This window comes from Abramis brama (genome assembly GCF_963993115.1).
Source record: "Abramis brama genome assembly, chromosome: 1".
NCBI classification, from domain to species: Eukaryota; Metazoa; Chordata; class Actinopteri; order Cypriniformes; family Leuciscidae; genus Abramis; species Abramis brama.
In genome coordinates, this window is record NC_139963.1 from 37059941 (window position 1) to 37204119 (window position 144179).

A 144179-nucleotide genomic window follows, 5' to 3' on the forward strand; every position below is an offset into this window, starting at 1 on the left:
TGCACACTTCCTACACCCCAGGTGCTTCTTGCATCAGCCCTGAGGCTGGACCTGTGATGAGTGATTATTTCAATTTGGAACCCTTCTGTAGGTCTGGCATCAGGTTTGGTAGTAAGTGTGCTCTTTCGAGCTCTTTATGGTGATAGGCCTCCATTTAGTGAATGTTGTTTAGGCCATCGCTCTACGGGCAGAAAGTTGAGCTCTGTAGGTCTCATCCCTTTACGAGAGTTTTTTAGTAAGGTTGAACAGTAGACCTCGGTTCCCTGTTAGAAAGTATTAAGGAGTGTGTTAGGTAGGGTTTTTATAGGAGTAAAAATAGGACCCTGAAATGCCCATATATATAGATAGGCTATGCATAGGCTATGCATACCCTTCCCATAGGCTTCCTCTGATTTAGAGTTGTCAGGCTTACAGTGGGTAGTGCCAATCTGTGGTAGTGAACAGGTTGGCCTTATTATATGAAAAATTTCTAGTCAGGCCACCATGCATCCGAGCATCAAACAGACATTTCTGCGTGAGACGGCTTCCTACCTATCAGGAGTTTTTCAACTGAGCTCTGTCAAGCTCCAGATAGAACTACGAAATCAAGTGTTGGCCCTCGTTGGGCCACCTTGATAGCCACCTTATACTAGAGCAGTAGTTCTCCTCTGAACTTCAGACATATAATATTCGTGTGTCAGCTCTCATGGGGCCATCTCGATATCTGGCTTAGGCTTAGTATCTAGGATTTTTGGTGGTGGTCTGTTAAGCATTCTCACCTCGAGCCTTTCAGTATCTGAGTGTAGGTTCCTTAGACCATCAGGAGATTTTATTCCTGTAAATTTTTCCTAGTACTAGCCTCCACTTACTGCAAGAGTCATCTGGCCAAGGCCCGCCTTTTGCATTAGGTGTAAATGCTAGTGGTGTAACAGGGTAGATAGCAGCATAGGTAGCAGGCTACCTTCAAAAAGCCTCCCATGCAGATATATATGGGTGTTGTCAGGTCTTTCTCTCCTGAGAGTAAGAAGCAGTGTGCTCAGGCCTCCGCCCTTTACAGCATTGAGTGTAGTAGCTGGCAGCAAGGCCTTAAGTTAAAAGGGATTTTTCTTCTGAGCCCCATTGAATATAATAATTCAAGTCATAAGGTCGAATGCCGTTGGCCACTTACTTAGGCCACCATTCCCTTGGGTTTAGTAGAGAATATAAAATCTGTCTTGTAAAATTACAAAATAATAGGCCTCGACCATGATACATCCTTCAGGGTCATGCTGATAGTGCTCCCCTTGTTAGGGTCATTAATTAGAGTACTTCGCTACCCATAGCTCATATGTAATCACCTTTCACCACCCAGGCTCAGGTAGAGACAGATTAGTTACTCCCTCCCAGTTGGGATGGTTGAGTATACTCCCTTAGAGCCAAAGCACTGCCTGGGCTGATGCCTGTGACATTCAAAGCTGTAGGCCTTACAGTAGGCCTCCTCGATACTCCTGTAGTGTAAGATTGTACTCTCCTTGCTTTAAAGGGTTGATAACACTTCTGCTGAGTACACTGCCTGTTGGAAATGTTAAATAAGTATAACCAGGGCCCATAGAAATGTCTGTGAGAGCACCTAGGCTTCTGAAGGCTAGCTCTGCTAACATCCTCGCTATCAAGTAGTTAGGCCTTAACAGGCCTCCTTGAAGGCGGCTCCCCTACGAGTTGGAAGCTTAGCATTGCAAAGGCATTAAGTATCACGTTGCAGGCCCCATGGAGCCTCCCTGATTTTAGCCCAAAGCCTGGTCAATACTTATCAGGTTGATCATAGTGGTCCAGATTCTATCTGAGGATCGCTCTGTTTGAATACTTAAGGCGAGACACTACAGGTGAATAGGGTAAAATTTTTAACTAGCAGATATCGCCATGAAACTTTCCCAGTTGATTACCTACTTTAAGATAAGAAAAAAATGTATTACAAGTTTTCCGTAATTTAATGTTTAAATATGCAAATTAGGCAATATCTAATTAAATATGCGCTAATTTGTATATATTGTAAAAAACGAAATCTGAGTATTGGATAAAGCCAGATTAAAAATTATTTTTTTCATTGTGTTCACATATTAGATGGGAAAAAAATTACAGAGGGATTTATGGATATCTACTTTTGTTATCCTGTAAATCAGAATATACTGTCAATAGCCTTAAAACAATGATTTTCGCCATGTTTTTTGTAATAAAATGTTATATAAATCAGGCTAGGAATAATATATTTACAAATCCCTCTTTAAATGTCTTCATAATATAACTAGGTACAAGACTGGAAAGTTTGGTGTATATAGGTGCTACTGAAGTGGAGATTTCGTACTTGGAGTATGAGAGAAAGGTCATTTTGAGAAAACGGGCTTTAAAGATTTATCATCAGCCAATGAGATTGCGCATTCAGCCCTTTTACTTTCGCGATTGGTTGCTGATAAAAAGGAAATTACCATATTTGGATCCGACAGCATTGTACAGTGAAGAGAGAGCTTTCCAGCCGTGCCTGTGATGACAGAGAGCAGACAGAGATCGCGGATCGGCGGGATGATTTACAACGTCAACTTTTGTTGAATTTACGCGAAATCTACAGACGCAAACAGACAAAGTGTAATAAAATAAAGACCTAAATGTGTATTTCGGACTTTTTTTCACCACAGTCTGAAAGAAGACATGTTATTGAAGACAAATATCCAAAAATCTCAAAATTGACCAGTAAAAAAAAAACAATGTTTTTGCCTGCCGTGTCTCGCCTTAACTCCTTAAGTCTGGTCGGAAGGTCGAAGGACTCTCACGAGGTCTCCCTGTTAGATCAGCTTTAGAGCTGGAGGCGCCCTCTCTCATCTCTCAGGGTCCCTTTAGAGTGCCCAGCCTCCACAGGGCTTTGAAGCACTATGTAGATCCAGGATCGAGTAGAGTTACTCCCCTCGTTTGCAAGGGTTATAAAGTACTATGCTGAGTTTTACTCTCCAGGATGCCCGTCTCTATGATCCGGTTTGTGAGTGAACTACTGCCTTTAATTGCAGTTTTTCCCTATTGGATTTTGTGAGAGACTCTGTTTAGGAAACAGACAGGCTGTTGGCAAGACTAGGTCAGTAAATTTGACCAGGTTGACCATAAAGGGTTGACTTTATGTTCCCCTCAGAAAGTGACTGGACAGGACTCCTTTCAGACCCCCTGGCGTTTCTGACATTTCACAAGCCATAATTGGCATGCACTCCCCTCAGCGTGGTGGCATTATATATTGTTCCCCATTGCATCATCGACGCAGTGCGAGTTCCCTATGGAAAGGGAACGTCTAGGTTACGACTGTAACTTCTATTCCCTGAGAACAGGGAACGAGACACTGCGTCGTTTGCCATGCCTCGGGGATGCCTGCTGAACAGTCCTTTCAGAAGATAAGTGAATGACATGTTCTCTAGGTGCACCTTTTATACTTTCGGGTCACACTAGTAGTGACGTCATAGGCTGTTGCCAGTCAATATCGATTGCAGTGATTGTGATAGCTTTTCAGACACCTGTTGACAAGGAGGGTATTCCCCATAGCATCATCGACGCAGTGTCGAACAGAGGTTACAGTCGTAACCTAGATGTTTTAGCACCCCAAGTTCATTATAACAGAGGTTTTCCTTTAGTTCGATATGGTGTCACTCAGGACCCTTTGAATGAGTTAGTCAAGTGAACCAAGAATAAAAAGGGAAATGCTGCTGCTAAAACTCAGTGATAACTATCACATCTCAGGGCCTTTGAAATGTCAATGTTAAGGCTGTTAATAATAACATGCTAATTTAGTGTGTTTAATTATATAAACCAATAATGCAATAAAAAATAAATAAACATGTCAATTAATCATGTCTTCAACCAGTATGTAAATTCTTGAGTCGCCAAACCTTCCCACAGAGCAGGAAACACTGAATAATTACCAGTTAAAGTTTATGTATTATCTTTTCCTCTTTGTCAGGAGATAAACTGGTTATAGGTAACATTTCGTGTGAATGCTCTTGTGTAATAAACTGGTTCAATTGCAAAAATTGTTCACTGTGGTCTGTACTTTAGGTATACTTTAGTCAGCGACAGGCTTGTAATGTCTTTTCAATGCTTTCATTTGCCACAATAATATCATGTCTTTGAATTATCTTTATTTGAAGGGCTTTTCTCAGCAAATATTGTAATATGATCAGCACTTCATACACTTATTAATTTGATTTAGATGATTTCAAATCAATCAACAGCCCTTGTGAATATTTATTATTTTATTTTATTTTATTTGTATTTTATTTATTTACTTATTTTTGTGTGTGTGTGTTGAGTTTGCGAAGAAGGGGGGGATACAGAGGACTCCAAAGAAAATTTATCATGAGGATCTTGACAGTATGGGTGCCCCCTTTCCTTTATTTCACAGTACTTTGTCTGAAAGCAGGTAACATATTTTTTAAGAAATACAAAATAACACTCATTGTGCTCTTGTTTGTATATGATGCTCTCCGTTCACAGATTTTCCAACATTTCTAAATTGAATGAGATACAGGAGTGCTACACTATGCAATATAAAAACATGTAAGTTACTTGCTAGATTACCTATAAACCTGACAGCTCTCAAAATCTACTGAAATGTATTGTCTTTAAAAAAAAATTACAACAGATGAAAACTTTTCAAAAACATCAACACTTAAAAAAAAAAAAAAAAAAAATACAGTTATACAGATAGTTCCAGAAGTTTAAGGCGGTTGAAATAAAAAAAAAGAAATTGGACAACCCAGTTACTTCCTGTACTTCTCTAAATAGCTGATGTACAACTCCAGTGGCAACAGTTCAGCTGGGTAATTTAGTCTTTCTCACATGCCTCACCTTCCGGATCAGCGCTGATCATCACAAGGTCCGTGCAGTGGCATTCGACATTTACAAAAGCATTTTTACCCGCCAAACAGTAAGAAAGCCTAAAACAAAACCTAATTTTTTTTTTTTTTTTCTGATTGATTAAATATTTTTGACAGAAATGACAAATGCATGAAACTGAAAAGAAGTATGAATATCAAAACACGGCATACAGCATGAAAAATGGGAATTATGTGGTTGTAAAAAATTACAAAGAAATTACAGCTGAAAAGGCTGCTTAATGTATGTAATACATTCATCCATAGGGCTGTTGGCTCGAGACTGGTGGAAACATCTGCAGAAAAATGTGTGATGAGCTGCCACCCAAGCACTTTGGTTCACGATCAGATAACCCCTCACTACTATTAGGCATCGTAAGGTAAAAAGCAGAAGTGCATGTTTTGTGGAGCGATTCACTGGTAAACAAACCAAACATAACTACTGAATGTGTATCAAAATGTTCTACTTCTCCAATGCTTTTCATTTTCTTCCACTTTGACACTGCAGTCTTGTATGCAGATGTTTCCTCTACACCATCCCAACCAAACGGATTTACATTGTGGTTATGATACACAAATGTAACATAAAATAAGCCTTTGTGTAATATTGTGTGGTCTGATCAGAGGCATGGATTAAAAAGAAAATTGGCAAAGCAGGGTAGCGTAAACTGTGGCCTAAAGGAAAATATGCCATTTCATTGACCAGTGCAATGTTTATCCATCAGGACGGTAAACATTCATTTAAAGACAGATAATATCACTGGAGCTAACTCCGAAATCCATGGTCTAAACCTGAATCATACACATCATAGTTTTTTTTTTTTTTTTTTTTTTTTTTTTAACAGCAAACGTTGCAAATATAGAAACAGTATCTGTACATAGTTCAATTGTATTTAGAACAAACTCAAATATTGGGAGAAAAAAGGTCCATAAATTACAGTGGTCCTGCAGAAGAAATACTAAGATTTCAGAAGATGTCTGTCACTGTTGGGTTCTTTTAGTCTCACAGTACACAACAGCAAATCCACTGTCACAGGACTTGGCCATGCGGTAATCAAATACTAAAAATCTATTTCAACATATATATAATTGTTTTGTTTTTTTAATATATATATATTTGCAATATATTCTCCTCTTGTTGCTTTAAGTAACATCTTTTAATTTTGGTACACAAACCTCTTTCCCTAAGTTGAAATTCACAGAAGTGTAATATTTATCCGTTAGAATGTGATTTCACAAGATTAAGGATTCATTCTGGTCCTGTTCTTTGTGGTCCATCGGAAATGGAAAAGACACAGACAAACACTTGAGTAGATTAAGATTTATGTTGGGCCGACACTCCCTTCCAGTAATCTAGAATGTCATGCAGGTCTTCATCCTTAGCAAACTGCACTTTTTTCCTCAGAGCGTGGCCCGCAGCCATGTACTCATCATCTTTGTGTCGCTTGCGATGGAGTTTAAAGCGCTCCCAGATGCTGTGCGATGGTTTGCAGTAGTACTCGGGACTAGATGAGTAACTGAGATTGTGGTACTGGGGAGAGAGCTGTGAGTAAGCCAAGTCTCTGGCCCGAGGCCGTGTAAGGGGCTCCAAGATGGAGGTTTTCCGGCTGTCTGGTCCTTCCAGCTCCTCAATTTGGTGGGAGTCTGGGTAGGAGTGCCGATGCTCGCTATACTGCCGGATCTTCTCCGCCTCTGCCCTTAGTATTGCAGCTGCGGGTGTGATGGTCAGGATAGTCTCCCCTGTGGGTGAAGTCTTCTCTATGTACTTGGACTCTGACTTGTACGAGGCCTCTGAACGGTAAGGCCTCGGGCTCCGCATTGGACCACCAGTGGCTGTACTCGGACGCTTTGGAGAAGCATCTGATCCGTGATGTCTTTGTAAAGAGTGGTGGTAGCTGTCCTTGTAGACAGGTGACAGGAAGCCAGACTTGCTCTGAGGCTGCTCTGAGATCAGTACCAACTGAGGTTCAGCTGTTGACACAGCACCAGATTTCACCCCTTGGAAGGAGGTTGACTCTGATTTGAGAGCATCTATGCAATTGTTAATGATTTGGTTGACCTTGTCCACCTCCTTCGCGATTGTTGAGATTTCGGCAACCGAGCCTTGGCTGTTGCCAGGCATGGACATCTCACATTCCCTTCGATCTTGGTGTTCCCCTGTTCTCACTTCCATGTAATTCCCTTTGGCCATTTTCGGAGTTTCACTGATGTCTTGTAGTTTGTATTGCTCCATTTCACTGCCGGAGGGTAGATAGGGCATGCGGGTCATGCTTTCCCCAGCCATCATTTGCTTTTGAGACATCCTGGATATTGTTCCGCCCTCCAGTTCACCACCGTATTTAAGCTCAATTATGTTCTTCTTTAAACTACCTGCCTTTTTGTGCTTTTCATCCTGTTGTCTCTTTTTTCGGAGGCAATAATAAACAATCCCTAAAACAATTACCATACTGAAAAGACATCCTAAGATAGTCATTATGTAGTGAGTGGCTGTTGCATTACTATCTACTCGCTCTTTTCCATTCCTATGCCCAGTGGACAGTGTCAGACAAGTGTGATTGAAACGCAACGAGTTTCTTATGGAAGCCACACAGTAGGTATAATCAGTGTGGGGTTTCAGGTTTTTCAGTTCAATGTCCTCCTTCTGCCGCTTCAGATTCTGTATGTCAGTGAAGAAGCTGTTGTTGTACAGGACAAGGATGTACATCTTCTTGTAGGGGTAAGGGATCTGAACAGTGATTACTGCGTTCGTGTGAGACACTTGCTTGAGTTTCATGACTGGTTTCACATCCAAGTCTATGTAAGTGGGACTTATGCTGATTTCCTCCGGCTCGGTCCCTGAGGGACAGTCATCTAGCCCACACGGTGTTGAGTCCGGAGGGAAAGTAGTGGTCTCGGGAGGCACAGGGATGTACGGAGTCACGTAGTCCTCCGTGCACACAGTGGACAGTATATGCAGAGCATTTCGGTATGTGGGATTGTTCGGATTCTGGCTTAGTAGACTGTAGCCCGAGACTCCTACAGGAGAATCGCACACCATCCGTTCACTTGTCCTGTTGGGAAAGACAGAGAGCCACTTAACAAACCCCAAGAGCTCACAGGAGCAGTTGAAAGGGTTGGTGTAGAGTTCACAGGTGGTCAGCTTAGTCAGGCTGGTAAAGGTGGACCCATCTAGCACCTGGATGCGGTTCATGGAAAGGTCAATGTTTTCTATGTTTGGGCACTCCCAAAAGGCATTGGGTGTTACAGTCTCAATCAGGTTGGCCTGGAGGTAGAGGTACTGCAGCTTGCCCAAACCCCTGAGAATCCCTTCAGTCAAGTTACGCAACTTATTGAAGCCCAACTGGAGAACCTGCAAATTGAACTGGGCTGAAAAAGCCCCATCCTCAATGTAATTAATCTCATTCTTGGTCAGATTCAGGTATGTGAGGTTGGTAAAGCGGCTGAGGGCAGAGTAGTGGATGCTCTTGATCTTGTTCTCATTCAACCGAAGGTCCACTATGGTGCTGTTGATATGCTGAGGGATGGCCTCATAGGGTGGCTGGTTTTGGCTGCAAATGGCCAGCCATACAAAGCCCTTTTCGCCCTCTATGAGCCAGCAATCCCCCCTCACACCACCTATGTGAGTCAGAAAGATTATGGCCACAGACCAGAAGAAGGCACTCTTCACCATGCCTCCATTACAAGCTCCTGATGCCCTCCTGGAAGCCATGAGCGATGCCAGTTGGTAGCAGCTTGGGGTAACACTTGAGTTTGAACTAGGCTGGATGGAGCCTCACAGTATTTGAGCAGGGTAATAAACCCTTTCCCTTTAGCCAAGGGACAAAAATGTTCAGTCTCTGGTCCAGAGAATTATTTCACATGAGTTGGGTGTTTCTGCACTGATATATCAGCCCCTTATTAAACCCGCTGACCATAGCTTATTCATTTACAGGTTAAGTCTCCAATGGAGAAGTCTTCACGCTAGTGGAGTGCTAGAGCTGGGTCTTAGTGTTTCACCAATTCAAAATGGCCTGTGCTTATTTCCCCAGGGTAGAGCATTGTTGATGGCTTTCATCCTCTTGTCTTTTCTTCTCTTCCACCATTTTAGTCTCATTTATGGGCCCAGAGGTACACCCTGGATAAGAAAAAGAAAAGAAAATGAAAGCATTGACTGACGCTCACAAAGTCTTTAAATTAGAAAAGCAATATTCGAAATACAGTTCAACATGGGGCAGCAGTGAAGACGTTTCATACTATACAAGAGTGTGCAACCTAATACAGCTCAAAGGAATAATTAAAATCATCCCATTGTATTTATTTCCCTAACCCCTCACTCATATGTCCGTGGACCTATGGAAGATAAATGAACTTTGCTAGCTGACCATCAATTTGTTTTGCACACAATTTTTCTTCCCTTCAGTTCCTGTGACATACTGCTATTATTGGCCAATTTCCACCTGACAGATAAAATAAAACAAAAGTGTCCCTGTTCTCCCTCCATTAACTCTGAAACTATCAAAATGCACAGAACCAATATTTGGGGGATGAAACAAATCAATTTCACTTTGTCCTTTAAAATGTTCAAGTGAAAACAACCAGTCGCTCTTGAGACCAGTTTTTCAAAAATTCAAATGCATCCATAGAGCTTTTGAAGAATTGCATGTAATGTTAAAAAATGTACTAGATTTGGGCAAAAATACACATAATCAATTACTAAATAATTAAAAAAAAAAATAACACTGTGGGTGAGAGAAATTCTGTATTTCACAAGCTGCTTTGCCTCTAAAGTTTTCTCAAGCTTTTCCTTGATACTCATTTATTTTTAAATGAAATACCCAGCTATGGAGACAGAAGGAAATCACATGGGAATAGTATTTCTTTAAAAGACACTGCCCTCACAGAGAGAAGGTACGTTCCCTGGGTGGCAGAGACAAGAGGGAGCTTCAGTTCACAGTCATCCCTGGCAGTCTTTGAAACTACATTGAGACAGCCGTAAGCAGTGTTGGCTGTATCGCAAATCATTTTGTGAGTTAAGAGAGGATGGGAACGGGTTTGAAAGTAAAGGCTTTTCTTTCCGCTGCACTCCTTCTCCTCACACTCCTAAAACACCTACACACTCCTGTGTGTATTTGCATTTACTGCTACATTAAAGGAGCAATATATTGTCCTGTAACTAATGACCACTTTGTCCCCTATCACAGCAATGTCAAGTAATGTGCATTATCCATATAATATGGATAAAACTAGGCTATGTGTTAAAAAAAGAACACAACAATGGCAGCACAAAATGAAAGTCATTCATTATTGCACTCTGTATCCTTAAAGCTGGTGGAAGCTCCTAAAACCTCTTTGCTAGATGGAGGAATTATGAGTAAAGACTTGCACAATATTGAGTTCTTTACAGTGATTTCAACTGCACTAAAAATTCTAATTGCGCTGTCTGATTGGCCCGCCGTAAGCCGTAACTTCAGCAGCTTTTTGCCCTGTGGAAGCCACAATGACTGTAAGAGAGGGAGCACACTGATTTTACACAAGCCATATTAGTGAATTATGCAAGAAGGGCATGCTTTCACTGAAGAGGAAAGAAGCATACTGTAGATGGACACGGTTCATAAAACTCATTATGGAAGGCAGTGGATCAAAGCTGGGATTTCACTGGACTTTGCCTGGGTTCCTCCTAATTGATATGTTAGATTGTCTATGAGTTAAGATGACGCATCTTACGCGCTGGTGTAAACCACAAATTACATGTCATGCATCTAATGAAATCTATTTTAATCAGTGTCTCAACTAAGCATTTAGAGAGATCCAAAAGTCCGAGAACACATTGAAAATATGGGTTTTAGGATTTAAGAAACAAAAGTTTTATTGTGTGCGTGTGTGTGTGTGTGCGTGCGTGCGTGTTTCACAAAGAAAAAGACTGCATGTGGTTATTTATAGAAATATGCATTTACACATGACAAATACACCCGCATTTTCCCTTTGAGACTTGCAAGATTCTCTGTCTGCCACTGAAAAAATTACATTCATGACAAACAAAGTAACACTGAAGTCATTTGTTTTTGAGAAATACTTCCAGTTTCATCAGACTGAGAGAGATCATTTTCATAATCTGCAAACAAATATAAATTTAAAACAAAGTGGTACAAATGTAACATTCAACCATGAATTTACCTGTTCATAAATTCCAGAATAATCATTTTCATACCATCATAGAAATTTAAATGCAGAACTTTCAGTCACTTAATAAATATAACTTGCAGTCACTAAAATATATTGCTGTAAGTAATTTTAATTCAATTTCTTTTGTTTTATTTTATTGATAGTTAGCCCTAATTTTAATTTAGCAATGTCCATGAACCGAAGCAGACATAATCATATCCAATTTCTTTTAACAAACTTTTTCCTGCCACTAAACTGCCACAATGCAATCAAATACTTCTTGTGTGGTTTTAAATTCAAAATTCTAGAATATGTCGGAGAGAAATTTCACGCAACTCCATTACAAAGAGATTTGTGGATATATTTTCCTGGTGTTCACACTCTTAGATTTGTGAAAGGCAACCAGGCCTCTGTAAAATGGTATATTAACATTCGGGGAGGGTGATGTAATTGGAAAGTTTCAAAAAAACATAAGCCGTCCCCCAGAGAGCTCCTATTATTTGCTGAAGCTCAGCACTTCTGCTCTGAGGTGTGTGTGTGTGTGTGTGTGTGTGTGTGTGTTCACGAGTACCACGGCACGCACCCACCTCGCCTGCTCACGGCCCATATTTTTCTCTGCCGACTGTTAGGACAGTGACAGGACAGGCAGGCGATGGGCTGATAGACAGCTTCATCATGCCACACTGCTTTCTGGATGGTTTAATCCTCAGGCCGTGCCGCTGCCTGCTTTCAGCTGCCCTGTGCAAACAGATATCCTGCTGTCCAGAATGGCAGCTGCTGACACAAGATCCCCCAGTGTCACGGACAGGTGCAGAGGCAGGAACCTTAGCAGGTGGATATATATTGGTGGATGGAGATCAGAATGACAGCTCATGGTAATGGTGGCTACAGCACCAATCGACTAGATCCATCAATGACACTTGAAGGTCAGAGGTTATCTTCTTAGTCAGCTGACCTTTCTCTGTTTGATTTGTCTTTTTTTCAGACCGGCAAGCTGTTGTCTACGTTAATGAAGTCAGACATTAAAATGACTAGCAACAGGACAAGGCAGATGTGCACTGACTAACTTTTAGCATAGGATGCATTGTTCTGTAATTTGAAAACATTGCACAAGGGTTTTCTTTTATTCCCAAAATAAACCTTTGTCCCTGGTTTCCTGTGTAGCACCTATGGTGTTTGTTTTGGTGTGTCAGACTCAAATCTGTTTAGGTAATTGTAGTCTGATGAAATCTGAAATCTTTGCAATATGCTGATTCGGTACTCAATAAATATTTAGTTTTTTACTATCAATGTTGAAAACAGTTGTGCTGCTTAATATTTGTGTGGAAAACATGATTATTATTATTATGATAATGATTGATGATGATGATTGAATGATGATTTGTTTTTTTGTTTTTGTTTTACATACATGAATAGGAAGTTCAAAAGAGCATTTATTTGAAATTATTTGCAACTTTATCAATGCCTTACTGCCACTTTTGTTCAATGTAATGTGAAAAAATAAAAATAAAGGTACTCATTTCTTAAAAAAGACCCAAACTTTTGAATACTAGTGTTCATCATTTCTTTAACATCTGACGTAGATACACAAGATTTTAGCAACACTAGCTATGTTTACATGGACACCTTTTGGTTCAATCGGAATGAAATCAATACGATTGATGAATCCGAACACGGTGTTTACATGAACGATAAATAAAGTAATCGGGTTGATGTGCGCGTTTATATGTCACAAGTTTCAAATCGGAATAGATTTTTTGACATGCGCACACTGCACAAATATACAGAGTTTCCCGCTGTTCGCGCAGAACTATTCTCCTCTATTGGTTCTTTATTTGTTTTAAACAGCAGACGTAATATTAATCCATCTCTGGTCATGATTTGGAGACAATGAGCATATTAACCGTTTTGCCGTGCTGCTTATATTTATCACGCAGTAAAAATGCCCCTCCCCGCGGTCAAAACCAGTCGTCTGTGGATGAGAATCCAAAACAAGGACTGGTGGGACGTTGTCCTGCTTCACTTCAAAGACGCTGAGTGACACTTTATTCAACAGGAACAAAAGCTCGTTCTGCGCATCATACGTCATTATGCTATTTAACGTCATTGCACATGCGCAGTCCTTTCAGTTACGGTTTTCAATCCGATCAAGTGTTTACATGTTCTCTCGATCGGATTACGAAAGGAATAAACCACCCCTTTTAATCCAATCGAAATTTCGTTCGGATCGAGCTCAATCGGAACAATTAAGGTGTTTACATGAAGGTTTTTTAGTCCGATTGAGCCGTCAATCCGATTATAAGTGTCCATGTAAACGCAGCTACTGTCTGAACAAACATATCAGATTTCATTTCTTACACAATAATTGAATGCAAACAGTTAATCCTAAAGTTCTGATTTGAAAAACATATGTATGTGCAGTTTGATCAAAGCCTTCTGCCCTTAATTGTTGTTGGCTCTGTGTCGACTAAATCACATGACTTCAGTTGCCCTTGTTCCATACATGGTAATAGCTGGAGGAAAAAATCCTGTCCACAAACTCTCCTAGTGCAGCTGCATTACATTAGTCTTGTAGTAAACTGTAATGGACAAATTTGTTTTTGGAGTTGCATAAAAGTTCAAATAAAGTGAACCAAGAGGGCAATGCATTCACAAAGCATATTATAAACAAATTGTAGGCATCTGTGATGGTCTATTCATTTCATTTAGAGTTAATTTAGAGTCTTCACATACAAGCTGCAATTCGTGCCAACCACCGTGAAACTAATGAAGTAGCACCCAGAGGCTTATAGAAACTAAAGCGAGTGCGACATGACTGTTTTTGAATTGTTAATGACAACATAAGCAACAAATGTAGCAATGGAGATATCCACAATTGCGTTTCTCACCCACATCATCTCAGCTGTGCGGACAATCTTCAAGGTAGAGCTTGTATAATCAGCCATGTAAGTTGAACACTTAAAGTTGGGTCATTAACACTTGGTAAACAATAGCCGTGTTTCCACTGTCGGGCCAAAAGCGAGCGTGCTAGTGCCTGCCAGGGCCAGTTCCAGGGCTTGATTGGGCCTGTTCGGGCCTGATCGGGGCTTTCTCGGGGCCAACGGCCAGGGGGTTTTGGCCTGCCGAATTCCTTGGTCCAAAGCAGGCCAACTGGGTCTTGAGGAATGGTCATGAACGAAGGCGGAGTTTACCTGAGTCATGAGAGGTTCAACACCTCTGTTCATTTCCTATGTTTTCATACCAAGCTACCAGCTGACCTTAACATTTAAGTCATTTAAAAAAAAATTCAGCTCAAAAGATACTTTCAGACACAATGCAGCGAGTGTTTGAAATAACTGATCCGACAGGGATTCTGATCACCATATGAGGCAAAAATATATTTATATGCAATGCTAAAGGCTACATACTGTATGCTGACCAGTGAGATAATAAATACACATGTTATGGAAAATACCAGAGATAATTGTGTATATATTTGGTTTAATGTTTCATCTGTCTCTTCCCTGTGCCTTTGTTGATACCGGACTTAAACTTTGTCTGTGTCCAAAATCGCCCCCCATACCCTTAAATAGGGCACTGTTTGAGGAGACAGCCATTTGTAGTGAAACCATTATTGAAACCATAGTGGACGTTATCGAGTGCCTAAAAACAGCATGTTTGAATCAATTAATTTTTTATCCATTTCAGAGAGCCAGTGGGAGTGAAATCTTGACATCAGAATGAGGCCTAAGGGAGGGATTATATGAAATTGTTATTCAGTGTCGGCTGGGTTTGAGTTTGGAATTAACTGTGGTTTACCAACAATGCACATTTCTATCCTAAACTCAAACATTGTGCCAATCATTACTGCTTCCCTACCCACAAATTTGTGCCCTCTCATCGCATGTTCATCCACACATATTAATGACTCTCGCTCTGCATATGCCATTAGTGGCTGCTGGCAGGCAGGGTTAGAGAAATTCACTTTGTTTTCAGGGGTGCCTGAGGAGGGGCACGGACAGCCATGTGTTGAGAGCTGCTTGGCATCAGCTATTGGATGGATGTGAAATTGGTTGGCCTGAAAAACCTGTCTGGATGTGGCCAGAGCTTCTCACATCAGTAATGGTGCTATGCAGTGACATGACCATAGTTTGGGTTGGAACAGTTTTTGATATGGATCCTGAGTCTCTCAGAACAGATGCCTCCCATACAAACAGGAAGAATGAGGGACATGGAGAAAAAAATTCACTTACGGTCTTAAAGGGATAGTTCAGCCAAAAAAGAAAACATTGGCAGGGAAAGAGTTAATATATCTAAAGTGGACCATCAAAATAAAGTGTTAGCGAATTCTGTAAAATGCATGTTTAGAGGGACATGAGTGTGAGTAAATAATGAATTTATAAAATTCAGATTTTTTATAAAAGACTGATTCAGAGAATGACAAACCTACTTTGAATATTGCACATTCTGATTAATCACTGGCGCTTATAATTATAAACTATGGAATTCATAATTCTTCCAGACTCCCACTGATGCTCATAAGAACAAAAGTATCTTTAAAGTTGTACTGCTTATAAAACGCATCAAACCAAAGAAAAACACGGGTTCAAACTATATATGAATCTGAATTCCTGCAATCTCCAAATATCAAAAGCACAATCCCCAAAACCATACAATGTGTGTGTCCTCTGTTGCCAGTTGCATAAACTGCTTAGATTAGTCTTGCAAGTTAGTCATCTTCTTTTTTTTTTTTTTTGAAGATTAGTTATAACTTTTTAAAGACAGTTACAAAAAAAGGTAAAACAGTTTCATTTAAATCGAAAAAGTAAGACTGATCTTGTTTTACTGCTAGTTGGTCAATCTAGTTCTTAAGACACATGTCTTAACATAGTGGCTAAGCTTATGCAACTGTCCTACCACTGGGAATTATGAGTGGAAAGAATGTGTTTGTGAACCCTTTGAAAATATCTGAATTTCTGTATTGATTACTCATAAAATCTGTCCAGATTTTAATTTAACAAACGATCATACACAAACACAATTTGACTAAACTAATAACACCCAAACAAATCTTTGTGCAGCTCTGTAATGTACTTATAAGGCCATATGAAAGCTTTTGGGATGGAGGCATGATTAGGGTGACTGGCTGCCCATTTTGTGGGACAGTCCCAAAATTGGGAGCTTTGTGCTACATCCCACAAGACTTAAGCTTCCCTGAAATCACAATATCACAATAAGAAATATAATACTAAAAATGCAATCATGATCTAGCTACAGTAGAGCGGGTAAATTACCAACGCATTCGTAGAGAAGGATTTTTTCCACTGATGACGACTGGACGAAGCAAAGGCACCAGTGTGGATCTCATCAAAACTCGTGAAATACAGCTACACCAGCCATGACTTCATCTAGACACATACTGGATAAGAACATCCTGATCAAACCTGTCAGATAAAAAAATAAAATAAAAAAAGCAAGTTCAAGATGAGTCCGGTAAAATGAAACAAAAGAAAATAAACAGGTCGCTACTTAAGGAAATTTGTATTAGTATTAGTGCTGTCAAATTTATTAATCGTGATTAATCGCGTCTAACATAAAAGTTTGTGTTTATATAATATATGTGTGTGTTCATATTATAAATATACATACACACAGACACAAAACACACACACACACATATAAATATACATAAATAAATATAATATAAACACACAAATATATAAACAAACTTTTAATGTTAGATGCGATTAATCGATTTGACAGCACTAATTAGAATAAAATGTGATTTTTAGCTACTAGGTCCTGTAAAGTAAATTCCACTGTATCACTCAAACCTGGGCAAATTGAGTCACAGAGCTGGTCACAATTAACAAAGCTTTAAAACGTTATCATCCAACATGATGGTAAATAGGCCTTCTAACTAATGTAAATCAATATTTAAATAGTATAATAGTAGTACATATCTCTCATACATGTGTCCTGTATTGTCCCATAAAATCCCATATACTGTCCTGCAACAGAGCAATAACCACCCTACGCATGATTCATACTAACAAATCATATTTGTATTTTAACATATCTCATATCTCATCTCCTGAACTGAATTTTTTTCCTGAAGGTAAAAGCTTCCATGTAAAGATCTTTAGGTTTTTTTTGTACTGTGTTCCTATGTTCCCTAAATAAATATTTTTGCCTGGTTTGCAAAATGGTTTTGTTATTGAATAAGTGCTGGGACGGAAGACAGGGGCTCTGAGGACCATTAGGTTTTTTTTTTCTTTTTTTTCCTGTTCCTTCTCTACCTTAGACAGGGGAGTTCATAACAGTCTTCAACAAAATTGTTATAAAGTACAACTGTTTATGTGTTACTAGTCAAATTGTGTTTGTTTACTAACACAATGTATAATTGTGACTAATAAAATCAGACCACATCTTATGAGTAATCAATACAGAAATCTACAAAAAAAAAAAAAAAAAAAAAATATATATATATATATATCAAAGGCTCCACAGTAAGTCAGACTCACAACTATATCCATTGGGATTAAACACCACCAAACTGCGACACTGGAATCATCGCTCAAACCTTCGTCCCCTCCTCTTCATCATCATCGTTATTTTTACCATTACCATTTTAAAACTGTCATTTAGGATATCTAGGGAAAAAAATAGACTAGTGGAGGGCTCAATCAGGAATACCGGGATGATCTTAAAGCAATACAGTTCCTCCGCAGCTTAGTCTCCAACTGAGCATGAAAAGAGAACAGAGAGGCAAATTATATCCGCACTTTACTCTATCCTTTACAAAAACTTTACCTACCAAACTCAAATGTCCATGAAATGAATATGAGAAATCCATCAGTGGAAAAATGTGAAGTAGGATGACTGATGGCTTTAATGGGCATAAGAAAACAGACTCCATCCTCTGTTCCATTCTCCCAAGTCTGTGACCTTTAAAGCAACAAAATGGCAAAGGCCAAGAGCGTGCATAACCTCAGCCAGCAGGATGCGGAGGCCTTTAGGTCTCTAGGTAAGTTCTGGTTAAACCAATAGAGACTGGGCTCATTAATATAACAGACATGCTATTTGTCCAGCCTGACTCACTCCAGTTAGACTGATTTTACTGCAAAGTGTCTGCATTCATTACAGATCAGCCACATAACTTGTTAGAGTCAACACTGAAGTGTTTGCAATGAAAAAAAAAAAATGAAAAAAAAAAAGCCTGATCTGCATAAGCCATCATTTATAAAAAAATGTATTCGTGTTTTCGCTTGCATTTGGCCCCAAGCTCCTTAAAAACATACTGAATCTCTTGCAAATATTAATATAAATGATTCCATTAACAACATGAGGCATGTGTTGTTGAGGAAGCCTGTACTCCACACTTAAATGAGCTACATAAACAAATGGTAATAGTGTCTGTAGGGAACCTTCTTAGCTCTGCTTTCTCCTCTGTCCATTCCTCATTAATAGCCTGAGTCTCCATGGTCCAGCAGAGGCCATGTGTGCTATAGGCCAGAACAGTCAGGGTCTTCAAGCCAGACGGAGCCTCCTCTGGGAGCGCACAGCTGCTCCCTGGTCTGGGTGACATTTCGCATTGGCGAGCATGCAGAGCAGTGATGGCTTTTTCTGTTGTTTCCTGTGCAAAACTTAATGAGACGGTAGTAGGTGAACTCAAAGGTTTTTACCACACATTAAGCACTTGTGAAATGTTCCTTGTTCTGGCCATTTGAAATTGTGTGGTATCATTTCATTAGGATTAGAAAAAAAAAAAAAAGAGATTTCTTTAATATCTCAGTCGTTTCCCCTAGACTGCAATGCAATTAAAGGAAGGGACTTTTGAGTAAAGTTTGCAATCAAGTCAAGATTCAAATCAAGATTTCTATATGAAACATTTCTCAGATTTTGATTTACACTACCATTCTAAAGGTTTAAAGTTTTTGAAAGAACTATCTTATGCACACAAGACTGCTTTTGTTTGATCAGAAATACAGTAAAAATAGTAATATTGTGAATAATTACTGTCATTTAAATATCTTTTTTTTTCTGTTTTAATAAATATGAAATGTGATTCATTCCTATGATGCAAAAGCATCATTACTCCAGTCTTCAGTGTCACATGATCCTTCAGGAATCATTATAATATGATGATTTGATGCTCAAGAAACATTTCTGATTGTGAACAGCAACTGAACTGAAGGTACATTATTTTGTCATTGGAAGTAAATTACCCTGAAAACCAATTGTCCTGGAAGAAATATTTTAGTTAATTTTGAAATCTCTGACTTGATTGCAGACTGAGAAGAATGAAGGCAGACTTTAAAGGGGTGGTTGATTATGATTTCACTTTTTTAACTTTAGTCAGTGTGTAATGTTGCTGTTTGAGCGTAAACAACATCTGCAAAGTTACAATGCTCAAAGTTAAAAGCAAAGGGAGATATTTTCTTTTAAAGAAATAACTTTTTAAGGACTACAACAAACGGCTGGTAGGGACTACACAACATTCCTCCTGGGTTAGTGACATCACGAACCCTAAAATTTACATAAACCCCGCCCCCAGAACACGATTTATAGACTATCAAGACAGAATATGCTAATGACTAGAAAATAACTACACATAAGCTACATAAATTCGTCAACTAACCATTCAGAAATGTTGTCTACATGTTGTCACTTCTTGAGTCTCTCTATCTTTGTCTGACTCCGGTTTGAACATAAAAGGCTAAACGTTTTTGAAATTTTCAGTGCATGTCTGTGTGAGTGGAAGCTGTTGAAGCTCCGCCCTCTGTGCCGGGAGCAGCAGCTCACTTGCATTTAAAGGGACACACACAAAAACGGTGCGTTTTTGCTCACCCTCAAAAAGTGAGAATTTTAACATGCCATATTAAAATCTCAGTGGGGTATTTTGAGCTAAAACTTCACATACACACTGTAGGGACATCAAAGACTTATTTTACATCTTGTGAAAAGGGCATTATACCACCCCTTTAAGACAACTGTTGCCATATACGAACACATAATTTTTTATAGTGTAAAATCTCAGGTAGTCTTATTTGTTTACACTTTTATTTTTCCTAAGGAATCTCAGGAGAAACATCGGATCCTGTTCCATAATGATCTTTAAAAGTTCTAGATCTGCATTAACTGAATTCTACACATACCTGTATAATGGCTATTCAAAGCAGTATTGTATAATGCCATGTGTGTAATGATGATTGCTGGTGGAAATCCTGTTAGACTGATCGGAGCAGAAATTCACTCACATCAGTTGGTTGGACCTTCACGCTTCAGGGAGGACGCAGATTCACTGACTACTCTAACAATCTCACCACCCAAGAACTGTCAGCAGAACTGTCTGTTTAACTATAGTAGGGTTGGGAAAAAGTTACAATTTAAAGGGGTCATGAAATGTCAAAATTTCCTTGATAGTTGCACATATACGAGGTTGTAAACCTACTGCAAGTTTTATACCTCAAAGCTAACTCTCTAGTTTAAAATATGAGTTTTTGTTTTCCACCCTTCTGAAATGTCATGATTTGAAATTTCCCCATTCGTGACATCACAATTTTCCTCTATATGTTATATGGTGCAATGAAATTCACCAATAAAATGATTAATTTTGTTTCTGAAAGATGCAACGCCCCTTGAAATGAATTGTTTGAGACAAGAAAGTGAAGATGAGGATGGAAAAAGATAATTTCTACAAATATTTGAACTTTTTTGATGCAAAAAACTAAATTAAAAGCTAACCTCCAGAAACATAATATAAAGATCTGAAAATTCATGCCTTTAAAGTGTCCCAATCAATCTGAATTCACCCCTACTTATAAATGTAATATACAGTATTGCATTTTGATTCTACTTTTTTAAATTCAAATTCATATCACAGTTCTATATCCTCTTTGTTACATCTAATTCAATAAATTCTCAATTCACCTTTGAATTCCACACAAGCTTAACCGCAGTTCCTCCCTGTTGTTGCCTCCCTCTTTCATCCCTCTTTCCACCCTCCAAATATCCAGGTACCCCTTTTCCTCCTTGTCATTTCCCTCATATTTACAGCTCCACCCTTGTTTCCTTTTGCCTTCCTTTGGTGGCCTTCTGAAGGTGTTTGATCCCCTCTGAGGTCGTCCATCTATGATGTTCTCCTACTACATATTTGAGGTCATTTAGAATTCATACGTGTGTCACAGGAAAACGTAAAAGAATTGCACAGAAGTGGCTCAGAGGTGCTAAAACAATTCAGTTGTAATGGAACCAGCTCTCGTGGGAGAGGAGGACATTCGGGCACATTGAAACCTTGAATTACTTTCGAGTGAGAGAGAATTATGAGGAGGCAGGAGTCGTGCTTCATTTGTATCAGATGGTATTAGCGCTGTACGTTAATTACCAGAGAAGGACTGGCTGGAATTGAGTGTCACTGGGCTTACCCTGGCCAGACCTCTCCGTGTGAAGGGAGCTGGACTTTTCCATATGACTGTGGAGAAGCAATTTCAGGTCCGGTTTTCAGGTTTGTCCCAATGCCTCAGTCAAGAGCACGGACAGCCTTGGGGTTCTACACACTAATTATCTTTATCTAACGTTTCCTTGCTGATAAGTGAGCAGCATTTTGACGATTCTGGGTACTTCGGATTCAATTGTTTGTGAGACAAAGCCTATTATTTCCTCATGGCCATTGGCGTCACCTGCAAATATAAACTGAAGGTGACACAGATGAACGGATGACTCTCTTAAATGTGACCTTGTCATTTCTGTCAATTTCAGTTTCTTTCACAGGTTCTGAATATCTAGATATGCTGTATTTAATAGGGATTTTCTGGGAGCACATTACTGAGCGCTAAAATGCCTCAAGAACAGATCACTAGATATTGTGTATTTGATGGGTTTTAAGACAAAAAAAAGCTTCTAAAACAGTTTGGTTTAAAGGGATTTGTTCTGCTGTACAAAACGGAAGATATTTGGAAGAATGTTTGTACCAAGCAGATCTCGGCCCCATATAGTAGAAAAAATAAATACTATGGTAGTCAATGGGGGCTGAGATCTGCTTTAACTCAAAACCTTCCTTTTTGGGTGAACTATACATTTAAGTATCAATAAGTTCGAAGAAAATATAATGATTGTTTTTTGCAAATATTCAATATAACACATTGCATGGGACATATATTTTTAAACCAAGATTTTAAGTGCCATATTGTCATGGCACCTTGAGGAAAACCTTTTATGACATTAGGTGCTGTTGACATAGTTATAGGTTTCATTGTGTTTCCCCTGTGACTTAGTTTTATGTGTTTGATTTAGTCATTATATTCACCTCTTGCCCATCAATTAGCGTTGTGTTTACACAAGCTACCCGTCACAGCTGTGTGATTGTACTTGTTTATTCAAGGCTAAATGTACACTTTTAAAATTAAAATTGGAGGACTGTATGCTGTATAAGTCTGCTCTCCAGGCAACTGGCCTACGTAAACTGAAGAAAACCTCTAGGGTTTAATTTAGAGGGAAGGAGGAATATTTGAATATCAAATTAATGAAATACACAATTTTACAGTTTACTGCAACAATGGATGGACAGTAAAGAGGGAGGGAAGAATGGGATCAGAAAATGACAGATGTCATCCAGACCAAGAATCTTTAAATGTGAAGTATGTCATTTTGTTAACATACTGTACTTCTTATTCACTTGCTATGCAAAGACAACTATAAGTAAATCAAAGAGTATAAAACCTGTGGCGCCATTAAAACATTGCTCTGTTTGTGTGACCATCTCGATCAGCCCAGCAACAACATCTGCTCAACCAATGGCATCTGTTTGATGGTGGACTGTTCAAAAAATCTGCTTGAAAACATTCTTTTTTAATGACATTTGGTGACACTAGTGGTGTAGAAATGTTACACTTCTCCTTTAAGCAACTCAAGCAGGTACACTATCATTTATGTTCAGGATTTATCCAATACAAAGACTGGTGAGCCCTTGAATGCAGCCGAGAGAACAAAACATCCAAGGCCCATTTCCATCCCAGCATGTAATTAAACTTAAGGATATGACAATAATCAGGTTGTAAAGCACCTGTTTCTCCATAGAACTGGCGTCAATATATAACTGGACTAATTTGATTCAGCACATGAAATGCACGTGATGGACAGAAGAATAAGACCTGCAGGTTTTAATGCAATTTTCCAGACCATCAATTTGTTCGCTCGGTGCTGTGGCCTTTGCGTGGAGCAGCTGCAGGCAGAAGGATGGGAGCTGACTCCTTTCCTACTGCTGACTCAGGATATGAAAGCCTACAGCACATAATCAGCCAGCTCAGAAGATGGAAAAACAGAGATGGAAAGAAGATGAGACACAGTTTGATAGGTTAATGTGGCTTTGTGCACCATTTGGATGCTGTTTAATTTTTGTCATCCAACAAACAAAAGCTAGTTAATCGAAAAACGCATAATAAAAGAGGGCACAGAAAATGGTCAAGATTTTCTTAAAAGGATAGTTCACCGAAAAATTGTAAATTCTGTTTTCATTTACTGTCATTCCAAACCAAATGTTTCTTTTTTTTTTCTTTTTTTTTCGGTTAAACAAAAATGACTGGATACTTTTGAAGAATATTCACACAGGACAACAACATTTTTGGGGGGATTACGGCTATATACACTACTGTTCAGTAGTTGGGGTTTATTTTGTTTCGAAAGAATTGAATACTTTTATTCAGCAATAATGCATTAAATAGAAATAGAATTCTTTGTAAAGTCACTTTTTCAATTTTAGACAAATTGTGTTCTTTTGATCTTTCTATTCCTCAAAAAAATTAATCATGGTTTCCACAAAAATATTAAGCAGCACAACTGTTTTCAACATTGATAATAATAATAACTGCTTCTTGAGCAGCAAATCATCATATTAGAATGATTTCTGGAGGATCATGTGACTGAAGACTGGAGCATTGATGCTGAAAATACAGCATTTTAAATTGTAATAATATTGCACAATATTATTGTTTTTACTGTATTTTTGATCAAATAATGGCAGCCTAGTTGAGCATAAGAGACTTGTGGGGGAAAAGCAGCATACAGGTTTTAAACAACATGAGGGTGAGGAAATGATGACAGAATTTCTTCTGACCTTTTGTAACAACATCCTGATAAAGAAAGAAAAGGTTGGCGTAACCAGAAGAAAGAAGAAAGTAGGACAAAAATGTCAAAAATGTTCCCTACTTTTGTTATGAGTATTGTATTCCTGTATTGGTTTATAATGGTATAGATAGTTTAGAAAAGATGAATGTACTCTACTCTAAATTATGATATGTGCTGGTTGCCAAACTGTTGGATGTACAGGACATACAGGCAGTGCAACCTAAAGGGATCATAAGAGTGGAATCTCTTACAGCAGGACACAATAGCCTACTGGACAAATACTTAAAAAAAAGCCTAAGACTGAATAACCTGCATAAGGAATCCCTCTTATGTAAACACGACACAACAGAACAGAAAGCAAGAGCATTGTGCTGCTGCCATGGAAACCTATTGCAAAGCCTCATTATTACCAAGTGAACTCATAATGGGTTCTGGGCATAACATCTGGTTATTTGGAGCCGAGCATATTGCTAGCATGCTCTTCACCCCCACAGAGATTAACCTCAGATCACCATCACAACAAATAACAGCATCAAACAGACAGAGTGTTCACAAGAAAACACGAGAAAATGTCATCGCAGACTGGATGACAATAGAAATGTAGTAGCCTATACAAGTGCCTATGTGGACTTGTTGTTTGATGAGAAATAAAAGAAAACAATAGCTCTATGTCCAGAAACTTTTTCATCAAAACAGAACATCAGAACGGAGTGAATTGGAATGCTGCCTTCGGAAAGTTTCGGAAATAATCTTTTTTTTTTTTTTTTTTGGAACATCAGAATGTTCCAGACCAAAAGAAAACATTTAGAAAGGGCTGTCAGTCACAAAATCTGACTGAGTTAATACAGATATTTTCTGCACTCTTTATCTTGTAATCTTGTGAAAAAGAACAAGCCACTTCATTATAGAAAACTGTTCTCTAAAGAATCCAACACATCCAACTCCATTAACAACTATTTACCCGTGACATCCTTTTATTCAGTGAAAAATGTTCTGTGTCCACAATATTCATGGATACATACTTGTATTGAAAAATATATCCTAAGCAACACAGAATATAGTGTTCTCTAAATGAATTGGCCTTGATCCACTGCAGAGGTGTTTCTGTACGGTGTTTGTAAGTAAGCTGTGGGATGCCGTACAACCTCAAAGCCTTCTCTCCATCTGTCATGTCAAGACTAAAGAGATGATGGTTTCAGAACGATGACATAAAGAGTTGAGGATGCATTAACATAAGAGCCCACAGCTAAACTAATTCATGACGCTTTATTTGAAATTCTGCAGTGCTCATCTTTTTTACCAGTCAAACCTCAACTACATGAGCCATTTTTGGCAGCCTGGCTTCCATCATGAAAGTATATGCGCATTCAAGCAATATCACAAACAAGAGCGCTGCTGTGCTGAATATTAATATGGCGCCAAATGCGGGGTTATCAAGCCCATGCTGATATTTATAACAACAGCATGATTGCAAAAGAGATATTGCATTTTATACAATGCTTCTATAAACCGAGAGTTACTATACAATGCTTCTATAAATAGAGAGTTACTATCAAGCAGACATAATTTGTCGAGTTAGTTTGTGTATCTTTTTCGCGAATTAAAATAGCTCTAAAATAAGTCAAAGCAAGAAAATCAACTCTAATCCACTTCTATTTTGCACCGCCCACACACTGCTGGGTTGTTTTAACCAAAATGTGGGTCACATATGGACTAACCCAGCCATTTGGTTAAATTTTTAAATGACATTTTTAAAACAACCCAGTGGAAAGGAAAACGCAGCTAAACAAGAGGTTGAAAATGCCAACACCTTGAGCACAATGTATGATCTATTTCACTTTAATTTAAGAAATAAGCGAAAAGACAGTTTCCCAGAGCACAGGAAATATGAATAGCAAATGACAGCAGCGAGTGGAGGAATGAGGCGAAAGCTTCGGGGAGGGGGAGAGGATGTTGGATGGAGAAATGGAATCAATCACGCAGAGAATTCGGCGGCAGCGAGGACATTGGGCCTGTCAGAATATTCCAGCTCCTGCATGTGTGATCTATCCACAGCGACGTAGTGACTGTGGAGTGGAGACCGGAATGGGAAATTGGATGGAGGTGGATAGAAACATTGAGAGCTGTCCTGCCAGATGGCTGTTTTGGAAAATAAGCTTTTTGAGATGAAATCATTTGAAATGGCATAATTCTGGAGGGCAGCGACCGAGCTGGAGAAGCGATTGCGACTGAATGTCGAGAGTTATGGAACATCAGGACAGCAACAGGAACATAGTGTTCGTGGCACTCTTCTTGTAAAGATTGAAAGATGATTTCTGTATCATACCAATTAGGATTCAGGACATGTTATTGAACCTTATTGTCCTTAAAGTGCTGAGCAAAACATCAAGGAAGAAACAACACATTTTGATAACGGCTGCACTAGAAACTTTGAATTTGCATTTTTATTGCTGTTGCTTATTGATGTTTTTAGAATCAGACATGGCGTGAGGAGGGAAACGTGTTCAAAGCCGGGAGGAGCCTGGTGAATATGTAATTTGCAATGCTCATCCTATTCATTAAGTCTGAAATGTTTTTTGAAATGTGGCAAATCTTCCTTCTGTGGGAAATCATCTTTAAGGTCTAAGTCATTTCTATCAGTAGGCCCCTGACAGGGCACCTTGGCCAATGCAGCCCACCTCCTCCTCGCCTCCACCGCCCCGCAGCCATCCCCAGGTTCCCTCTTCCTGCAGAGATGTGAGTCAGCCAGCCCCCCTCGCAGACTGCAGCTGTCCACTGCCTCCTCGCTTCCCCGGGAGACCTCGGTCGCCATTCCTGCCCAGCTGAGCTCACGCTATTACCTCCACAGGCACTTCGTCTACTCGCATAACTAACACGCTGCTCTCGCTGTCACGTGCGCTCTCGCATTACAAACCACCTAATGAAAGAGGCACGGAGAATCGAAGAACTGTTTGAAATACCTGGTTCCTGAGCACTCGCGAAACAGTTCAGCTGCATTAAGCTCCGGTTCACACTGACAGCCGTCAAACCGCTGGAGGCCGTCAAGACTATATGCTGTTGGCTGCTAATATAGGTTTCTACTTGTCTCCTGAAACGTACATATTTCTCAGAATTTTTATGTCATAACCTTTTTAAAAACCTAAAACTTTGTTCAGTTCCAGGATCAAAATGGATGTACACAAAATAGCAGTTATTTTCACATAATATTTACTTTAAGAATTCAAGAAAAAAGTAATTATATCTCAAGTTGTTGGCTACTAGTAGGCATACTAGACTACAGAATCTTAATCTTAATATTTCTGCCTTTTATGTAAGTTATGGATTTTCAGCATGGTCTCAGATGTCTGGACCCCCCTGTTAATATCTTTTTTTAATGATAGAAGATAAGATGTGCAGAATTGCACTGGTTCACGAAACTTCACACAACATTCACTTAAAAACACTGAGACCAAAATCGCATAACCTTTCTTTTATATATATATATTACTGTAAAAAAAATGCTGTAAAATTAAAGCCATTTTCCAACAGTAAAATACTGTTATTTCAATAAACAGCTAAATCGTCTAAATTTACAGCTAATGGTGGTTAAATTATAAGCACTTGCAGTAAATTTACAGCATTTAACAGTAAACCGGTTTGTTTCTGTGAAAAATGGCCTCGCGCTGTAAAAAAGCAGCACATGGGGGCGGGGCTAACTTACTTCAACACGAGGCACGAGCTCTCGTCTGCAGAAAGCGGTCAACGGCATCTCTTCAAAACTCTTACCGTCTGTGTCTACTAAAGAAAGAAATTGTTCAAGGTAAGTTTATTTCTTTGTTGTTATTTTACAATGTTGCACTCAACTTTGCCTTTTTCGACTGTACTTCCGTTACTTGGCGTGAATCGCGTGTTTGCAAGCACATAGACTGTTCTCGGGTGAGGCATTTCACTAGTCAGTGTTCTCCATCAGATTATAACTCTAGGTTTGGGAATAATTGACGACGGGCTGCTGAATTATTTGAAAAATAATACACATCCAAGGTTGTAATGCAGGCAGCCATGACTCGAAGTGCAATTCAACGGCTCGTCGTCAGTTATTCCTCCTCGGTGACCACACCTCAAGGCATTGTACAGATGTTGCATTTCAAGACATTTGTCAGGTTTTTGTCCTATTTCTTATTATCAGATACCAAGCCTTGCTAATTCAAAACGTCATTAGAGCTAACAGAGAAGTGCTTCAAGAACAGCGACTTTACTATGCAACGGAGAAATGGTACATTACGCTTTTTAATTTTAAAACTATTTTATTGATAAAGTGGTCTATGTGCAAGTATGTGCCTGCACTATATCTTTGTGCGTTTGTATGGGATAAAGAGCAGGAGAAAGAGAGTATGCGTTCCATAGATGATAAAACATGAAAAAAGTTTGTAATTTTTATCCTGTTGTTAGTTATATTTATTTGCTTGATCAAATTTTTGTGGGTTTTGGTTATTTTGCTATTCTAGGCCCTAAGGACCTGTGAGATAACTGAAATCATTTGGTGGCGTGATATGGAACTGTAATGGTCAAATGCTCAAGATGCCTGGAACTACTTGGACCTGCCTGGAACAGCTGGAACAATATTATAAAGAGGTAGCCTACTATTGCAAAAGTGGTTTGATTTTCTATTTAAATGTATTTACGATTATGTAAGATCAGAGTCATGTACTTTTGCAAAATTTGTGCACACACATGCAGTACCATCTATGCATTTGTGAGGCACATGCAAATTCACATGCATGTTTCCAGTAGCATACAGAATAGTTTACAGACACGCACTCAATCACATAATTATTCACTCCTCTCTGGATAACTGGAAAATCACTTCCTTTTACACACAACTAAACTGTCATGTCTTGGCCCCTGTTTCTGTTAGGATGATATTTTGTTGTTTTCTCTGCAGTAACAAACCTACACCCTCATTTATTTACTTAAAGGGATAGTTCACTCAAAAGTTAAAATTCTGTCATTAATTACTCAACCTCATGTCATTCCAAACCCGTACGACCTTTGTTCATCTTCGGAACACAAATTAAGATATTTTTCATTAAATCCGATGGCTCCATTGACAGCTACTTAATTAACACTTTGAAGGCCCAGAAAGGTAGGAAAGACATCGTTAAAATAGTCCATGTGACTACAAGGTCACGCGTGCGCCGTGGTGCTCTCGTGAACACGGGTCGGAGACTGATACGAAAGATAAGAAATTGTTGAATAAAGTCGTTATTTTGTTTTTGTTGCGCACAAAAAATATTCTCGTCACTTCATAAAATTAAAGTCGAACCACTGTAGTCACATGGAATATTTTAACGATGTCTTTCCTACCTTTCTGTGCCTTCAAATTGTTAATTAAATGACTGTTAATTTAATTTAATTAAAACTATCTTAATTTGTGTTACGAAGATGAACGAAGGTCTTACGGGTTTGGACCGATATGAGGGTGAGTAATTACTGACAGAAATTAAATTTTTTCACCATTAATAAGTTTCTAATTACGTTCATCTACTAAACAGTTAATTTTCTATTTCATTTAAAAATGTGTGCAATGTTATTGATGAGTAACGTTTGCCATGTACTACAGTATATATAATCACTTAACTTTTTTTCTTTTTTTTCTTCTTTTTTTCTAAAACATTCGCTACTTTAAACTATTGCTTCTGACCAGGGCTCTGATACCGTTTGAAATATCTGAATTTTCATGGAAAGTTCATTCTGTTTGTTGCCTTGGTCCTTTTCTTAGACCCACTGTGTTATTCAAGGTAAAGCTTAAGTTACTGTAGGTAAGATAAATCACTTATGACAAGAATTTGGTAAGTGTTCAAACTTATGTCTTAAATAAAAGAAAAAGTAAACTATAGGTTATGCCCTTCACGTCTGGTAAGGGTTAGGGGCAGTCTCTGAAGAGCATTTTAAGAATTTAAGTTTATTGCCATAGTCTAAAGCAGACACTACTAGGCTGTTTCTGTTTGCTACTAGAAATCTCTTCTCAGCGTCGTCCAACAGGGTTTATTTTCTTTATTTTTATTTTTATTTTTGTTTTTTGTTTTTTATTCATGTTGACATTGACATTGCTCTTTGAAATAAAGGTATTTCATTTTGATGTTTTTATTGCTTATTTTGCATAATTTTCACAATAATGCATTTCTTAAGCAATTGTCTATAGCCCTGAGAATAATGAAGTTCATTGCAATCATATTGCAATCATTATTGACTATAGAAATTTACTGTATTTCTGGTTTACAGACTACTACTGTAAAGTCATCTTACAGTATGGATACCGTAAAATTACGAAATCAAATATTGTTACTGAAGAACAGATGGCAACAAAGAATTTGAATACACCACAAAGAATACACCACAATATTAGAAGAATTCTTAGCTGTTTATTCTAAATTGTTAGGTTTAGGGGTAATTTTGTGTTTATGGCAATTGCAGTAAACTAAATTTCTCAAATCGCTTTACTGCTCAGCACAGACATTTGAGTTTCAAATCTTATGAGGGCAATTTATCTTGACATCTTTATGAGAGATCAGTTAAGCTTGTGTGACAGTCTCTTTAAAGTCTGTAAATAATTATTTTAGGTCTCAACCTCTTTTCTTCAGAAAGAGTCAGCGACTCTAAGATGATGAGGACTCCATATCAGATGACAACATCTAATCAATCTTGAAACTATCACACTCAGTTCATTGGCTCTTGACACTGTGTTTCCTTTGATTTCTTCTAAATCCTTACAGTAGATGCAGCAAACATTTAAAGTCCTCAAATGTTGGTCTTAGTTGGTCATTTTAGCCACAAGACACAAAATATAAGGAACGGGATAGAATTTTTGATGGAATTGTGGGATTTAATATTTAGGCCAAAATATAACTGCACAACTAGTGATAGGTAGATAGATAGATAGATAGATAGATAGATAGATAGATAGATAGATAGATAGATAGATAGATAGATAGATAGATAGATAGATTTGAACACCTGTCTATCAGCTAGAATTCTGACCCTCAAAGACCTGTTAGTCTGCCTTTAAAATTTCCACCTCCACTCCATTTATTATCCTAAATTAGATGCACCTGTTTGAGGTCGTTAGCTGCATAAAGACACCTGTCCACCCCATACAATCAGTAAGAATCCAACTACTAACATGGCCAAGACAAAAGAGCTGTCCAAAGACACTAGAGACAAAATTGTACACCTCCACAAGGCTGGAAAGGGCTACGGGGAAATTGCCAAGCAGCTTGGTGAAAAAAGGTCCACTGTTGGAGCAATCATTAGAAAATGGAAGAAGCTAAACATGACTGTCAATCTCCCTCGGACTAGGGCTCCATGCAAGATCTCACCTCGTGGGGTCTCAATGATCCTAAGAAAGGTGAGAAATCAGCCCAGAACTACACGGGAGGAGTTGGTCAATGACCTGAAAAGAGCTGGGACCACCGTTTCCAAGGTTACTGTTGGTAAAACACTAAGACGTCATGGTTTGAAATCATGCATGGCACGGAAGGTTCCCCTGCTTAAACCAGCACATGTCAAGGCCCGTCTTAAGTTTGCCAATGACCATTTGGATGATCCAGAGGAGTCATGGGAGAAAGTCATGTGGTCAGATGAGACCAAAATAGAACTTTTTGGTCATAATTCCACTAAACGTGTTTGGAGGAAGAAGAATGATGAGTACCATCCCAAGAACACCATCCCTACTGTGAAGCATGGGGGTGGTAGCATCATGCTTTGGGGGTGTTTTTCTGCACATTTGACAGGACGACTGCACTGTATTAAGGAGAGGATGACCGGGGCCATGTATTGCGAGATTTTAGGGAACAACCTCCTTCCCTCAGTTAGAGCATTGAAGATGGGTCGAGGCTAGGTCTTCCAACATGACAATGACCCGAAGCACACAGCCAGGATAACCAAGGAGTGGCTCTGTAAGAAGCATATCATGGTTCTGGCGTGGCCTAGCCAATCTCCAGACCTAAACCCAATAGAGAATCTTTGGAGGGAGCTCAAACTCTGTGTTTCTCAGTGACAGCCCAGAAACCTGACTGATCTAGAGAAGATCTGTGTGGAGGAGTGGGCCAAAATCCCTCCTGCAGTGTGTGCAAACCTGGTGAAAAACTACAGGAAACGTTTGACCTCTGTAATTGCAAACAAAGGCTACTGTACCAAATATTAACATTGATTTTCTCAGGTGTTCAAATACTTATTTGCAGCTGTATCATACAAATAAATAGTTAAAAAAATCATACATTGTGATTTCTGGATTTTTTTTTTTTAGATATGTCTCTCACAGTGGACATGCACCTACGATGACAATTTCAGACCCCTCCATGATTTCTAAGTGGGAGAACTTGCAAAATAGCAGGGTGTTCAAATACTTATTTTCCTCACTGTAGATAGATAGATAGATAAGTTTAAATGTAAGTATACAATAAGTAAAAGTTTGACTGAAGTCTCAGATCAGAAATCTCTCTAACTGCCTTTTTAGTTGTAGGTGTAGATGCGAATTTACAAATTCAGCATTGCTAAGTACGAGCTATCTAATGGCAGTGCTATTTTTTGACAAATGCATGAGAGAAAGTCCTTTCAAGCTATAAAGGCAAGCTATGATGATGTGCCAAGCAAGATGAAAGAGCTGGCCTTTAATGCCACTAGATGGCACTTTCCACACTTCACACAAAGCGTCCCTTTTCTCACACCTCTCTATGTCATGTCATCACTGAGATCACCGTAGGCATTATGCAGCCATTACTACTGCATCTCATGCCTGAGAAAGTACTCGAAGCCCGAGACGCCAAAAAGCATTCCATCTTCTAATCCGCATCCACAGAACACGGCCTGCGAGTCCATTCAGCTAAAAACCTGTAGTGCTGCACCAGACCCTTTCAAGAGCACATAAAAAAGCATGCTGCATGAATAAATAATAGTTTGACAAAGCATGTTTCCTCAGAGTATAACATGAGTTTGATGTGGATACTAAGAGCTGGTTTTATTTATAAAGCAATTATGTTACTAAGGAATTCTGTGTAAATATCCCTCGCCTTTTCAACTCTTTAGTCTAACTGGAACATCTTAAAGCGATAGTTCACCCAAATATCTGGAATCCTAAATATGAATTAAGCGGTTTAATAAGAATAAAACAAAATAGCAATAAGGTTATCACAATGTTTTTTTTTTTTAACAGTCTCTTTATGATTTTTTTTTTCTTTTTTTTTTACCTTCACAATGTTGACAAAGACTTTTCAAAGTGATGAGAGAATATTAAACGCAAGTTATACAGGTTTAGACTTTCTCATATATGACAAAAAAAAAGTCAAACATTTTATATTTATAATATATATATATATATAACATTGTAACAATGAAAGTTAATGGGGTCCAAAACAAAATGGACCCCAAATTACTTTCTTTATTTGTACAAAAGTAAACAAATTAAAACAAGTTTGGAATGTCAAAGGTGAACAAACCGCATATTTTTTATTCTTAGGGAGAACTGTCCCCTTTAAGGCCGCCTGACCTTTGTAGTAACCCTTTTCTCAATATGTTCTTATAGACGGCATGTTAAGTACCTGGGCCAAAGAAGTTACCTGGCCCTTTAAGGATTACATAGGATTATGGTGTGAATGGCTTAAGTCTGTCTACTTTGCCTCTTAGTGTTTGTACTCAAGTCTCAGCATGCAGGCAATGGCCAACCATACTCTCTAGATACAGGAGCGGACCTTATAAAATCACCAATTGATGTATTAAAGAGAGTTCATTCATATTGTAAGCAAAAGCAATATCTGATATACCGCTTTATACCTAAATTACAACAAAAAGCAATGGCAGATGGTCAGACATCCCTCTTTAGAGGTGTGGCCTCGGGTTTAAACCGTTGTTGTGCTTACAGCCTAAGACAGGGTGCTCTCTTCAGCTTTAAAACCATTACATTGTCCTGAGACTACAGTGTTTATCAGCATATACTTGCCTCAAAATTTGCATCTATTTGCAACTGAAAGCTGAAGCAGTTGAAGCAGATTTCCTTTTGTGACTAAAATAGCATATTGCGTGTGTAGTTAGGGCTATAAGAGTTTGGCAAAAAAAATCTAATTTAGATTTTTCTGATAAAAATTGTGATTTTGTTCCTTCGTCGTCATTTTATTTTTCGTGAAGCATTATTTTGCTTTGCTTCAGCTATGATAAAATATCAACAGAGTTTCTCAGAAATCACTTACTGCACCTTTAAATCACAGCCTTTGCGATTTGATAATTGCACTAAGCCATTTCGTGATGTCTTTATTTACAGAGATTTATAATTAAGCCATTAGTATACACTGATTTCCTGAAAAGTGTAAACACTGTCTTTTGGTGCTTTCAAAACATTGCTCTGTTCACCACATCAACAGGGGCTCAATCAATGGCATGTGGTTGGGGTGGGGCTACTCGTTTGAGCAACCAATTGCAAATGGGGGGCTTAATCAGGAATACTTGCTTGTAAAAAGGTTTTTTTTTTTTTTTTTGGGGTAACTATGTTTGCTGTTGCTAGAGAATTTACACATTTAACATGAACTGATGAATTTTCATCTGGGCCTCCCCAAAAATCTTTGATTATCTCATCTGTCAGTACTCTTATTATATGGTTAGATGATCTTTCTCTGGGGGGGACATTAAATTTAACATTTAATTTAATATTCAACAATAATATTGATCAGCCTGCATTGACACTATTATACAAGAACTGAACTAAGCTGTACGATGACATCACGGTTTTCTCCAGAGCGGCTATATACACTGAACAAAATTATAAACGCAACACTTTTGTTTTTGCCCCCATTTTTCATGAGCTGAACTCAAAGATCTAAGACTTTTTCTATGTACACAAAAACCAAACCGAAAACCAGTCAGTATCTGGTGTGAACCACCATTTGCCTCACGCAGTGCAACACATCTCCTTCGCATAGAGTTGATCAGGTTGTTGATTGTGGCCTGTGGAATGTTGGTCCACTCCTCCTGGAACACGCTGTTGTATACGCCGATCCAGAGCATCCCAAACATGCTCAATGGGTGACATGTCCGGTGAGTATGCTGGCCATGCAAGAACTGGGATGTTTTCAGCTTCCAGGAATTGTGTACAGATCCTTGCAACATGGGGCCGTGCATTATCATGCTGCAACATGAGGTGATGGTCGTGGATGAATGGCACAACAATGGGCCTCAGGATCTCGTCACGGTATCTCTGTGCATTCACAATGCCATCAATAAAATGCACCTGTGTTCGTTGTCCATGACAATCGCCTGCCCATACCATAACCCCTCCACCACCATGGGCCACTCGATCCACAACGTTGACATCAGTAAACCGCTCACCCACACGACACCATACACGCTGTCTGCCATCTGCCTTGTACAGTGAAATCCAGGATTCATCCGTGAAGAGAACACCTCTCCAAAGTGCCAGACGCCATCGAATGTGAGCATTTGCCCACTCAAGACGGTTACGACGACGAACTGCAGTCAGGTTGAGACCCCGATGAGGATGACAAGCATGCAGGAGCTTCCCTGAGACGGTTTCTGACAGTTTGAGCAGAGATTCTTTGGTTATGCAAACCGTTTGTTGCAGCAGCTGTCCGGGTGGCTGGTCTCAGACGATTCTTGGAGGTGAAGATGGTGGATGTGGAGGTCCTGGGCTGGTGTGGTTACACGTGGTCTGTGGTTGTGGGGCTGGTTGGATGTACTGCCAAATTCTCTGAAACGCCTTTGGAGACGGCTTATGGTAGAGAAATGAACATTCAATTCACGGGCAACAGCTCTGGTGGACATTCCTGCAGTCAGCATGCCAATTGCATGCTCCCTCAAAACTTGTGACATCTGTGGCATTGTGCTGTGTGATAAAACGGCACATTTTAGAGTGGCCTTTTATTGTGGCCAGCCTAAGGCACACCTGTGCAATAATCATGCTGTCTAATCAGCATCTTGATATGCCACACCTGTGAGGTGGATGGATTATCTCGGCAAAGGAGAAGTGCTCACTAACACAGATTTAGACAGATTTGCAAACAATATTTGAGAAAAATAGGCCTTTTGTGTACATAGAAAAAGTCTATGTACTTTCATTGAGTTCAGCTCATGAAAAATGGGGGCAAAAAACAAGTGTTGCGTTTATAATTTTGTTCAGTGTATTATATAAATTAACTTAACTTTTTTTTTAAACAAAAATGAAACATCACTGAACTTACTTAAGCTGTACTGTGATGCTGTTTTCTTCTGGAAACAAACTTTTTTGCATTATTTTCCTGTTATCTCTGTAAAGCTGCTTTGAAACAATCTGTATTGTAAAAAGCGCTATATAAATAAATGTGACGACTCTGAAAGCAGTGACTGCAATCTGTGGTTATTTCCCTTTCAGAGGGCTTTCCGTTCATATGAAATCACAATATAAAATACAGCCAAATATGCCGCTGATACCGATATACATCTCCTGACAAACAGATGCAATATTAATGTTTATTTACCAAATCTTGCTTGACTGAGAATATTCAAATGTATGACCTATTGCACTTAAAGCAAGAAATACTCCCCTGAGCCACATCAGCTCATGCTCAGGAGGTTAAGCCTCCCTAAAACTGAAATCCTAGAAATGAAAGCTTTTGTGCAAGTTCTGCCGGGAAGACTCAATTGTAACGTCACTTCATTCTCATCTATCCAATCATGTTCTAATACTTGTAGTATAAAAGATCGGAACTTACACATCTGAGTTCGCAGATGCTGAGGCCTACATTCCCCTCCATCCTCCCCACCACCACCAGGATGGTCCCTTCCCCTCCATCCTCCCCACCACCACCAGGATGGTCCCTTCCCATACCTCCCAAGGGGTCAGCTGCGCCCCTGCCTTCGTCTTCAGGCAGGAAATGCAGATTCCATACCCTCGGGTTGCGAGCTACGGACGGGGCCTACGCCAAAGAACTTTATATCATAATATTGCTTTCTGGGCTGTTAATAAATGTATACTTGTTGCTGTATTTTTCCTCCTGAGTCTTTCTGGTAGAACTGCCCTGTTTCACTCAATCACTTCACTTGAGAAGAAGACAGAGAGCATTCAACGGTCACACTGAGACAAATCTTCCTGTATATATGTCTTGATTTTTGCTCAGCAAATGAGAATGGAAGAGGGAAAGTAGGCCTGAACAGACTATATGCACAGTTCTTTCCACATTTTACCACAGAATTGCTTCCACATATACAGTTAAAAGCATTATTAATTATCCAAAATATGAATTAAACAAACATCAAACTTCTTGTGGAGTTCAGCAGGCGTAGATTCCTTGCAGGCTGTGAGGAGAGGACACAGATGAGAGCTCAGTGTCTATGGAAGGGCTCCATGTGCTCATCAGCATCGGCAGTGAGAGAAGTCACACTCGCTGTAATGAACATGTGACAGCTGCCTCTCAGCCTCGTCTCACATTTATTTTCTTCATCATTACCTCTCTCGGCCCGAGTGAGTCTCGATTAACAAGCAAGCTCTAATTACTCTAATTATTAATAGAGCAGTAAAGCAGCTGTTTGACTCTTACATTGGGATGATCAGCATCTCATTGGGATCTTTGTTTATCCTGCCATGAAGATGTAATGGGCAATACAATATACAGCTTTCACAAATAAAGTCACAGTGTAAGCAGGCAATGCTGTATACGCATGTCCTGATTTTGCCAAGTTAAAATTTCTGTTGATCCTGGAACAACATTCCTGTCCAAAAATGTAATCCTTTACCCCTGAACCCTAAACCTAAACCCTAACCCTACCTATAACTTATCCCTAAAATCAGAGTGAAATGATAAGTGAATAACACTGATGTAGAAGCACCTAAAGCTGTGTTCACAGAAGCAGTGACAAAGCGACACAATCCCATTCATTTCAATGGAGAGCTGGCAACAAGAGAGCCAGTGACCGTTGGTGACAGGAGCCCAGATTGATCGCCATTTGCCGCTTCGTTTGATCGCTTTGTTGCAGATAAATATTCGCAATGGCAGAGAGCACTCGATGTTTCTCGTTCATCTTTATTTAAAGACATTTATTGTACTGATTCCATTTATATGTAGACTTTTCCTTCTAAAATATTTGTTTGTAGCAGCAAGAAAACTGATTAGTTGTCTACAACATGGAGTAACATCCGTGAATGTCATTCACAAACATTACTAGGCAACCATAGTGGGAACACCCACTAGTGACCTCACCGCCAGCCACTGGCGACATGCAGCTACAAAGTCACTTGTAGTGTGAATACAGCTTAACCCTGTTTATAAGCCTAAACTTGACATAAACTGTAAACTTGTTCCTAAAATCTGATTAGTTGATTGGAATGTTGTTCCAGGATCAACACAGATGTTGATCCAGGAAGTAACATGTTGTACTTAGTGAAACCAGGTTTCATATTGTACAGTTACATTCACAAGTTGAAAACTTCAAAAGCTGAATACAGCACCAGAAATTAGAGAACAGAATGAGACAGATATAATATCAAAAGTTAGGCACATGGATTAAATAAATATGATGACACTGGCATATTTAATTAATTTAATTGATAAAAAACACAATTAAATCAACTTATTAATTCCATGAATTCAATATTCTATAAACTTCAAATGGTTTTAAATGCTGTCAATACTAGTGAAATTATATTGAATCATCCCATTTAGATACATTATATACCCATATAATGGGTATACAAGTTTATATACCCATGTTTCTTAAGAATTTGTGTTGTCTCCTCAATGACTGTTTATAGTCCTTTGAGCTAGTGGTGCATGAATCTGTGGTTTCCAGAGCTGTAACTTGACAAGTAAAAACTTATATGTCTACTCGGCCATGTCATGCTTCTAGCTCTTCCGCCGGTGCACTGTTCATTTGGACCATTTGGAAATGGCTGTTGCCGGGGAACCGGGCCACGTGAGAGCTCGTGTCTCCACAATGGTTGACTTCCTTTCTCTGCAAAGTGTGTATTCATTTCTGAATGCAAAGCAATAGGAGTTAAATAAAAGCTTTGCTTTGTGATCAACTCTAAATTTCTAGATTTGTTAAACTATAACCCCCCCCCCCCCCCCCCCCAAAAAAAAAAAAAATAACAAGAAGTGTTTTAAAGGCTGATCTCAGATCTACTACAGTAATCCATTCAAATAAGTCTGAGGATCAAGGCATTAGACACTCAACAGTAAAGCATGCTGGAAACTACAGGGACTGTGTAGCAGTTTCATTTTATATATATATATATATATATATTGTGTGTATATATTGTGTATGTCTACACATAGTGCAATTCATGGTCTGTTTTGATGGAGATGTTCCGTTGTGACAGTCGGTTTTGATGGAGCATTTGGTTGTTTATGACCAAAAAAAAAAACCTTATGAAGCATGGTCTACAAGAACCATTACTGGTCACATACTCTAAGCACTGCTTGTTGGTAAAATGTTTCTCCTACCTCTCTCTCTCTGACAGGTGAAAAGGATTGATGCACTTAGTAAACCTCAAATAAATCACAAGGTCATTGCCATGCCTCAGTGACCTCTATAAAAATACATTTATGTGTGGATACACTCATGTGTCCTCTAGGTATAGCAGTACTCACTGTTTATCAGCTGCAGCAGAAAAAAAGTTTATAATTACAGAAAAGCAAATAGACTTTTCATAGTAAAAGGTATGATTTGCCTTATAATTTATTGGGAAAGAAGCTCCTGCATTAATCATCACACTAGATTATATTTCTTTTAATTTTCCCATTTTGTCAAGTCAAGTCACCTTTATTCATATAGTGCTTTTGCAATACAAATAGTTTCAAAGAAGCTTTACAGTGATACGTCTTCAAAGTGAAGTCTTCAAAGACAATTGTGTCATTATCCAGCTCAAGTAATCTCAGTGTTGAAGCAGCTCTACAAAAGACAATGGTGGTGTTATTCATTTTATGTCAGATCAATGTTGCTTCAGTTCAGTTCAATAACAGTGACAACGTTGCAAAATTCATCAACAGAGGGTGTGCATTGATGCCACTTTCCCGCCGGGACATGTCCCCTCAGCTGGACTAAGTGGCAAAACATCCTGCAACATGACTGCCTTAAGTAGGGGAAACTGCAAAAACGACAGTAAAACACACAATTATCTGCTTAAATTAAATGCAGTTGGACTCAACAGTGATCCTGATAACTTACCAAAGAACCAGTGGTGCATGGACATTGGCATGTGGCCAGAAATAGAGTTTCCTGACATTTATATGTACATGATTTAGATGCTGGGGAAATACATAAATATGCTTTATCTGCTAGACAACACTATAAATACAATATAAAAAGATCTAAATCTGTATGATCACTAATATTATTGTTATATCTTAATAGATGAAATGATTGTATGGCAGAGCTAATGTTAATTACAGAAAGGTAAAAAATACTTTTCAAAGTAATAATTCTGGTTAATTTACAATGTAAAGTGAAAATCTAATTGTATTTTTATAAAGAGAATACATGTAAAGTAAAATGTATGAATTACATTCATTCACTGGGGAATCTGGATGATTACTAATATAATTTTTATATCTCATCATATCACACAGCCCTTACATTTTTTAGACATTATGACTTTCTGTAAAGCCCCTTGGAAGCGATGTGTATTGTGAAGTAATATGTAACATACATTTGACTTGATGCTTGTTTGTACTTCAAGACAGGATATGTTGGCGAAATTAAAGTGATGAGGACATCAATGGATATTCTGGTTGTTTCAGAATATTTTGTAGAAACAAAACTCCACCCACTGTGACATCATGTGCATACCCTCTATTATGTAACAAAGTCGAATCAGTTATAAATACATTGTTTGTAATATCAATACCATCCTGTTATGGTGAAGGTCTGCCAACCATAGTGTCTAGTTTATTATAAATACATAATAATAATAAATAAATAAAAACATTACAGTTCAACTCTTATCATAGGGGTTCATTGGGAGACTTGCTTTAAATAGGCTCTGTTTAGTAGAGGAAGTTGAAATTGCATGCGAGATGATAAGCTATCACGTCCGTGCCGGTTTGGAGATGCAATTGGCTTTTATTAATCCTCTCTACTTTCAGCTAGCATTGCAGAGAGTTTTCTAAATGTAAGTCATTAGAGATGAACAATTGCTTTAAGCTGATGCAGCACGTTGTACCTCTTTTTCATGCCCCACATAGATGAAATGATTGTATGGCAGAGCTAATGGCCATGGCTGTGGGAGGGATGCCTCTTCTCAGCTGGAAATAAAAATGATGACATTTAAGAAATGCGTCCGACTGATTCGTTGAGATGAATAACATTAGCGGCGCAACAGAAATATATTTACCTATTCTGGAGATGTTAGGCTTCAGGGGTTTTAAAAAGTCACACAACGCGCAAACACTCTTTATGTTCCAAATCATTCCACACCAAAAATAGTGTTGTGCATAGAAAGTAGAATGATATGATGTGAAACAGTCTGGAGTTTCGCTTACTCAATGTGAAAGTGATAGTGAGCGAGGGCCCAAGAGGCAATGAAGAATATTGATGATGTTCTGAATTACTCAGGAGAAATGCATCTTGAGAGCTAGAAAGCTTCAGAGGAGATGTCTATTAAAGCAATAAGCTACAAGAGGCCGTGTGTTACAGTGATTTTACCACGGGGTGTTTGGGGCATGATGTGAATCCCCTTAGCCGTGGTAAAAATCACAGGCCTTGCCTTTGAGCGGATTATTGGAACAACAGCAACATCAAAAAAGGCATCAGTTCACTATATAGTTAAATAGTCCTCAAAATCTGAATAAATGATTCGTCCCCCAAGTAATATGCTCATTAGGAGAACCGGCAGTTACCAAGCAATATAGCAAATTGTCAGTCTATGCATTAGTGGTGGGGATTTTTTGGTGATTCTTTCTGCAGGTTACACAAGTGTCTTCATAAGTGAGGGATTTGAATCATTCATTTAACCAATTCATACAAAAACGCTAGAAACAGTCACTGAATAATTAATCAAAGATATGTTCAGGAACATAAACAAGTGTCTGTTTTTTTGGTTGAGTTATTGAATCATTCATTCAACTGATTTGTTTAAAAACAATGAAACATTTAGTAGTAAAACTCTGTACTGTGGGTTGCTCTGTGTTGAACCAGTTCTGCTATTTTCGTTGGCAGAGCAAAAACAGACAAAGTAACTGGCAAAATTGTGTCTAAAATTTGTTTATTAAACTGTTTTATATTCTAGAATCATGCTGCCTCTTTGTTTCTCCACAAATGTTGTTGCTAGTTCTGATAGACAGACAGACAGTAGATAGGTGTTGGGTAATACAAAATAACAACAGTCATTAAAGACATTATGTCCTTTGTGCATATGGAATGGCAAAAAATAAATGTGAATCCCTTTTGTTTAGGAGGAGGAGGCAGCCCAGTCTAGTCTGAGACATCCGTATAGCAGCGAACACAAGGTTCAGGAGAGAACTAATGTGTTCCAATGCCAGATATTGTTCAGTTTACATTGTTTATAGGATTAGATTTCATACATTATTGAATACATGACCAAATCATTCATTTTCACCACTAGAAAATATGATGTATATTTGGAATCAACCTGGGGCTCGATAAACAGGACTCCAGACAGACAGTACATTTTCAATATCTGCCTCAGAAATTCCCCTCACAAATGCCTTTCATTATAAGGGAAATCTGTCCGTCAAATCAAGCTGTCTGGATACAACATCTGGAGGCTCTCTTCCATCCCATCTCTCAAAGTGAAAAACTTGATAACTCTCTAGTAATTACTGAAATCATTGTAAACTTTTTGTAAACTGCGATTTTTGTTCGATTTTGAATAGTAACTCCTTCCGATGGATTTGGTAACACTTGAGTCATAACTAGTGTGTTAACATGATCTTCACTTTAGAATACTGATCCAAATAATTAGTAGTTCCTTTAGAAGGATGTAGTAACACTTGAGTCATTACTATCCAAAACCTTACAAAAACCTCAAAAGCTTACAACTTCTTCAGTCAATATTAGGGAGTTATCATGCTTTTCACAAAATTTTGAGTAGTTCCTTTAGAAGGATGTAGTAATACTTGAGTCATTACTAGTGGGTTACCATTACCTTATATTATACATTATGCATTATTCATGTTAATTATGAAGCTGTAGTAGTTATAGTCCTCTGGGAGGTTTAAAAAAAAAAATAGTAGTTACTGATTAGCTAATAGTGAACTACCACATTCAACTGAGTGCTATTACTTACTAAAGCCCTATTCGCACGGGATTAGTATTACCTAGGGACCTCCGGTAATTTGTAATAATCGTAGAGGTCGTCTGTGATTTTTATCCCGTGCGAATCTGCCATGTCTGTAAAAATGTCTGTAAAAATTCCCCCGAAAATTACCTACCGTATTTTGGCCAACACATGGGTCCTCTGATAATACCAGTCCCGTGCGAATCCCCATGTCTGTGATTTGGGCTGTTTTTCTGTGAGCCTATCGTTTTCTAAAGAACGTTATAATTATTACGTTAACCATTATGGGCCGTTAAAAGAGAGTGCTGCAAAAGAGAAAACAAACTACAGTAAAGACGTGATCCGGAAGCTCAACTCGGACCGTTGTCATGGAAACGTCAAATTAAGTATTTTGGCGCAACATGGAAGCTCTTTTGGAAAGTTTGGACGCTTTTTGTGGTAGTGTAACTTAGTAGTCTGTATCGTGGAGCATTTCTTTGTCTCACACGGCCTCTAAAGACGTCCATCCTGTAAGTAGGCTATCTCAAGAAATCAAAGTGTGAAAGAGTAAAAATGATATAAAATGAAATAAACCAAATAAAATGAATAGAAAAACAAGCCTATCGCGACGTTTCGGTATTCATAATACCTTCTTCAGGCAGGCTTGTTGTAAATATGGACAAAGAATAAAAGAAAAAGAAGATATATTATATATTTATACAATAATATGATATTCTATAATATATTTCTCTAATAAATTGGTTTTAAATAAGTTCTTTTTTTGAATTGCAATACTGCAGCGCGATCTTCGTTTCAGCACGTTCAGCTAGTGAAGTGTGAATGGGTGGGCGCACGCTGTAAAGTCCGTAAACTCGAGGGAATTACGAACATTTATTTGCCCGTGTGAATGAGCCACCAAAAACACAGACGTCAGGGGGTAATTTCCTAATTACAGAGGTCCAGGGGTAATACTAATCCCGTGCGAATAGGGCTTAATTCGTTATTAGAGTCTCTTGTTAGTTAATAGTAGTTACTGGAGTGTTAATAATGCGTTACTCATTTGTTCCTGTGTAGTTATTCATTAATGACGGAACAGTATTCTAAAGTGTTACCAAATATTCCTAATATTTTAAACATTGTATTGAAAGTAGCTAATTTTACAGTACCTGTCGAGACATGCCTTCAGAAGCACCCGTAAGAGCTGTGTTTGTGATGTTTGAGTTGGGGGAGTCGCAACGCAAGAAAGGGGCGTTTGCTGTATTTTTGTAATTCCGCTAGGTGCCACTAGTGTTGCAGAAACTACATACTACTCTTAAGCAACAGCATTCGACACGAAAAAACACAATTCCGACTTCTGTCGAATGAATGCTGTAGATTGAGCTAAACTTGTACTGAACCTGAAATATTATTTCAAGTATTTATATTCTCATCCATACAGGTTTCGTGTTAATGAATTGTCCCGTCACCCTAGAATGGATAATCAGTAAAGAGAATGCATGGATGTTAATGAATTGGTGCATATTTGGAGGATTTTCTAAGCTCAGTTCTCTCCCCTGTGAAGACAAGCAGAGTAAAGCAGCATCTAATCTCTTTGGCATTGCCCCACTGACAGTCTGGGTTGCATCAGCCAGTGTGAACTAGAATGAATGCACCAAGACTAAACCGACAGATTCGTGCAAGAAGTCAACACACGTGGTTGCTGCTGTCAGTGAATAGTCTCAGAGGTGGAACAGTGCATGGTGTCTAGAGAAATATCCATAAGAACTAAGCAAATTAAACTGTCTGGGATATTCACTATGATCAAATATTTAAGATCTTTCATATTTGCCACTTAATGTGATTTATAAGAACACATCAAAGGATTGGCCCGTTCTTACTAAAATTAAGCTGTCATAACTGTTTCTGTAGACGTCCATGTCATCAATCTCTAGAAGAGGGGCAGAGGCTGTCAGCTGTGATGATAATTAAAGTCTAACTGACAAAGATGATTCAAAACATGAATGAAAATAGTTTCAGTATCCTCTATGTGGCTTTGAAATACCATATTATGTTTTTAAACATAATGACACATTATATTTGTGTGTTTAATTCAATTTCTTTTTGAAACAATTGACCAGTCTGTGACTGGATCTAAGGGAGGAGGGCTTGTATAAAGTCATTATCATCAATTGTTCTTCTACCAGTCTAAATAAATGAAATGATTACGGTTGCCGATTCAAGACATTAATTTGAAACAATTAATGATGTTCAATTAATTAATCAACCCTGCCCCATATGTACATTTTGTAATAATGAATTTTACAAAGGTGTCAAAGTTGAACTGAAATGTATCTTGAAACAGCGTCTTATAGAGTCAGTGGTCCATTACACTGAAAAACAGTGGCCATGTATGAATTACATTTATTTTATTTATTTTTAAATAGCACAGAATTAATGCATAAACTCATCTTTGTGAACAACCCCTAGTCTTGGAATAAACAACAAACTTGCAAAATTGATTGCTGTGGACTTTAGGGGACTGATAGACCCAGCTAACAGGGGATGTTTTCAGAACTTTAGCTAATGCTGTGACAAGGTTCTCTCAAAGTTATGAACAAATGTTCTTCCAGTAATGTTAATAAAACATTATTTCAATATTATCTGGTCTTTAATAATATTAGTTAAAAAACATTATTTATACATTGCTAATGCAGCATTTTTACCTGAATTACAATTATAATTTTTTGAATTGTTACTAGTTCAGAGAAGAAAATTAATGTTCCCATTGAGTCGGCTATCGGCTACAATGGACCAAGAAAATACGTTTTTAAAACATTTTTTAAAAAAGTTTTTAAATGAGAACATCTAGAAACAACAAAGTTTTTTTTACTCAATGGGAATGTTAGCAAAACATTTTTGTTAGCTGGGCAGTGAAAAGGAAAATAAAAGATCAGCAAATTGACTCCAAAAGAACATTTTTAAATCATTTCTATTCCATGCTGTACTCATCTGCCATAATAATGTAATGTCTACGAATGATAGTCTCTTGAAAATTTTTCTATAGGCAAACACTTATATATGCAATTAACAAGATTATTTACTCAGTATCATGCAACAAATTTGATTACATTTTATCAACTGACAAAACTAGAAATGAAGGAAAAACAAACTAACAAGGAGAAATGAACTAAAATCATCTGTTATCACTCTTCAAATATGGGTATACATTCATTCAGTGTCTGAGAGCCTCTATAGACATCGGAGCAATAACTGAATGTGAAGTCTTAAAGCTCACAGTGCTGATTTAAAAAGGGGCAGATCCAATCAGAGAGGAGGACACTGGGGCTTTAGAGCAGGCTCTCGCAGTGCCACTATTCAGGTCATGGAGCCATTCCAAAATTGACTTACCCCGGTTAAACTGTCTAGTGATCGCATGCATGTCTGAGATCCACCACTGGTAGCTGGCCAGTCCCTGTGGGAAAAAAAAGAGACAGAAAAGACGTCACTTTGTGCATTAGAATGTATAAGAGCAATGACTTTGCCTTAGACATCAAAACAAAAACGCAAAATGTGAGATGTACTTTCATTGTGCAAAGCCATTTACTATTCTTTTTAAACTGCCAAAAAATAAATGAATAATACTTCTCCTGACTTGCCTAAAAAGAAGCACATGAGACAAAACATATTAATGGCAGCTCTTTTCAGCGCTTTTACTTTTTTCGTGATGAGTGTTTTACCCATGGATAATTCCTCTATTTATATCATGCAATACTTCATGCCTTTAGAAATTAATATTCACTGCTCAAAAGATGCAATGATATGCTATGCAAATAAGATGACACTAATGAGTTAGCGATTATTAACACTCCATTAATTCAGTATGTCTTTTTCTGTGAGCTCCATGCACATCCACACAGAGTGCTAATGAATGTTCGGCATACCGATGTAAAAATTCCAACATAAAGACAATTAATTGTGGAAATGGAAAAACAAGTCTACATGAAGATGACTTTTGAACATACGAGAAAGTATGAGAAGCCTGACAAGTACAATTTAGGTACAGCTTTAAAACCTACAAGAGACAGTCTGCTAATGTGCAAGAATGCATTACTCAGTGTTGTTATTGTTAACTAAAATGAAAACTATTCAAAAAGATTTTCGCATTCAAATTAAATTTAAATATTAGATGAAAGTTGGCATGAAACGGAAATTGTGATAGTCTTTTCTTCCCTAGCCTGACGTACATCCAAGTGAAACGGCTGCTCGAACAAGAATAAATGTAGGGCAGGACTTGATTTTGTCCATTGGGAATTGATTGGTTGTGGTTTGCTATTGCTGTGATGTTATGTGAGTGACAGGTTGTAAACACATCATCAGAGAAGAGAAGAGATGTCACTGCGAGAGGGAGGGGAAGTTATTTTGATTAAAGACAATGAGGGCACATGAATTTAAAAAATCATGATGTAAATGGATAAATTATTTATTAAAAAAAAAAAATACTGCAATATTCCATAAAATATATAAATTGTCCTTTTTGATTTCATGGTGACTTTAAACAAAAAACTGTACGAAAAAAAAAAATCTATACATAATCTGATAGATAGTTAGATGCATGTGATTTCCTTCTATGGAATAGGCTACGACACTTCTGATGTGCAAAGTAAACAAGGAACATATAGCGTTTACCTGAGGATTAATAGAGTTACTCTATGAATGTTTACTGGGGAGTCTGACAGCTGTTAGACTGAAGCTGTTTTTAACCAGGATGTTTCGCCTGTTGGTAGTCTCGGGCATCTGCCTGGGGAGAGCAGCTGAAAGTTATGTTCTGGGTCAGATGGGTCTTTTTAGTAGGCCTATGTGTGGTGTTGTGTTGGAAGTTCATGGATTCAGCTGAGGGGAGATCTGTATTTGTGACCCTTGAGGTTTTAGTGAGGATGCGTTCATTCTTTTTTGTTGTTGTTGTTAGGAAGTCAGCAATGCCTTACCACACACTGATAGACAATGTCAGAATCCTTTCCACAATAGCTGAGTAAAATCGGACTAGAAGGCCTTAGTTCAATTAGGACAATTGTGTAGCTTTTATAAACATGCCTTTGAAAGAAATGAAAAAAAAAACATTACTGCCAGTGCAAGTTGCTTTCAGTTAAAACAGCTCAAAGGCCCTGTCCCAAATGGCGCACTTCATGCGGACTTTCGGTCTCGTGGACTTGAATTGCGCGTGCTCGCTGAGTCTACGAGTCCGTAGGCCGTCCCATTCAGCATTTTACCGCTCTGGGGTGCGTTTCCCGAAAGCATCGTTGGCCAACTATGGTCGCAAGTTCATCGCAATGTCCATTGAACTCTATTGGTAACGAGGGAACTTGCGACCATAGTTGGCTAACGATGCTTTTGGGAAACGCACCCGTCTTCCGCGAAGCCCGCATAGAAGCAGGCTCCACGCACTTTAACTACCCAGGAATCCTTACGAAAGGCCAATCAGACAACAGATGGGAGGAGATTTCACTCACGGATAATTGTTGACATGGCTGAGAAGAAAATATTACGGTTTTTATGACCTAAATGTACATTTTACCAGTTGTTACCTACAGTTTATACAAACATTATGGTCATCGACCAGTGGTTGATGTCTCAAACATAATAATAGCGCTTTTAATAATACGATCGCATTATGATTCATTAAATAAATAGAACCGAATGTCAGGGCTTTACTGAGTCATATGTAAACATAGTATGAATATTGAAACCTGTAAATTGAAAAAAAATATGTTTAAATTATGTTTTAAAATTTAAATCTTAGTTCAAATGGAATATTATGTAGCCTATTATTATGTACAACTGTATACATCATTTAAATAAGCATGATATATCTATTGTTTAATGCCCAGGTGATATGCACAATATCAAAATATAGAACTGTAAAATTAGGATGTGTAGTTGACATGCAGATAAGATGTCGGAGCGCAAAAATGTGATTTCTCCTGTCCAACAACAACCAGGCCGTTATTTCCGTCTTGACGATCGAGTCTGTCCCAAAAATACCTCTCAATGTGCCCTCGTGGACTCGCGCCAAGGGCCCTATAGTAGGGATGCGCGGTTGGCGGTTACAGCCGCGGACTCCACGGATAAACCGCGGATCGGGCGGATGACGTGACGAAAAATAATATTTTAATTCAATTCGGGTGGGTGGCGGGCGGGCGGTTGAACCAATCAAATGAAAAATATTATGTATACAGCAATCAGCGGATGGAGGGCGGGTGCGGTTTTGAAAATTGGTCAAAAACGTTGGTGCGGATGGATGGCGGACGGATGATGAGTTTTGTGATGCGGTTGCGGATGAAATAATAGCCCATCCGCGCATCTCTACCCTATAGGTCTGCACTACATGACGTCACCAAAGTGTGGACTCTGAGGAAGTCCACAAGTCCGGAGTGTGCCATTTTGGACAGGGCCAAACATTAATTTTAGTCTGGGACTAGCTTAAACCTGGTCTGTGAAACTGGGGGTAAGTGTACTTGCACGGTTCAAGTTTCAATAGAAATGACATTTAAGTAAGTACTATAGTTTATATAATTCAAAGACTAATTATGAAGAGATTATGAAATGACAAATATTATGTCAAAATATTATTTTATATAAATCTAAACAATAATACATTATAATTTAATTGAAATTAAAATGCAGTTAAGTGTCCAAAAACATTACATTCAGTTTGCACCATGGTATATGCTTTTAAAGTATGTTATTTCCATAATAAGTACTCTTTTGAAAAGTATGCTAAAATGTACAAATATTTCACAATGGAATGATTGGAATTTGGAAAAGTCCTCTAACACTAACACTCCACTAATTAGCATTACAAATTATGTTTGTGTTGCTTTTTTATTAGCACTTTTTTTATCTTTAATAGCTGACTTGTTGACTCATGTTCACTAGCACTTCACAGATTCATATCAAGCAGTGCAAGGGTACTAAAATTGTTTAAAATTAACTTCCCATTGAACTTTTAAAGGTTTAACACTGGCAATTGTGATTAGCCACTAGCTTTTGTTACACTATATCACTTGCAAAAAATAATCACTATTATAATCACTACTATTATAATTGTAAATACGTGAGAACATATAGGCCTAGTTATTTTAAAGTGTTTCTGTATTTGAATGTCTCTTTCGCCTATGATCAGCTTTCATTTGCTTATATCAAGCCTGCTACTGTAGCATTCACACAAGACTCCTCTGAAAAGAGATCTCAGGATTACACCAGTATAGATAGTACCGAACCCGGAAAAAAATAAAGTTTCCCATGGATATCTCGAGCACTGCAACTGTCAATAAAGCACTGTTGATGTGGTATAATTAGCTGGTCAGTGTGTCATTTGCATTCCCTTGAAAGAAGTCTCAGGCAGCTGTCATGTAGCAAAAGCCTGTGAAACCCCAAAAGCAGCGGAACCCAGAGCTCCGCAGAGACGGGGTTCATGGATTTGGGTGCTATTCTTTTAGTTACTCATCATAATGAGTCCATTTAGCTGGTCAATGACCCATTTAACGGCACAGAGCAGGCTTTGGAAGCACTGCGTCCTTGGCAGGGCAGATTTTGCAGCTGCCCTGGCGTATGCTACCTTTAACCCAAACTGTGGCCTCTCTCAACAACCCCACCATCCATGCCATTCCATATATGCGGGGACCAAGAGCAGCCCAAATGTGACTTTACACCTGTAGCACAGCTATGTGTGCAAAACTGTACGGAATATAATGAGTGGTTTAATTAATTAAAGTTTGTATTTATTTTACATTTCCTTTAATGTGTAATATAGCTGTTTTTGCAAGTAGAGTTGATCCCTTCAACAGAAAACACTTGCCTGAAACGGTTTGTTTGTAGTCCTGTTATTATTTCCGTGATTTAGCTACATCACCATGTTACACATCTGCATAATGCTGGCCACGCTTCAACAACAGTTGGGTAAGTGATTTAGCTTTGTCTAGTAAACCTGTTGCATGGACTTTCAATACAGACGCCGTTACCATAGATATAATATGTTTACAGCTGCTCATGAAGCCTTGGGACCTGAAAACCAGTGTTGAGGGATGTTATATTTCTGTCGTACACTCCAAGCGGTTGACCAGTCACAACAGACTGCGCTTTTCATAAAAGCGGGCTTTAAAGAGACAGGTACTAAAACAGAGCATTTCACGCAGAGGGTGAAAGAGGTGCTGCAGCAATGTATGTACAGTATGAGAAAAATAATGTGTTTGTTTGAACTTTAAGGGGCGGTTTCCCAGAATAAGATTAAGCCTAGTCCTAGACTAAAATGGCCTTTTAAACCAGATTAACAGAAATCTGCTTTCTCTGTCGTGGTTTTAACTTCAGATTAACATTGTGTTTCAAAGAAGACACATGTATTACTTGGATGCATAGAGTCGTGGTCAGAATTATTGGCACACTTGGCAATACACAATAATTATGAAAAGTTTTTTCTGTAATACACGTTGGCTACAATTAATGGCACCCTTTTATTCAATACTTTTTGCAGCCTCCTGAGTTTTCTCCTATAATGCCTGATGAGTTTGGAGAACACCTGACAAGAGATCAAAGAGCACTCCTCCATACAGAATCTCTCCAGATCCTTCAGATTCCCAGGTCCATGTTGATACACTTTCCTCTTATGTTTTCAATAGGGAACCTTAATTTCATATCCTCCTTGCCTTGCATTAAGACAATATAGACACGCATTCTCTTCCAGGTAGATTTGTAACATTTCCTGTTGATTGGAACTTCTTAATTGCGCTGATGGTTGAAATGGAAATTTGCACACTTTTTTTTTTTTTTTTTTTTACTTTCTATTTTGTACAGAGCCCCTGAGGGGACCTTTGCAAAAAAATAATAATAATATGGACCGGAAATTGTAACATGTGCGCACGCGAAAGTTTCCTGTGCGCATGCGATAGTTTCTCGTGCGCACGCTAAAGTTTCTCGTGTGCACGAGAAACTATCGCATGCGCACGGGAAACTTTCGCGTGTGCACGTGTTACAATTTATGGTTTGGTTATAGTGTCATTACTACAAATGTGGGAAAAGGGATGAGATGAGAGTGTGCTTGGAGCATGCCTCCAGAGATTTGTCTTATTATAGGGAGTTTGCATTTGAGATTGTTTGTGGACTGTGCTTTACTGTAAGAAAAAAAGCATGAATATCACAAATGAATCATAAATGAATATCAGGTCCCACATCATGGATTACATAATCAGAGAGTAGCCTATTTCTTTTCGTTTTGATTGTTTCGTTTAAAGACATTTCAAACTTTCTTCAGATGTATTTCTCATGTATGTGAGGCATACACAGAGTTTCGGTTAATTTATGATGAGATGCGCTCCAGTTCATGTGCAATGCAAGTGACCGCGGCGCGCCTCCATGATTATATTGTCTGCTATATATTTGCTTCTCATTTATTAAAAACAGGCAATTGGTTGATGAAAAATTGATTAAAATCAAGATACAATTTATACAAAACGAAATTCACTTTAAACAAAGGCTTTCTACAAAACAAAACTTAATGAAGTGGTCAAAATCATGTCTGACCCACTCCATGTCTCATATATTGCGCATCCTATCTTACTCGTGCTGTTCACTTTTCATAATCAACATAGATGGAAAAATTATACATTATAATATTTTAACAATATGAAACTAAATGTGCTTATTTAATGGCTACAACACATATAGTAGGCCTACAGACTCTCTATTTGTACACATTGCTGCACATTAATTTAATTCTGAATTCTGCACACATAAGTTGAAAGGCATTTGTTTGTGCATAGTAAAACATATCTGCAACATTTATCAATTTCACGGATAATTGTGCTTGCATTTATTAATTAGGCCTATTATCTTAATGAATAATGCAACAAAGACGAAGCATGTAAACTACATTGTTTGTTTATTCAGAATGGAATGGATCGGATTTTGACCACTTCATTAAGTTTTGTTTTGTAGAAAACCTTTCTTTAAAGTGAATTTCGTTTTGTATAAATTGTATCTGAACTTTAATAAATTTTTCATCAACCAATTGCCTGTATTTAATAAATGAGAAGCAAATATATAGCAGACAATAATAATCATGGAGGCGCGCCACGGTCACTTGCATTGCACGCGAACTGGAGCGCATCTCATCATAAATTAACCGAAACTCTGTGTATGCCTCACATACATGAGAAATACATCTGAAGATAGCTTGAAATGTCTTTAAACGAAACAATTCAAAACGAAAAGAAATAGGCTACTCTCTGATTATGAAATCTATGATGTGGGACCTTATATTCATTTATGTGATATTCATGCTTTTTTTCTTACAGTAAAGCACAGTCCACAAACAATCTCAAATGCAAACTCCCTATAATAAGACAAATCTCTGGAGGCATGCTCCAAGCACACTCTCATCTCATCCCTTTTCCCACATTTGTAGTAATGACACTATAACCAAAGCGAAAAGTTTCTCGTGCGCACGCGATAGTGTCTCGTGCGCACGCAAAAGTCCATTATTTTTTTTTATTTTTTTGCAAAGGTCCCCTCAGGGGCTCCGTAATTTTGTGCTATTTTCTTGAAATGTTTTGTGAAGTTCATACTTATTCAGATTAGTACAGTTAGTTTTAAATTAATCTTGATTATTTCAGTTCATGACTCCATAGTCCAAGTGTTTGTAATCTGTACTTAAACTTTCTTTAAGAAAGCCATTTTTTAAGACACAACTAACTATTCTATATTAAGGCCTACTCCTGGCTTAATTTAATCCATCTCAAACCATTTACAAAACGAAAGCCACTTCATGGCCATCTTAAACGTTTGCCTAATGTGCAGTTGTGAGAAGACCCTGACCTATATGTGATGAAAGCATGACAGGAAGAGCCGTTGGATGGGCCGGTGCTCACAGGAGATCAGACCCCATATGGTCCTGAGGAGCATATCACCGGCACACTAGCCATGAGCGCCGCAGCAGCCCGTGCATCCTACTGCCGCTCAGCTCTGATTGATAGCCTCTGTTCAGCTGCTGACAAGGGAAGGAGGCTACACATGCGTATGTGGGAAAAAATAGCCCTGCCATGGTCCACTTTAGCTTTGCCGCAGCTGCTTCAGATAAAAAACAACAACATGGCCAATGCACGACTTCTGAAACCTGGGTCTTTGAAATGCAAAATGGGATCACCCTCGGGTTAAATATTTGAACTGATCTCCTTCATTAGGAGAGTAAGGATGTGTTTACTGCAGACAATGGCCATTGATTTCATTCATCAATACTGTTAATAGAAATGTTTATTAATGGCATGTTATCTATGCAATTGCACAAAAACTCCCGTCCCACAAAAATACAGAGCTAAATGATTTGTTTCTTTACATTTATGACTTAGCACTGATGCCAACTGTACAGAAACCTCTTAAAGGGATTTTCCCTGGTGAATAAGCATTACTCACAGGCTTTTGGATGATTTCAATATAATCTCATTATCCTCGGAATCCTGGTGCTCCTGACCTTTGGAGCTGTTGCTAAAGTCTGGAACTCCCTGGGTAGATGCAGAATTTTATGTTAAAAAACTGTACTGGTCCAATGGATTTGCCCTCTTTAGCACTTGCTCTCTGTAACAGAGCAGTCTTGGGTAAAAATATACACTTTTCCCCCTCACTTAACAGTTATTTAAAATTCTATTCATCCTCACAGGTACAAACAGGGCCTTGTTTCAAGGTAAACGGAGCATGGGACTAAAGAAGAATGAGGAAAACTATGAACACAAGAAGAAAAAGAGAGAGGAAAAATATGAAGGTCGTATTTGTTTGGAGCGAACTGACAAAGCCTTTTTACTGTCAGTGTGTGTCAGTGTATTTGTTCTAAAAAGAAGCCCGGCAAACCCAAATAACAGAGGGGAAATCCATTGTCAGCTGGGCTTTATTGACTTCACTGCTTATTCCAGTGATGTTGAACTCTGCATGTGGTTATTATGAAATATACAGACCGTCTGTTTGCATATAGTAATGTATTGCACATATTAATTAATATATAAATAATTATCTTACTCTCAGTACAACTCAGTAATCACCAGCAAAATAATGCTTTTCTGTAAAGGCAAAAAAAACAAAAACATCCATGAGTGCATGGAAGTAGGTATATACAGTGAGGAAAATAAGTATTTGAACACCCTGCTATTTTGCGAGTTCTCCCACTTAGAAATCATGGAGGGGTCTGAAATTGTCATCGTAGGTGCATGTCCACTGTGAGAGACATAATCTAAAAAAAAAAATCCAGAAATCACAATGTATGATTTTTTTAACTATTTATTTGTATGATACAGCTGCAAATAAGTATTTGAACACCTGAGAAAATCAATGTTAATATTTGGTACGGTAGCCTTTGTTTGCAATTACAGAGGTCAAACGTTTCCTGTAGTTTTTCACCAGGTTTGCACACACTGCAGGAAGAATTTTGGCCCACTCCTCCACACAGATCTTCTCTAGATCAGTCAGGTTTCTGGGCTGTCGCTGAGAAACACGGAGTTTGAGCTCCCTCCAAAGATTCTCTATTGGGTTTAGGTCTGGAGACTGGCTAGGCCACGCCAGAACCTTGATATGCTTCTTACAGAGCCACTCCTTGGTTATCCTGGCTGTGTGCTTCGGGTCATTGTCATGTTGGAAGACCCAGCCTCGACCCATCTTCAATGCTCTAACTGAGGGATGGAGGTTGTTCCCCAAAATCTTGCAATACATGGCCCCGGTCATCCTCTCCTTAATACAGTGCAGTCGCCCTGTCCCATGTGCAGAAAAACACCCCCAAAGCATGATGCTACCACCCCCATGCTTCACAGTAGGGATGGTGTTTTTGGGATGGTACTCATCATTCTTCTTCCTCCAAACACGTTTAGTGGAATTATGACCAAAAAGTTATATTTTGGTCTCATCTGACCACATGACTTTCTCCCATGACTCCTCTGGATCATCCAAATGGTCATTGGCAAACTTAAGACGGGCCTTGACATGTGCTGGTTAAAGCAGGGGAACCTTCCGTGCCATGCATGATTTCAAACCATGACGTCTTAGTGTATTACCAACAGTAACCTTGGAAACGGTGGTCCCAGCTCTTTTCAGGTCATTGACCAGCTCCTCCCGTGTAGTTCTGGGCTGATTTCTCACCTTTCTTAGGATCATTGAGACCCCACGAGGTGAGATCTTGCATGGAGCCCCAGTCCGAGGGAGATTGACAGTCATGTTTAGCTTCTTCCATTTTCTAATGATTGCTCAAACAGTGGACCTTTTTTCACCAAGCTGCTTGGCAATTTCCCCGTTGCCCTTTCCAGCCTTGTGGAGGTGTACAATTTTGTCTCTAGTGTCTTTGGACAGCTCTTTGGTCTTGGCCATGTTAGTAGTTGGATTCTTACTGATTGTATGGGGTGGACAGGTGTCTTTATGCAGCTAACGACCTCAAACAGGTGCATCTAATTTAGGATAATAAATGGAGTGGAGGTGGACATTTTAAAGGCAGACAGGTCTTTGAGGGTCAGAATTCTAGCTGATAGATAGGTGTTCAAATACTTATTTGCAGCTGTATCATACAAATAAATAGTTAAAAAATCATATATTGTGATTTCTGATATTATTTTTTTTTAGATTATGTCTCTCACAGTGGACATGCACCTACGATGACAATTTCAGACCCCTCCATGATTTCCAAGTGGGAGAACTTGCAAAATAGCAGGGTGTTCAAATACTTATTTTCCTCACTGTACATATGTCTATGTACATGTTAGGTACATATGGTTTATTTGATTATTCTAATGCAGATCATTTTATCTAGAGATCTTTGTGGTTCTGTCATTTAAAAAAAAAGTTATTTAAACCTTGTTATTATGTTTTATCTGGAATATTTGATTATTACTGGTCAATCTGCTGTCAAATATTTTTGTCTATTGTCTTTGGACCTTTACATAGCAACATGGAACAACTAACTGGCTTATGCTGCGGTCACATTGGCATAATTTCAGCAAAATATTGTGTGCAAAAAAGCGGCTTTCTGTTGATCAGTCAGGGCAAATTCGCTTTAGCAACTTGAACAGGAGCAAAATCTGCTTGGGAAACTTTTTCATCCTCACACAAAACTCCCAATTGTGTGGATTCCTGTTGGAATGACTGGATTTCGCCCTCAAGGTTTCGTTGAATAATGGTAAATGTGACCGCACCAATAGGGCCTGTTTACACCTGGTATTAAGATGCGTTTTGGTCGATCGGATCACAAGTGGACGAGGGAGACACATTCCTGTTTACACCTGATGTTTTAATCCATCTCTTTTGTCCACTTTCAAATGTTTTTTTTCCCATATATTTCGATCTAATGGACAAAACAAGCTCACACACTTTTACATATGTACGAGACCGGAGATGACAGGAAAACCTCACCTGAGAGCATCAGCTTTTGTTTCTGCTCTGACAGCCACAAGATCATGCCGAATGCAGTGAGTGCGTGTTAGAAATCAGGAATGGTGAGAGAACATTGTGATTGGTATGTTTATCATCTTCAAACAAACTTGGTTCTTCAGCCGACAAAGTTTAAATCCCATCTGTCTAGTGCACTTCCCATAATGTTTACGCATTAAGTCAGTAGACAGAGAGAAGGCGGTCTTTAGTTGCTGTTTGACCACATGAGCGTTTACACTATGAAAGCAATCCGGTTGAATGTATTTTCGACTACCTCTGGAAGTGGTAAAAAGTGAACAAAACGTTAAAACAAGAAAACTTAAAAAAACGCTTGTATGAATAACAAAACAGCGTAAGAGAGAAAGAGCTGAGTAAGAAAATAGGGATAAATTAGAAATTGAAATTAAACAATGTTTGTAGCTAAATATGTTAGCTAGTATCCACTGTATTTTTCAGTGTGGAGGTATATCCTGTGAATGTGAGACTTATTCATTAGCCACTATAGGGAAATAACTACAAGTAAACGGTATAAATATTTGTGCTACAAACCAGTGTTTATGAATACGATAATAACTTAAAATAATAAATAAATAAAGATTTGCACATTCTACTTAGAAATGGCCACGTTAAAAATAAGGCAAATAGAAAAGTAACAGATAACAGATCACTCATAATTTATACATTTATGTTGCAATGTTGTTGTAGCATTTGTCTTGTTTTGGGGCAGATTGCTTTTCCAATGAAGCTTCTTAATTGAAACTGATCCTATTTACAAGTATGATAAAATATAATCAAATAATTTCAACTTTTATAAATATTTCATGTCCATGCATTTATTTATTTTGTACTTCTGTAACAAGAGGGATAAATAGGCCTACATTCAATCAGCTACTGTTGTAAAATAAACCCCTTAGCTAGAATTATTCCTTATTTCATCAACAATGAAGTTCTCAATTTTATTATTTTTTATTTTTCTATTTTTGGTTTGTAAATAATGGGTTTACAAAACAAATAAATACAATACAACATAATACAAATAAATGGACCAGCAACAACATAGCTTAAGAAAGCTTAAGCAAATTCTTGACCACGAGAACCAAGAGGAGAGAGAATAAGAAGGGTTGAGTCTTTGAGGCCGCACAATGGGTCTCATTCATGAAACACGAGCAGAACGAATTTTTGTGTAAATCGTGTGTAAAGTGGTTCTGGCGTAAATTTTCGGATTCATTAAAATGTTCGTATTTCCCAAATGTTAGTTGGTACGAAAGAAATCTACACCTGCTCCCAGCCACGCGTAAATAGTACGTTTAACATCCGAACGTTTTGCTCATTAATAAACTGCATTTTAATTCAACGTAATCGGGTACATATTTACACAGCATTTTGAAAAAGTATTATATATAGTAATTACATACGGTTTTTCTTTTTACTTGTATTACGAGAGCCAGTAATAGCATCTGCAAACAGAACACAAGTCCACAAGTTTTTTTAATTTTTTTATATTCAAGCTGTTTTTTTTTTGTTTGTTTTTTTACAAGTCCGCAAGTTACAAGTGTTGCAGTCAAGCTTCATGTCGAACCATTTTCTTTTCACTTCTGGGACTGTTCGATTAAAAGATGAAACTCCATTAAATGCATCTGTAATATGCTGCCAAGCATTTTTACCTAAAGCATGTATTACCTAAAAAAATCCTTTTTTTTTTAGGACCTGATACGCCACTATGTACGCTTGAAAATAAAATGTGGCGTTTTGAATGAACTTCTGATAATAAAACTTCAATTTCTGCATCTGAGAAATTTCTCTTCTTCATTCGCTTTTTTTTTTTTTTTCTTCCAAAATTATACATGTAATAATACAATAGCATTCGCTTTTGAGAAGACATGTTGAAATCCTTCGTTTCGTGTCATAATATGATGCCCATATATAGCTGTCAGTCGGTTTTAATTGGCGGGATTTATGGTAATTGAGAATGAGCGTGCACGCGCGTCCCATTTACGAGTGATTGGAATTCATTAACCCACACACACATTTCACTATCAAATCTGACGTTTACGAAGTATTTGTGAATCAGGAGAAGAATTTTCGGGAATGTCTCTTTACGCGCAAATCACTCACATATTTACTCGTATATTTACGAATGTTTCATGAATGAGACCCAGTGTGTGCAAGTGTCAGAGGATGATGGGAGGGGGTTTGAATGAAAGGATGCCGTTGGCGAGGACTGATGGGGCTTCCTCTAGTGGCTGCCCCTAATGCTGATTTTCAGGTTATTTTAAGACGGAAAAGTCACGCGGTTTATCTCTTGAGCATTTATGAGAATCCCTTTAATGCTTCATGGTGGTATCTACTGATGCACGAGCCTGCGTTTGACTGTGGCTTCTTTGACATATGGTTTAAGCCAACCTCCATGCTGCAGATCTGGAGGGAGAACGCCACAGTAAGAGAGGCTAAAAGAAGCAATTTGTATATGACAGTGATCGAGTATCACAGGAAATATTTTGACCACATAATAAATGTGACTTTAATTGGAAAAGAAAAAAAAGGCATTGTGATATTGTGTTGTCACTCAGAGAGACATCAATCCCACACTCGTGGGATTGTACATACAATAAGCCATCATAATATAATTATATTATAATGAGAATTATAATAAAAGGCAGTTTGATTACATTGCACAGTTCCTCATGGTGTGGACTGGCAGCAGTAGGAGACAGAGAAGGCGAAAATAAAAGAAAAAAGAGACCTCTGTAAACGTGATTTCACATCTGAGTGACTCTGTCTCTGTTAGGCCTGGAGGAAGAAAAGCAAAAGACACACTGTTCATTTCCCCCTAGTGAGATGAGGAGAGAGTAAAGCTTGAACTGTTGGACCTCCAAAAACACTCAGACCAAAAATAAAAGCGTAAAATCTGCTATTTGCTACAGAACTGCCTTTCTGAATTGATTTTTTTTTTTTTTTTTTTTTTCAGGGAGGGCTGATGGATGCCTTTACATTACCCTCAGTTTTGGCACAAAGACAACACAAGTTCAGAGAGGGCAACACAACATACTGGGGCATTTTCTCATAGAGAATTCCACCATAAAATACTCACACTAAATCAATGATTATTATATACACAAGAATGATCAATTGTAGTAGAAGATCTGAATAATTCAACAAAGGACATCAAAAATGCTATTCCCATATTACAACATAGTGTACAAAATCTGATCAAAATACAATACTGAACAAAGAAATGTAAAATAAAATAGATTAAAATAATAATAATAATAAAATAAATACAGAAAACAGAATTTGGGGAAAAAATGTATGGATTTTATGGGGCCCTAAATTAAAAGCTAGCTTGTTCTGCAGTGTACTTGCAAACAACCCAGTTATTGTTTAGATTGATTATTGAGGTCTAACAAACATGTATGTGTTTTTTCCCCATTAATGGTATTAATTAATATTGTGCTAAATGTAGATCTTTAGAAATGTAGAAAGTTTTTTGGTTTTTTTTGTTGTTGTTGCCATATCGCTCAGCTCTATATTGTGGTCAAATCTATTTCAGATAAGCCTTTCACTAAACCGCACTTAAAACAAAACAAACCCTGACTGGCAACTTTACATTTCACTCAGACAAATTCTTCCTGTCTAAATGTCCAGTTCTTGGCCAGAACAGGCAGCAATGTGGGCCAGACCTCTTGCTGGGGTCTGGTTACACGAGAGTAAGATCATTGCATCATGCTTTGGCTCAGAGTCATAACCATCCATCTGTACGAGTTTAGGAATTACTGTTGAAAATGGAACCTGACTACAAACAGAAGTGCTCATATGTTCTAATAAGAGTGAGGAGGAATGTTTTAGCATAGTGTAATCTGTCTCACAATACCAATGATGTCTGACATCATGCTCTGGATATTCTAATTGGCCTCTGAGAGCCGGACGGAGCATTAGCGTAATTGTGATGTATCATGCAGGATGCACAGCCATATGCTGCAATGGATTTCCTCTCTTGTTATTTGTAGTTCATCAGCCTCAAAATACGGAGGCAGACCTACAGTATTACTCACAGCAGATGTACACATTTGATTATTGAAAATGGCGTCTTAGGAAGGGCTATTTTCCAGGTTGACTCACCAGGTTTTCGAAAATCCACAATGCTAATTGAGTCATCACAGCCCATAAAGAATACAGATGGCTTTTGATCTATGTCTGACATTTTGATGCATTGCAGAAAATCTGGGAAGTTAATAAAACACAGGCATGATAAAAGGAAACTAAAAAAAAAAAAAAAAAAAAAAAAAAACTGCTCTGGCATTTTTCCTAAACGTAATATATACAACATAATTTCAAAGAGAAACAGGAACGTCTGAAGATTATTTCTGCTGTAAGAGACAAAATAGCCTGGAGTATGCATGAGAATAAATGAAAAGAATGATTATATCAACACCTGCACTAACTGCTTCTTTAAGTCAGCTTTTATTGTTACATTTTGTTACCCAAAGCAATTTTCAAACAGTTTTTCCTTTTGTATTTCTCTTCTGCCATTTTTAGATTTTCAGGTGCCATTAATATGTTGCACATTACTTTTAAGCTGCACTGCACAATTTTTGTGTTTCCAACACATTTTGACTCACCATCATCCACATTAACTTCCGATATAAAATAAACATACACGTGGAACATCCATTTTGTCTGAAAGTTTGTCATTCCATAAGGTAGTTCAGGTTCTCCATTATGTAAAGTTAACGCCTCCACTTGTCAATATTACAAATGTCAAACTCAACGCAAAACCACTTAAAAGATGTACGCTTAGCGTCTGCCCTATAAAAGCACATTACAGTTTTGCGTTGGAAGCTTGAAGCAGAAGCATTGCGTTCTTTTGTCACAGCCACTTTAAAGGAGTGCAAGATGTTCACGTCTGTGTAAAGAAAGAGCAAGCGTCGTGTTTTGGAATGCAGAGGAAGTATGATTTTTGGTTTTGTGGTGATCTTTGCTCGAGGGAAATTATTCATTTTTCAGGCTGCTTTTATGGGGAAGATTTGCGTCAAAATTGTAATATATTCCAAAGGATGGCCCGAATTACAGCTTTGTGAAAATGAGATTAATGTACGACCCTCCTATTCTTTCTCTCAAGTATTATACAACGACAGAGCTCTTATAGAGCTAACTAAAGTGCTGTAATGACTTTTGTGCTTAATCTATGGAAGATATCTTGAGTGACACAGACAGTAATTAGTTATTATACTGAGTATGTAGGGTGGAAGGATGGACGGGTCCATTCATCAAAAGCGTTTCTTGGCTTCAGCTTCGGCTATGGCTGTGAGCATCTTCTTTTCAGAGCATATAGAGCTATGAAATGTATTAAGTTCATGATAAATAAATAATCTAGGATTGTTTTCTGGAGCATGGCAAAGACGAGACTGCTCGCTCATAGTTAATGTATAAAGGGATTCTTTCAGGAGGCGATTCATTAGACATGACCGCAAGGACATTCAACTGGCTATGGGTGAATGCACCCAAAGCATGCTACTGTATGTCACTGTGAGATCTGAAGAGAGTATATATCTATGACACAAAGGTATACATAGTATAGGCTGTGGAGTGTTAGCTTGTGGATCGATTAACCTTTGAGCTCAAAAACATCAAAGGCGAGTTATTCAGAAACCAAAAGCCCCTTGTTAAACATTTCAAGTCATAACGAAACCAGCGTATCCTTTGTTTTTGTTTTTTTCAAATTCACTGTTTTGATAAGACGATGCGCACTAAAAACAGACACTCTTACCGAGGATTAAAAGATCAACAGTTCCCTAATAAATGTGCGAGCGTGCTGGTATATCTAATTTTAGATCAAAACAACTCTTGATGTTCGGCTAGCTATTAATTAAACATGGACTCGTATCATATTTTTCTATTTACGTGGAAGATTAATTTCCTCCGTAGTCTCCCTTACGGTCCTGAAAGAGAGAAGTGCAGCATTTTGGAGTCTAATCAGGAAATAGAAGACAAAAGTGGAACTAATTATCCGAGTCCTTAAGGGGCCTGCTTTGCTCAGGGAATTTCTCACAGCTCAAGAATCCAGGAACAATGAACTTACTCTTAGTAGCCTCTTAGCCAAAAATAGATAGATTTTTTTTAGTTGATTATATACATGAGCTACTGCTGCTGTTAAATTTAGCCACTGTCATTTACATATTAATCACTTATTCAAGGTCTAAAGTTAACTTTAGCCACACCTTCCAGCAGCGGATGAAAATATAAAAACTAAAATTAATTTTGCATGTTTTTTATTTTTATAAATTAACAAATAAGTTAATAAACCAGTTAAATACACTGCCTTTTAAATATTTGAGTCAGTAATTTTTTTTAATGTTTTTGAAAGATGTCTCTTATCCTCACAAGGTTGCATTTATTTGATCAGAATTACAGTTAAACTGTAATATTGTCAAATGTTATAAATATTTAAAATGCATTTTTTGTAGTTGAACATATTTTAAATGTACTCATTCCTGTCATTTCAAAGCTGAATTTTCAGCATCATATCTCCAGTCTTCCCACTCTTTCGTGTCACATGATCCTTCAGAAATCATTATAATATGCTGATTGCTGCTCAAAAAATATTTCGCATTATTGTCAATGTTGAAAATAGATGTACTATTTTTATTTATTTTTGTGGACATCACAATGCCGTTTTCCCAGGATTCTTCGATTAATAGAGAGTTCAAAAGAACAGCATTTAACTGAAATAGACAACTATTTAATGCATAGACAGACAGACAGACAGACAGACAGACAGAGATAGATAGATAGATAGATAGATAGATAGATAGATAGATAGATAGATAGATAGATAGATAGATAGATAGATAGATAGATAGATAGATAGATAGATAGATAGATAGATAGATAGATCTAGTTCACTGCCAAACTGGTTTAATTTACTCACCAAAGTAAATTTCCATTGCATCTGGTGGTTTGCAAGTGTTCATTTTTGGCTCTGCTCTCATTTCAATGCATTATGTCGTCTATATTCTGAAGCTATTCGCAGAGGGAAAAAGACTGCATTTTCTGCACTCCTACATAACGCTATCAGTCAACAGAGGCATCGCGCCTCAGCATTTGACCGAGGAATGAGGGTTTGGAATCCTTAATGCGTCTGTACGTGTTGCACGGCTCTGGATCAATCGCTGCGATAATCTCTGGCTGGGAATGAAATGAAGGCCTGTGGCGTGTCCAATCAGTTGGCGAGTACTGGCAGGAATAGATGTGGGATAAGTATTGTCATCAGGGCCATTAGTGTGTCTGGACTCTAATTCAGCTGAGGTAATTCCACAGACAATGAGAAAGACCACTGGAGCTCTATTGAATAACACTGCGCTGTTGAGTCCATCTTTTTACATGATAAGATCTGAACATCCCTACTCTATCCGATTCTAGTGCACAATTTTCAACTTCGGAGAACAATAAAGCGTATTTTAGCCAACCTGAATGAATTAGCGCTGACATTTCATATCAACTTCTGCGCAAGGTGATGGAGCAAAGCACATTTAATAATAATAATAATAATAATAATACATTTTATTTATAGGCGCCTTACATGACACTCAAGGACACCTTACAAACACAATAAAACAATCAACAATAATCAAATACTCATTATTAAAACCTTGGATACCAGTATTAAAATATAAAAATAATCACATAAAAGCCTGCCGGAAAAGATGGGTCTTAAAGGGTCATTCCACCCGTGGAGACATGAATGTGTATTGAAAGTGGGTCATTTATGTAGAAGAAATGTGAAATTATTTTTGAATTTGGAGCTTTCTAGACTGAGAAAAGCCAGAAAATGTATTTTTGGCTTATGTGGATGAAAGACAACAACTCCCAGAATGCACTTGCTTCGCTGCCCTACAAGGCCACTCCCAAGCCACGCCTACCGGTAAGACAGCGAGCGCAGTTGAAAACAACAAGGCAAGGCTAGGCTACGAGTGAGTCTCCGTGACGAGTTTGCCCAAAATGTCCGGGATTCGGCTTTTGCGTTCTACAGTCGCCATTCATCATGTTTACTGTGGCGAGCAGGACGAGGCTGAGGGGCGCGGGAGAACGGCGCGAGGCCGGTGGCGTGATTACTGACGACCGACACGTGTGAGGCACTGTTCTCGTATCTCGCACGGAGGAGCAGGTATTTTCTTAGCAATGGTAAAACACACATCAACCGATCACGCCACCGGCCTCGCGTCTTTCTCCCGCGGCGCTAGCCTCGTCCTGCTCCCTGTATTACTGTGATTACTGATGAGCGCGCCTGTGAGATGCACCGGTCTCATGGGCTATCTCTCACGGAGGTGCGGGTATTTTCTTAGCAATGTTAAAACGCAAATCAACCGATCACTTGTTTAGCATTCATGTAAACATTACATTCAGATTCACCAATCGGGGTGAATTCAGTTAGATTGAAACAAAAGGTGAGCATGTAAACAATGAATGGCGACCGCAGAAAGCAAAAGCTGAATCCCGGACATTTTTGTCGATCTCGACGGCCGGACATGTCTGGGAAAAAGAGTATGGTAACCCCTACTACTCAACTTTCTTCGTCTATGTTTTCTGCAGGTTTCTGCCGGTGAAATCAAACGCACTGGCACTGATCTGTGATAGGTCTGTTAGCGCATTAGGTCCAACCCCCTATGGGCGGGTTTGAAAGGGTGGATCTAGTGCTTGTAGTCTTAACAGAAATCCCCCCCTCTTACACTTCCTCCTACAATGACGCAAAATGACGATTTTTGCGTCATTGTAGGAGGAAGTGTAAAGAGGTAAATACAGATTTCTCTCGTCTCGGGGGAAAATGAAAAAATGTTGCATGACCATTCAATAGTATGACTGGGTTTCTAACAATGCAAAGCTTAATGCAAATGGGTGAAGTGTCCCTTTAAGGAGAGATTTAAAAACATGAAGGCTTTCATTGTTTCGCACATCCTGTGGCAGCTGGTTCCATAAATAAGGAGCTGCATGACTAAAAGCTCGGGACCCCATAGAAGTAGTGCGAGTTCTAGGGAGAACAAGTGTGAGTGAAGAAGATGATCTTAAAGTCCGAGAGGGAGTATAAATATGAAGAAGGTCTAATAAGTATGAAGGGGCAAGGTTATTGAGTGCTTTGTAAGTAAGAAGAAGAATTTTTAAATTAATACGATATTTTACCGGGAGCCAGTGCAAGTGTTGTAGAACGGGAGTAATGTGTTCAGCTAGGGGAGTTCTGCTGATGATTCGGGCAGCCGAGTTCTGTACTAGTTGGAGTTTGTTAAGTACCTTTGAAGGCAATCCATAAAAAAGACTGTTGCAAAAATCAATACGGGACGTAACTAGAGCATGGACTAGAATTGCCGTGCTCTTTACTGAGAGAGCCGGACGAAGTCGATTGATATTGCGTATATGAAAATAAGCAGAGCGAATGAGACTGTTTATATGTGCTTCAAATGAGAGAGTACTGTCCAAAATGACCCCCAGACTTAGAACTTGTTTAGATATAGAGACTGGTAAATTGTCAATTTTCACAGATGAACATGTAGATTTCGACAGATTGTTTTTTAACCCAACTAGAAGAATTTCTGTTTTACTGGCGTTAAGTTTAAGAAAATTTGAAGTAAACCATTCTTTAATCTCTGCCAAACAATCTGAGAGGACAGATGGAGGAAAATTAGCGGAAGGTTTAGAGGACAGATAAAGTTGGGTGTCGTCAGCATATAGGTGGAATTGAATGCCAAATTTCCTAAAAATATTACCAAGGGGTAAAAGATAAATGATAAATAAAAGAGGACCCAATACTGAGCCCTGCGGGACACCTGTATTCACATATGAAGTCTTTGAGCAGAACTGCTTCAACTGTACAAATTGAGTACGGCCCGTAAAGTATGATTGAAACCAAGTCAAAGGGGTACCAGTAATTCCAATAGACTCCAATCTGTGCAACATAATGCTGTGCGATATAGTATCAAATGCTGCACTTAGATCAAGCAGAATTAGTATAGATAAAAGTCCAGAGTCAGCAGCTAGCAATAGGTCATTGGAGATCTTAACTAGTGCAGTCTCAACACTATGGTAAGGACGAAACCCAGTCCTTTTTTGTTGTTTTTTTATGAAACTTTCCCACTTTTTTGATAAAAAAAGAATGCATGAAGCTTGAATAAAATGTTTTGTTGTTGTTGTTGTTTTTTAAAGCAGAGGCTCTGTTCTATATATTGCATGTTCAGATATTCATACAACAAAAGATTCTGGGGGCCATGAACATTTTGTGAAAATGATCAAAAACGCTGGGGGGGAAAGTGTTAATATATCAAAAAAAATATTTTGAAACAACTTTTTTGTCAATACACTTTTTAATAAAAAAGAGAAAAATTATATATATATATATAGAGAGAGAGAGAGAGAGAGAGAGCGAGAGAGAGAGAGAGATTAAAGATTCTGCAGATTAAAGAAAAGTCAGATTTGGAATGACATAAGGGTGCGAAAATAACCAAAATTTCATTTTTGGGTGAACTGCCTTTAAAAGGCGTGTGTCTGAGGCCAGCGTGCAGGATAGGAGGCCTGCAGATCAAGTTTCTCAGCATCAGTTTGCATACAGATGCCCTCTAAATGTTTATCATGCTTCTCAGTGAGGAGCAAACGATCGGATGCAGTCCAAACAAAACAACTACAGATTGCAAATTAAAAGCATTTATTGGGGGCATTCAGCATGACGGGAAGTTTAAACAGGTTTAACAGCGCAACGGAGCAGCCGCTTCCATAAAATCTATCAAATCTGAGCTTTGACATGCGCAGGGTCATCCACAGTAGCTCACCTAAGACTTGTTCATGGGGAGAGGACATGGCCCTGGCCGGGTTTACAGGCACGGCCCATCATCGGGCTTGTGTTCAGCAAGGAGAACTTTCTCTCTGCCCTGCAGGAGGCGTGATGGAAGAGAAACAGCCGAGCAAGGCGTTTCAGCGTGTGCTTAACAAGCTCCCTCTCACCTTCCGTAATGTGTGGCGTACATGCTGTTGCCCTGTAAGCGCACCAGGCAGCTCTCTCCCATGCTCCATCTCTAAGGTTACGGCTCTGAGAGCACTATCTCTCAGCTCTTTCATGCTTTAATTCCTGCCCATTTAAACGCGGATAAATGCGGAAAATCAATTTGCCAGTGTTGAATCTCATCCGCTGGGTGCTCATTAAACCCCTCGTGAGCCTGTTTCCGTCAAAGCACATTGTGCCTGTGCAGCTAAACGACTGATGGAAGCCTCAGTAATCACACATGGTCACATATCACGCTCTTACATGCACCACTGTATGCTTTCCCCTCACCCTTTTAGTTCCCACAGGATATGTTAGCAGACACAGCACCATAAATGTTCATATTCATAATGGCATTGTTAAGGGGGTCGCACACCAGACGAGAAGCGCAGTGCCGCGTTGCGCAGTGCCACGTCTTTAAAATTCGGAGACATTATTCTCTATGAGTGTCCACACACCGGCGGCGCCATTCGGCGTCTGTCCGCGGCACCCAGCTACGGCTCAGGGCCTTGTTCAAAATCCTGCCATAACAATATTGTTGGCCAGAAATTGAGAAAGTGCACGTCCGATGTGTGATACCTTGAGCTGTCCTAGACGCGACGCTGCGCTTCTCGTCCAGTGTGCGAGCCCTTTAGAAATCAGCATTTACAATCAGGAGGAATAAAGTTTTGGAGTTAATTAACAATAATCCAGTGTGAATAACATTCACCGTCAACAATTAACATTCATACGTAACACTTTAAGGAACCATATGTAAATATGGTTCCTTAAAGGCCCACTGAAGTGCCTTGAAATGTGCAGCATTTTTTAAAGCGTTGACTTTGAAACAGGAAGACAGGGCGGGGCATATCGAACAGCTCCTCCCCTTTTTTAAAATAGCCAATAGCGTTTATTTTATTTCACAGCTTGGCCAGAGCAGTTGAGTTTCCTAATCTCCTTCATTTCATTTTAAAATATAGCATTCTGTGCAGAATTCAAATGGGTCTGATATACCATCAAGCCTCTGAACCGATGCGGACTGTGTGCGCGCTGCGTCGGTTCACATGACAATAATGTGAAACCAGACTTCATTCGCCCCAATGGAAAGCATTATTTGTCTGAATCGTTACCTAGCCCTATGTGCCATTCATCATGTAGAAAATTGTAAATGTGTGAACAAGTTTAGCCGCAGCTTCAGCATCTATTTATAGTGTAGGGGATGGGACACTTTAGATTCTAGAGAGCATTTGATTGGACAGAAAATCTGAGGAGAAGCTGAAGTAGAGCGTGATGTCATCAAAATCATTGATCCATTTTGGCGAAAGTGAGAGCCAGCAAGTTTTGAATGCTTACATCTTCTAAATGCGAATTTGGTCATTGTTTTTGAGCACAGCTTAACAGTAAGGCTAACATATTCACACTAAAAGATAAAAACTTTAATTTTGATATCATGGGGAATTTAAAAGTAAAGTGTGTAATTTCTAAGTATAATAAGCAAAAATGTCAATTATGGTGGTGTACCAGTTTAAACTAATATCACGTAATTTACATCTTTGTGATGATTGGTTGATATACCAAGGGAGGCTTGCCTTTTTTCTCTCCACTTTAACTGCTGAAAGTGAAATACTCAACAGTGATTGGCTATTTTTATTTATTTTTTACCAAAGGAGGCAAAAGTCTCTTGCTATTTATTTTGTCTCCCCTCCCCTTCTCTATCCCATCAGACTTGAAAAAAAAATGAAACAAATAAATAATAATAATAATAATAATAATTTCCTTGGGAGGAACTGCTACAATGTGCATCCTCTATTTTAAAACGCAACTGCTGCCATTGAAGATCAGTGGTTCTCAAACAGGGGTCCGGAGCCCACTAAGGGGTCTCAGCAAACTTTCAGAGGGACCATTTTTAAAAACTTTAAACTTTTAAAAGTATTTAAATGAATAATTATTAATAAAGTTAAATAATCTAACTCTAATCTAAATGCAAAAAAAATAAAAAAAATAAATCTAATTGTAAACTGCAATCATATTACTTTTTTTCTCCTCTCAATAACTATTATTCTTATTGAAGAACATGCAGTTCTTGAACTTTCTGGAAACATAAAATGATGGCTAACTCCTTTAATATATCAACATATCAATTCTGTTAATAAAGAAGTCTGAAAATAAGCAGCAGAAATGAGAAATGTATTGTCATAATTACAGCAGAAATACTGGGAATTTTATAGTTTATATGGGTGGAGGGCCTTTGAGTCAAAAGGTTGAGAACCACTGATATAGATGATTGAAATGGACTAACAGGATTGGAAAATTGGATTTCATGGGGTCTTTAATACTGCCCTAAACAGGCAAAACCGCGTACCTACACCAACTTATTTTAGAGTTTTTTTGATTGAATTCTGATTGATTTGATTTCAATTTTCACACTCCATTTTCTCTGAATCTCAGCACAGCTGAGCCAAAAATTGTCTGTCACAGGTCATATCACAGTCTAAGAGACTCAACTTTGGCCAAAGTTACAAGTACAAGGAATTCAGTGTCATCCACAGTGAGAAAGAATCACAATTCCTTGGGCAGACATAAAGATTGCTTTAGCTTTGCATACTGTCCTTAGAGAGCATGCAATTCCGGACTCAAATAAAATATGTTCCTTAAAAAAGCAGAAAACACCCAAGTGTGATGGCATTCCTCAATCGATATTGAGATAATTGCATGCAGGTCTCATGCAGTCTGTTTTGGCCGTTTACTTGGAGAACACTCAATAATGGAAAGATTCACTTGCGGAGTGTTTGCACTCAGGGCATTAGTCAACGTCTGGGTATTGATGGGTCTTGCCACAGTTGATTCATTAAAGGGACTTAGAGGAACTAGTAATGCACTTGTGGATCAGATAAAGCCACAATGCTGACACGCAGCCAAACATTCAGCAACAGAGAACTCAGCAAGGCGGTCTGCCATCAGACATGCATGCCGCACATACAGCAGTGTTAAAACAAGCACCGCTGCAGACCTCACACACATCTGTGCATATAAAACAGACTCCAACAGACACGTCACGCTTGAAATGAATTAGAATCGTGAGATTTATTTAAATGTAAATTGAAGTTCAGCTCTGTTTAAACTAATCATCCAAAACCAGATAAATTATATACCGTGGAAAGAGGCTGTTCTCTGAGAATTTATTGTAACATTTTATGCTCTTCAAGCTCTAAATGAATACTAAAATGAGTGTTTAACTGCAGTAAAGCAATACTGCACTCAAACATTATAATTCATTTACTGACCTTCATGTTGTTTCAGACCTTTATTTCTTCTGTGGAACATAAAAGGTGAATTTTTGAAGAACACCCTGGCCACAATGACAGTGACAAAACAGCACCATAAATACATATCCAAAAAGGCCCGTTCATGCCAAGAACGATAATTATGAAAACTATACTAGTGTCTGCACCAATACATTGTTTATTATATGCACACGCTGCATTTATGCCATAGCTGCCGGCTGGAATCTGATTGGCTGTCAATGTTTTTATCTTTTAATAATCTTTTAATAAATCGCTCTGAAACTGATCCATTATCATTATAATTTTGATGTTGACTCCCCTATTTCAATCTTTATGGTTATCGTTTTCATCCTTGATGTGAACAGGATTTAAGACTTGTGCACTATATTTCAAATCTTTGTGTGCTATTTACATTATTAACTATATCTTGACATCTTCTTCATGAGAAATCATGAGAGAAGTTGAATGAATCATTCTTTTGAGTCGGATCTTTTGAATTAATCTATTGAGTTCAATTAATCACAAGCAATCGAGGCCTTGATTGATTGCTCCTGTCTGCCTTGCTGCTGGTTTGTGTCTGTAGCTCTGTATAGATTTCTGTTTTGAATGTCTATTTACTATCATTCCTAGCTGTTCTTATTTGCTACATTTAACTTGTTTATCAACAAATATTAGATATGGTCTAATATTGCCTATCACATTAATCTGACATCGCTAGCTTTTATCTTAATCGTTATTGCTAGTACAACACGCTAATATCTCGCTAGCCTGTTAACCTGCCATCCGTGCTTGCCGTCTTTTTTTCTCGCGCGCCTTTTACGAGTCTATCAAACAACTAAAGTAAGTAGAATCAGTCAACAAGCACGGTGAGTAATGTCTTCTCCTGTTGTTGTCACTTGCACTTCGTGTCACATGTATAGTATAGCACTCTCTGTCAGCAATGAAGGATTTACATGTGATAAATGCAGGGAGAGGCTGACGGAGAAGATTTCAGAACTATAGACACGCATCCAAACTTTAATCAAGGATAGTAAGAGTGCAAGGGCTTTAGATACTGCTTTGGCTAGCTTAGTGAACTCTGTACATTGTTCGGTTCCGGCTGAAGAGCCCGTGCAGCAGGGAAATTGGGTGACCGTGAGACGCTGTAGTCGCGGGACAAAACACCGCTCTTCCGTTCCAATTACAACATTAAACAGGTTCTCCCCATGTGAAACACCCATTGAGAATCATGTTGAATGTGCCCTAGTTATTCTATTACAATTGAATTGAATTATTTAATCAATCAAAACTAACTTTAGCTGGACAATAACTTTATTTTAGAGCTACTGTAAAGCCAAAACAATCTCTGTTACTTTAATTTCCTATTATCACAGCAAAGCTGCTTTGAAACAATCTATATTGTTACATGAAGGTGACTTGACTTGACTTGACTTGACTTGACAACAGTTCACTGGCGTGGAATAAAGCACAGGAGACCACTTAAATTATATGGTTAAGGTACTTTTGCATCCATTTTGAAGCTAAAAATCTTCAGTCACCATTTCAAATAATTGAACAACCAATACATTTCTCTCATTTTGTGTTCAACAGAAGAAAGAAAGCCACACAGGTTTGGAACAACATGCAGTTTTTTTTAAAAAACATAAAATTCACAGGGTAATGATTCCCAGATAATAATTTATGTATTCCTGGCACAGTGACTCTCACCAGTGCATTTTCAGTTTGACTTAATAAAACATAATTGCTGGCAGCAATCAGTCTATTACGCTACTTCCTCTCATTTGAATCATTTAAATCACTTGAAATAGATTGTGGCACAATGAATATCATTTTTCAGACTTTCAGAAGGAGGAAGAGCAATTAACGTCTGTCGATTAAGCCTACAGTATGTCAGGACGAATGCATCTCAAGAGTGACTGAAGTGAAATGGAAACACTCCCTCTGAGGTGGTTTCTTTAAATGAATAACCTGACATGATTAAACTTGATCCATTAAATATTTCTGAGTGGAAAATTGAATCCCTTTTCAAGCACATTACCATCAAACCTAAGGCTGTAAAAAGCATAAACAAAAGCAAAAGCGCTGCTAGCAAACCGTAATGCTACTCTGAAGTGTGATTAAACAGGTAGGTGATTAAAATCTTATGATATTTGCTTTTTGAAACAATCATAATTAGAGAGACAGGAAATGAGCCTAGAAACATCAGCCAAGACGCCACATTTGTTTTTCAATTGCTATAAAGCAGCATAGCTTTTCCCCTAACAAATAACACTAGTCTATATATTTTGCTTGTTGACAGCACATTTACTCCTGCTTTGCTCTCTCCACTCGCCGTATTGTTTACGTGCATCTACACCGGGTCCTCCTCATTAGAAAAGGGTGACTATGCCAACAGAGCTGGCGCCCAATAGGGAGTCCCGCAGTGTCAATCACATCCACTGCTCCAACTATCTCACAGCAATGATGTGCCAATCAATGTTTCAGGACAGATTGATGAGCTGAGGCTGTTTGGAGGAGGCCAAGGTCCAATCCATTCGCCAGATGAGATTTTGAGGTTCTGTAATTCTGAGCCTAGTGTTATCAATGTGATTCATTACACAAATCTAAACTGTAAGATTACTTTGACTGAATGAACAGTCATCAGCCAAAGTCACATAAATGGCTTATTCATTTACCATGTTAGTTATGTGATGTGGTGAGGGGCGCTGAAACATGGTGCATCTGTGAGTGTGAATGAAAGGAGCTTATTTCATAGCAAATGTGCTTTTCTTCAAAGCTGGTAGGACAGATGTTGCACAGAGTCACATATGTAATATTCATCCAAAAGCCCCCTGCTTATCAAAAAGACATTTAGGCAGTTACATGTCATTAGACAGTCATATCTCCTCACTGCCATTTATCAAACACTGGCAGTTACAATTTTTTTTTTTTTTTTTTAAACCAGGATAAAAAAAAATACAAAAAATTACAGACCCCAGACAGATGGCAGACCTTAAAATTCTACGCTATTTGTCTAAATATATGTCAAATAAATAAACAAATAAATAAAATAATTTTAAATTCTACAAGTGAATCCAGGCATCACAGCATTATAATGTACAGTATGTAAAATGTAGGTAGGCCTACTATATTAGACTACATAGCCTATAATAAAAGATAATGAATTTCAAACCTGAACCAAACTTTTTTTTTTTTCAAAGATCAACAGTCTGTCATTAGTCTTTAGTCTGCCACAAAAAACAACAACATTAAAATCATGAACTCAAATGTCATTGTGAAAAAAACAAAAAAAAAAAAAAAACAATGACTGTTGTAACAGTGCATAAATCAGACCTTTCAGGCAACACTGTAAAAAAAAAAATTTCATGATTTATCACAACTTTTTTTCTTTTGTCAAATCACCTTAGATAATTAATGTGGTTCCGAAAACATAATATTTTGAAATTCTGTTGATTAAACCAATCTCCTTCTCTGTATTAATGAATTTTTTTATTTATTTCAATGAACTCAAAATTTTAAGGCAACCATAACTTACTTTTTTAAGTTAAACCAACGTTTATTTTTTTACATTGTATATCCTAATGCTAATAAGCCTTATGCCAAAGTTATTATTACAACAAAATTGTCTGTCATTAAATAAGAAAACGAAATAACTGTGTAGATGATTTGCTTTGTGTAACCCGACATCAGACATTAGGCCTAAGTATTTTTTTGCACACAGTGCCGCGACCAATCAATCAATCACTCCTTTATGACTGGCTGCCTGCACATTCACTTTCCTCACGGCTGCTGCAACTTGTGCTCGCTTATCAATGCATATCCATATTTGCGCCTACGGTATTTTTGTAGAACTTCAAAAAAAGAAACAAAAAGGATGCTGCAGCCAATGAGCAGCCGGAGGGGGGTTGCTGCAGGACGACTCAACCTCCATGGACAGTTTTTAATGTTTTATCAGACAATAACTACTCAAGATTTTGCTTTAGTATAATTTTCGGGACAATTAGGGCCGGATTCGGGATTTGGGACAACAGCTTAGATTTCGGGACTGTCACGAATTTTTCGGGACTTCTGGTCACCCTAGTTAAATTACTGTTAAATGCATACAAACACCACAGTCTTGCAGATTGGATTAAACATCCAAAACCTAGAGTATGTCAGAGGTACTTATAGTGGCACAAAAAGTCACAGGCCAACCTCAGACGTGTAGTTTGAACGCAACATATGTCAGGTTCGTCACGAATCCTCCCCCTCAGAGAATGAATAATTTACTTGAGCAAGTCATATCAAATGGAACTTAAAAGGTATTTGTCTTTGCTCTAGAGTAATCCAAATGTTTTCCTTTGAACCAAATGTATTATTCATCGAACCCGTGCACGCTGTGGCAGATATTGTGTGCACCTGAGTGCGACTCTCAAAGAACGGCGTTCAATGTTTCCACGTTCATGCTGTTCCACATCACACGTGAGCTCAGGGTGACAGATACCCTGTATCTCCAACACTCCATAAAATCACCACAGACTTGAACCTGTTTCAGACCCATGTAGTGCATTATCGTGTGTGGTTGCTATGAAATATGGCATTATGTCTCCAGCACAATGGCTTTAAATAAGGCTTGAGTGCTGGTGAGACTGCTTGTGATGCAAGATCACAGTGAAAGATCTGTCTCTCTTTCCCTCAGTTTCATTCCCTCTTGGTCCAGCTCTAAGGATTTAATCCCACTATTGATTCATCCATTTTATAAGAGAACCTTTCAAATGGCATCAGCAAATGAACTCAGAAACTTTGTCCTCCAGAATGCCTTTGAACTCAGGGATTTGATGAGGAGGTGCTACTCATTGTACATGAAATAAGTAGCACTGTCAATCGATTCAAAATTGAACCTAATTAATTACATGAAATGCTAATAAAATTAATCACAGTAGTCGAGATAAGTCCATACGGTCTTGGACTCGGCCTCAACACAACATATAATCACATATATCAATAGTTTTTTGGGGAAAAATCCCTCAAATTAAAATAATTCATATAGATAATATTGTAGAAGATAAGCAAAACATTCACTAGACATTACAAAAAGTGTCTTTATAGGGATACCCCCCCCCCATACCCCTATACCTAACCCACACACACACACACACACACACACACACACACACATACAGGAATACATCTTGTTTGGACTGACCCCCAGATCAATTTCCATCATACGAACAGATCTTATCGCGGACAGACACCCTGGCTAGATTTTTCCCCTAGACAAACTACAGTACTTGCATTATATTATACTAGCTGGGCCTCTCATGCCATATCTCCAGTCAACTGCTAGATGTCATGGGGAGCAGAAATAATGTCTAATGCTACTACATTTTGGGCCTTTTTATTCTTTGTTGTTCAAACAGTGTCAGCTGATATTTTGAAAATGACGTGTAATATAACACCGCATATAGTCCTTATCTGAAATAAAGTGCTTTTTCTCAGACTACTATCAACTTGTATGCATTGGCCCCAAAAGTAAACCACCGTTAAAAAAAAGTGGGTCATTACGTTTTTTTTTAAAGGGAATTAACACTTTTATTCAGCAAGAGTGCATTCAACAGATCAAAGTGACAGTAAAGACTTTTCCATAAAATGTATTTTTCAAATTTCTATTTCTATTCATCATTCTGAAAATAAATTGTGGGTCAACACGCAGAAGACTGGAGTAATGATGCTGAAAAATCAGCTTTGTCATCACAGGAATAAATTACATTTTAAAAATACTAAAATAGGAACAGTAACAGTAAAATTGCGTTGTTGGAAATACTGGTTAACCTAGGATATGTGTGTATATATATATATATATATATATATATATATATATATATATATATATATAAATTTCTCAATTAGGGTAATACACATGCCTGAAAAGTGGAATGCGTGTACAAAATGTCTGATGATTTTAATGTTCGCGGTTCAGTTTCATGGTTAAACGCAGCTGCACTGACCCAAAATAAAAAAGTTATGTATTCTTTATATCAGTTTCTTAACCACCCTCCGAGGATATTTAAATTTACATTAATGCATACGGCAGACACTTTTATCCAAAGAAGTGTAGTTCCCTTTCGAGGGAACTCGCGCTGCGTCGAGAATCGACACATTGGGGAACGCCTTCAGCGTGACGCGTCTGAAGCCTGTATGGAACTAGTCCAATCTCGATTGGTGTTGCGTCATTACGTCACTCCTGACTTCACGTGACAGTGATGCGGAAGCTATAAAAGGACGCCGGATCACAACAGTGTCAGCTTTCTGGTCTTCAGCAAGCATTCTGTGTGACTGTATTGTCTTATTTGGTGTTGTCTGTCTAAGCACTCACTCTTATATTATTATGGCGAATAAAGAGAAACAGTTCAGAAAGCGTGCGTCCCATTGTCCACGCTATTTGAGCAAGGGTGACACACTCTCGCTCTGTGTTGTTTGTCTGGGAGTGGAGCATGCACGGGCAGAACTCGAGGGCGCTGTCTGTGCAAACTGTGATCTGCTACCACTGAGAACGCTCTGCTCCTGCCTGAGCCTGTTCAATGAATCAGGCCAGGCTCGAGCTCCCCGTCAGGTCACGCGTCTGTTGAGGCAGCGCGGTGCCTGCACACATGGGGATCGCAAATGGAGCTGGCGGATGATGTTGAGACGGCTTCGGCCCTTTCTCGGCATTCAGCAGCCAGCTCCATTAGTCCCACGCATGGGTCGGAAGCCCGTTCTGTGGCTTCTTCCGTCCGTGATGAGGACCCGATGCTCGAATTATCTGGCTCCGAGGAGTTAGATATTTTGAGCATCGAGGCAGGAGAATGTGAGGATTCACCACCCCATTCTCCTGCCTTCGAGGAGCTGCTGGAGGTTGTGACCAGGGCAGTGGGCAAATTAAATCTCGAATGGCCATCAGAAAAGCAGGAAGCAGCCAGGAAAAGTAAACTCGATGAACGCTTCCTGCAAACATGGTCACAGCCTTTGCGCCAGAGCCTTTCTTTCTTCACTGATCTCCACACCGAGGTGTCGAGATCGTGGAGTAAACCGTTCTCGTCCCGATTATCGAGCCCCAATATTCATATATACTCATCCATTGTGGGCTTGAAAGAGAATGGTTATGGGATGATGCCGCGGGTGGAAAAACTCTTGCTTCATATCTTTCACCCGACGCTGCATCATCCCTGAGAACTCCGGCGCTCCCCCCCAAGCCCTGCCGTACTACATAGGCCTTGGTGGGGAAGGCATATATGGCGGCGGGTCAGGCTGGTGCATGCCTGCATACAATGGGGTTATTGCAGGCATACCAGGCCGACCTCCTCAAAGAGGTGGATGACAGCGGGGAGGTCGCCCTCGACGATATTACTGAACTTCGTCGAGCGGTTGACTTGTCTCTCCGTGCTGCTAAAGAGACGGCCCGTGCCATCGGCCGCTCTATGGTAGCATTAGTCAAAGTCAAAGTCAGCTTTATTGTCGATTCTTCACATGTTCCAGACATACAAAGCAATCAAAATTACGTTTCCCTTTCATCTTCTTGACGGCCTGGTGACTGAAGGGAGAGAGTTCAGCATCCTAACAGCCTGGTGGATCAAGCTGTTGTTGAGTCTGGTAGTGCGGGAGTAGGGGCTCCTGTACCTCTTCCCAGATGGCAGGAGGCTGAACAGATTGTGAGCTGGATGACTTTCATCGCTCACAATTGTGGTTGCTTTGCGGATGAGGCGGGTGGAGTATATGTCTTTCAGGGAGGGGAGTGGCGCACCAATGATCTTTTCGGCTGTGTTAACTATGCGCTGAAGAGCTTTCCTGTTGTATTCAGTGCAGCTCCCACCCCACACAGTGATGCAGCTGGAAAGGATGCTCTCAATGGTGCCTCTGTAGAAAGTGCTCATGATGGGTGGTGGAGCACTTGCCCGTCTGAGTCTGCGCAGGAAGTAGAGACGCTGCTGAGCCTTCTTCACCAGAGATGCAGTGTTGGTAGTCCAGGAGAGATCTTCACTGATGTGCACCCCCAAGAATTTGGTGCTGCTCACTCTCTCCACATCGGCACCATCGATGGACAGTGGCAGGTGTTTGGTGTGACCTCTCCGGAAGTCAACAATGATCTCTTTGGTTTTTCTGACGTTCAGCAGGAGGTTGTTGTTTCTGCACCACGTGGTCAGAAGGTCTACCTCCTTCCTGTAGTGAGTCTTGTCTCCCTTGGTGATGAGACCCACCAGAGTTGTGTCGTCCGCAAACTTAATAATGTGATTAGTGTTATGAGTTGTTGTGCAGTCGTGTGTCAGCAGCGTGAATAGCAGTGGACTGAGCACGCAACCTTGAGGGGCCCCTGTGCTCAGTGTGATGCTGCTTGAGGTGTTGTTGCCAACACGCACTACTTGAGTCCTCTGACTGAGGAAGTCCAATAGCCAGTTGCAGAGTGAAGTACTTAGTCCTAGTTTGTCAAGTTTGCAGATGAGTTGTTGCGGAATTAATGTGTTAAATGCTGAACTGAAGTCTATGAATAGCATTCTCACATATGTGTCTTTTTTGTCCAGATGGGTAAGGGCTGGATGAAGGGCAGAGCAGATTGCATCCTCTGTAGATTGTTTGGCTCGGTATGCAAACTGGTGGGGGTCCAGGGTGGGGGGGGGGATGGATTTGATGTGTGACATGACAAGCCGTTCGAAGCACTTCATGATGATGGGTGTCAGTGCCACAGGGCGATAGTCATTGAAGCAGGATGGTACAGGTTTCTTTGGCACAGGTATGATGGTGGCAGCTTTGAAGCATGACGGAACTGTGGCTTGCTTCAGCGAAGTGTTGAAGACATCTGTGAAGACCTCCTTCAGCTCCTCTGCGCAGTCCTTCAGTACACGACCCGGAATATTGTCTGGACCTGTTGCTTTGCGGGAGTTGATAGTGGCGAGTGTCTTCTTCACGCTGGCGGTGGAGAGGCACAGGGGCTGATCATGGAGGGGGGGAGGCGTCTTCTGTGGCCTTGTGTTGTTTTGTTCTTCAAAGCGTGCGAAGAAACTGTTTAAGCTGTTGAGCAGAGAGGGGTTGCTCTCGCAGCTCTGTGGCGCAGGCCTGTAGTCCGTGATGGCCTGAATGCCCTGCCAGAGGCTCCGTGCGTCTCTGCTGTCTCTGAAGTGAGCGGTTATCTTATGTCTGTAATCCTGTTTTGCTTTCCTGATGCCTCGGGACAGGTTGGCTCTCGCTGTTTTCAGTCCAGATTCATCCCCGGCTCTGAAGGCTATGTTTCTAGCTCTCAGCAGCCTGAGGACATCGCCTGTCAACCATGGCTTCTGGTTAGCCCGAGTGATGATGTTTTTTGTGTGGGTCACATCATCGATACACTTGGTAATGTAGGAGGTCACAGTGTCTGTATATTCCTCAATGTCTGTCTGGTTGTTGTAGGTGGCTGCGTCTTTAAACATTCCCCAATCTGTTTTTCCAAAGCAGTCTTGAAGAGCCGAAGTTGCTCCCTCTGGCCACACCCTTACCTGTTTCCTAACAGGTTTGATGGCTTTCACTTTCTGTCTGTATGCTGGCATTAACATAACAGTGATGTGGTCAGAGAGTCCGAGGTGGGGGAGGGGAACGGCCTTGTAGGCTCCTTTGTGTGTGGTGTACACTAAGTCCAAGATGTAATTCCCCCTTGTTGGAAAATCAACATGCTGGTGTAATTTTGGAAGGACAGTCTTGAGGTCAGCATGATTCAAATCCTCGGCGAGGATGATGAAACCGTCTGGGTGTGCTGTCTGTTGTTCGCTGATAGCCTGGTACAGTTCATTTAGTGCCTCATTCCTATCGCTGCTGTTGTTAGTGGGAGGTAAATAAACCGCAACTAGCAAGATCGCGCTGAGCTCCCGAGGCAAATAGAATGGTCGGCACTTCATGATCATAAACTCCACCAGTGGTGAGCAATGTTTGCACACCACCACAGCGTCTCGGCACCACTCGTTGCGGATATAGACACAGACTCCTCCGCCACGCGTCTTTCCTCCGTCTATGAGGGCCCTGTCCGCCCGGTAGCATGCTAACTGCTCCAGTTGTACAGCAGAGTCGGGAATGTTGTCATTTAGCCAGGTTTCAGTGAATATAAACACACAGCAGTTACTCACTGTCCGGTTCGCTGACCTCAGCAGTCGTATGTGATCCATTTTGTTGTCCAGTGATCGTACATTTGCCAGGAGAATAGATGGTATGGCTGGGCGAGTTGGGCTAACCGCTAGCCTGGCCCGGATGCCTCCGCGCTTGCCCCTCTTCTGCTTCCTTGCACACCGCTTCCGACGCCTCCTTTCCAGGGGAGGAGTAGCAGGCGAGTCCGGTGTTATCGTAGGCCGCAGTAGTCTCAACTCTCTTAACTTCTCTGTTGCGTAGTCCAAAATGTTGCAAATCTTGTTTCTGCTGATGTCTAGCAGAGCCTGTCGACTGTACTTGTGTTTCAGATGAGACAAACACGTAAAACATTCGGACAAACACTTTTGAAACGAACATATCACCGCACGGTTGGGACAGAGAGCAGCCGCTGCGTCTGCACGCGCCGCCATTTACATCGACGACTGGCTCATTCTGGCTCAGTCAGAGGAGATGGCAGAGGATGCTGCATATGAGGGCCCTGCAGTGGTAGCTCAGGACCAGAGGACCGGTTTTCCCTGAGGGGGAACCCATTTCACACGATCAAAGTAACACGCAGACGCCTTCGTGGTTCCTGTCCCAAGGCCCTGTGTTGGGAGCACCGTGTCAGAGAAAAATAGTGACCACGGATGCATCCCTCACAGGCTGGGGAGCGGTCAAGGAGGGCCGCTACACCAGGGGTCCATGGAAGGACCACCACCTCTCATGGCACATCAATTGCCTGGAGATGTTGGCAGTATTTTTGGCTCTCAGTCATTTCCTTTCAGACCTCAGAGGCCATCATGTTCTAGTATGAACAGACAATACGTCGGTGGTCTCATATATAAATTGACAGGGGGGCCTGAGATCGCGCCTTCTATGCAGACTGGCGCACCAGGTTCATCTGTGGTCCCAGGGCAAACTACTCTCAATCAGAGCAATGTTTATTCCAGAGGACAAAAATGTGGGGGCAGACATCCTGTCGAGGCAGGGGCTGAGGCCTGAGGAATGGAGACTCCACCCCAAGACAGTGGAGTTGATATGGAGGAAGTTCGGTCAGGCGAAAGTGGATCAGTTCACCTCTCACGAGAACTCACACTGCCCGCTCTGGTTTTCTCTCACACATCTAGCACCTTGCTCCTAGTAGCCCCGTACTGGCCGGCCCGAGTATGTTTTTTAGACATAATACCTCTCCTAGTAGGCCCTCCGTGGCAAATCCCCATCAGGAGGGACCTTCTGTCTCAGGCTGGGGGAACAATATATCACCCTCGGCCGGAGCTGTGGAAGCTATGGGTCTGGCCCCTGAGAGAGACCAACTCGTAAATGCTGGTCTCTCAACTGAGGTTGTTGAGACCATCTTAAACCCTAGAGCCCCCTCCGCGAGGAAACTGTATGCATTAAAATGGAATGTATTCTCTTTATGGTGCAGAGAACATCAGTTGGACCCAGTTAATTGCCCAGTGGCTTCAGTGCTGGAGTTCCTCCAGAGTCGGTCTATGTGGTGGCCATAGCTGCCTTCTACATGCCTCTAGGGGCACTTTGGGGAAACACCCACTTGTAGTGCGTTTCCTTCGCGGAGCTAGAAGGATGAGGCCTGTCATCCAGACCAGGGTCCCCACGTGGGACCTGGCAGTGGTCCCTTGAAGGGCACCCTTCCCTGGCACCCTTCAAACCTTTGGACGAGGTGTCCGAGAAATATAGATAACCCTGAAGGTAGCCTTCCTGCTAGCTATCACGCCCCTAAAAAGAGTCAGGGCCTGTAGGCGCTATCTGTTGCTCCCTCTTGCCTCGAGTTCGCTCCTGGCAGACTGAGAGCCTTTCTCCACCCTAGACCTGGCTATGTGCCTAAGGTGCCTACAAATGTAGCACGGTCTGTAATCTTGCAGGCATTCCATCCTCCACCGCATGTGTCGGCTGATCAAGCTAAGCTAAATCTATTATGCCCGGTCCAACTCTGTAGGCCTATGTACACAGGTCCTCGGGCTGGAGGAAGTCGGACCAGCTGCTTGTGTGTTTTGGGTCACCTAAGAGGGGTTCCCCTGCCTCTAAACAACCTATTAGCAGATGGATAGTAGAGGCCGTTTCTTCAGCTTACGAGGCGCACAATTTGCCTTTGCCTCTCCTGATGAGAGCCCACTCAACTAGAGGAGTGGCATCCTCTAAAGCCCTGCTAGCAGGGGTCTCCCTTCAAGAGGTCTGTGATGCCGCCGGCTGGGCCTCCCCACACACCTTCATAAAACATTATAAATGGCCATTGGCACTTGGATTGACATTTTGTTTTGCAATGCAAATGCATAAAAAAAAAAATTGTGGCTAATGTTATGAACCCAGTATGGTACGCAGTTACACCTGCGTTGGAGCTGATGTCGGCAATTAAAGCAATTCCCTTCAGCTGTGACGGGGCGCGCTCTCTCATCCTCTTGCAGTTTGCGTACCTGATTCAGTTGTTTGTATTTTTCCCATTTAATTATTCTTACTTTAATAAATGTTATTCCTTTTGATCATTATCCAACGTGTTGTCTCCTTCTTTGTCGTGGCTCGCGAGCCGGCCATGACACTAAATGTCTTAATTCTTTCTCCTGTTTTTTTTTTTTTTTGTAAACTATAACAACTATCATCTAATGGTAAAATATTGTTATTTGTCACTATTCAGTAATGAATATGCTTGACTTCTTACTGTTTGTCTTGAAAATGTCTCACTTGGTGGGAGCTTGACAGTGATTTGTCACTATACTGGCACCGGGTGGCTTTTGCCAACTTCATTAGAACAATGAATCCGCAAGCGGCCTATTCCAGTAGGAGCCAGCAGGATGCTTGCATGCACAAATGGATAGCTTGCCTAATGAGTGCCCGTTCAGTGTCTTTCACTTAATTAGTTTCTCATGCCTTCAGTCAGTAAATAAGTCTGAAATGTACACAACTAATGATGCTCAAAATCTCCCCTCAAAGTGATCTTTGTTGATGCTTGGTTGAAATGGATTTCTTCTACTGTTGTCCTGAACATATAAAATGAGAGCATGACTCAATTTAAATATCATTTTAATCAAGTAAACAGTCATAGACCTGGTTTCATAGCCTTTAAAAAACATTACTGATGTGCATCTTAAGACAAAAACAATGGCACTGACATGTTTTAAGATGTATCAGTGCAAGTTGTTTTCAGTTAAAACAGCTTAATATGCATTTTATTCTGGAACTAGGCTTAAGCCTTGTCTGTGAAACCGGGGGATAAACTATAGGTTTTGACACTTCATATATATATATATATATATATATATATATATATATATATATATATATACAGTGTATATATATATATATATATATATATATATATATATATATATATATATATATATATATATATATATATATATATATACAGTATATATATATATATATGGAATAGTATTTTAGACAATTTGATTGGTTGTCCCTGCCTCCCTGCCTCTGGGTGTTATGGGCCGCTTCCCTTTCATTGGGCACAGAAGTATAAATGTGATGTAATGTAGGGAAACGTTTGGAGAACAACAAAGGACATCTCTCTTTTCAACTGATAAGTCCTACGGCAACATCACGGTATGAACGAAGAAAAGATTTGTCAGCTCAGCTGTTTCTTCCAAAACAAAGACTTTCAAACTCTCAAAGTCACCATGGTTCCCCCTTCCTTTAGTCACACCTGCCAGGCATCACGAGCAACACTCTAATCATCCTGTTGATTTGAAATGTAATTAGTTACACAGTACACAAGATCTTAAGAGAAAATAGCTAATTATCTATTGTTTGGGTGTTCATTTAAAGAGGCTCGGATAATTGGCTATGTTCACACAATCAAAGTGTTTGGGATTGACGACTGTATTTACTAACAGTTGTGACTCTCAAACGATCCTGTTCATACAACACTTTTCTATTCTTGTGTTAGCAGTGAATAATGCCTGTAACTCTATAGTGGAACTTCCCCTGCTAAAAAAACCCTGCTTAAACCAACTAAACTGATCTCCCAACCTGGCCAAGCTGGTGTTTAGCTAATTTACCAACTGAAATGTCCCCTAAACCAGTGGTTATCAACCGGAGGGGCTATTAGGGGGACTCAAGATGACTTAAAATTATTTAAAATAATGCCAGGTTCAGAGTATGATATCAGCCCGATTTTGGCACAATCTATTTGGCGTAGGGTGTCATTCGTAAACGACAATGGGTGTCGGAACACAAGAATCAATCGTTTCATCTTGTCTAATGTGTCATAGTGGACAATAACCAATGGCGCATCTCTGATGCTTCATGACGTCATGAAAGAAAGACTAGTACACTTACTTTTTTCCTGGTCCACCACAACGGGTTCCGTTAAATTTGTAATGTTAACCAATAGGAGCACAGAAGCTCTTCCGTACACAGCTTTCAAACATGGCAAAATGAAAAAGAGACGATGATTGGTCGGGAGCAATGTATAGTCTGACAAGTTTCTTGTTCTCAACGCGACAAGAATGGAGGAGTCAAAATCGCATAATCTGACACATTGACTATCGTAACAGACAAAAATATTGTGTATTCTGAACCCTGCATAAAACAAGCTTTAAAACAACAGTTTTATGTATTTCAAGAAACAGGGTTCAAACGATATTGGAAAGCCTGTATTTTAGGGGTGTAACGGTACACAAACATAACTATTCTGTACAAACCTCGGTACTGAAGTCACGGTTCGGTACAGCAGGGGGGAGAAAACTAAACACAAAATTTATTAAACAGTGATTATTGAAAAAATTGCTTCTCTCTTATTAAATAAATTCAATTATAATTAAAAATGTTTTAAGGACAAAACAAATCTATCTCAGCTAATGCAGTAAACTATATATAGGGAGCCCTTTCTTGCACATCACTTTAATATTAAAGGTTACAATTAACAACAGAGCATGTAAATTGAACATACAGTAGGTTTTGCATTAACCTCTCCAATTCATTTTTGAAATCTAATCATTTACGCAGTTCCTGTAATAACTTGTTTTCATAACTTAAAAAAAAAAAAAACAAGTAATAAAAACTCGGTGAGTGTTTTAGCGCAATTTTCTCACCTCATGGGATCACAACACTAAGAGATAGTAAATCTTTTCATGGATTTTTTTTGTGCGTTCCCGAGATTAGACCTTCCTTAACATAATGCCGAAAACCCGAAGTCTCTAGGTGGTCTGGTTGAGGAGTAGATAGAAATGCAAGATTGGTGCACACAGACGCACAGAACAGAAATCATGAGTTAACAAGCGCAATTTTGTCCGGTGGAAAATTGCGCTAAAAAAAAAATATATATATATATATACATATATATATATATATATATATATATATATATATATATAAATAATTAAGACATTACTAACAGGTAAAATAAATATAATGAATATATGTAAGCAATAAGGTACGAGAGGCTGTGCTGTATCGTGAATAAGTAACGGCTGAAGGGCGTTGTTAGGCACGACGTGAAGCGGAGTAACCCCTTCAGTATACTTATTGCTTTTATAAAGTATATTGCTTTTATAAAACGGTTACCACACAATACAACTATTAAAGCCGAAAAACATGTATCTATGCAACTTTTATGAAGTAAAATCACTAAAAGCCTTCCTTCCGCTGGAAAAAATAGTCCCTGACCGTAAACAGCAACAAAAGTTCCAATAGATGGCGGCAAAGACCGTCTTTATGAGTGAGTCAGTCAGTAGAGAAGACTTTTACATTGAAAGGAATCAAACTTGTGAACACGGAGAAGGAAGACGCAACAATAGCTAGCTTCAATGAACAATATCAATGAGATCAAACGTGTTTAATTACTAAGAGTGGTTGCTAGGGGTGTTGTGTAGTGATACATAGAACAATTGGGTGAAACGGTCATAGCCGTGTTTTATCGTGAATAAAGCACAGCTATTGACCAATCAGAATCAAGGATTGGAACTAACCGTTTTATAAAAGCCAATATAGTGAATATATTTAGAGAAATGCTCCCCTTTAGAGTTCATTTCTCTAGTGAAATGTAAATGTAATGCTACATGAGATATTATTTTCAAGATGTTTTATTGATGTCTTTCCGCGTTTGAAACACTGGTTGAGAGATTACAATGCTGCGTTCCAGTCCAAAATTGTCATGCCCTTCACTCGCTAACTTCCCTCCTTCTCGTTCACTTGGATGTACGTCATTGCTTACGTTGCACGAGTGCCCACTACTGGTGGAAACTGCAATGGGCTGAATTGGAACGTCCTAAGCCCTTGATCACTTGGAATCAGCTATGGAGTTTATTTATTTATTTATTTATTTATTTATTTTTCCCTTTAAGAATTTGTTTAATGCAGCATCCAAATGTTTATAGGTGTGTTTGAGTTGTTTTAAATAAATAAAAAAATAGAATTAATATATAATAGAGTTGTTTGTTGTGGTGGTGATTAGATGAGATCTGTGGGGACGTCACAATCGTACTGCATTGTGGGACATGTAGGTGCCTGAAGTGTACATATGAAGTAGACTCGCTCCCTCGGTCAAAATCGATGGCGGCAAGGATTCCCCCGAGGGGAAGTGCTTAGGGAAGTTCGCAAGTGCGTGTCTAAAAGTGGACTGGAACGCAGCCCAAGTAAACATATCTATGCATAGATCGTTCTTCTGCACTTTTCCTGTTGTGACGGTTAGCAAACAGCGTTGCATTAACGCATGCGCCCCCTTCTGGATTGGAGTGTGGATCGCCTGTGACCGATTGTATTCATCGTCTGACTGCATACACCAAATGCAGCTTGATTGGTGACGTGGATCCAGCAGTTGTTGAATCATGCATGGATGGAAAGAGCCCGGAGTGCGAGTCGACTGAGTTATGGTCTTATGTGTGCACGGTGTACAGACTACCCCTCCTCTTCCTCAATTTTCTTGGTGTAAACAGCATAGGGCACAAACCCTACTGTGACAACTGGGCCACACATTCAGACAGGAACTCCTCTACAAGCGCGCTGACATGAGTCTGTGCCAGCGCGGACGGTCGCGGGGTGTTTTAGCTACCCACACAGAGCTCATCTCCCAGCAGCTTCACACTGCACTGTGCAAATCACACAAAACCTCACACATCATCAGCGCATGCCCTCATATTATCATCTATAACACACAGGAAACCATTCCAATGATGTATTCTAGATATACGAATCAATATCTAATTTAAAAGAACTGATGCCGGTACATGAATGTAATTTCCTCACTGTTCACTTTTCAAGACGTCTCACAGTCTATTGAAATACAAGTCAAATACTGATACTTGATATAAAAATGTTTATTTTTATTTTTTTTAAATGGTCAATGTAATGCAATTACTACAAAATAAAAATATTTATTTTTAATATTATTAATATCAAATAATTTATCTTTTTATATTATTATTAAATAAAAATAATTATTTAAAAAATCAACACAATTAAACATGCCCTGTATTGAGTGCATATATTTAGCGAAATGTCCCCCTTTAGAGTTCATTTCTCTAGTGAAAAGTAAATGTAATGCTACATGAGATATTATTCTCAAGCTGTTTTATTGGTCTTTCCGCGTTTGAAACACTGATTGAGAGATTACAAGTAAACATATCTATGCATAGATCGTCTGTTCTTCTGCACTTTTCCTGTTGTGGCGGCGCGCCCCCTTCTGGATTGGAGTGTGGATCGCCTGTGCCTGAATGTATTCACCGCCTGACAGCATGCACTAAACTGTGACGTAGGTACCATGACGGTTCGGGACGAATACGCTACACCCCTAAATATGATTTGGCCTAATATTAAAAGTGTTAATTCTAGACCTGGAAAAGTCATGTAAATTAATACAATTTTAAAATGCCTTTGGTATTTTAAAATGAGTATATATCCTTATCCAGTAAATCACAAACAACAGGAAATGTCATGTAAATTCATTGTTTAAAAAGAGAGAGAACCTTGAAGAACATTCAGCTCTTAAAAGTTCTTAAACCTTTAATTATTTTAGTTGGATATTTTAATCAATGGGTGCTCCTAGTTTTTGTTACACCCCCCCAGCCCCCCCCCCCCCCCCCCCCCCCCCCGAGAGGCAAATAAAAAACAAGTGTTTTATACTATATTTTAGTATATTACATGTAGGCCTACACGTAGGCCATTTTATTTTACATGTAGGCCTACACCCTTTTTTTTAAAAACCCCGCAAACTCTTGTATTGTGTGATATTACTATAGACCTTAATGCGCCAGAGGAACAAGCACAGCCATCTATTGAGATTTTTGTGGTAGCTCTATATTTCTATGGCATCGCTGTCGGAGAGCAATTTGCTGCAGTGGATTTACTTATTGTAGAGTTAACAAAAGTTATCATGAGCATTGTAATGTTTGAAGCGGATGTCATAACTAATGTCAGAAGACCGGGAAGTTTAAAAAAAAAAAGCGGTTCATTCATAAATCCGCAAGATACCTTCATGCTGTGGAAATACAAACCGGAAGACAAAACACAACGAGCTCAGCGCTGAAAAGGGGTCTATAAAATCTGTTCTATATCATTGTATTATATTCACAGTTCTACATAGTGTTTTTGACTGTTATTTATAGTTTGCACCCACATAGTGAAAGAAAATCTCTGCCACTGCTGTAACCATAACAACAGAGGTAAATATCTAAGATGGCGACATCCACAACACTGGAAAGTCTTATCAGTTGACAGGATGTTTATAACTTATGAGTCGAATCATAAGTTCACCCATCAAATCTTAATTAACCACCAGCAGTTTTGAATTGCAGAGTGCATCATTTGGTTCGTGCTCAGACCACAAAACTGACGGGAGCAGCTCTGGTGGAAAACAGCGGCTGGATCTAAAAGCTTCAGACGAAGCACAACCTCATCTCACCCCTCAAAATGCGAGTCCTGGAGATTCAGGGAAGTCGGTTTGGTTACATAAAGGCACGTCACTCTGGGTTAGACTTAGAACTAAACTATGTGCGAATGTAACTGTATTTTAGGCTGGTAAAAAAGGACTGACAACCATATTTTGCTGCTGTGTGAACATAGCCATTCTGAACGACCTCCCCTCTGTATTGTAGCGAGAGCTGCGTATAGCCTACGGACAGGTTTGACAGGTAAACCACAGAAGGAGACGGGCATAGACAGCGCCAATGAGAGAAATATCTCTCTGTTCTGCCTGTTAGATCTCCTGCCTTTTGAATCCATTAAGCAGCTGGGGTATAAGACAGCAAATTATCCTCGTATGTCACGCCACTGATATGCACCGCCTGACATGCGTCCATCAGTGTAATGCCCTCAAAGAGTGATCGCGACTCCAGTCTTGATTGGTGACGTGGATCCAGCAGTTGTTGAATCATGCATGGATGGAAAGAGCCCGGAGTGCGAGTCGACTGAGTTATGGTCTTATTTGTGTACGGTGTACAGACTACCCCTCCTCTTCCTCAATTTTCTTGGTGTAAACAGCATAGGGCACAAACCCTACTGTGACAACTGGGCCACACATTCAGACAGGAACTCCTCTACAAGCGCGCTGACATGAGTCTGTGCCAGCGCGGACGGTCGCGGGGTGTTTTAGCTACCCACACAGAGCTCATCTCCCAGCAGCTTCACACTGCACTGTGCAAATCACACAAAACCTCACACATCATCAGCGCATGCCCTCATATTATCATCTATAACACACAGGAAACCATTCCAATGATGTATTCTAGATATACGAATCAATATCTAATTTAAAAGAACTGATGCCAGTACATGACTAATTTCCTCACTGCTCACTTTTTCAAGACGTCTCACAATCTATTGAAATACAAGTCAAATACTGATACTTGATATAAAAATGGTCAATTTAATGCAATTACTACAAAATAAAAATATTTATTTTTAATATTATTAATATTAAATAATTTATCTTGTTATATTATTATTAAATAAAAATAATTATTTAAAAAAAATAACACAATTAAACATGCCCTGTATTTAAATTCTACAAAATAATTTTTTGCAGTTTAGACTCAGGCTGTGCCAAAGCACACTTAGCAAGAGCAGAAACCATTCACACAGGGTACAAACTGAAGATGTTCTCTTAACAAAGAATCGTGAAAAAAAATACTGCATACTGTTATACAAGACAATATAAAAACTGCAAGAGAACGGCCTAAGACCTAAGTCTGCAAGCCCAACAATGAAAGAAATGTAATAAGAAAAAGAAGTCCTGCCTTTTTAAAGAAAAAGTACGGTGGCTGAAAGAGCTTAAAGTGCTGCAACTGAAGAAAACACATGCAAATAGAAAAATACTCACAACGCAACCAAATATAGAAAAGTGCTGCAAATACTCACAACGCATACAATCAGAATGTTAAAATAAACAAAAAACATCGACAACACCACTGATGAGTAGACATTGACCAATAAGCATTCGTCACTTGTTGGGGTCCCCTTGAAACATTTCCATTGTGGTCTGTGCTATTTGTAGTGCATTTCTGCATTTGGTTGCATTGTGAGTATTTGCAGCATGTGTTTTTTTCTACCGGCATGTTTTTCCTTGTATCACGTTGAGCTCTCTCAACGTGAAAAAAAAAAACACCATCCAGAAAACGTGTCTCTCAACGCCACCAGAAAAAAAAAAAGCCATTCCTGCAATTGCTAAAGTCATCGCGTCACTACGGCTGCCATTAGAAGCTCTGGTATCAGTGTCCAGAGATACGCATTTGGGAATGCACATGCACAAGCTGGACCAACCTATAAAAGAGCTTAAGACAACATTTATGGAACAGTTCATGTCAAATTTGAAATATGTTATTTAAATGTGAATATGGCAAACAGTTTTTGAGATTTCAGTATCTACCCATTGAAGCAGATAAGAGTTGGTCTTGCATGAGCGAAATAAGCCGCTGAGTGAACTGTGAATGTCGACCTCAGATTGCTTCTGTCAATGCAATGCTTTTTTCTTCTGCCGCAGTGTAATATCTTTAAATTATATTCATTAGAGGGCTTTCCTCAACCATTAATATATTAGTAACACTTTTCAATATGGTTCAGTTTGTGCATTAGCAATACATTAATGAATAAGGGTATCTAACTAACAATGAACAACACTCAACCCCAAAAAATAAATGAAAACATCTGTCATTGCTTTCTTAAACTCTTTTTGTTTCAAACTCATGAACAACGTTATTACTTTCTATTTGATCTGTGAAACATAAAACAAGATATTTTGAAGAATGTTGGTTACCAAACAGTTTGGGAACCAACTTCCATATAGACTACAAAACAATGGAAGTCAATGGGAACTAAAACTGTTTGGTTATCAACATTCTTCAAAATATCTTGTTTTATGTTCCACAGAAGAATGCAAGACATACAGACTAGAAACGAGTTCAAACTGTTGAACCCCCATCACTATCGGTTAATGCTAATTTAAAATATTGTTCATTGCTAATTCATGTTTGTTTATAATATATAAACTTCATTTAATGTTAAAAATGTTAAAAAATATATTTTTAATTAATATTCACCAAGATTAATTCATGCTGTAAAAATGCATTTTTATTAATGCATTAAATGAATAAATATTTCATGTTGCACAAACTGAATAGCACTGTAAAGTCTTACAAATATAAATGCAATTAATTCAGTTTCATAAATGACATATAAATACATTAGTAACTGCTTGACAGCCCTAATACAGCTACACAAGAGAAATGACATTTCGCCCAACACGCGTGCATTTATAGAGTCATGACTGACATGGAGAAGTCACAGCTCATGACAGCCTTTAATAGAACAGCACAAGTGCACCATGGCGAGCGCTGGCAGATGTATGTTCCGCATGAAGAGCGGAGCAGCGGCAGCCTCAGGGATGCAGGTACATGCAAAAGTTTCTGTCGCCTCTGATCAGATAACGCCAGCTGCTGAGGCCCCTAGCTCTGTTCTCAGAACTGTCCTGATCCTCTTTTCCTCCTGAACTTCCAATACGTACCCTGCACATCGAGCATGACAAATAATGGATTACGGGGATTAGAGACAGGCGAACATGAGAAGAGCCATATGTCTCGAACCTCCTCCTGACCTAGTGCATGCGAAGGAGAGATAAAGCCTGCATGTGTGTGCATGTTGCCAGTTGCAATGATACGGCGAACCAAGAGAGGGCGGCGCATTCGTGATCCGCCGTGCTTCGGCGTAAGGCGAGAATTCATTTGCGAAAGATAATTGTACATTTCCGGAGGGAAGGGAAGAGGCAGTGAAAGGCAATAAAAGAATGAGTCGACATCGCTACGCACAAATGGTGCTAATGAGGACGGTGATCAGGACTAAATGAATCCAATTAAGAAGCTGTTATTCTCAGACCCCATGAATCACTGTGTATTCCTCAGGGATTTACGGTCACCCTGCGAAAGAAACACGGACAAGCTGGCCAAACCTCCCGATTCTAATAGAAACATATGTCCATCCTACTCTAGGACGGTCTGGAGCATCCGAGGAGCCACCAAAGCGAAGTGTCTAGGGCCGCCAGGCTCATGGGATTGGCGGTAAGAAAACGATTACCAAGGGATTAAGAAACGATAAGTACGGAAACAAACCCACTTTAAGAAGACACTTTAATTTTACTGTGCCAAGTTTGAAAGCAGACAATAAAGCTCTTCAACGCAACCCCTGTGGGAATGAATGGCTTATAAACGGAGAATAATAGCAGAAGAAGTGGCCACTGCAGGACACCGACAAGCAGGAAGACGAGAGGAGGAAGAACAATAGCACTACTGACTCCTCACCTCCTGACTAAATGCGAATTACAACAGCTAGGCACTTCCTGTCATCGGCCTATAGTGTCACATGCATGTTCATTGTCTTCCAGTGGGGAATCATTGTTATGAAATCGGAAATGTGGTGCTAAACTGCTAGTTACTAAGAGATTGGCATGAATGGGGAAAAACCACACAACATTTGAAAGAAATAGCAGTTTACGTCAGGGCTCTCAACCGGTTCAAGGAACGGAAACAAACACAATTTTAACAGGAACATAAACAAAAACTAAATCAAGTTTAATCGTTCTGAACAGAAATAGAATATGAATTAACAAAAAGTTCAAAAGAACTGATTTTATTTGAAACAAAACTCTCTCTTCACTCTCACTTTTGATCAATTTAATGCATACTTCCTAATTAAAAATATACATTTCTTTAAAAAAACAAGTCTTACTGGCCTCATACTTTTGAACAGTAGTATACACTACCATTCAAAGTTTTGGTGTCTATACTATTCCTGAAAAAAGAAAGAAAAAAGGTTTACACTGTTAAAACGGTTTACACAAAAATATTATGCTGCATTAGATGAGATCTGTGGGGACGTCACAATCGTACTGCATTGTGGGACATGTAGGTGCCTGAAGTGTACATATGAAGTAGACTCGCTCCCTCGGTCAAAATCGAGGGAGCGAGGGTCTGTCCATATAAACTTCCCTCGTCCACTTCACGAAGTGGAACGCACTTCAAAATGGCGGCAAGGATTCCCCCGAGGGGAAGTGCTTAGGGAAGTTCGCAAGTGCGTGTCTAAAAGTGGACTGGAACGCAGCCTTGTAGGAAGACCACGAGTGCTTAGGGTGCCATTTGGGACAGGGCCTAACATGGCACTGGAAACAGGAAACAGGAAACAGGAAACAGGAAACAGGAAAGGACCACAAAGTACACTGACTGGAGTACATAATAAAATCATAATATTACTGTACACACCAAACGCGAATAGCGCGTAAAATTCGCGTCTACCGCGTCTAGTTGGACGCTTGAACATTTTGAATCCATTCACGCGTCCAGAGTGAAATTGACGCACATTTATGAAGGATCTTGTGACACTGAAGACTTGAGTAATGATGGTGAAAATTCAGCTTTGCCCTCACAGGAATAAATTCTATTTTTTGAACATATATTCAAATAGAAAACAGTTATTTTAAACTGTAATAATATTTCACAATATTACTGTTTTACTGTATTTTTTATCCAATAAATGCAGCGTTGTGAGTATAAGAGACCTCTTTCAAAAACATGAAAAAAATCGTACTGACCCCAGACTTTTTGAACAGTGAATACTGTATATATATATATATAGGAACATTTTTCAAACAAGTTTCTAAGGTTGCAAAATACTTCCCCCATTTGCTATTGGTTAGCCAAACAGATAGTCCTGCCCAAACCTCACACCATTCGCTGGGGCAATGTTGCTGAGTTGAGCTGGTCAAGATGTGTATGTTTTTAGCTTTTCTTAGTGCTCTTAAAATCTTCTTAAAATGGCTTACTTATTCTTGTCTCTGTATGTTGAGAAAGTATTTTAACATTAAAGAGATTATACACGTTAGCTTTAATTGCAAATCAGCTGCATTTAAATGCTAACTATCATTTAGCTATGAAAGTCTCTTCCATTGCCTGCTTATTCTGGACTGGATTATCCTTTGCCTCATTTCAGATGGTGGGAGTGTGAACATACAATGGGACGAGTGAGACGAATCTTTCCTGATGCCGCTAGCCATCCTTTTACACCTCTCTGTGTAGGTGTCCATAATAGCCAGAAAATAGTAATGGACTTGGTCATTTTTACAACTGGCTGCAGGGCCCTTCTGTTTGAGGTGGAACGGTTTGTACCAGACAGTAATGCAGTAGGTCAGGATACACAGTTTGCAGTCTAATAATTTTTATTTTTATTTTTATTTTTTTAAGTCTCCAAATGTTCTCCATGATATTAGAATTTATAAAAAAAACAGTTTCCTATTTGAAAATATTTTAAAATGTAATTTATTCCTGTGATGCAAAGCTGAATTTTCAGCATCTTTACTCCAGTCTTCAGTGTCACATGATCCTTCATAAATCATTCTAATATGATGATTTGATGCACAAGATACATTTCTAATTTTATTATGACCATAGAACGTTTGAAAAGTAACTGACACTACTGGAAATTCAATCGAGATGGGTTCTATGGTCAGATGAAACAAAAACAAAAAAGAGCTTTTTGGCAGCAAACACTTAATAAGGGTTTGGTTCATACAGGGATAAAAAAGTACCCCATGTGTAAAATGAAACACTCTGCTGTATCTTTAATGCTGTGGGCCTAATTTTCTGCCAGAGGTCCTGGACATCTTGTTCAGATACATGGCATCATGGATTCGATCAAATACCAACAGATAAAAAATCAAAACCTGACAGCCTGTGCTAGAAATCTTATAACAGGCCATGTTTGGATCTTCCAACAGGACAGTGATCCATCAAAATCAAAATCAAAACAAAAATGGGTCACTGAGCACAAAACCAAGCATCTGCAATGGCCATCCCAGTCCCTGACCTGAACCCTATAGAAAATGAGTGGGCTGAACTGAAGAGAAGAAGCGCCAACATGGATTGGACTGGGAATCTGAATGATCTGGAGAGATTCTGTATGAAGGAATGGTCTCTGATCTCTTGTCAGTTATTCTCCAAACTCATCAGGCATTATAGAAGAAGACTCAGAGCTGTTATCTTGGAAAAAGGAGGTTGCAAAAAGGGGGCAAATAATTGTTCCCAATGTGTTTTGGAGAAAAACATTTATTTCATGATGTGATTTTTCCCCCCACTTTCAATTTTTTTACTTCAATGAAAGGTTTGATTTGTTTTAATAAAATATCAAAAGGATAAAAAATGCAGATTTATTTTTACAGCCATCTTTGATCATATTTACCAAGGGGCTAATACAGCACTGTATTTATTTTATTTGTTTTTTCCAGTGCAGGGATGCTAGCAATGAGGGATGCTGTGAAGCAGGTGAGGATTTGAGGCAGCAGTGGTTGGAAAGAAACGGTTGAGTGCACAAGGTAGAGAGAAATGGGGAAAACAACAGGCGCGGTGCTAGTTAGTCAAACAGTACGAGACCCTTGGTGATTTGTGAGTCTAAAGGCCCCACAGCAGCAGATGTACCACTCTGAAGGAGGGTCAACTGGGTGTAACTCGCACGGCCACAGAGAGGCTTATCTTAATTCTGAAGGCTAGAAAATCTAAGATCCCATTCGTGCGTAGTCCCTCTAATCAATGTGGACAGGTAATTCAAATGAGAGCAGGAGAGAGCTTACTGCTTTCAGCTCCGCGCTGCTGCATGGCAACTGCAAGGCACACAACCCCCCCACCACCCCACACACACACACACACACACGTCTACACCCACAGCAATTTAATCAAACACACTTAGAGCAGGCAATAACAACAGGTATTATGTAACATAATCATCCACATGAGCCAGGGTTGAGATTACTAATAACAAGCAGTGATGAGCAGAACTGTTTAATACCCCTATATTCACTCCCTAATTGTTCTAACCTGCCAGAGATCTCCACAGAGAAACCCCCGTGAAAACATACCAACAGCTCTTTGGCATGTAAAGCGGGAAACTGAGAATGACTCAAAAGAACTGAAACCATTCGGGGAGGATTCGTAAATGAATCCCTCCAAAAGACAAGACAACAAGCGTATTTGTTTCTGGCTTTGGACGCATTCAGTCGAATGCCATTAGATGAGTCATGTGCGTACTGTATCTCTCCATTACTGTCATCAGTCGTGGATTGAGCAGGTGGTTTACTGGGGTTTCTCACCTGCTGCTGGCTGCTCTCCAGCCTCTGCTGAGACTCAATGCTCTAGTGCCCTGATCAGCTGCTGCAGAAAACACAACACACCAGTCCTGATGAACACTTTTACTTTTACAGCGTATATGCATCAATATCTGTATCTGCAGTTACTTTAAAGTCATAGCTACAAAAAAAGCTGTTGAACATTTCCATTGTTATCGTCCAGGGGGGAAAAAGGCACTGAACACGTTCCTTCTTCTATGATAGCATTTCAGACTCATTTCAAACTTGAAACAATTTTGAAACACAAAACAATTTAAGAAAAAGCAAAAATGTGAACATAAAACATACTCCAAAAGACAAAAAAATTGGGGGAGGGGGACAATTATGTGACAATAAAACAAATAACAAGAAAAATACTCTTTTCTAAATGAACACCAGTGTGTCTTTATTGTGTTCACTTGTTACCCGATAGCTATACAGCAAAAATATAATAATTTACGCTACTGTTCAAAGGTTTGGGGTACTTATTTTGTTTTGAAGATGAAATGAACTAGATGTTTAAAGCCAACGTACATGCTAGATAAGCATTTGTGTAATTGGACACCTCACAGTTACTGAGATATATCTTTGTGACAAGTTACATTCCTGCGTGACAACAAGCACCAGTCTCCACTGCAACATGAAAACCAAGTCAACAGAAAATCAAGTCTGCTGATGAGAAATAATACACGCACAAATGTCTTAAATTCTTAAACAGCTCTCAAAAGTGCCTCTGCTCCTCTTTGCACCAAAACTCCAAATTACAGCATGTAAAAATTGTCAAATCCAATGAGCCGTGGCACTGTTAAATATCCCCAGGCTCACTAAAGCAGAAGTAAAGCAGAGAGGAAGCCATATACAGATTTCCACAGCCATGGTCTTTTGACTTTCCCTTTGATATCTGTGCTTTCCAAAATTCCTTCCAGGGGTCATAGGACATCTGTCTTACATGATGTCATGTAAAGCAATGTTTTGACTTTGAGTTAATTATTCTGTATCAGCAAAGACAACCGGTTCTCCAGGCAATAGAGCTTCCATTCATGCCTGTTTCCCCCCCCCCCATGATACAAACAGACCAAGCAAGAGAGATCAACTCCAGAGGTCAAAGCAATCTGCATTTTATTGTCTTACACACTAACTGTTAATATTACCACTGAGCAGAGCAGAGATCTGCTACGGCATGAGCTGTTCAGAGCCCGAGAGGAGTGAACGCAGATGCAGTCCAGCGCAAACATGGGCATGACAAAGGCAGCAGTATCCTCAGGGCTCACTGCCAGCGTCTTACACTAGAACTATGCACCTGCTGCCAAAATGTGTTGTTCACACACACATATACAAGCAAAATATACACCGGCGAGGACATGGAGCCATGGAGAACTGTCTGGCTTTCTTATATTTGCAGATGTGCCTTGCAGAATGATGATAACGTAACACGACGGATGTAGATTTTTAAATGTTGAGGTCTGCACCAAATCCAATTTTTGTGACCAAAAACTGCACAATATCACTGTTGAAAAGAGCAGCATATATATATCTACAGCATGCTCTTTTCAGCAGTGTTGTGTATAGATAGATAGATAGATCGAGCCAGGACTCAAACTCAGGCCCCCTGAAACGCTACTGCATTGATATCGGAGCAATGTCCACAAGGCTATGGCTCTGATATAAAAAGCATTTTTGAACAAATTGGTTGAATGAATGATTCAAATGACTCATGATTCATAAATACAGTCATTTGTTGCCACCTACAGGCATAACATGAAAACTGCAGAACGAGCCACTGAAAAATCCCAACCACTAATAAAGACTAATAGCCTGGAATGCGCAAAAAGGCGTGATACAAACTGTTGGACTCGGTGTGCTCGCAAATATTCTACACTTTAGTGTTTCGCCTTTTAGTTGCACTGGATTGTTTTCTCTCCCGCCGGGCTTAATGCATTTGTGTCAATGCAAGATGTAATGTTATGAATTAACATTTCCAGTGTATTAATGATGTCCTGGTGTGTGCAGTGTACTGTATCGATTTCCACTTCAAAAAGAAAAAAATGTTCTAACTAAAAGCAAGTAGTAAAATCAAAACTGAAATCTGTGAATACTGAACTGGTTCATGGCAGAAACATCTCTTCATATGCTTTAGCCTGACTCTGACTCTATTTCTCATATTTCTATTTCAATCTGTAGAGAATTAGACGTTTCTCAGATGAATCTGTGATTAAATGGTAATAGTCCGATGGGAGAGTGAAGAAGAAAGTGGGGAGGAAAACATCAATTACTGAGTATGTGATTAAAGTTTTATATGTCACTCAACACAGCTTAATTTTGTGACCAGCTGATTTGGTGTAAACAGAGGTGATGTGTAAGATATGTGCGACAAGGGACAGTGTATCCTTCAGAGCACCTTTCCTCTTCTTCACAGGTTAGATGGAGCAGCTTCTGGTCCATCTCCTGAGGGAATGTCTAGCAGAAAGGCTTCTTGCATATTTAACCAGGACTTTGCTCTGCTGATGAGATGAGACCTGCTTTTACCATGCTCTTTTCAGAACATTCCCACACTGGGACACACCACTTTATGTTGGGATACAGAGAGGCAGAGTCAGGATTGCATGTTTATATATTTTATTATGTATATACTAAATGTAAATGTAAATGTAATACGATGAAACCAGCATTGGCTCTACCAAGGCTCATAGCACTGGAGGTTTCTGGAGCAATGTGAGTAATGAGAGGTGAAAGACACAACCACTCTAATTAAAAGTACACAGGAAAAAAACGCGAACCACCAGAGATAAGCATTTAACCGTGAAAATATGATCAGACAGTTAGGGATACAGATGTTAAAAAAAAAAAAAAAAGTCTCTTTTCCACTCAGGGAGATATTCCCCACTGTTGAATGTGGGTAATGTAGATTTATATTGTGGTCAGAAGAGATTAGAGTTTTTAATCAGACCCAGATCTTATTGGAATATCAAATAGAATTAATTGGATTTTCTGCCTTTTTATAACGTGATTAATGTGCCCAGCCCTCGTCGTTTTAAGCAGCTGGGTGCCTTAAGAGCCTCAGCGCTTTACTGTATTTTCACGAGCATGCTTCACTCTCATGGGTGGAGAGGAGCAATAAAAGTCACACTCATAACAAACAAGGTTGACAGCGTATGAACTGAGTGGATTTATTAATTCAAAGGTCATAAATCATAGCTAATCTGATGAATTATGTAATGTTAATCAAATAAGATTGGGTTTGGTTTGCCGCAGGAAGGACAGCACTTCTGTTATTGTCTTGCCGATTACCTGAGCACATCCTTGGAGGGATTTTTAGATTTGGTTATTACATTTAGGAAATTCGAATGAAGGAAGGAAAAGGTCTGTGTTTGTTGGGGTGTGGGGAGAATAGACAATGCATTGAATTTCTTACTGGGAATGTAAGTGTGGGCAAACTGCAGCATGTTTGTAAGCAAATTACCCTTTCCACAATGAGGATACAAGATAGAGCTTGTTTAAAAAGAAAAGAAATGTGAATTTAGTCTAAATTAAGCTAGCTTGGGACCTAATGCTGATTTGTTGCAAATCATAAACTTTATTTTTTTGCAATAAATGAAAGAAAAATGATAAATATGAATATATTTTTACTGCAATAATTGAATATCAGTTCAATAGATTGTGTAAAAATGGCACTGTTGTATGATCATCATTGTATTCAGATGAGAAGGCCAAGACCTCTGAGGTGGGAGGGGTAACCTTAAAAAAATAAAATTGGACGATTTGTACACCATTTGTACCCTATCTGCAGAAATTGCCAAGATGCGAGTGCCAAATTTATATTTGCGAAGCCTCAAAATGGTTGTACAATTTGTTTTTCTGTACAAGCACAAAATGTTGAAGCTAACATACAGCAGAGAACATTTGCTGACAGCTGTTTGCATGCATTTATGAGGGAAATATCAACAAGAAAATGAGAATTAGAGCAATGATCCACAAAATTCCAAAGCCCTTTTAAGAAAGACAATGCTTTTGTCCATGGCATAGCCTTCCCATTTAAGGCCAACAGTAACCTCTTTACTCACTTTTCTTCAATCCAGTCCAAAATTGAGAGCCTTTATATACAGACTAATTTCTTCTTTACATTTTTAGATGCCAGAAAAAAATACAAATGGAAAAATAGAGCACCAAACCTCCCCTGAGTTTTCATCATTTGCGCATTTCATTGATTGCCTTTTATAACCCTGCATGTTAAATATTTCATTACTAATCGATCTAGACTTTAAAAGCCTCATTTGAGAATGGCTTGATCATTTACTGTAGTATTCAAGAACACACACAAGCACAAAACAGACAACATTAGGCTGGAATATCCTTCTTTACTTGCATCTGATAGCTCTGTAAAACTGGAGTGTGCCTCTCTGCGCTGCTTTAAATCTATAGGACGTTTTAACAGCGTGTACACTTACTCCACGGCTGTGTAAAAGTGATAGGATCAGATGGAGGTAAATACCCACAGCACAGCCTGATCACGTTCTACTTTTTTCCTGCTTTTCTACTCAAGCAGAACCCAGAGGAGATCGTTCTCACGTCTTTAACTCTCTCACTGCTTTCTGGCTCAGGTGGTCCAGTGCTGAAGTGAGAAGCTGTAATTGGCACGCAGTGCTTCCGTGAATATCCATATTTATCTTCAGGATAACACCTCACGCGCGCTACAATCTCCAATCCCATGGTGAGAAAGTGCATTTCGTGCTCCCCTTTTCTCTCTCTCTCTCTCTTTTACAGTATCTCTCTCTTCCAGTCTTTTCCCGCCTTCACAATAGGTAATCAGCGGGTCATTCTGATTGGCTGTGAAAGCCGGCGCTGTTTAATGAGAAGCAGTGGGCATGTGGGTAAGGAGACAACAGGTGGAGCATCAGTCTCATGCGCTGCAGCTGGGGAGGCACCACTGTTTCTACCAGCTGTCGGGCCTGGATAATAATCATTAAAACCGCAGGCCTGCAAATCATCTTCATGCAACACGGGCAAGGCTGCCGTTAAGGACTCGCGTATTATCGCCTCATTTGGCAAGAACGTTTTCACGTGAAAACGAGGGATGGGTTTTGATCATTTCGGATCGACATGCCAACGTAATTACTGAAATCCACCTGGACTTTGGCAAAGCATGTGAACAGACGGGGGAAGAAAAGGCGGTTGAATGAATGTCACAGTGTAATCTGAATTGGGAATGTCGTAAAAAGGCTTTCTTTAAGCTTGGCATGCAGTGAGATCGAATTTATTGCTAAGGGCACACAAATATACTGAGTTAAATTGATTTAATTCAGTAGGTGTTGCTGTGTGAAGTTGCTGCCCTGAAAGCCCAATGCTACGTCCACCTTCATTAGGCTGCAATCCATCATCATCGGATTGGCCGCTTTTGTGGAAATGACTAGGCAGAGGTCTACATCGCTGGAACCACTCAAGGCAAAACAACAAGTGACAAACATTTTTTAAAAGGCTGCAAAATAATCTGTAGCTTTTTGCCGTTTCGTCTCACCTATTCCCAAAACGGATCCAAGAAAAGACCACAGGAAAAAGAAAAATCGCCAAATAATATCCCAACTGTTTCTGCTAGACAACAATGAGATTAAATGCTCAAATCACCTTCTTGTGAGATTTCTCTTCTGATTTTTTTTCTCAGACATGTGTCCTCCGGAGTTTCAAAAGAGATAGCAACAATGACACTGTGATTAGATTTGCCAAGATATAAACTCCAACATCTTTCATCAAATTCTTCCAAGATCAAATTATCTGAACGGTGATATCTGGTTCATTTTGTAGCTCTATACTCTTACTCTGTCAAATACACCTCATTTCTTTCTCAGAGCTCAACAAAAAAAAAGATGGCCTAGGGATAATATGAGAGAGTTGTGATGAAAATAATTAAATATGTGTATATTTTTAAAATTGACAAAAATATATAAATATAAGCACAGATAGATAGATAGATAGATAGATAGATAGATAGATAGATAGATAGATAGATAGATAGATAGATAGATAGATAGATAGATAGATAGATAGATAGATAGATAATCTCAGTTACATCTCCTGAGTCTCCAATAAACTCCAAATCATTAATGATATATTAAGATGTCTGCCTCCACTTCTGAGTCCCCGAGTGTCTGTAAAAATCTGGATGTAATACTAAAGCAGATTGTCAAACCAGCAGGTTTATACCAAGCTAACAACTAATTTTTCAACGAATATGGATTTGAATCTTTCCAGAGTGATGTATGCACTGTAATTATATACAGATGCATGTAAACCTCTGAATGAAATTAACGCTAAAAGAGGTCTGAGCAAACAGAGGTCCCATCCATAATTGGAGCGTTAGCATACAGCGTAGCCAACAAACTGTGTGAATATTGGCACATTTTTAATAAGTAGACGCTAGGACTGTATGTTTTCCGGCAACTTCAGAGACAGTTTCTATGGCAACTGTGCTCTTTATCTCCACACTGCAAGGGAATATCAGTTGATTTCCCAAAGATTTCTAATGAAAGTAGTGCTCTTTAATCATGTGACCTCTTAACTAGGCATTAGATAAATTATATAAAACAATCCCCAGCCCTTAATTATGGACAGATGCTTGCTCTGAGGTAAGCCTCTGCCAGCCAAAAGTGAAATTTATGGTCCATCGTGGCAGAAATGCTTAGAGGCCCTTAAAATCTGATGCATTAAAACCCATCTTGGCAGCTGGTGCAATCTGCAGTCAGTAGAGTTTAAAAGACATTTTACTTAATTATCTCCTGAACTTTGAACATCTATAGGAGTCCTTAATGGTATTCCGGAAAAGCAGGGATCAATGTTGCATATTAGCAAGAGATTGGTCATAGAATCTCTGCCCTTTTGGCTTTGTCATATTAATAGCATACTGTATTAGTAACAGGTTCTTGTTAAGCGCTTGGTCACATTCAGCATCAACAATGCTCCACATGTCTGCTAGAGAACTCTACAGACGCCCCTGAAAATCTTCCTCCCTGTTAAGTATCAAAGCTATTTCTCTGAACCAGTAAATGGACAGATGGTTGCAAGAGTCTTATTGAAAACGTTTCCTCAGACTTTAAACATTCCACAGTGCTGATTTTGTATTTTGTATTTATTTATTTATTGGAGGAAATGGCAAGTTGTTGATAAGTTACATGAGAAATGTGGGTCTGTCATTTCAACTGAGTCAAGAGGTTCTCAAGAACAATCTAGGAAAATATCTACACTGTAAAAAAGAAAAAGTTGCAGCCTTTTTAAGTATAATCAACTTGGATGTTTAAGTCATTTCAACTTAAATTACATTAAACTGACTTAAAAATTAGCTGAATTTGTATAACTTATAAATAAGTTGAAAATTGCTTAACTTTTTGATGAGTTAAAGCAATGTAAAAACATATGTCATAACTTATTGATCATATTATTTTTTTACAGATAGTTTAAAACATGCAAAGTTCATACAAATGTGCTCTTTGTATTTATGGTGCATGGTTTCATACGGAGCCCCGCACAGAAGAAGGAAATTCATACAGGTGTGGACCAACATGAAGGCGAGTAAATTATGACCAGATTTCCATTCAGTTGAAACCAGCAACCAGTTTTTTTTTTTTAAGAAGTATTTTTCCAAAAATATTACGTTTATAAAAGTTCATTCCTAAATATCGTTACGCTTAAGGAATAACACCCCATGACAATTTTCAAACGGAATTAAACAACAAAATCCATTTTAATTCAGAAACTGGTAAAATGCTCATCCATGAAGAGGCATATTTAATTAATTCGACATATATTAACTGTATTTTAAATTTATTTGTAGGCTCATTTATTTGCATAAATGCGTCATAGAAACACATTCTTCCAACTGACCAACATTACACATTTATGCCACCACCTTTGTATTTGAAGTTCAAGTTTTGTGTAAATGTCTTGGTGGCCGCTGACAAAAGAAAACAAGAAGATGTCTCAAAAGGATGGAAAATATTTGATATCCGCTGTTTGTATAGAGTGCACAGTTCACGCTACCGGCGTGCTTGAATACGGACCGATGACCTGCCCGACTCTTTCCTTTGTGATGCTGTCAGAGGAAAATATCCTCTCGTATACTTCTCCCCATGAACAAGATAAGTCTGTCAGAAATAAAAAAGGAAGGCATTCTGTCCGTACGTGATACGGCTCTACACACGGATAAATTGCCCTGCAGATTCAATTGGGGGGCAGGATGGAACTGAGGGAAACCTGAAGAGTGGACTGTTTGAATTGTCATGTGGGCATGAAGTAGCCTATTATTTACTGTGATGAACAAGCCACACAGTCAAATTATAAATGAGCTTTTCCCCAGGAGAGGGTAAACAGTGACACACTTGACACAAAGACAGACATGGTGTTTGCTTTCGCAGCTTTTTCCTCCTCTACAGCCATATGTACAGCACCACACGATGAATGATATTACCTTTGCTTCCCATTTGATTTCCTGAGAGACATCCCATTTTACACAATATCCCAATCTGTTTGAATTGTCTTTGGTGAGCAGACGAAGACATTAATCAGATCTGCAAGTATGAGACCGTTTGTTTTTTTGTTTTTTCTTCCAGAGGCCAAAAGCATTTTCTAGCAGATGGCAGTTTGGCTGTTTCCATGCACCTGTTTCTCAATTTATTTCTACTTTCTTTCTCAACACATTTCTAATATCTCATCCTATTCTGTCCCACTAGGCAATGAGTCAAATCTTGAAACGTGCTAAACGAACCGGTGCAATTTTTTCATTTTCAAATGGAATGCAAAGTGACAGACCATGTTTCCAGCCGTCTTGATTCCAGAGTATTCGAGATTTAAAACTATTGCTTAATACATAGTTCTAGTCATGAAATAAACAATGCAGCTCTGAAATAAGTCATGATATTTTAAACTTGGTTTCACTTTATTTTGATGGTCCCTTTAACACACTATATGTTGACTATAAGTAGCATTGCACCTACATGTCTACTAACTCTCATTAGAGTGCAAGTAGAGTATCAGTAGACTGGTAGGGTTTGAATAAGTTGACGTAGTTACTTATAGTCAATATAGTCCAGTCTGTTGGAGGACCATCACAATAAAGAGTTAGCAGATATTAAGCTGACAGTCTAATACTCTAATAAGAGTAAGTTGACATGTAGTTGCAAAGTTACGTATAGCCAACAGATTGTTGAAAAGGGACTGTCAAAATAAAGTGTAAAGTATTTGAAAAAGATACAAAGTCCAAGTACTTAATGCTTTTTACAGGAGAATGAAATACACAGCTAACAATGTAGTCTGATTATATACAATCAAAATGACTGGAAAATATTAAACTACACTGAAATAAATGGCATACAGTTTTCACTGAGAAATTGCTAGTAAATATCTTAACTAATTACAAACAAACAGCAAGTAACACATTCAATTTAAACATGAAATTTTGAAAAATTATTAGAGTGTACTGACTTACAGTCATTGATTATTAGTGTAACATTTTTACATTTTTTTTATATATTCAATTCTGTTGCATGTCCCCTGTTTGTTTGGACTTTTATGTTGTAAATGTATTTCTAGTTTCCTGTTTCCTGTGTCTAGTTTTGTAGTCATTTTGGTTCCCCTTGATTGTATCCACATGTGTGTGTCATTACCCTGTTATCTTGTTAGTTTGTCTGTATCTATAGCCCTTGTGTTTCCCATGTTGTTTGTCAGGTCTTGCTATAGCTGTCATGTTGGTGCGCTCAGTTTTGTTTACTCACGGTTTTGTTTTGCAGTTTTTGAGTTGTTTTATTCGATGGTTCATTTAATAAACCCACTACATTTGGATCCAACCTGCATTTGGATAGTCTCTGGTTTCGCCACATGACAAATACAACACATATATAAATATATGAGTTGTTTAAGAATGTAAGAAGACTTGATTTCGCCTACACTTTTTTTTTTTTTATTAGCAATGATGCTGATATGAAATTAATAATAATAGTAATACATAATTTCTATGAAGAAAATGACTGAGATGGGAGTTTTACTTCTGAAACTCTAAAATCATCACCATCAAAACTATCATTATTGCCATTGTTATATTGCAGTTTACAAACACACACATTCAGTTTTTTAACTATGCATTTTACTACTAAATTCACAGTTCATGGCTTCTGTCACCGAACTAAAAACACAGCATTCACAGTGAGCCAGCGTGTCGTTCATTTACAAAAAGATTTGATAGAAAGTAGAAATAGAAAGTATTGATCATGACAAGAGTATGAAAGCCCTTATATATCTCAGTGAGGGACCAGCTGAGGACACTATGCTTTTCCATCCAGCCAAAAGCAATATTAAGAACTGCACATGGAATTTACAAGAGCACACTACTGGACTCAGGCTTTATATTGAGAGTCTACCCTGAAATACTCTTATGCAGTGTATTTGGACTGCCGCACAAGTATTATATTGGCTTTGGCTTTGGAGTCATTGCACAGGCCTTGAGTTTCCATGTGAACTAATTAGAGTGATTGCTATATGGACATTTCTTTCAATAGGAAGCAATTTTACAGTGAGTGTGTGAAGTATATGCAAGCGTCAGCTCTTGCTTGACATGCAGAGTGATCAAGAATATTGATCCTGTTAAATACAATGACACTGTGATGGAACCCTGACTAAAGTTTATTCGTCATTCTAAAAGGATTTTAGAAACATTTCTTATTATTATCAATGTTGAAAACAAAGTTTTTGCTGTTAATATTTTTATGGAAAATATGATTCATTCATACCATTCAAAAGATTTGGGTAAGTACGATTTTCTTTTGTATTATTAATACTTTTATTCAGCAAAGAGGGAATAAGTTGATGCTGTTACAAAGTAAAATAAAAGCTATTATTAAAAAGCTACAATTAAGCAGCAAAAAATTCAGCTTTGCCATTTCAGGAATACATTTCATTTTAACATCCTGTGAATTTAAATAGTAAACAGTTCTTTTAAATTGTAATAATATTTCAAATACTATGGTTTTATTTGATTAAACAATCTTTATGTATTTTTTAAGCGTTTGTAGCATATAAACACACACTATACTATATTGTAGTATATATACACACAATTTTATATTAAAAAAGGAAGCTTTTCTCAAATAGCTTCACTTTTATTATGTTTATTATGTATATTATGTAGTAGACTGTTAAGTTAGGGTTCATGTTAGTAATAAGTTGACATGTAGTTGCAAAGTTACTCATAGTCAGTAGAATGCCTGTTGTGGAGCATCAAAATAAAGAGTTAGCAGATATTAAGCAGACAGTCTACTAATACTCTAATGACTGGTAGTTGACATGAAGACTTATAACCTTTTTAATGGCTGAAGTCTGATTACACTGTATTCTGTGTGAGCAGCATGTATGTAAAAGTTTGTATTTTTGAGAAAATGACCTTTATGTGTGGTTAGTAAATAAAAAAACATGTCCCCAAAAGCACAACTTTTGCTTTGCGTCACATGAATCACACATTTTATCGATACACCAATGGTTTATGATTTCACTGATCTTATAACGCCTAAAAGCATGGCAATCTGATTGATATCTGCACTGTGTGCATATTCATCAGCCAAGCACACATGAGAAAATGACAGCAAGAGAGAGAGAACTCTTTGAGGAGAGTGGCTGGCTGCTCAAAAACTCAATCAATAAAAGAACCTCTGAAGTGAGCATTGACAAACCTGTTATGTATCACCAGCTTTAATGGATTTTGCAGGTATACAGCCATGCTAGTCTGTATCCAGACCTCTAATTACTTCGCAGGAGGGATGACGACGACGACGACGAAGGGGTGGGGTGGGGGGGATATTGGAAATGTTCAATATCCCTTATGCTCCTGGACGTGATGCCTGATCACTAAAGGATTTGTCCATAATAAGAGTGCCGACAGCAAACTGCACAGTAATGTCTAGCAATAGACATTAATGAAAAGAGATACTTCAAAGTGGTCTCAGTGTATGGGTCAATGATATATGAGTGCTAAAGATGGAAAACATTTCAAGTAGCAATAGCGTATTTTCATTACACTTTGAATACATGCGACTGGACACATCTCAATCACCATTTGCAATGAATAAATAAATAAATTGTCTCTATGATAATATAATTTCCTTTTTTTCCTGTATGTATAGGTTGCACCACATGACATTTCTATTTCAAATAAATAATTTCATACCACAATATTTAAAAAAGTTTCCTTTTTTAAGAATGTCATTCTGTTAATGAGGCTTTTAAATGATGATATCAGGATAGTTGTATCACCCTGACATTTAAAAATGTATGGCAACAAATATATTATTTTGTTTATATATATGTTTACAGTTAGCCTACTTCTGATATCAGAATGAGTTTTATTTGCCAAGTGTGCGCAAACACACTGTGTGTGTGTGTGTGTGTGTGTGTGTGTGTGTGTGTGTGTGTGTGTGTGTGTGTGTGTGTGTGTGTGTGTGTGTGTGTGTGTCATTTTGTATCAAAATATACATATTTTAATAATCACAGAACAATTGTTTTCAAGTCATTGCATGTATGAATTGTATTTTTGAATCAATTAATAGATTTGACAAAAAAGAAGCCCCATTGACCCATGCCATAGCCACATCGATTTAGTTATATTAAATACTGTTTGGACTTAATTGCATCCAGTTTATGCTGTAAGCAAGATTCCAGATCTATTGCAAAACTAATTTGCATGTACTGTCCAGAACTGTAGCCTTCACTAACTACACATAGGTTCTTTAAAGGGACCATCTGTTTCACCAACAGTTCCAAAACACTGGTCCCACTTAGTCAATGTTATCTCATCCTAATAGCTTTGAGAGCATCATTTGTATTTAAGACAGCTGTGACTGACAGTGACATCTTCAGTGTTAGAGTTGCAATCTCCAAAGCAAACTTTGCCATGGTGCTTGCAGGGTTGGAATGGCCCATACCGCTCGGTAATCGCTAGCCGTGCGGTTAATGACTCATACAAGCTGCTGATTCAAGGTGAAGCTGTTAATGCCATTTGTGTGCTTTCCAAGAGATACAATCGCAACAACTGTGCAATCTTTGCTTTGCTAAATTGAAATAAAACAGCACTCAAGGGCAAAGGATGTAAGGACATCAGCTTTGTAATTCAACCTTATCTACAAGTTCCAGTCACTTATTTAACACATTGTAGAAGCCACCGGATGCTCACTGAATCCTCCATTTCCCCTTTCTGAACATTTGCTTCAAATTTTAATTACTTGTCAATTTCAAGCTGTCCCAAGGCTTAACACTTGCTGTCAGCTCCCAATCAGTCCCTCCCAACACGGCAGTGCATTGCTGCCAAGAGGTATTGTGCTCGGGATAAGAAAAGTGAAGAAAAAAACTTCAAAAACAGACCTAGTCTTGAATCTCCATGTCACTGTATTGAAGGCCCTCAAGCATTCAGGTATAGTAAAACCTTTGTTTGCTACAAGACATATCCAGCTGCTAATGTGCAGTGAAGCGCAAGGGACATCGCCACAGGCTTACAACATCCCCATCAATTTAAAATCAAAAGGCTGCCGTCTCAATGTGTAAACAAGAAACATCTATCAAAAGTACATACTTCATATCACAACAAATCAAAGCCCAATATGCCACTTCAGTCCAACAGCCTCTCATGGGTGTTCAGGACCACGGACAGGCCCTCCTTCCCTATTCAACCTCCTCCGCCTCAGTTCTAGGATACTGGCTTATGAATAAAAATAGGGTCCTTCCAGTCTCATATAGTCATGTCACATTCCTGCATGATACCAAGAGGTCTATCCACTGTGTTTATAGATACTTTTGTATGTATAATCTCAGCTATGTATAAGTGCCTATACCTGTAGCTTTCCTAAAATACAGCTACAAGTGAAATTGGTATCTTATTAATAAAGCATGCATGTCTAAAATTAATCAGATGCATGTTTTATGTATTAAGGTAATATGGAATAATGAATCTGCAGCCAATGAGATTGCTTGCTCAACTTTTATATAAAGTTCGTTGTTTGCTGTAAGCTAGTCCTGCAGTGCGGTTTCAGGGGTCCTCTGAAACCCTCCACCTCCCCCAGCTCCACCTGCCTAGATCTACTATGGGATTTATGTGTTTATTTATGCAGCATCAGCAATAATCAACATCAGCAGCGTAAGAGATCTAGTATATATTACTATATCTGTATATATATATATATATATATATATATATATATATATATAAAGCGACAGTGGAAAGTTTTATAATAATACAAAAGATTTCTATTTCAAATAAATGCTGTTCTTTTAAACTTTCTATTCATCAAAGAATCATGAAAAAAAAAATATGATGCTGGTTTGCACAAAAATATTAAGCAGCACAACTGTTTTCAACATTGATAATAATGAATGTTTCTTGAGCCGTAAATCAGCATATTAGAATGATTTCTGAAGAATCATGTGACACTGAAGACTGGAGTAATAGCCATTGGAAATTCAGCTTTACAGGAATACATTAAATGTTAAAATATATTAAGAAAGAAAACATTTTTTTTTTTTTTTAAGTAATAATATTTCACAATATTACTATTTTAACTGTATTTGTTATCAAATAAATTCAGCACTGGTGAGCAAAAGGGACTTTTTCAAAAACATAAAATCTTTCCAACCCCAAACTTGAAAAAGTGAAACAGTTCTGATTAAGAGTTATACTTGTTATTTTCTAGTTATTAACATCTTAACAGCCAAAGCAAGGAAACTATTTCAGTAGTTATTTTATTAGCTTACTTACAATACTATTTGTACCGCAGCTATAATAGACACAGAAACAAACCAACATTATAATAATGAAGCTATAATTTCAAATATCTCATAGTTTTGATTGCTATAAATGTCTGCTTCTGCCTTACCTATGTAAATATTCTCTTTTATTCTCCTCTGTACTCTGGATCACGGCACTCATCTCTCAGAATGATCGGTTCAGAACTGTCTTTATCCATTATAAACACACTCAGTGGGGCTGTAAAAGCCTTCTACCTCACATATCACCAACAATTGCACTTGTGTTTTATGACTCTATGTATTAAGTGAGCACATTGGGGTGGCTACATAATTTATCATTCGTTATGCCATATGTGAGTGTTGCAGGCATAAAGGATGCTTTTTATAAAGCCAGATAATATGATATTAATATGAGAGTGCTAATCCAACACCGCACATATAGACATACCGTTTTTTTCACCCCCATCTTGCCATCTTCCGCTCACTCTGTCTATCTGTCTGTCTATCCATCTCTCTCTTTCTTTCTCTGTATCCGCGGCACGATTGCTCTCTCCTCCACAAAGAGCCTGGCTCAGACACCTTGCATACAAAACAGCTGACTCAATCTTCAAGCTGCATAATCAAGATAAGAGAGATGGAGAGAGAGAGAGAGAGAGAGAGAGAGAGAGAGAGAGAGAGAGAGAGAGAGAGAGAGAGAGAGAGAGAGAGAGAGAGAGAGAGAGAGAGATGCACACATCTAGCAAATTATGTTTGTTTTTTTTGAACAACGCAACTCTTTGTTGAACGTTAGGTTATGGTTAGGCGCAGCTCTTGAGTAATTCCTCCTGACAAATTATTTAGATTTGATTTTTGGATCCAGAATGATTTAGATTTGCCTTTTACCAATGAATTAAAGTGAGGGTGGAGATCATCTATGTACAGGTTGTAGTGAATGATATTTCAGCAATGATACCAACATGCACAAAGATCCAAAATAATAATAATATTAATAATCATTCCGACACAGGGTTTTCAATCGGGTAGCCTGAATGTACTCCAGAGGGTCTTTGGGTAAGATATTTGAAACATATAAAACTTACATGTTCATGGCATTTAGAGCTATTGACTATTTCTAACTAATGTTAAGCACTTTTTTCTTAATAACAGTTATTATATATATATATAGTTACAAGAAAATATATATATTTTTTTTTTTGGCTCAAAATCTGGATAAGGGGTCCCTGGGTCTATAAAGGTTGAAAAAGCCTGCTTCAGTTGAATAACATTGATTATTTTAGGCAACAACAATACTTTGCAGGATAGGCAACCTGTTAGTCAAAATAAAACAGCTCTGTAAGACCAAAATTATTTAGTTAATTTGCACTTAGCATTTGAAAAATCTATTAAAATCCTAACATTTGGGTTTTGAGACCTCTGAGAGTCATTTATCAGTCTCAAAATACAAAATCTTTCATTCCAAATGTGCATGTTTGCTAAATGCATTTGCGTCTTTTAAAGGGGAAAGGTGCTTTACTTACAAGCTGAGACACCGTTACAATCTTACAATACACTGCTCTGACAGTAACATGCCGGACTAAGCTCTTTTCTTATGAACTGTGTTACTCGGTGACCTAATATGCTTAGGATATTTCTGAGAGTGAGTCTCAAAGTTCATGTAACTGTACAGTTATATCAGTCAAGGTGAATAAAACGCATATCCATTTGGATGCACATATTTCACAGTTTAAAGCATGCGACACTTGCATTTCACAGATAACTAGGCATTTGCACTGATACTCTTCAGTATACAGTCCTATAAAACAGATTATGTTTGGTAATTTTTCATGTCTTTTCTTTTTAAACCCCTTTAGCACTTTTTTTAAACAGAGTATGTTTGTAAAGTGTTATTTTTCTTGATCTCAAAGTTTTATGAAATCAATGCATCTACTCCATATAATTCTTTGAATTCTGACTTACTCCAAAGTATGTCTGCGTCATATATTCAATTTCAACTCAATTATAATGTCTCTGAATAATTTATTAGACTACTAGCTTCAAATGATTTCTTAATTTAGCAATCTTAACGTGCAGTCCTCAGAGAGAAACTCATGCACGGCTTTTTCATTCAACAGTAACTCTACAGACAACTGGTAAACCAATTGTATTTTAGATATACAGTAAGCAGCACACTTTCATGGTTATAACCATTCTGGAAATAGACTGGGCAACTTTCGGAGCTCTGTTGGTGTAAACGGATACGATTAGCTACGATAAGCGTATTTGCCATGTACAAATCGCACATATACTCACCCGATTTAATAAAATCTAGCGACTGAGGGCTGAAAGGGGCAATCGGTTGTCATTTTTATGGCTAAAGGCGAACTCTAGCGGCAAACTAAACCTGTCTGCTGTCCAAGGTTCTGAAACATTTGGCGACATTCTGGAGATGTTAGCGAAAGCACGAGATATTCAGTCCTGAAACATCTCTAAGTGAGACGCTTTAGAGTTCAACAACCCATCAACTAACATTCATATAGTGTTTCCTTGGTTAATGTAGCTTAGAATTCCATATATGACCTCATCCTGTCAGTATACATGTCAAATTATTCCATGCAGAATACTAAATGACTCCAAAAGAAACCCGCTCACAACTCGCGTGCACATTTGAACGTCGATATACAATCACGCCTTAGTGCAAAACGAAGCGAATTCATGTTCATTTCGAGTATGGTAAGGCGCGCTGTCAAACTCAACACATTCGACGATGCATTTATAAGTTAGACAAGTCACACCGAGGCATTTGTTGCAAATACGCGGGTGTACAAAAGCCACACGTATAACTTACATGTCACAGCCTACACTTGCAGTCGTTTCATTTCTCGTCCAACAAAACCAACGTTAGAAGCGACGTAGATGCGACATTCCAAAGCATTTCTCACTCACCTTTTTCGCAGAGCGAAGCGAGAGTCTCTCCGTAACCAAACCGGGGTCCCTATGTCACCATGTATCCCCTTGACATTTTCTAAGAGCCAGTAGATATCGGACGGGGGCACAAAAAAAAAAAAAAAAAACCAAACAGCAAAAAAAAAAAAAAAAACACACACACACACACAAGGTTCCTCTTGGCCTCGGAATACAAAGAGCTGCAGCTCCTCACTGCGTCAAGCGCTATCCTCAAAGATCCACTAAAGAGCGAGTGATTAATTCAAGGCAGAGCCTTTATGTATTCCGCACAGACAGAGACATGGCAGAGTTGTTTTGTCTGTCATAACGCGAGCGACAGCGCCTTACAACTATTTCCAGTCATTTATTAGTTGAGTTGAGTTGAGGAGCGGGACTAGAGCACTGCTCATCCACAAGTCCAGTTGGGGCAAAGTTAAATCTCATAATAAGATTGTAGGTTACTGCGAGGCTATAAATGGTGTGGGTTCGACACTGAACGGCTGTGTGCCACGTGAGAGAACTGATCTGAGATTTTTAACACATCACTGTACGCAGAAAGCATTTAAAAATTGCGAGTTATTTTCGAATTTGTAATTCTATAAGCAACACGTGGAGCAAAATATAGTAGACTGTGTAGAATAAACCTTTGGCAAACACTAAATTATTTAGGCTGCTGGTCGAGGCAGGAATATAAACAATTTACTATCTTGCAAAGTATAGCTACCACAATACCTGTTGTGCAGGAACACATTTAAAAATTAATAATAGTCGAACCGGTTTATGTTTGTCATTCGGTTCAGCTGAAGATTTTGCATTAGTAGAGCACCGCACGCACTACTTTTTAACGGCGCTTTACCACTACTAAACACATCTAAACAAATCTAACTACTAAACAAATCTCGCCCGATTTCGCGAATTGACTCTGAATAAGACCTAGTTGTTTTTAGTGAATCCAAAACAGCGCAGTGCCAAAAATGGACTCTTACTAGACAGTTATTTTAGTGAATCAAATAGGCTATAGGCTATAGCGCAATGGTCCAAATGATGCAGTTCGTTATAATGTATTTGAATAAAACATACCAGTAGTTCGACTCCTGCATAAATGAATAAACGAGTCATATGAACCCTTATGACTCAGTGTTTATTAAGTTACTCTGACTCCCGAAACTATATTACTTCCGTTATGAACTGTTATGTTGTACTTCAGTCTCGTGACACCACTGTCATCAGTGCACCTAAATTGACCGATTAATATGATTCAATTGTTCAATTAAAGATACAGGTGAATGAATACACATTTGTGAATGGATGGACAAATTTAATATGTAGTTAGGACCAATTATTGAATTTTAGGAAATGCCATTAAAAATCTGTAAAAAATGTTTGTTTTTTTAAGAATTCTATTCAATGTATCTCTGTTAGCTATCCTTTTTCAACAGACTGCTAAGGGCATGTAATAAGAATTGTTTTTAATTTTATTTCTTCAAAGTGCTAAACAGTCATTAATGGAACTGTTATTAAACCAGAATCGTTAACAGAAATATAATCAATAATAATTCCTTAGCAATTCCAATCCCTTGTCCACACATACTACTGTAAAATGCAATTTTACAATTTCTTGTCGTAATCGTACAGGGAGTGGATAGGGAAAAGAATGAGAAACATCATTTCATATTGACTTTCTGCACTCTTAGGAACGGAACAGCATCAATCCACCACATCCTCCAAATGCACTCAGTCACAATTTAAGGTTGGTAAACCTTTTGAGGTATACAGTTGACAGCCATTCTTCATACTTTGTAGCCTTGACTCTCTGTGGGGCTGTACTTGAAGAAGAGGGCAGGAGGGAGCTGTGGGCTGCTGCCTAAGTGTCTGGCACAGGATGGATGCATTGTGAGGCTGAAGTTCCCAAGCTCTCTGCAGCACTCACAAAGAAGCATGCATGCACTGAGTGGGCATCCATCTGTAGAGAGACGCTGGTGATCTGGTGCATTACCTACAGAGTGGCCGTGCTTTTGTGTGAGTCCACACAGCTGCAGGGCTGGGGCTGTCAGCGCTGACTGCTCATTAGAGTGGGCAGGCTCATGTGACGAGGTTAGGTTAAATGCTTGCTATTCCTGTTGTAGGTATAGCAGTCAATCGCACAGAATCAAACGGGGGGTGAGACAAGGGGTGTAAATTGATCCCTCGTAAGTATTATGCAACACAGCAAATGTCGTAGAGAGTCTGTGCTCAACTGGTGTCACAAATTTTCACTTTATTTAAAAGTATACTAGATTTCTCAAACTAATAATTAAGCTATGTTTAAGTTAGGAGGATGGAAAGGGCTGTAATTTGTATCCATTCTTATGAATTCCAGCTAATTAATAATGAAAGGAAGAGTTCTACTGCTAAATACCTATTGGTCTGTATGCTAGTTAATTTGATAAGTGCAAGTAAAACTTGCCAATGAGCAAGAGTGCCTATGATAGACACCAGAGGGCACTGTTATATATACTGCATTTCCCATTACCCATTGCCTGGACTGATCATGTTCTGATTACTGCCACCTGTCCATCATTACCTTATTTATGTTTTCCTTTTTAAACCCTGTGTCTTGCCACACTGCATTTCTGAGCGTTATCATGGTTCCCTGTGTCTTTGTTTTTGATTCTCTGCCTATTCTTTGATTTTCTGGATTATACGGTTTTCTGCCCAGTTGCTCATTTGAATGGTTTGCCCGTGTGTTTGACCTTTTGCCTGATAGCTATATGGATTATGATTCTGGACTGTCCCAATAAAGCTGCATTTGGATCTTCAATCTAAGGATACGTTTACACGACATCGATATGCTTAAAACGGAGAAGTTTTCTTTGAGTTTGCCGCTTACAGACGACACCATTGTCAAAACGATCACCATTCACATGGATCTGCATGAACGACAAAAAACGCTGTATTCTGCTGCCAGGCCATTCGATGGCGATTAAACATTATAGACTGAACATGTAATAGGCATGTGCATGACGTCATCATCTTCAGAGAATTATTATTATTATTATAAAAAAAAAATTATACACATGAAGAACGTTTTCAAAAACTTGCACTTTAAAACACGTTTTCAAAAGTTTGCGTTTTCAGGCACCCAAAATGTTGTTGTTGTCGTGTAAATGAACGGCCAAAACACATAAAGTTTTACGGTTTTAGTTTAAAACAGTGTCATGTAAACCGTCCCTAAATACCATACAATGATGTGATGGGAATCATATTTAATGATTCTGTTCCTAGTTCTTATTCCTCTTGATGATTCCAATTGCTTAAAAACATTAAAAGAATCATCACTATTAACAGAAGAAATAAATATTTTCAATAAGTGAATACTAATATATATATATATATATATATTTATTATTATTTTTTTAATTTTTTTTAATTTTTTTTTTTTTATTAATCTTTTTAAACAATTCTTACATTTACATTTAGTCATTTAGCAGACGCTTTTGTCCAAAGCGACTTACAAATTAGGACTAAATTAAGTGAGTCATCATGAAGAGGCAAAAACAACGCAAGAAGTGCTCAAAATACGAAGTTCAGGCATTGTTCAGAGTAGCATAAGCCTGATAAGGGAGGATTAAAGGAAATAATTTTTATTTATTTAATTATTTAATTATTTTTTTATGAGGTTAAGTGCTCACAGAAGAGATGGGTTTTCAGTTGTCTTTTGAATGCTGTCAGGGATTCTGCGTTCCGGATGAGGGTGGGGAGAGCATTCCACCAGCATGGAACCGTAAATGAGAATGTTCTGGAAAGTGATTTGGTGGCTCTCTGTGATGGAACCACGAGACACCGCTTGTTGATCGATTGTAGGCTTCTGGTAGGGATGTAGGCTCGTAGGAGTGAGTGAAAGTAGGAGGGAGCTGCAATTCTTGCAAAGGGTGTCTACATATATATATATATATATTTTTTTTTTTTAATGAGGCCACAAATACAATAAGATATTTTTTTATATAATTTTATTTTTAATAAATATTAAAAATACAAATTTAACTACACTGTCTTATGAACAACCAGCCATTAACTACATTATTTAAAGTCACCATGAAATCAAAATGGACTTTTTTTAGGGGTTTTTTTAGGTTTTTTTTATGGAATATTGCAGTATTCAGTGTGTCAATGCACATCTTAAATTCATGTGCCCTCATAATATTTTATCAAAATAGCTTCCTGTCACATCCACCAGCTGGAGGGCCCATGATCGCAACCAGAGGGCATCATGAACTACACTTCCCAAAACCCATTGCCTGGACTCATTATGGTCTGATTAATTCCACCTGTGTGTGATTTAACTCATTTGGGTTTGCATTTATAAGCTCTGTTTTCACTCACTCACAGTCTTGTCTGTGTTGCACTGCAATTCTGAGCGTTTTCCTATGTTATGGTCTTGATCTTCTGCCTGTTTCCCTGGATTTCCCATGTCAGCCTGTGTCTTGGACTTGAACAAAAAAAATAATACTGAAAATATCAGTTCAGGGCTCATAGACAATTCACATGGTAGTGCTTCTCACTGGTTTTTATAAAAAAATCCTGCACAATTGGTTAAACGTGTATTTTACAATCAAATGATAAAATGAGGCATTTTAAGACATGCACATATCACAAAGCAACTATTTCGCCTGAATCCGAGTTGCAGTGATTGGAAATCCCAGCGAGCAAAACAGAATGACAAAATCTGACTGATTAAATGTGAAGCCAGTGTGGTGGGAAGAAGATGCACACAGACACTCTGCAAATTGTCCATTCACCTACAATCAGTCTACAAAGCATGGATATGGGATTTTATTATATTTGCGCTGAGCTGTCTAAACTAAGGCTAAATATTTTAATAGCTGTCAATATTATAGAGAGCAGACTCTAATGTCTGTAAATGGGTTTTGGGGAGAGGAGAAGACAGACTGTGAGGTGAGTTATTGGTTGTGATTTATTCAAATCCTCCATTTATTTGCTAAGCCTATTAGATGGCAAGGAGAAAGAGGAGGCTAGTTATAATTCAGAAGAGGAAATGTTTAGTGGCAGTCGATATAATGGAGCATCTGCCACCCTTGAACGTGGCAGATCCATCTTAACATCTGGACTGTAGGACAGATGCCTGCAGCTGTCCTCCTATTGCTTGGGAAATGTCAGAAAGATGAGATACTATTAGGTCCAGGTTTATTCAAATGCGTGATTTAAGTGTCGTAGTAGCAATGGTAGGCCATTTGTTTAAGTGACTCAACATTTTTCCTTCCCAGCAGATGTGGATGACTGCCGTTGGTGGTGTGAAGTGCTCATTGATTACAGATTTTCATGCCATATGGGCCTTCCACGATGTTTCTTTGTAGGGCACCTCTAATATTTCCATACGTCGCTACTGGAAAATGCATGGGACTTTCAATTTGAAAGTGAAATGTAATTGTTATTATTCCATTTCTTTTTTAATTCTCAGCTATTATTGTCAAAATTGCATTATGCAAATCCATGTTTAAAAGGATTACTGTGTTTAAAATATGAGAATTACATTCCATGAATGAATGGTGTCTGTTTATGTGAGTGTGTCAAACTGTATATGTGCATCTCCCGCCATCTCACTCTGCAAAAGTGTGAGAAAAAAAAAGGTGGATTGTCTTTGATAAGTGTTTTGTCTTGCTCCTCCCTCTGGATTTAAAAGTCTCATGAATAATGCAACAGTATGACAGCCTGCATAAATGTTAAGCGGCAATGGTGAATATGTAACGTTCCCTGTGAGTTTCAGTCGTGCAGCATTCCTCGACATCAGCAGAATTGTAAAAGCACGGCAAGAACGATGTAACAGCATAAAAAAAAAAATCAAGGCTTTTACTAACAATTATACAGCACAAGCCAGTGGAAAGAATGACATTGGGTTATCATGACTGCAGAGCCTTGAACTTTAAGAGTTTTTTAACAACTATATTTCAGTCTAACAATTGGAAAGAAATCATAGCATCTTTTGAGGTGTGATGAACCATCATTTACATAAACATGCCGAGTTCACTCTCTGAGGTAACAGCGGTTCATTACGTAGGAGTTACATTTGCATAGATCTGAATATGCAGTGACACCGGACGAGTTTGGCACAGACTGTGCTTCCTTTGAGACCGTTAAGTACACATCTCTTTGGTAAATTGGTGTTTTCGATCTTTAATAAAAATGAAACGTATGTAGATACGTTTAAACACAGTTTCTAGAAACGGGTTACTGGAAAGCATGGTTGGTTGAGCTTCCAAACCTCCACTCACAACCTTCAAGAAATAGCATCTCTTCTGCGAGCACTTATCTTCTCATTCTCAAACAAACACACTTTCTATAAATAAGATCTATAAAAAAAAAAAGAAAAAAGTATTCTTCTCTGCTATATCTTTCCCTTTTCTACACCTTTAATTCTGCTCTAGCTTCTCAAACTTGGCATTGTGGGACTACAAGAGTTGCTGGCTCTTGTATGATAAACTGCATGTGATGTTTCTCATTTGTAAGTCCCTTTTGTATAAAAGCATCTGCGAAATGACTAAATGTAAATGTAAATGTAAATGTAATGAGTTTAAATCTCTACCCCAAAGTATGAGCGATTGTAGTAATGGTGCTTGCCTTAGCAAGCTCCTCTTAATATTTGTTTATCTTACACTGACTATAAGCATAAGACACAAGACATGAATATCACATCAATCTGTTTTTGTCCAACTCATCGTTCCATATTCACAGTGCAAAGGCGCCGATGAAGCTGCATCTGAAGCTGACATACCATGAAAAAAGTTTATTTACATTTAATCCTGCACAGAGGTGGCATGAATGCAATTTCACCATGTACCATGAAAAAGTGCATTTAAATGACGGTTTAATGTTGCACAGATTTAATGTGCCATAAATGCATTTACACATAAATTTGCAATAATGTTATTAAATTAATATTCAAAATATGAATAAATAGCAATAAGTTATTATTATTATTATCGTCATCCTAAATGCAAATAAGGGGCCATTTACATGACACATTTTGGGGGCCTGAAAACACAAACTTTTGAAAACGGGTTTCAAAGTGCACGTTTTTTTGAAAAGATATGGCTATCATCTCAATGTACACAAAAACACAAATTTGTGAAAAAGGTGACATCATGTGTATTTATTGTTCAGTCTATAGGCGGGTAGGCTTCTTCACAAAGTCGCATCGCCAACTACTGGCCTGGCATGAATTATACAGCGTTTTTAGTCGTTTTCATGGATCCGTGTGAATGGCAATCGTTTTGACAATGTTTTCATTGTACTAAAAACGGGAACGTTTTTTCTTTGCGTTTTTCACGTACAGGAGTTGTCGTGTAAACATACCCTATGAAACAATTCTAAATTCTGACAACATCAATTGTAATATTGCAAATCATTCTTACAATATTACTTCAATAGCTAACATGAAACAATAAACAGTATATAGGTTAATGTTCATTTCTAATTCTAAATATACAAATAAATTAATTTAATTAGTTATTGTATCATGAATTAAAAAATTATAATGATATAATTATAAACAATAATATTATTTATTATCAATATTAACCTAAAAGATTAATAAACACTGTTAAAAATATTGTTCATTGTTAGTTCAAGATACCTAATGCTTTAACTAATGTGAGCTTATTGTAAAGTTTTATGAAATGAAATGTATACTTTGTCATGGCAACAGCAAACAGATTATTTGTTTACTAACTTAAAATGTGCAGAAATGAGACAGCCCTAAAGGAATAAATTCATCATTCTAACACCACTGCACCAGTGAGCGGGACATTTTCGAGCACAGAAAGATCTTCTGATTTTGTTAAGCTGCCGGATTTGTCCAGGAGGCCAAGGAAACTTGAAGGCATCTGGTTGAGTCATGCAGCTCTACATTCAAAGTTCCAGTACAGCTCCAAAACCGGCTCTGATGTAGACAGGTATGTATACACATACACACACAGTCTCAAAAACATACTCACGCAACATGCACCGTGACCCCGCAGAGGCAGCTTGCGTCCTGACTGCTGGGATAAACACACCACCGACTCTAAAAGCTTTACAAAAGAGCAACATCTTCTCTGCCAGCAGTGACATGCCTCTTTTCTCCCCAGACTCTGGAATAGAGGGCCTTTATTTGCGGCAGCATGGAGGCAGAGTGTGATGTCTGATGTGTGTACTTTCAGGTTACTCAAGCTATTCGCAGGAGTTATGTCCCCAAGGGCCGCCCTACTCCACGGCTGTAAATAGTGCTTGCATCAGATTGATACACTTACAAGGAACAAGCGCACAGGGTTATCTGGGCAGTGGACGCATGGCATGCATAATTAAAATTGGCTAAGTGCCTGTGCACAGGGTTTGGGTCATTACTGCCAGCTTGTTCCTTGTCCATCAGCTAAAGGCGACATTTCCTGCTTCCTTTTATATCTACGAGTATTGGCTGGCAAATATAGCATGTACTTGTTTTACCCATTCGGTCCTATCTATAGTCAGAGCTAGATGAAAGGGCGGCCGCTTTTTCTTTTTCTTTTCAATCACCTCCCTGATTGTGTGCGAGTCTCCAGTCTCTGCATTGTCAGTTTTGTGTCCATTGACGCCCATGGGAATGATTTGACGTCTGGCTACTCTTAGCTGAATAGCTTATCAGGGTGTGATAGCATTTTCTGGAATCACTCTCGCTGTCTGGTCAGCAGTCAGTGGCATTATGCTCTGCACAATGGCACATTACAGGGCTTGGGAAGACAGGAAGCACTCTGAAAGAAGGGGCTGGATTCGATTCGGGGTATACGCGAGGCTCAAATGCATTTGAATGCAATGCATGCATGGGAATAAGGCATTCATTTGCTAGGCTGGCAGCAGGCCTGATAAACCACGGGCGCCTTTGACTTCCTGCCAGAGCACTCGCTTATGCAGTCAACAATCCTTTCACCTCTGCACTGGCACGCTGCTGCTATGCATCTACCTGCGGAGGAGAGAAGCGGATCTATCGCTTCGCCTGTGGCACGCCATAATTTACAATCCCTGCTGTCCTAGGACAAATTTATGAGTCAATATTGATAATATAAACATTCAACAGAATATGGCCTCTTCTATATCATGGCCATATTGTAACGACCTGATTTCATTGTTCATTAAACATCCCCCATGCTGTTGTGCTGTTCAATAAGGCCTAAGAAATCAAGCTGGAATAGGCTGAGTGTGTAATAACAAACAAACACAAGCTTGGGTGCCTATGTGCGTATCAATTCAGGAGAACATTTGTATAAAACATTGATGTTCTCTTTCCTATTTTTAATGTCTACATGGGCTGTTAAAAATAAATACAAAATGTTTGTCATTTCTACAGAATAATACAAAGTTCTGTCATGAAACTCTTGATGGCGCAGGCTGATAGATCCTTAACTCAATCTGCTTGCAATCACGTCGTTCTCTATAGGGCACAGCTGATTGGTTCCTGCTATATCAGTAGCCAATGAGCTCGCTGCTCATCCTTCTAATACTGGGTCATAATTTGCTGTAGCAGTTGCAACACGTTTTCAGAAACTCTCCCCCTTCCCCAGCTCCACCTGTATAGATCTGCTACGGGTAATTCATGTACGCTATATTGTACAGTAGCAGCATGTCTTTCATGTTCACAGCAGCCTGTCGTGTATGTATGGGCAGTAGCAATTCCCGAACGTACTTGCTCTGCAGCAGCAGCAATAACCAACAACAGCACCACTGTAGCAGATCTATTCCACCAAGACCAAACATATCAACATTGTCATATTACCATATCACACACTCAGAGAGTACTGTAAAATGCTACTGTAAAAACCTTTTAACTATAAGTTACCTTATCAAATGTGGGTGGAAAAACTGTAAATGGCTTAAAATCATATGAAATGTAATTCTACTGTAGAATATTGTAAAATTTAAGGTTTCTGGAAGCAAAAACTAAAAACTAAGGGAAATTAAACTAGACAGATGTCTAGGTTTGAAACCTTGGGATTATGAAGTAATCATTAAAACAGAGTTTGCTTCTACCTAGGAACAGAAGGGTTTGTCTATGAAGAACCAATCAAATTGTAGGAAAATTATGTAATGTATCATGTAATTTTCACCATGCTCCTATTCTATAAAAACTGTTGTATTCCTGTTTGCTGGTGGGATTCTCTCTGAAATTTGTCTGAGATCCTCCGGCCATGATTAAAGCTTCTTTTTGGGGGAGAATCTCTGAGAACTGCTCGAGAACTCTCCCGGCCGTGATTAAAGCATTTAAAGGACATTTGCTGAAGTCTGTCTGTTATTATTGCTGCGCAGCAAATTAGTTAGGGGAACAAGTTAGGGATTACTAACTCGGACGACGTCGACTGTAGACGCGAGTATAAATATTATTGAACGGGGACGTCGTATATTTCATTAAGTGATATAATATTAATATACCAATTAAAATCGGTGCCAAAACTACCAAAATCTGCATTTTTTAATTAAATGCACTGATTGACAATATTTTTACGGCAGTTTCAGTGGGATATGTTTACAGTGCACCTGTGAAAGAGTAAAGGCTAAACTTCCACTAACAAAAAGTACCATGTTACTGTAATACCAAAGCATTCATTGAAGTCCCTTAGCATTTAAGTAGTATCTTTTATAGCCTTATTTATACCCTATATCTTAAACAGCTTCACTTTTTCTGATCCATGATTTTGGCAGACTGCTATTTTGTTTGTATTTCACTACTGCTTTAATTTAGGTTCTACTTTAATTATGAACCTATGAGCTGACTGTGAAGAGAGGGAACAGAAACACTTTTGCCAAACACGCAATGTTAACACAATCAGTTTATTTATTTTTACAAGTTAATTCATCAGTTGATTACGTCAATGTTGCTGCTTTTTGTCAATTATATCAATCTGTGTACCACAGTTTGAGATCCGGTGGAACTGTATAATCAAGCTTCCAGGTTAGTACTTATTTTTATTATTACTATTCTTGTGCATTGTTTTGCTGTATTTTATGTTACTAAGTTCATGTTTGCTGTATTATTCTAATGTAATATGTGTTTTACTTATGTGGTATGTGGTATTTTGTATTGTGGGTAATTCTGTGCACCATCTGTGTCTATCCGTAATTGATTAATGGCCACAGGCGCTGGCAAAAACAAACATTTAATGATTATTTATGCTAATTATCATGCTGGATATCAATACATTTAAAGGTATCAAGCAGATAATTGTGGTTCAATTAGGCTGGTATACCAACATTATATAAGTTATATAGAATATACTGTCTGAAATGGCACATGTATATATTTATTGTAAAATTAAGACAAACACAAAAAAAATCATTTCACAAAAACGTTTTTTTTTATAAAGTAGGGAGTGTGAGAGTGATGTAATCTGACGCCTTAAAAGAAGTGTGCATCTGTGCATAGATCAGTTCTACAGTGTTTCACCATCCTGTTTTTTTCTCCCTTCCGTTGGCACAGGTTTAGGACACTCTCACCGGGTCGCCCACTAGTCTGCAGCTGTCTGTGAAGAGGCTGCCAGCATGTTTTCCTCCCTCCCTCCTTCTCTCTCTCTCTCTTTCTCTCTCTCTCTCCATATTTTACAGCCCACCCCAGCACTGAGGCGGATTCCAAAACCTCTGTGACACCACACAGGCTCTGTGAGCGCAAACACAGACACATCCACCCACATCTCGCCGTCAAAGTGATCCCCTGCTCACGATGCTGAGGGGAAAACAGATTGAAAAGTGAGTGAGTGTGGAGGGAGGAGTAAAAAGAGTGAAAAATACCTGACTCATTTCCTCCTCTGCCTTTTTTCCTTTCAATTAAATATGCCTTGCAGCTAGAGATGGAGCAGATAATGGACTCCTCTGATGATACGAACTCGGCTACTTTTTAAAGTCAAGGCAGGATGCTGGCCTCTCCGTGTTTGACTGGTGGGATGTTTTAAAACATCTTGCGTAACTTCACTGTTTAGTTTGCATTGAGTAGCCTGTAGGATTTTTCTAAGATACATCTCTTGTAATGCTTCAATGACACAACTATATTTGGACACTGAAATCATTGAATAGTTCACCCCTTCCCTCACCTTCATGTTGTTGAAACATTGTACGATTTTTTTTCTTCTGTAACACAAAATGAGATGTTAAGTAGGATGTTCTTTTCAGTACAACAAAAGCCATTCAGCTTAAAACATTACAACAGCAAAAAACAACAACAAAAAAACCAACAACATAAAAGTCTCCTGAAGTCACTAGCTTTGTGTGAGGAATGGATTGAAAACCTCACCTCCGCTGTAAAGCACATTCCATATATGCATATTCTAATTTCTCACAAATTATGTTTTGCATTGTTGATCTCAAACCTAGTGAGATGTTCAGAGTTGCTTCATAGTATGGAAATTATTAGCATGAACATTCTGCTAAATATCTAATTTATTGTTCCACGGGAGAAGCAACATCACACAGGGACGCTTTTCCCGTAAGCATTGTTAGCCAATGGTCGCAAGTTCCGCCGTTACCAACACAGTTCAACGATTTGGCGTCTCTCGAACCAGAAGTTCCAATGAACATTTGCAAATTAGAATTGCAAACTTACGTGGTTGGAGCTACAGCTCTCGACCAGTGGTTAGAAGCATAGTTTCTTGTTAAATGACATGTGGACTTAAATAGATCTGCTTTTAATCTACATATTTTAGCATGTCAACCCTCAGTGCCGTTTTTTGCGCATGTGCATAAAATGTGCAAGGGAACTCCGACGAATGAGGGAACCCGTGATGTATCAAACATCAAATAAAGCAAAATGACATGGACAAAACAGTGAAGTAGGCATATACAGTAGGTGCCATGCTCGGAGATCTTGAATAGATTAATTAGCAGAAGTTATTACTATATTGTTGAACCAATGTGGTTCAAACGACAGACGTGCGACCATGCGGTTTCGGGAAATAGTAGTGACTAGTTAGTTAGTTTAACCAATAACCCATCGTACTATGGTAGTTAATCAGCGAGTTACATTGTTGTACAGGAAACACACCAGGATTGACACAACATGAAGATGAGAATTTTAAATTGTTCTTTTAATTTTCAGCCTCAGAACTGAGCTATTATATTCAAGCAACTTTAACAAATCCCTGAAGGTTAAAATGATCGCTTTAAGGTCATAAACCAGGTACCCACTAAGCAGACAACTAATGCTAAGGTGTGATCATCAGTTCCTCTTGACTACACCTACGGAGGCAATTGCCTGACCACTAGCACTATAATTATACTGTATGTTCCCCTCTGTGCACACTGCACTACCTCCGTTTCCTCAGCACAGCCATTAAGCAAGCTGTACATACACCTACGCACACATAGACCAGCGTGAAGACTCATACAATGCTCTTGAAACACACTGAATAAAGCGCAATTCTTTTGCTTTAGACGATTAATTATTTGAGAGAGCTACTACCAGCTGTGGAGAAAGATTAATCAAAATGGAGCCCATGTCCATAAATTTCAACCGGTGAGTTCCTCGAATAGCCTGATGATGTGCTAACCACTTAAATCTTCAATAAAACACATATTGATTCACAATTTCTTTGTGTGTGGTATGTTTAATAATTGTTTGGGGAAAATGGAAAAGGAAAGCTGAAAAATGTGAAGAAATCAAAGCCATTAAAATCTCTCTTTCAAAAGTTGAAAGTGTGCCAGTTTTGGTTGTTGTTGTTTTTTATTTTTTGCTTTTACCTTTTATCATTTTGAAATGTAATAATAATAATAACAATTTGCTATATATAATATAATTTGAATAATATGCTATTTGTAGGTTTATTTGTCCAAAAAGTGTGAAAACATTGCAACCAGTCCGACAACAGCAATAATGCCGTGCAGCAAAATCTTTCCCAAATGAAAAACAGCATGTGAAGTTAAAATAGCTTGCAAAATCATTCATTATAATTAACTGCAGACTTGCTTTCCTCTCACTGATATCTATAGGTTATTTAGGCCTATATTGTGTGGTATCAATAATATAGATCAGTCTTTCCGCAATGTTTCAAATCGGCATGCCCCTACCAACATCAGCTCAACAACTCGTGTATAATCTAATTCCTAGTTTCCCACCTCTGATCATTTATATAGAACAGTGTTTCCCACTCATAAACAAGACTTAGTTATTAATGTGCTTGGAAATCATAATTGCGATATTTCCGACTCAAGGGCACATAAGATAAAGTAGGTTATTCAATTACCAATATTGGCCACGTTCACACAGCAAAACAATACGGTTGTCAGTCCTGTATTTGAGTTTTTAAAGGCCCACTGAAGTGCCTTGAAATGCGCAGCATTATTCAATGTGTTGAGATAATTTCAACTGAAACGGGAAGACAGGGCGGGACACATCGAGCAGCTCCTCCCCTTGTCAATAGCGTTTCGTTTATTTCACAGCTCGGCCAGTGCCGTTGAGTTCGGCAAAGCTGCAGTTTCCTCCTAATCTCCTCCATATCGCTTTAAAATATAGCATTTTGTGTAGAATTCAAATGGGTCCTATACGTTTTCTGGTGTGCGGCGACTCGCGCATATGATCCGCTCTGTGCTATCGTGACTCTGGACCGGAGCAGACTGTGTGCGCACAGTGGCGGTTCGTGCAACACTAACGTGAAACCAGACTTCATTCGCCCTAATGGAAAGCATAATTTACACTGTCTGAATAATTTCCTATCCACCATATAGTGCACTATGTGCCATACACCATGTAGAAAATAGTAAATATGTGAACAAATGACAGATTTCAGCCGGAGCTTCAGCGTCTATTTATAGTGTGGGGGGCGGGATGCATTTGATTGGACAGAAAATCTGATAAAAATCTGAAGTGCAGAGGGATGTCATCAAAATCATTAATCTATATGGGACTGACTGCAAGTTTTGAATGCTTACATCTTCTAAATGCGAATTTTGTCCACGAATCTTCAGATCTGGATTGCCAGAGAATCAGCTCATGTCTTCAACTCACACCCACCCATCCTCCTCTATCTCTCTCTATCTCAGTCTCTGCCTCAATCTTTCTCAAGACTCAATGAAAGGCCACTCCCTTGGCCAGAACCACATCAGTTTAGAAGCTTACTTATGGACACGGTACTTGGCACGTCTTTCACAGCCACACAGGCAGAGTACCAGCAAATCTGCTTCTTTTTCGAATCTCTGAGTCCTTTCAGAGGGAATTGAGCCCCTGCTTGACGTCTTTGAGAGATGTGAAGTCACATAAATGCTTCAGTAGTCACAGCCAAGTGCTCTCAAGAATTCATGAGTTATTTGCAGCCCAGTCAGTCTCGCACATCTTAATGCATTTTCGGACCTTATACATGCATATACTTCATTTAAGGAGGAGGCTGGATTTCCTTAGATTCTCTTCCACTGCAGTCATACCATTTATGTTGCTCACGGCCGGATCTCATGATCACAAGGCATGCAGGGCAATGGGACTGTTATAACCCCATGATACACTCTGATGTCTCTTTGACAAGAGGCCTCTTTTAGGTACATGGAGGCTTACATTGTATACAGATTAGTTCGGCTTCACATTTCCTCTCCGTATCTGCATCGCTTGACATTTTCACGTTTACCCACCTGGAATTTAAGCCATCGGTGGTATGAAATTATTTGTGGACACTGTGTTGAATAGAAGAGACAAGACCTGTCAAGAGGGTGATGTTTCATGATAAGCCTTTTGATGTCAAAAGACTGGTATTGCTGAACGAATTACTGAATCTAAAGTATAAGCCAAGCGTATATATATTGCCCGTACTGTATGTGAGCTCTGTTAATACTAGCATCCTTGTGTTGCGAACCACAGTTTTAAGGTACTGTACATACAGAACAATATGGATGTCAACATAATATATTTTAGTCTGATTAAAGAGGCATTTTTTATTCTGGTTTTCACCTCACATTTCCCTGCATCTTGACCCAGATAAAAAAAAATGTTTGCTGTACTTAAAATATTACTTGGATTGAAATGAAATATTTACAACGTGGCTTTTAAAGAGCTGTGTGACTGGATTGCAGCAGTTTTGTGAAAACTAAAGCGGCCTGCAGCAAAACAAGAAAACAATGATAAGAAATCTCAGCAAAGTTGGTGGTTGGCAATGTATCCTGGTACATTTGTACATTTCTGTGATGTACTGGTTATGCTAACAGTTGGCACAGATTTCACGTGGTGTATTAATATAGTATGATGCATAAATCAAAGGTAAAGTAGTTTATTTGTCTCCTGCATGGATGAGAAAGAATGACAGAAAAAATATATAAGTAATTAACGATAAATACTGACAAAACTGCAAGTATGTGCTGTGTACAGATAATGAGGTATCTTCCAGTGAAAATGAGTAAGAAGGGTCCTTCTCTGTACGGATGTGCTGCTTTTTTCATCCCTTCAGAAAATCATATCATACTACATTTAAAATATGGACTGAAAAATGCTCCCAAAAGAAATGTTTTCTATGGTGTTTTTTTTTTTTTTTACTTTACATTTATACAAATTACACATTTACTTTGGATTAAGACATTTAATCACTCATCAGAGCAGACATGTTATTTTCCCAGTACTATTTGCTACCTTAGTTAGTAAAGTTATGAAATTAAATATCTGTTAAATATATCTATTATCAGGTCAGCTTTATTTGTTTCAAATCAGCTTTACATGGATAAACAAGAAAATAATGATTCAATGATGCAAGCAGAATTAAATTAAATTCTGCTGTAAAAACATTTTAATAACAGTACAATTTTTAATTATTTTGAATAACTGTGAAAAAATGTAATCAATTATGGAATGAGTTTAATTAATCTATAAAGCATCTCTCGGGAAAACAGTGATTTTTTTTTTTCAGTGATATCATCAACTCCCTTAATGAAAGCCATGACTTTTTTATTTATTTATTTTTTACGTAGAACAAAAAATCAAAGCTGCTTTTTTCCATTGTCACAGATTCAACCAACACACCATCAGCGCCAGGTCCTTCAGCTCCACCCACTCTTCAAGCACCCAGTTCACACACACTCATTGTCAGGTCTCGTCAGTCTCTACACGAGAGTTACTTACCTGACTACGCACCTTCCTTTATCGTCCTCTTCCATACACTCGTTTCCTCGGACCTGTTATCTTTATCGTGCTGGTCTTCAACTTCAAACTAGAAAGACTCGTCAGTTAAGTGTGACTGTCATTTGAATGCTCATCACTCACCTAGTCTGAAGATCGTCCCGATCACCAGCAACCCTTTAATAAAGAACTGTTACATGACATCCATTCAATAAAAAATGCATTATTGCCAATTTCAGCAGATTTTTCTTTTTTTACCTAAGTCTGCAAGGGGATTTGTTAACCCATAGGTTAATACGATTATAAGGAAAGCTATGAAATAAAGTAAGCCACACTGCCACTTATGCTGGCTGTATTAGATGATACAATCCAGAACTCAGTGAGTTCTCAAACGGTTTTGTTTTCTGAACAATAAACCGCATCCTTCTCATGATGAAATGTTAAAAAAAAAATCCAAACAAGATTTTTCTTCAACATGTCATGAAGTTTAAAAGGCACAGCATATAGAAATTGACCCAGGTGATATTCTAGCCTCAAACAGCATTAGACAGTTTTTTATTTTTTTATTTTTTTTATAGCAGTTTGAAGCATCTGCTCAAAGATATGCCAACCGTTTTAAGGCCACACGCCATTGTTTCTAGCACAAAAGCAAAGCAGAAATTATTGCGTGATTCCGTCACAAGTGCAGTTACTCTTCAGAGCTCAAGCTTTTATGTTTTCTGCATGGAAAGTGTTACCTCAATGACACAGTGAGTCACTTTAGTGAGATCGGCTTGTCAATCAAAGTATTGGAGTGCAAAACTTCAATACTATGAGTAATGGCTGCTTAAAACTTAGCTTTGCCCTCACAGGAATAAATTACATTTTAAAATATATCATTATATTTTGCAATATTACTGTTTTTACTGCATTTTTGATAAATGCAGACTTGGTGAGCATAAGACACTTGCATAATACACACATACAGATAAAATCATAGCATTCAGGTTTCGGACAACATAATGGCAAAAAAGCACTAATTTACTTTTTGGGTCAATTATTCCTTTAAGGATGATAGGAAGATTCAATGAATTTAATGAATTAGCTCATAAAAAATAAAATAAAATAAAAAACAAAACGAAAATGCTTCTACTGATCAAATTCCACATCAATCCAATCCAATCCAATTTGACCCATAGAGGACATGGATGAAGTAATATCCACTAGATGCTAGAGTTTATGTTGTATTTGACTAGCCAAGTGAGTAGTCATGAAGCCAGGCTTCTTGTTCAGCAAGATCGGGAGTAATTACACATACGCATACTGCAGAACTTTCCATTTACTGTAAACAATATAGTCTACATAATGACAAATTAATGGCCTGGTCGTTCTTATCGATCTTCTCTTGGATGATATTCAAAAGGCTAGAGCCTCCTGGGTAGAAAGCAGGCCAAGCTGTGGGGGAAATCTGGAAAGGTATAAATACAGTTTGATCTAATGCCAAATAAACAGCGCAGATCGTTTCATCTTCAGCAGGTGAGAATAAGAATAAGAGAAAAACTTTTATGAAGTCATCTGAACGGTCATCTAACTCAGCAGACCTTTAGTACCTTTAAACACTTGAGCCTTCATCTGACGCAAGCGCTTTGAAAATTAAAAGCAGACCTTGAATGGATAACTCATTGGGCTAGATGGCAAATGTGTCATCTTCAATGAATACAAAAGTGAAAGAACTCAACTGTGCATAGCAGCGCTTTTCATGCAAACAATTCAGCAGCTAAACGTAACTACAGTCAATTAAAGCTCCTCGAGAACAGGATGTTTTTATTCTTCACTTCGCCTGATCAGATGTGATATAGGTAGTGGAGTGTCTGTTTGTCAAACTATGTGACCTTTAGGGAGAGTAACTGAGGCGTCTTGGATGAAAGCCACTTCAAATCAGATTGATGAGCTACATGGACTGATATTTTATGATCTATAGAATCAATAGATTAATGGCATGGTATCCGTGACAAGAGCTCTCATTATCAAGGGCTGTCGACACTGTTTGTCGAATGTTGGAACGCTATTGAAAAACAAATACATATGAAACTTGTTTAAAAAAGGGAATCAAGGCTTAGCCGATTAGCACGGCCCTGTTAGCCAGATCCTAGATGTGATTACTACATCATCTGAAGTCCCTTACAAAAAAGAAGTATACTTAAAGTTAATTTTATCAAGTACATTTCAAGCATATTTTTTAAGTATAGTGTACTTAATGTAGTAAGTATACTGAAATCAATGTACTAGTAGTGTAAGTGTAATGTTTTAATACTTCTTGAGAATAAATTGTCTTTTATATTGGAACTACACTGTGAGCTACAAGTGATTGTATAGGTATGCTGTTAGTTTAGCCTACTTTTTTTAGTTTATGAAAGTACACTTTGACATAATATGCTCTTTATTTCCAGAAGTATATAGGCTATCTGTCAAAAGAGTAAGTGTATAATAAAGTGTTACCTATATTAGGTAACACTTTAGTTTAGGATCCAATTCTCACTATTAAATGGGTCCTATTATGCCCTTTTAACAAGTTTTGATTTTGTTTTTGGGGTGTACTAGAATATGTTTTCATGCTTGGTTGTTCAAAAAACACATTGTTTTCCCCATATTTTACATGATTACAATGACTCCAGAATGCGTTGTTTAGTTCCGGTTTCAATGAAGCCCCTCCTTCCGAAATACGAAATGTGCTGTGATTGGTTAGCTGACCCAGTGTGTTGTGATTGGCAGCGCTTAGCGTGTGTTCGGGAAATGTCCCACCCCTTCATAACGGCGACTTCTGCTCTAGTTAGGATGGCGGTAATTTCAAACCACCAACAAGAGGCTTATTCAGAACGGATTTCATGCATGGACTTTGCAAACACGGCTTTCACAGGACGTTTCCGAGTGGTATGTTTTTCTTGTACATTACACAAGTTGTCATCCACAAACAACAGATTGTCCAGACAAAGTGGAAACTGCTCCATTACAGGAGAAGCTTTTACGCGTGGCCTGCATTGTGGTTCTGGAAGCTGTTCTTCGTAAAATATGCAGCACACAGATAAACGTTGGGGTTCTAATGTTCAGGAACAGCGTTTAAAATAAATGAACCACTTTAAGTTTATCAGCCTTAGGAAGGTCAAACAAATGAGTTGTGGAAAAAACAGTGTGTCTTTCTTTGATAGCATCAGCTCATCCAGGCCTCCACTTTTCTGCATATTCCGTGGGCAGAGATTATTTAAATGAGTAACATTATGACTTCATATAGCCAGGAAAATCGCGTTGTAGTCCAAACGAGCCGTTCGTTGTAGCCTAGTTCTTGAAAAGTGGATTCAATTAATTAAAATATCTCCCTTTGAAATGGACTGTGAGCTTTGTAACCTTGCAGATCTTTGTTATGCTCAAACAGCAACATTACACACTAACTAAAGTTAAAAGTGCTAAAGTATAATGTGACCTCTTTAACTGCATATTAGGATATTTGCTGTTTATTAGTAGCCTACTTAAAGCTGCAGTCCGTAGTTTTTTTGGGTTAAAAATTATCCAAAATAAATTTTTGAGCAAGTACATAACCAGCCAGTGTTCAAAACTATCTGCTTGCCTTAGCTTGATTCAAAATGGTAAGCTTGTAATAATGTATTTAATTCCAGTGGTACTGGTGGATTTCCGTGGGAAATTCGAGCTTGTCTTTGCGTCATTACGTCACATCTGTACACATAAAGAAGGAGTCTCGATAGTTGGCTATGCTGCGTGTGAGGATGTTGGAGGTGGAGATTTATAGCCTTTTCTCGCAGCACTTGATATAATTAAACTTATCAATTTGATGGCGGACCAGTAAGGTTCAAATGACAATGACCAGTGACAACTGGAGATTCACCCGTTGTAAAACGCGAAAGACTTCGGAGAAAAAAAGAGACTGCAACCGGCCCATGCGAAAACAAGGATAAATATCGGGAGGGCATTAAATGTAGTCACGCAATGCTGATTTTGTTAACATTAACAATTTGAGAACAAAGTATAATTTGCACGGTTTGACATGATATGATAAGCGAGCATTAGATTTAATCAGCGCGATTTACAGTACTGCAATGCTTTTTTCCCTTTAACATTAGTTGGTCAGAACAAAAGTGAATGTTTCTTACTTGTTCAGACGACATTTTCCGGTGAAAATTCTTATGTTGGTCATACTTCCAAAAAGTAGAATCTGTGATTGCGAATGACAGTTTCCACACCATGCCTCGGCACAACGCACGTAAAGTTGATAATTCCGCGAATAACTGCAATTGCAGATTTCGAACAGAGATGGCGACAAAGAGGAAAAACTGCGACTGCAGCTTTAATAAGCACAAAATAATGACTGATGAGAAATTCTGCATGACCATATTCTACATCCCTTAATCCTACCCAATACCTAAACCTAACTATTAATAAGCAGTAATTAGGAGTTTGAGGCAAAAGTCATAGTTAATAGTGATAATTTGACCTGAATATAAATTTTAAATTTTTTGTAAAGTCTGCAATTGAAATTAATGGCTAACTGATAGTTTTCTCCAGGTGTTATAGACCTCCTTTCCTATTTGATTTAAATGGAAGCAAAAAGTGTGAGATCCAAGCTAAAATGTTAATAACCTAGTTAAGTAAACATCATATTAAAGCCATGGTTGTCATTTAGCGCTCTGTTGTATTTACCTACAGTATTTAGCTTGAGAAGTTTAATGAATGATTACTTAGATATTGTCCAAACTAAAGGATACAAATGTCCATAGGCTGCCAATGAATGAGAAAAACTGTAGACATGCACTAATTAAAAGTGTATCAGTTGGACCCAATGTCACTTGGCAAACTGATCCGACCTTTAGAAGAGCACTTCAGATCGGCATTCCTGCTCTGAGATGCGTACATTTTAATTGATAGGGACAAACTCCACTGCTGGGCATGGCTGTATAATGTCACGCTGCGAAGGCTTTCTTCTCACCCGTTGGCATGATTGTATCTTTGATTTCTATGTGTATGAGTTGCACTGCAATATGTCGTCGCGCTGTGACACGGATCACCTCCTGTGTGCTATTGGGGAGGTGCTCTTTCACTCTGGCCTTCAGCAAACATTTGCATTATCATACAAGGCAAGTGATTAACATAAAACAGAGAATATGGGTTGAATGAACTGGTGTTAACTTTAAAACAAGTTATATTTCCATATAACCACAATGTTTGGAACATCGGGGACCTGCTGCACAAACTTTGCATGTATTCAATATGCAAAAAATATTTTGGATTCAATTATCATGTACTTTTTTTTTTTTTTTTATGAGATTTTTACTGGAAAACATCTCAAATTTTACTTTTTTAGGACCAATAAAATAAAGTTATATGTCTGTATGTGTAAATAAGTATATTTAACATGGAGATGAGGTTATGCGCGAGTAAGCACAGTCTTCCGCTAACTAGGATTTATAAAATGAACTTTTGCACAGGTTATGGTCTCTCTCTCTCTCTCTTTTTCTGGTGCATGCTGGGAAGTGGGAAGTTAGTGCATGTATTGGTGAGATATTGGTGGTAATTGGCTTTGGGAAGTTCGCAAGTGGCATTAAAATGGTCCCGCTCGGATGTAAGAATGCGGCTTTGAAGCATGTGTTGTCGTGTATATTATGTTTCTGAATTCACTGTATTCGTGTATATGTTTATCAGAATCTAAATGTTTCTTTTATATGCGTTTTTGATGGGAAGTCATATATGGTGTATGCTAGCGCTGGAGAAATGCGTTGTTTTGAATGTGGCTCAATGGGACGTGTAAAACTGTTGTGTCCTTTTGGAAGTGAAGAGCGTGAGGCTGGCCCGAGTAGGGCTGCAGCTATCGATTATTTTAGTAATAGAGTATTCTACCAATTAAGTAGCCTGGAGTTAGTTGTTGTTGCACTACGGCAGGGGTGGGGAACGTCGGTCCTGGAGGGCCACTCTCCTGCAGAGTTGAGTTCCAACCCTAATCAAACACACCTGAACAAGCTAATCAATGTCTTCAGGATCACTAAGGCTACAATCAGGTGAGTTTTTTTTCAGGGTTAGAGCAAAACTCTGCAGGACAGTGGTCCTCCTGGACCAACGTTCCCCACCCCTGCACTACGGCATGATCAAATCCTTGTTTAATATTGGCCAAACAACATTTAATTCAAATGTCCACTTAATCCTAAACAAACAAACAAACAAACAATATATTATCAATGATAATGTGAGTACATCACATTATCAACATTCACCTTCAATTTCCAATTTCAACATCCACCTAGAAAAGCGTTAGGCTGCTGTTTTCCACACTCTACTTGCCTCATTCGACCTCAAACGAGTATCTACTGCGGCTACTCACAAATCAGGTAACCATTTAGACCTCATTTACACATGCTACTGCTCCATTGACCATACACTGGTCACTCAACTGCACACCTCAGATCACTTTCTCCTCACTCTCAACCTTCCTCAGAACACAACACACACTCTTCCACAGGTCACCTTTCGGCGAAACCTACGTTCACTCTCACCCTCTCGCCTATCCTCTTTGGTCTCATCCACACTTCCTCCATCTGATCAGCTCTCAACACTAGATACTAACAGTGAAATTGATACTCTTTTCTCCACTTTAACATCCTGCTTTGACAACTTCTGCCCCTTTTCCTCCAGGCCAGCCCGCGCCACACCCTCTGCCCCCCTGGTTATCTGATGTTCTCCGTGAACATCGTTCTAAACTCAGGGGTGCAGAGAGGAAGTGGCGCAAATCGAAAGGTCCCACTGACCTTGATCTTTATCAATCCGTCCTCTCTTCCTTCTCTGCTAATATCTCTACTGCTAAAATTACTTACTATCACAACAAAATTAACAATTCTTCTGACTCTCACATGCTTTTCAAAACCTTCTCCTCTCTTCTCCTCCTCCTTCATCAACCCTAACAGCTGATGATTTTGCCACATTCTTCATAAATAAAACAACCACCATCAGCGGCCAATTTACCAAACCAGAAACTGACACACACATCTTACCAGCTAACATACCCTCCTCTCTGCTTTCAGAGGCAGAAGTCTCCAAACTCCTCCTTTCCAATCGCCCTACTACCTCTCCGCTTGATCCTATTCCCACTAATCTACTTCAAGCCATTTCTTCCTCAGTTGTACCCGAACTCACGCACATCATCAACACCTCTCTTCACACTGGTACTTTTCCCACAGCATTTAAGCAGGCTCGGGTAACCCCACTGCTTAAGAAACCCACTAAATCCAGCACATCTGAAAAATTACAGACCACCGGTATCCCTTCTTCCATTCGTCGCGAAAACACTTGAATGAGTTGTTCTCAACCAGATCTGTTCCTTACTTACACAGAACAACCTCCAGGACAACAACCAGTCTGGTTCCAAAAGCGGACACTAGCTGAATGGAGACTAAACTAAACCTTGCGAAAACAGAGTTGCTTGTGGTCCCGGCCAACCCAACACTACACCACAACTTCTCCATTCAGCTAGGTTCGTCATCCATAATTCCATCAAGGTCAACCAGGAACCTTGGAGTTGTGATTGATGATCAATTGAACTTCACAGACCACATTGCTAGAACTGCCCGGTCCTGCAGATTTGCCTTGTACAACATTAGGAGGATCAGGCCCTTCCTATCAGAGCATGCTACACAACTCCTTGTCCAAGCACTTGTTCTATCCAGACTGGACTATTGTAACGCTCTCCTGGCTGTTCTTCCAGCTTGCACAGTCAAACCTCTGCAACTGATCCAGAATGCTGCAGCGAGAGTGGTCTTTAACGAGCCGAAGAGAGCACACGTCACTCCTCTCCTCACAAAATTGCACTGGTTGCCAGTTGCCGCTCGCGTCAAATTCAAGTCACTGACTTTTTCCTACAGAACAACCACTGGCTCTGCTCCTTTTACCTAAACTCATTACTTCAGACTTACGTGCCATCCAGAAACTTGCGCTCTGCAAGTGAACGTCGTCTTGTGGTGCCATCTCAAAGAGGTGCAAAATATCTTTCTCTGACCTTTTTCTGGTCTGTTCCCTGCTGGTGGAATGATCTGCCCAACTCAACCAGAGCTGCTGAGTCCGTGATCATTTTCAAGAAACGTCTGAAGACTCATCTTTTCCTGCAATACTTGATCCATTAATACTAACACTTTATCTTCTATTCTATATCTATTATCTTAAAAAAAAAAAAAAAAAAAAAGTACACGTACTGCATTACATTAAACTGGGAAGGGTCATAGCACTTGCATATTGTTGTCCTATTGTTAGTTTAACTGCTTATATTGTTCTCATTTGTAAGTCGCTTTGGATAAAAGCATCTGCTAAATGAATAAATGTAAATGAGTAGCCCAGTATTCGTTAAAAGATGCATTAGGCAGGCATGTCCTCTTTCAGGACAGCTCTATAGCTTAGTAATTGAGCCTCTTTTATGTGATGTCAGCGGCACTCAGCTCAGAGCGCAGCCGAGCCCAGGACTCTGATAGTGGGGGACTCCATAATCAGAAACATTAGCGGCAGGGATACAACTACATGCTGCCTTCCACAAGCAACAACTTCTGATATAAACAGGGAACTTCATAACATTCTGATGAAACATAAGACTGCAAATCGACTCATCATTCATGTGGGGAAGAATGATATTCATAAAGAGCAGTCAGAACTCCTTAAAAAGGATTTCAATGAACTTTTTGAAACACTTAAAAGACTGAAAGTGCAAACATTCATCAGTGGACCACTCCCAGCAAGAGGAACAAACCGGTTTTCACGGTTGCTTGGGCTTAATACGTGGCTGCAAAAAACCTGCAATATAAAAGGAGTAAACTTCATTGACAATTTCAATCTTTTCTGGAGTCAGAGACAACTTTTTCATCGGGATGGCCATCACCCAAACAAACTTGGTTCAAGAGTGTTAAAGGACAATATCTACTTCTCCCTCAATCATCCTTCTGCAGTGTGTGCCAATCCACTCAATCTGAACGGCACACACACATCTGGATACAGTATGAATGACCACGGGACTTCACTTCAACAGCAAAATGGACATGATAACACCACTCCGCCACAACAACCTCTGCTCACGGACACAATATCAGCTGAGCCCTGTCCACACAGCTCACCACAGACAGACATATCAGAACTGCTCCAAGATTCACCACCCAAGGACGACTTCCTGGAAAACAGCCAGGGAATCCAGGACAGCATATCACAACCTCCGATAACACCAGAGCAACAGCCCCTTTCACCAGACACTTTCTCCCTCTCCCCAGCAACTCCACTCCTGTGCTTCTCACAGAAAATGGAAGAACTGGTGTATGCTGGAAACAAACTATCCCACTCTTTTGCTGCAAGCCCCCAAATACCAACCAAAAAAAGACAGGCACCATTACCACCAAAGCCTGCGGGCCCAGCTCGCCCTCCCCCTCCTGTGAGAGCTCTTCGGCCTCTGCCACAACGCCAGGGCCCACACCCTCCTCCATCTGCTCGAGGTGAACCGAAAACAACTGATACCAGCTCTCAGTGATATGTGTTGGGTCCCCGTTTTGATAACAGTAACTTTCTCAAATGTTTACAGAACAAACGGGAACCCAGTGTGCCTGTATCTTCCTCTATTGCTGTTCTATTACAAGATAGAAAGTCTAAGGCCTTCAATAGCCGTACAGCAAACCTAACTAATCTGGTGCCTCTTACACGTCAAACTAATATTGCTGTGGGGAAAAGTAAGTCTGTTAAGTTAGCAATCCTTAACATTCGCTCACTTAAAAATAAATCACTTCTAGTCAACGACTTAATAACCACAAACAATCTGGATTTTATGCTTCTAAATGAAACCTGGCTAGAAGACAGCTGCAGTGCAACAATCCTCAATGAAGCAGCCCCCCCGAACTTTACTTTTATGAGTGTCTGCAGAGCTGTTAAGAGAGGTGGGGGTCTAGCTGCTCTTTTTAAAGATATCTATCAATGTAAGCAAAAATCATTTGGGAATTACCTGTCTTTCGAATATCTGGGTATTGTGTTAAAAGGTGCTCCACGCATTTTACTTATCATTATTTACAGGCCTCCAAAATACTCTCCAGCCTTTGCTGAGGACTTTACAGAAATGTTATCAACAATTACATCAGAGTTTGACTGTTTTGCCATTGCTGGAGATTTAAACATCCACATAGATAATGCAGAAACCAATATGGCAAAAGAAATCAATACTGTTTTAAAAACTTTTGATCTGACTCAGCATGTTCATGGACCCACACACAATCGTGGACACACTCTAGATTTACTTATCAGTAAGGGTCTAAACATTTCATCGATTGTTATTAAGGATGTAGCACTGTCTGATCATTTCTGTATTTTCTTTGATATATTGATCTCTCCTGCCACTGAAGCTAGATCTGTGTCTGTCAAGAAGAGATGCTTAAATGAGAACACTAGTGTACTATTTATGAAGGCTATATCCTTAACACCAAGCATATCTGCAGACTCTGTTGATTTTCTCCTTGATTCCTTTAACTCAAAAGTTAAAAGTGTAATTGATGATATTGCTCCTGTTAAAGTCAGGAAGAAGAGTGGCAGACAAAAAGCACCTTGGAGAAACTCAACAGCAGTGCAAAATATGAAAAGACAATGCAGAAAAGCAGAGCGCATGTGGCGGAAGACAAA

General features: G+C 38.8%; 1 protein-coding gene across 5 annotated transcripts; it reads right to left on the bottom strand.

The window, feature by feature from the left end:
* Positions 1-4351: 4351 nt before the first annotated feature.
* elfn1a (extracellular leucine-rich repeat and fibronectin type III domain containing 1a) lies at positions 4352-116946 on the bottom strand. Of its 5 annotated transcripts, none has more exons than XM_084087236.1 (4): positions 116438-116946; positions 46726-46789; positions 16277-16426; positions 4352-8976 (listed from the first exon to the last, which is right to left on the bottom strand). In XM_084087236.1, exon 4 carries the CDS (start codon positions 8569-8571, stop codon positions 6178-6180), a length of 2394 nt encoding a protein of 797 aa, XP_083943362.1. In that variant the 5' UTR covers positions 8572-8976; positions 16277-16426; positions 46726-46789; positions 116438-116946; the 3' UTR covers positions 4352-6177. The 5 variants fall into 5 exon arrangements, with proteins under 5 accessions (XP_083943362.1, XP_083943364.1, XP_083943361.1 ...); XM_084087238.1 differs by lacking the exons at positions 46726-46789; positions 116438-116946 and adding exons at positions 17507-17725; positions 18410-18466; XM_084087235.1 differs by lacking the exon at positions 16277-16426.
* Positions 116947-144179: the final 27233 nt, after the last annotated feature.

Coding starts and splice junctions, on each gene's coding strand:
- elfn1a (XM_084087235.1), bottom strand. CDS start 8,571: ATGGCTTCCAGGAGGGCATCAGGAGCTTGTAATGGAGGCATGGTGAAG.